Source organism: Trifolium pratense, linkage group LG1 (assembly GCF_020283565.1).
Source record: "Trifolium pratense cultivar HEN17-A07 linkage group LG1, ARS_RC_1.1, whole genome shotgun sequence".
NCBI classification, from domain to species: Eukaryota; Viridiplantae; Streptophyta; class Magnoliopsida; order Fabales; family Fabaceae; genus Trifolium; species Trifolium pratense.
Genome location: NC_060059.1, coordinates 47521992 through 47650118, shown reverse-complemented (window position 1 = coordinate 47650118; position 128127 = coordinate 47521992). Strand labels below are relative to the sequence as shown.

Sequence of the window (128127 nt, the reverse complement as noted above, 5' to 3'; positions counted from 1 at the left end):
CGACTGATGTTATTTGTAAGAAAAATGTTATTTTTTTTAATAAGCTAAAATGAGATATATATTAATAAACAATTTTCTCAGTACAGGGTATGCTAAGAACGACTAAAAATATTTACAAAGAGTCGCGAAAAGAACCGTACAAATCAAACAAAGCCCAAACAAAGTAAAGGATCAGACCACCAGCTATGGTAATTTGAGACTAAAGTCACATTCGACGTCTTCAACCACCTATAGGAGAACAACTTGATCTTATCCAATAATTGATGAGAAGTACTTGTTGAGCCGCCGTATAATCTATGATTTCTTTCCGTCCAAATAATCCAAACACAAGCGAGCCAAATCAGCTGCATAAAAGACCGTCGAGCACGAGAACCACTTGCTGAAAAAGTGAACTGAACAAAATGATCACCCAAAAAAAAAAGTTATTTAAACACATATTTTTAACAAAAATACAACAAAAGTACATTTTTAGCTTTTTTAATAATATTTGTATGTTTCGATAACCGTGCTATGAGTAAATAGAATATCATGTCGTATTTTTGTTTAACTTTTTGATGTTGATATAACATTGCTCTACTTGTAATGCAATGTGAAAAGCGTTTTTTTTTTTGTTTTATAAAACATTAACGTGCAGATACATCACATGACAATTATGACATCCCAACTATATTGGCACTCCATAATCATCACCTATCATTTGCAGCACCCTAATAAATTTATTAAAAAGAAAGATAAAAGAGACAAACTTGGGAGGACTAGACCAAAACCCAAGGAAACAAAAATACAAGGAACCTGTCACTGCCTCACTAAAAACCTTTCCTAGAAAACCCCAAGGGATAAATAAAACCAAGGATAAGGGAAAAAGAGTGCAATGGATTTAATGAAATCTAAAAGACGGAATACCCATTAAATTACTAATATAATCTCCTTGAAAGCGTTAGTATTATTTTACTCGAGATATTTTTTCTTATGGAATAGTAGTACTATCTTTATCTTTAAATGAACATCCTCCAGTTTTGAATATATTTAAAAATAATTTATTAGATTTATTAAACAAAGGATTATGTTAACATGTGCCCTAAGGACACATGATAAAATATCTTAATATAAAAAATTTATACTACATCCGTCTCTAATTATACGATCTTGTTTGACAAAAATATACTATTCATTTATCTTGTTTTGACCTTATTTTTTTAATAATATATAAATGTAAATATTAGCATATAAGATCTTGTTCAATTTGTTTTGATGAGTATTTTCAAAATATTAAATTTTTATTATTTTTACTAATAGACAATCAAAGATATTACTGATTAAAATTGTGCATTGACATATGTGCAGTGGTCAAAGTCAAACATGATCTTATAATTAGGAACGGGGGTAATATTTTTAATAATGTAAAAAAATTTATGTTTAAAAGTAAAAATACACAAGTTTCAAGATATTATTTCTACATTTGTTTCATTATCATGTACCCTTAAGGTACATCTTAACGTTCTCTTTGAATAAACTATATATTTGAACAAAGAAATAGTTTAGATATATACTTTATTCAATGAATTTAATTTAATTTAATTTTTCTCTGGTATTGTTTTTTAATAAATCAAAAAGCTAATTGTGATATTTAAACGTGTTAATAAAGTATCAATTTTATTTTTGTCAAAAAAAGGTATCAACTTTATTTACTAAAAAAAAACTACCAACTTTATTGATTAAAAATTATGGATTTTTTTTTCTATTAAGTGTAAATTTGCATATGTTTTTTTTTTTTATGGAATAAATTGCATATATTGAGAAGTTTAAATAGTAAACCGTCCTGTGAGCTTAACTCAATTGGTAGGACATTGCATTATATTTATATATCTAGGGGTCGGAGTTTCAACTCCGATCATCCCACTTATCCACATTTAAGGGTGAAATTTATAAGCATTAGATTAGTGATCGTGTAGGTTCGATCCTCAACTTCATTGTAAATAAAAAAAGTTTAAATAGTAAATTTTGTAGCGGTAATTGTGCATTTTATAATAAATATATTAAATTTTTAATCAATAATTATTATCATTATTGTATATATGTTTATAATTTTATAAAAAACATCTCATACGAAAATTTAGAATTTTTTAACATAAGATAAATTATTTAAGAATTTTTATGTGAAAAAATTAAAAATTTCATATTTAATTGATCCCTTGTAAAAAAATTCATCCCTTATTAAAAATATTTATTTAATCCTGCAAAAGATATTCATATAATACATGAATGCAATTTTTTTTAAAATTTTGAATATATACAAGCGTTGACCAAAAAACAGAGACTAAAAATTATGACCAAATATATTTGAGGAACCAAAACTTGTTGAAATATTTTGTATAGGAACTAAAAATAAAATTTGAAATATTTATAGATACCAAAAATATATTTAACCCTTAAATAAAATCTAAAATTCATAAAACTTCTTATAAAATAAAAAACTTAAGAGTGACTTATATTTAAGGAAGGACAAAACTTATATCAAGTTCCATACATCCTGTTTTTGCTGTTATCCAACCAAATTAAAACATGTGGATTAACCTTTAATGAGTTCACGGTTTCCGTCTTCCCTAACCTACCTTCACGATGACTTTTTTTAACAAAAAAACAAACTTAACCAGATCTTTCCAACCCATACTACCCAAAACACCAAGCGAATTAGAAGAGCTAGTCACTATGTTGTCGAATTCGGAAACCAACAAGTCAACAACAATATTCTGATTCACTTTTCTGAAATTGATTTTTGTGTGATATAGTTTTGCTTATACAGATGAATTGAAACTTATGTTCTCATGAATCCTGATGATGTGTGTGATTAGAACTCCACGGAGAGGATGTGAGCGTCAGTGGAAAGTCTTAGAAACATAGTGCATCAACAGATTTTGATGATTCAGTCTGTCAAACTTAACGAAGGGTTAAACGAAAGAGTGCACATGTTATATTTCTATTGGAGAACAACAATAACTGGATGTATGGAACTGAACATAAATTTTCTCCTTTAAGGAAATATTTCCATATTAGATAAATTTTATTTGTGGGACTATATAAATTGGAAAGTCACCTAACAATGTTTTACCTAAAACAAAAAAGTCACCAAACAATGCGGTTACTTTTCTTTTGTCTTCTTCAAATCTAATTAACGGTTGAAAACAACATGCATTTTTTTTTTTTTGATAAGCAAAACAACATGCATTTGGATTTAGTGGTGGTTGTTGACTACGTCATGCTAACATAGAATATTGTATAGTACTTTCTATTTATAATAGGAAAATTTTAAATGGTGTTGGTGGGAAAATGGTTAAAAAAATAAAAATGATAATATAATTTTGAAAATAATATATTCAATATTTTTAATTTTTTTTAACACATTTTGTTAATTTTTTTTTTTACATCCCGACACATTAACTCAAATAAAGAATTGAAAGAAAATTAAATAATTAAGGACGTAATATTAATTAATTTATTTTAGAAAGGAAAAATTGTGAGTTATTTTTACGTTATTATTCTTCATTAAATTATAATATAGAAAAGATTAATTAAAAAATTGAAAAAAGCGAAAATAACAAATACTTGGAAGATTGTTATAACATGTGCTCTTATGTGCTCCAAGGGCATGTGTTAATGAAGCAAATGTATAAATTATTTTTATTTTTGGCGTTATTCAGATAACCTCTGCGCTCAACTGCAAAGATTAATCTTTCAAGCCTTGTGGGAACCATATAGGTGCCAAACTCCCCATAAGAGTTTTAACACTATTGTATGCCTAAGCCAGTGATCAAACCCAATATATACCTTGGTTAAATTAAAAGAGATATGCTTCATCTCATCTAAGTGTTCTTAAGTAAATATATAAATTATTTTTTGGAACTTGTGCATTTTAACTTTTCAAACATTAAATTTATTGCATTATTAAATGCAAATTTTCTAAATTAAGATACCTTTAACATGTTAACATCCAAATACTTAGGCATTTCTTTGGCACTTGATTAAGCAACTATGAAGAAAACTTTAATTTCAATCATTTTGTCAGAGTTTTAATCGAGGTTGATCTTAATTCTGATCTACGTGAAAGAATTATTGTTGAAGGGAATGATTTTGATTTTTACGTGGATGTTGAGTATGACAAACTTCCTCTTTTATGTAACTTATGTCAGATTCTACAGCAAGTTCTTTTTGAACAAATCAAAATGAGATATATATATTAACATAAAACAGCCCCCAGAACAAACCCAAAGCGCGACATATTGTTAATGCTTCAAATGTTGAGAATCTTAGAATTGAGTTTTTTTGGGCCTAACTCATCCTTACAAAACCGGCTTGTAAGGTGAGGATTGCCTCTAGTATATAAACACTTAGTCAGACCATATCGCAACCGATGTGGGACTTCTTAACAGAGAAGCCGCTTAAAGGTTTTGTTCCAAATATTGCTGCTGATTGTAGTAAAATTGTTGTAGAAATAGACTGTCCTATTGATATATTATAAAGTCTAAAGAGGTTATGAGTTCTATATTTGTAAGAGACTTCTTAAATCATGAGAAAGAGATTTTTTTTGGGGGCAAGGTAAGCACTATTTTTTTTTTTTGTGACAAATATTAACCACTACTTAAGAGAATAAGATTTGCTCAAACTAATGTGAATTAACAGCGATAAGTTGTTTCAAGTGTAACTCAGATGATAACTACCAGTGATATTATTAGAGTGATCGAAATTCGAACCCTAAATTTCACGTTTCTTCACACTTAAATGTATGAGTCTTGTCATTAAAACTACTATAACAACGATAAGTTGCATGTGAAGTACATAGGTACTACTATTGCAACTTTACATATAAATGGCAGTACACATTTCAAACGAAGCAACGTCTGTGACATTGAAGAAACTTCAATGGGACAGGAGGGGCATCGCCTAATCTCTTAGCTAGCTAGGACCAATAATGCATTAATTCCTACATCCTAGTCCAATGAATAATTAAAACATTATTTGTTTTAGATAATATTTTGATAATTTTGAATTCTCTATAGTTTCACTAACTCCCACATAAAAGATGTCAAGATATAGTACGTACTATAAAGAATTGCCATCCATTCCTAGTCCTTTTTTTGTAGTTTTGTATATTTTTCTTCTCAAGTTGTCCATTACTTTAATTTTCTTTCAGTCGATATAGATGTCATGCAATCATATTAACCACAAATTCTTTGTACTAAAAATACAAATAACAATATATATTTCCATGATTGAGATACCTCATTATATTGAACACATTTTAAATAATGAAATGTTATAAGATTTTTCATTTTAAAAAATATATTCACATTCTTCAAGTTCAAGACATAATTAAAAAAAAAAATAATAATTAAACTCAAATAGTCGGTATATTGCACCGAAAAGTAAATCATTTGGAAGATATGATCTGAATTGAAATCATGAATGAAATAATTTTCAGGTCATGTTAACATATGTCCTAAAGACATCTTAATGGTATCTAAATGTAATTTAATTTTTAATAATTTAAAATATTATTTTCATATTTGTAAAATCATACTTTACAATTTTCTATATTTAGAACTTTAACATGTGTCTTTGATTCACATATTAACATGACCCTATATCATATTATTTCTCTCCATTTAATCTCCTAACATTTTTGCACTAAATATAAATAAATATACGATTTTTTAATGCACGGAATCTAAATCCTTTTTTATGTTATGATCATAAAAAAATAAATATAAAAGTGTGTAAATTTAAATTGTGGAGTACACATGCCGTTGGTCATGAGCTAGCTAGGTTCTTTCTAGCATAGGGCTTATCTGAAAAAATTAAGTTTCCGAGTAAACTATAAAGTGAAAAAATTAAGGGTGCTGTTAACATGTGCATACAGGGCACATGTTAATGTATCTATAATTAGAAATTTGTATTTAATATTATAAAAAAATTTAATGCTTAAAAGATATAATACACATGTTTCGAGAGAATATTTCTATAATTATATTCTTAACATGTGCCTTAGACGCACATGTTAACATTTGCCAAAAATTAAATGTGATGATTGTAATAATCTATAATTTATTAAAATATATTTATAATATTATTCCAAAAAAATATAATATCTAATTTTAAATTTTTGGTTTTCACCGCACCAGTATGATCTACTAAACCGTCTAATGTAATTTTAATTTTTTTTTGGTAAGGTAAATCTAATTTTAATTTATTAACTACTAATAATTAATATTATTTATTTTACATTTTTTTCATGACCATTATCCGGTCCACTAGACCACCTAATTTTGTTTGGAGGTCAGTTCTGACATCAAGTAGTTTCAGCCCCCTCCAGATCGCAGTTGCGGGGATCGAACTGTGGTCCTCCTTACCAAATTCAGCGTCAATCACCACTTAACAAACTAACTATTATATTTATGGGAAAAGCTAACATGTACCCTTAAGACATTTGTTAGTGTACACAGATAGTAGTTTTGTATAGAAAATTGTGCATTTTATCACTTTATAAGTCAAAGATTATTTTATCCAAGACTTAATTACTATTTCAAGTATCTTTAACATGTACCCTTAGAGCACGCGACACATGTTAGCATCACCCTATATTTATTTTACATTTTAAAATCAACCACTCACTTTTTCAGAGTCATATCCTTCCTCAAAATATATGAGTTTGAGTTGGGTAGACCATTCAAATTTGTGATTCATTTCTCTACCATAGATTTGATTTGAATGCCTTCCAGCGTGAATTGTGGTCCTTGTGAACAATTAATGGAGCATTTACTTTTTTTTTTTGTTTGGGAATGGAGCATTTACTTAGAAAGCGCCATATCACTTTTATTGTCAATCAAATTAACCACTCATATAACTTCAACATTTTTATGAGAGGTCCATTGCTTAGGTCCAGTACTACTGTACTGCTTTATTTTCTTTATTTTGTTGGCGTGTCTTATTTCACTGGCCTTTGGTTGAAGGTGTTGTTAGAGACTTAGTATCTATTTGGTTCTGTGGTGGACAAAATTGATTTTGACAGAATTAATTTTGATAGAATTGAGTTTGACAGAATTGATTTATGTTTGGATGAATATATTCCATACAAAAATGAGTTGAACAAAAAATTTGAGTGTATAAATCAATTCTAGAATCAGAAATTACAATTTCTAACTTCAAGTAGAATCAATTCTGGAGGCTGAATCAATTCTACTTTTGAGAAACCAAACAAGCCAAAATCAATTCTACACGTCTAGAAACTGCTCCATAATTGACACCAAATATACACTTAGAGCACTAATTAAGTTGGTAAAACGGAGATTTTAACTTTTAAGAAGCTTACACAACTTGACCAAAATGAAATGTGTACAAATATTTGATAGGCGTGAACGGATTCATCAGCATGCATGCCCTTGGCATGTGAACTTAGTTAATTTATACTTTAAACATATTTATATATTTTTCAAGTGAATTATCTAGTGAAGGATTTTGATTAATTTATTAAAGATTATAAATCATGAGAATACGACTCTTTCCATGCTTCACTTTTAATATATAATAATATACATAATATAATAATTATACTAATTAAATTTGGGGGTTTATGAAAGGGAAAGCAAGTTTGCTTTTGGTTAAGCGTTGACTACATGCGTGTGTCTGTCTAAAATTCCTAGAGATGCAGATTAAAATCACATTATAATTCACATATGACTAAAGTATATTTATAAATTAAGCAAAGTTTAATTTATATGTCATGTATATGATAGTTAAATTAAACTACACTCTTAATAAAAAAGCCAAAAGCTAAATAGTCAAGCCAACAAAAGTCTTTTCTTTTATATATGCATGTATTGTTATTCTTAAGGTATGTATTACCAAAGTGAACATATAAGTTTCAAGAATTTTACAAATAAGGATTAGCTCAAAAATGAGAAGATAAGGAAAATAATTGAATAATCCAATTAGGTCTCCTGTTTCTATTGGTAATATAGAAAGAAGCAATTTAAAAAAGATTCCACTTTGCAAGGGAACAAAACGTTTATGCGTTCCAATAATATAGATCACAAAATAATGACACATGATTACGTGAAGCTTTCTAATTCTGCTTTTACATGAAGACAAAAGAGTAAGCCAGTGATTTTAAATTGAGGGCTAAAATATCAACAATCAATCATTTCAAGGATTGAGAAATGAACATTATTTGTAATTACGTCATTATATTCATGATAAATGGTGCGTGTTTGTCCAGTTAATTTTTTTTATAAGGCGAAAAACATTTGGATATCATGAATGTTGACATCGTTTCCATCATTTGCTTATGTCTTTTTATTATATTAAAAAATCAATAGGACTGAACATCACAAGTACAAGAAACACGAAAAATTCAACGAACTCATTAGCACGACGAATGGCTACTACCATCTATGCATCTAGCCCTTTTGAGCAATATCAGTTCGAATCAGATCATGATGAATTTAGCTCGTGAGAAGCTTCCAACAAAAACGATTCCTCAAACAACCAATGTTGATTTGTCATTCTGTCTATGTGTAAAGAGAACAAGACATCTCTTTTCACTACTTAACAAATGAGAATCAGAGCAACGATCCTCCAACACCGGTGAGAGAATCTCTTTTCCAAATATTATAAAAAAATATATTATAGAAATTATCAAATTTTGAAAAAAGAAAATTAAAAAAAAACATTATGGCAAAATTTGAAACTTATAAAAGTGGAATGACATTTTCCACCATCTCATAATTATTCTGCTTTGTGTGCAAATCACATTCGTTTTTACCTTTCGTTTGATTGTGATAGAGTTAGGGGAAAAATGTTCTACTAATTTCCAAAAGATCAGTTGTTGATAGATGAGAATAGGATCAGATCGGGCCATATAAATCACTACGACTTAAAGTTTATTTAGATTAACCTGTTTTTTTATCTTATACAAAATAATTTATGCAAATAAATAAATTTTTAGATTAATTTATTAGCTATTTTTTCATAAACTATGTTAACAAACTTATAGTAATACATAAAAACATATTTATATAAATTGTTTTGAATAAACTTAAAAATAAATCAATACAAACAAAACATAAAAAAGATGAAAAAATTTCTTGAAATTTATTTAGTAATTAAAAAGGTCAGTTTATCATGCTGCACCAACCATTAACCTACACCACTTCCTCTTTAAAACCCTAATTCTCCATCTATATAGTCTACCTTGTGGTCTAGGCCAAGTATGTCACATCTTACTCTAAATATGTCTAACCTTCGACACCTACTAACTTGATTGCCTAATTAAGTGTGTGCGGGAATCACCTCCTCTCAACAAGGTTCAACCACCGACAGTCCGAAAACAACGATATCAAATAGTCGTAACATCCAGATCTCAGGTTGGAAAGGATTATATTTGATTATGAATGTTTAATCCTCATGTTTAAAAAGGTTTAAATTGATCCCTTATTAACATTGTAATAAATTAGTCATTTTTGTCAAATTTTTGTTTAAATCGTCCACGATCATGTGGCTAACTGAGTCGCATATGTGGATTTTTTTTGATAAATTAAGAACATTTAGACATTAAGGTAGGGACAGACATTCAAACTTAGTTGACATCCCTATCCTTCCTCATCCTCTATCTATAGCTCATATTATTATTAAAATAAATAAATAAATAAATACAAAAATCGGGGCAATCACATAGACATAATTTAGTGCATCCACACAAAAATGCGTACGCCAATAATATATATATATATATATATATATATATATATATATATATATATATATATATATATATATATATATATATATATATATATATATATATATATACTAACTTTTAGTTAATCCTAAAAGAAAAAATAGAAGTCCTAGAAAATCGAGGTGAATGAACCGACCGTCAATTCGAAAATAGTCCACGTATCCACTATTCCCTGCAGCAAGCAGCAAGTGATGATGTTTTTTCAAGCAATACCGTTCGAAATCACTAAATGATACATATATTTAAATATTAACATCTGACGAAACAAACCTTGTTGAACATCCAAAGCAACCCATAACCATTCGAAAACTAGATTGAAGGATTGTCGATCAACGGAACTGAGCACCACGAACACGAGACTCGCCTAAATAACCATCGAAATCCTTAGTGCGACGAACGATACTACCGCCAACATAATGTATCAATGCATCCAGCTCTTTCGATCATTAACAGGCCGAGGCTGATTTTGATAATCTGAATCGTGAGTGGTTTCCAACAAGATAGCACACAGTGATGAACTACTTAAACTAAATTTAAATTTAATGCAATGGTGGAGAAAAACTCTCAAACAAAGTCATGTTCAACAACAACATTTTTGCACTGGCAATCTCAAAATAAGAAATTGCTCACCTAGAATCGCAAAATTAGAGAATCCGATCGTAAAAACGTAGATTGGGATCTCAAATTGTGCGAATTCAGAGTGTGAATCGAGGAGGACTCCCCATCAAGCCAACGACGACAGACCGAACCTCAACCGCTGGCGTCGATTGGTGGTGTCTCGAATCCAAAGTGAATCGATTGCATATGTGGTACTTTTCTCTCGACTTGTAATTCCCTTCCCATTTATATTGCTAACTACAACATAACTTATGTTAGGAGACAAACCAATAAAATCGCCCACAATCTTTACTAGGACATCTTTATTTCAGTGTTGTTCCAGTGTCCATCACAATTATCCACCTAATTGTTCATTTTGCTTAAAAAACGTTTTGGTGTCACTACAAGAAAACAACCATTTATTCGCGGTCAAAAGCCCTCAAGAAGAGGCAAAGACCGCCAGAAAGTGAAGATTTAGTGGCGGCCAACTGGTGGCCACGTTACGCCAGTAAATAAGGCGTCGGTAACGTTCTTGACGGCCCAAGCCGTCGAAAACCATTATGGCAAAATTTATTGGCGGCCTAGACCGCCACAAGCCAGCAACAGTCACTTCAAGGACCACAGGAGGTACTGGCGGCCTAGACCGCCGCTAACATATGTTGTGTCACTAATTAGAGACGACCTGAGCCGCCACTAAAGCTTAGTCGATTTTTAAAATAAAAATGTTTTTAATTAATTATTTTGTTGTTTTAAAATATTAATTTCTTTTAAAAAACGTTTTATTTTATTTAAATATAAAATTTAATAGTTTTAATTATTTTGTTTATATTTATTTTAAAAAACCGTTTTTTTATTTAATTTAAAAATAAGATATAATTATTTTTAAAAACTGGGTAGTGTCTGACTTTGGAGTTATTTAGACTAAGCTCCCAACCACGGCAACCGGCGAACCATTCATGAGTCTCTAAATAAAGAACAGAAAAACTTGCATAAAAACAAGAGTGAAGAAGAACAAGAGTGAAATGATAAAGAGTTGAAGAATATTTAGAGAGATGTTGGAGAAATTTTAGATAGAGAATGGATTGTGGAAATGAGAGTTGTGAAGTGAATGAAAATATATATAGATGGGGAAGCCAACGTCGAAAGCTGTGTCTTGGAGCTTATTGGCGGCAGGGGCGTCTCCGAGTTTTAGGAGGCTCTGTGCAAAATATAAAAGTGACCCTTTAATAAAAAAAATTAAAAAATTATCGATTTAAATTGCATATAATATAAAAAAAACATTCTTGTAAACATATAAATTATCAATATTAAACCTTACATTAAATTAAATGGAACAAGAAATACAAAATAATTATCTTTGAATATAACGTCAAAAAGGAACATCATAATCTAAGATTAAATTTTATGCAAAGATTAAAATGGACTAGAACTATATTTACGAGTATAGATAACTAATATATTGATATTCATGATATTTATGAACATTAACAATATATAACTATTATTTTAGGGCCTAAAAATTAATCTATTAATATACATCTGATATTTTATAGGTATAAATAATATATAAATAATATTATAGGACCTCAAAATTTTGAGTTGAGACCCTCAAAATTTTGAGGCCCTATGCCGTCGCACACCTCGCACATGCATGCGAGCCTCCTCTGATTGGCGGTCAAACCTGCCACAAAGTCCAAGGACTACAGCAACGACTATTTTTTTTTAAATTCCCAACACATTTGCGGCGGCCAAGGCCGACAGTAACTGCTGGGCAGTTTTCAAAGCGCGAACGGCTTTTTTTTTTGAATTCGGGCCAAGTTTCTGGCGGCCTGGACCGCCACTACTAGAAAAGCAACTTTTTGGCGGCCAGGACCGCCAGTAATCGTTTCGTTCCTTCAGTTTACTGGCGGCCTGGACTGCCACTATTAGAAAAGCAACTTTTTGGCGGCCAGGACCGCCGGTAAGTTTGACGATAATCATTTAAATAATAGTTTTTTAGTTTGTGGCGGTTTTTTATACTTATTGGGGGCTTAGGCCGCCAGAAACATATAGAGGACCTAAACTGCCAGTAATTTTCGTCGGTAAATGATTGTTTTCTTGTAGTGTGTGCTATGGTGGCATATGTTGGCACGTCAGTTCATATGTCATTTTGTTAAGAAGTGCATAAGTTTTGTTAGTGCATTCAAATTCCTAAGAGAAGGACCTAGAAGAGAAGCCTCTTATTTGGGTATTTGGATTATTTACTGATGATGTCACGCCACAGGTCGAAGCCCACCCAACTGAACCCACTATTTCTCTTTTTTAAATTATTATTAACATTTATTATTAGTACGATTTGTCCAAGATTATCCACTTAATTATGACCAATCCATGTACACACTCTTGATATTTTTTGTGGGGATAATTGAATATAAACATTTAAGCTGGACCCGTTCGTCATTGACTCAATTAATTAGGTGAATAATTGAATATAAACATTTAAGCTGGACAAAAATATAAATTAATTAGTCATACCATTAAGGATTAAGCTACAAAACAAATTGTTTTAGTTTTTATAAAATCACAGCTGCCGTTTATATGCTGGCTTAATCACATCCAAATATGCTAACCATTTCCTTTATTATGCCTCAAAAAGCTAGTATTTGCGCTCACCACTTACTTATAATCACCACAAAATACAAAACGTGTAAAGTGTATGCAATTTGCATGCATCATCTACGTATTATTGTTATGCCTAATATATAATGTGCGTGGATCATGAGGCTTATCGTTTTTTATTTTAAGTAAAAAAATATGCTCAGATAAATTAAACAATTATCGAATAAATAAAGATTAAACAAAAACATCTAAATTATATTGGTATTCGTTTAACTTAAAAGCGAACTAACACACAAATATTATAAAGAGAGAAAAATAATTACAACACATGGAGATTAGACAAAAACTTAAGTGGAACCTAAAAGTCGGAAATATGCAGGTCAATGTTAGTAAGACCATTAACATACAAATTTTATTCTCTAAAAACATGAGAGATAATAAAAGTCATCTATCAATACAATTCAACAACGATTCTGAAGTCGGCCAAAAAATTATGCTAGAGTTACGGAAAGCCAAAGTCACTATGAGAGAATCTGTTTCCAACCAGAAATGATGCAACCCACGAGAGTATGCAATTTCTGTTGGCGCAGTAAGAAGCATCAAACACACACACACTGAACAGTTTGCATAGGCTCAAGACAAGCCTATGAGCATGAACTCTGTTTCGAGCAAATGTGCTTCGAAAGAATTGAGTGAACTTCGAATGAGAAATGAATGAATACTCGAGATTGCTAATGAAGAGAAAAGAAAATTTTTATTCTTCCACATAGGACCATTGAATCTATTTACAAAGTATACACTTGACCTTTATTTATACTAGGTACACTTATGACTTGTGAACTAAGTCACTTACACATAAAGCAACTAACTTTGCAATTGGTTGTAACTAACTAATGGATTGTTGTTACCAACTTATTAACAAACTAAAACTAACTTCCAACTAACTAAGTATCAAAACAGTTGAGAATTATATCACATTCTAACACTTCCCCTTAATTCAAAACTGTTTAACACTTAGTTGCTTCCTCAAGTATTCAAATCTGTCAATTTCACAGCTTTTGTAAAACCATATGCTACCTGCACTTCAGTTGACTCCATTCATTACTTTCTCTCTAATGAAATGGAACCCGGTCTCCATTCATACCAAAAGATCTTCTTTGCAGCTGCCAACTGAGATTTTCTAGGATCATGCATAAATTTGCTTATCACACTTATTGAATAGCAAATATCTGGCCTGCTGTTGCACACATACCTCAATGTGCCAAACATTGTTGAGTCAACCTTCTCTTCATTGCTGCACTCATCAAGTTTTGTATTTCTCTCTGATGGATTTGAAATTGAATTGCAGCCGTTCATTTCAAAATTTTCTAGTAGTTCATTTATGTATTTTTGTTGATGCCTCACTATTCCATCTTGCACTTTTACAAATTCCATTCCTAAGAAATATGATAACTTGCCTAAATCAGTCATTTCAAACTCTGATTTTAGCTTACACTCCAGCTCTTCGATTTCACTGGCTTTGCTTCCAGTTATGAGCAAGTCATATACATATAAGCAAATTATCACTGTATTTTTGCCATCAGAGTTCAGTTTCACTTTGAACACTCATTTCACATCTATTTTCTTCTTCTTGTCTGGCAAGACAACTAGCTTCCAAGTCTGATTTTTCTCAATTGACTTAAGCTCTTCTTCCACTCATTACTTTTCAAAGCATCTCTGAAATTTACTAGTTCAGAGTCAGCTAGAAGTGCAAAATGAATTAGCTCACCTTCATCATTAACTGCACTGTCATGAGTGACTTCACAATCATTCAATCTGGCTGGTACATGCTTTATTCTCTGAGGCCTTGCTGACAGATGAATTCTATCATCATCATCATCACTTGAAATGTGCATATCTACTTCATGGTTGGTACATTGATTTTGATCATCACCATTGACTGGTTCAACTTCTTCATAGCCCTCTTCTCCATCTGATTCATCACTTGAATCTAGATAGATATGATTATATTGAACCTCATCTTTGTGCACAGGGTCTGTCCCGCTTCGATTTCTCATCCTTATTCACTATCACATCCGTCCTTAAAATCTTAATTGATTTATCACTTTCCTTTTCAATTAAGACTTTAAATCTTTTGAACACATCTAAAGCTTCTCTCTTAAACTTTATTGTATACAACCACAACATTCTTGTATATTCATCAACAAAAGTGATGAAATACTTGCTTCCACTCAATGATGGCACTTCAAAGGGACCACAAATATCTGAATGAATTACTTCGAGATCTACACATGCTCTCTTAGTCATCTCCTTCACAAATGGCAACCTGCTTTGCTTACTCTTTATGCAAATATCACATATTGCATGCTTCACATTGATTTTAGGTACACCATACACTAATTCTTTAGAATTCAATTTACTTAAACTTCTAAAGTTCAAGTGTCCATACCTTTTATGCCATAGTGCTTCAACCTCATCAATCACTGTTGTAGACATACACATCATATCTACACTTGAGATTTTGCATCTATAGGTCTTGTTCTTTGACAAATTGCACATCAAAACCAAATTCTTCATTTTGTCGAACAACTTCAGTGCATTATCCTCCATGTTCACTGAGAACCCTTTTTGCACCAATTGACCCAAGCTAAGCAAATTACAGCTCATTTCTGGTACAAAGAATACATCAGAGATGATTACTTTACCTCCCTTCTTGCTTTTGATCACTATGTTACCAATTCCTTCAACAACAAGTTTTCTGCCATCAACCAGTTTTATGCTTGATTTCTTGCTTGCATCAAAACTAGTCAACCATTCTCTGTATGGTGTCATATGATTTGAGCACCCTGAGTTAAGATACCATTCTTCACTTTTCACATTATCATCACAGGTAGTAGCCATCATCAATATAGTATTAGCATCACTTTCTTATGCTACATTGGCTTCTTGTTGTTCCTTCTTGTACCAACATTCATCAGCAAAGTGGTCATATTTTTCACAATTATAGCACTTTACCTTACTCTTATCAAAGTCCCTCTTCTTCTTATTTTGGTTCTTGACAAACCCTTCTCCTTTAGAAGATTCAGGTTTGTTGGATATTTGAATTGGCTTAATTTTGCTAAAACAAATATGCTAACAAGATGTTGGAAAACATGTTACAACATCCTATTTACTAAAGGAAATCTCGCGCATTTAATATGAGCATCTGCTATATATGGAAATCCACTTAAGAGCGCGCTTATTGAAGATTTGATCTGATCAGGTGTTTTTGAGATAAGTCAGACTTAATGGAATAGCTGTATGACTTATCCTATCTTCCAAGCCATTCAAACACTTTTGGAAAGTCTTGATATATCCTTAATGAAGATTGAAAAATGAATCAGATCACCCTTTATGGCTCTCAAGGAGCGTCCTATCATTTGTGAAGCAAGAGGAGCGTGCTAGTTCATTATATATGTGAAGACCAAGTTCAAGGCTAAGCATCTCATTGAAAAGTATTAGAAAATACATATTGAGTCTTTGTGTCTATATTTGTTTATTGTGATTCTTACTTGTGGATTCTATAACACGAGTTAAGAACTAAGTTTATTATTGTAAGGTTACTCCTAAGCTTTGAAGTACGGAGGTAACTGTGAGTGATTCACTTGAAGCTTTTAAGCAAGAGTGAAGTAGTGTCTAGGTAAGTTGTTACCACATTATTCCCAACATTGTATAAACAACACAGGTTGTGTTGAGTGAGTGGAAGTGAGATGGGATCTCATGTCTAGGAGTTCCTAGGCAGAAGTTGCATGAGTAGTGTCGAGGTTATAAGACGTAAACCAAGGGTTTGCTGGAGGTCTTAGTGTAAGACGTAAATCCTAGGGTTTGCTGGAGGTCTTAGTGACTAGAGCTATTAGTGGATTTCCTTCCTGGATTGGTATCCTCCAGAGTAGGCAGTTGGCTGAACTGGGTTAACAATTACTTGTGCAATTTACTTTCTGTCAGTTTATTTTTACATGTTATGTAAGATGTGCCAACAATCCATACAACATTATTCGTAAAACTGTTGTTGGGACATCTTTGATAACATCATTCTAGTGATACCAGAATTTCAAGGTTTATCATCTACCTTGAACTTGTCACCATTTTCCCGACTACCTTTTCCCTTTCCTTTCTTATTGTAGTTCTTGCTACTATCATCTTTCTTTTTGGTTTGAGCCTGCAGGGCTTGTTGATTCAATCTGTCTGAACCTCTACTAAACACTTTAATCTCATGTGCTTTCTATAGCACTTTTCAATTCCTCAATTTTCATAGTGACTGATTCTTTCGAATACTCTATGGCCACTACTACATAGTCAAAACTTGGAGTTAAAGACCTTAAAAATTTCTCTACTACCATTTCATCAATGATGTTCTCTCCACGGTTTTGCATTTGATTCACAAGTGCAAGAAGTTTTGAGAAGTAATCACTTACTTTTTGATCTTCCTCCATCACCATTGATTCATACTGTCTTCTATATGCCTGCAACTTCACTTTCTTTACTTTGGCTCCACCATCATGATAGCTTTCAAGAATATCCCAGGCCTCTTTAGATTTTGTTGATTTAGCAATCTTCTCAAAGTGTTGAGCATAACAGTTTTGTTGAATGTAGAACAAGGCTTTACAATCTTTCTTCTTATTCTCTTTGAATGCATTTCTCTGTGCATCTGTTGGATTCTCTATCAACTCATCATAGCCATTTAGAAGCACATCAAGAAAATCTTGAGCTTCAAACAATGATTTCATCAAAGTATTCCACCTATCCCAGTTCTTTCCATCAAGAACCAGAATATTGGTTCCAAAACCATGAGTATTCATCTTGATTCTTCAAGAAATCAATGCACACAACTCACTCAGTGTTTCCCAATTGATTTCCCCTCACAATTTATTCGTGTTTCCCTGTAATTGAACCAGACTCTCGATGCCAATTGTTGGCGCAGGAAGAAGCATCAAACACACACTGCACAGTTTGCATAGGCTCAAGGCAACTATGAGCATGAACTCTGTTTCTAGCAAATGTGCTTCGAAAGAATTGAGTGAACTTCGAATGAGAAATGAATGAATACTTGAGATTGCTAATGAAGAGAAAAGAAAATTTTTATTCTTCCACATAGGGCCATTGAATCTATTTACAAAGTATACACTTGACCTTTATTTATACTAGCTACAGTTATGACTTGTGAACTAAGTCACTTACACATAAAGCAACTAACTTCACAATTGGTTGTAACTAACTAACTAACTAATGGATTGTTGTAACCAACTTATTAACAAACTAAAACTAACTTCCAACTAACTAAATATCAAAACAGTTGAGAATTATATCACATTCTAACAATTTCAACAGCAGTCATCACACCCATAATCCCTGCAAGAAAAGATAGCCGCCAAACAATTACGCAATATTCCTCCACAATCAGCGCAAAGTCAAGACACCCAAGGGTATTTGCATTTGATTCAAGAAGCTTTAGGAGGATATCAATAAATCTCTTTAATCACCAGAGCTTTGGAGGATGTACCCGGACCGAGCTTTGAGAATCTGAAATTCTAATATAGAAACCGAGCCCATGAGACCTTTGCATGTAATGGCGACACTATTATATATAAGATTGAACGCTACTTTAAACCTGATTCTGTGATCCTTAAACCAAGCCTAATTCTGACAATACCAAATAATGTCAATGCTTGCGCAGCACAACTATCTAACATTGTTTAAACCATCGACAAGGCACCATTTCAGGATGTCGATCGTCAATATTATAAGGAATTTGAATTTGGAATATGGAGTCAGACCACTGCCGAAATTCCCAAGCAAACCTGCAATCAAGGAAATAAAACCTCATCCTCGATAGAGTTTTCCAATTGGTCAATGATGAAGTCAATACAATTCCTTTGCTTCTTTTGAGAGGCTACATTGTATTCATGTTGTCCTTTGAGTTAAAGCAAACTTTTGTGATTTTTACCGCAAAACTAATAATTAAAATTAATTTTGATTGCTAATAATAATATTTTGTGCGTAGAACATTCTAGTGTTAGGTGACAAACACAGTATTGACATTGACGACATGCATGATGATTCTGGTGAAAAACTGTTTAAACCAAAGGTATAAAGTATATATAAAAAAGCATGATATTCCTGGTGAAAAAAAAAGCAATGATATCAACTTTGGTTTTTTTTTTGTGACTAAAATGATATCAACTTTGGTTGGTCACAAACTTACAGTAATAATATAATGATATTATTATTATTATTTCGGTACATTAATGATATTATTATTTATTAACTGAAAAGGAGATTTTGCCAACAACATTTCTTGTCAATAAAACAAAATAAAAATCTATGGGACCCTGCCGTTGAGAGTAGATGATGTCATGAACGTGGTCTCAATTTTTCAATTCTCATGACTCAGCCGTGACTATGAAACGCATAAATAATCTTGTCTGCTATTGATGCATCATGATTCATGTTACACCATCCATCACATAACAACACATGCATCATACATCATGTGTTTGCTTACCAAGAGTATATTTTTCAGATTTTAGAAAAATTTATTTTAAATTATAAATTAATTTATCATAGCAAATGAGGTATTTAAAAATTTATCTATTCTCTTAATGTGCGTTTTATCTGTTAAAAAATAAGAGACTGGACATGACAAGTTTTATTTTACTGTCATGCATCATACATCATGTGTTTGCTTACCAAGAGTATATTTTTCAGATTTTAGAAAAATTTATTTTAAATTATAAATTAATTTATCATAGCAAATGAGGTATTTAAAAATTTATCTATTCTCTTAATGTGCGTTTATCTGTTAAAAAATAAGAGACTGGACATGACAAGTTTTATTTTACTGTTTTTGATTTTAAAACTGTTTCTGGTACTGGACAAACTAAAGACAATGGATTGAATAAAAACTGAAATTCTTGTTACCCAAAGAACTGTGGGACAACTTTTTGTCCTCTGCACAAGTTGTCTAAAATACCAAAATAACATTTTGTCCGCGGAACATCATACAACACAAAGTTTGTTTTATACCTTAAACGTTTATCCTCCGTTGTTCTGTCTTGTACTGTCTTGTACTGTTCTGTCAAGTATTTATATTTTACAGAGATCAAACGTATCTCTTAATTTTTTATTACTATCTCTTATTTCAATTTTTTAATTTATCTAATAATTTTTCTTTGCCATATAAAACTAATTATATTTTTAAATTTGTGTAAAATAATTTTAAAATTTTTATAATTTAGAATAGAGGTAGTTCCCAATACTACTACAGTCTAGTGTTGGTGGGACACTTTATTAATGTTTGAATTTGAAAAAGGTTTAGGTTTGGGTTTGGACTTTGGACTTTGGACCTGGATATTTGATCCATTTTTGACTTCTCTCATAAAAATGTAGGAGATTATCATTCAAGTGTGTTACATAGTGGGCCCGTTCCACGTCTACAACACATGGAGTTGAGTTGGAGTTTGAATTTGTACGCCACGAGATGTATTTTGCCTTGAACACGTCTCTTCCATTTCACAAATAAAATAAACATTTAACCGTACCTTTTTCCATTTTTTTTTTTAATTCTTTTGGATGTCATCAAATTTAGGTGAATCGGTCTATAAATACAATTTAATTGATAAAATGTTTTACTGACATTTTGAACAATGTTGAGCTGCAAATTTATATCTATATTTTTTTACTTTACATAATTATTGTTTATGTGTTTTCGTGAGCTTAACTTAGTTTGTATGAACATCACATTTTATTGCAAGAGTTGAGGTTTAAATTCTAAACTTTGTATTTATTCATTTTTAAGAGGTCGAATTCTAGCTACTAAACTACTAATAAAAAATTATTGTTTTTATTCCTAAATATATATTTTTTTACTTAAAAAAATTGCCTCGTTTTATAAGAATTTATTTCAATTTTAAACCATATTTATTATTAGTAAAAAAAATCATTTTTTTACATACATACCTAGGGATGACAATTTGACCCATACCCAGAGGGTACCCGCAAAAATTACCCACAACAGGTAGAATAAAAACCCGCATTTTGGGTACGGGCACGGGTATGGGTAATTACCTTAGTACCCACCCCGCCCCATACCCGCATAATATATATTTATTTTATTTATTTATATTATTATATTATAATATATGTAAGTCAATTTAAAACAATACAACTTTACTAAACTATTACATATTTTTAATAACAATGTTTATTTATAACATAATATAAAAATAATGTGAATATTTAACATAAATATGAACTTTAACATAAGGTTACTGGTTAGTAATAATTTTGTTTATAATTTTCATTAGTCAATATTAAAATCTTTGAAATTTTTTTAATTCTATTAAACTTATATGATATTTTATAATTGATCAATTTATTTTTAGTAAAAATGCAGGTAACGGGTACGGGTATGGGTACCTAGGTACCCATAGGGTATGGGGACGGGGGCAAAAGTTGTTACCCACGCGGGTATGGGGATGGATACGAGTATTATTTTAATCCGTGGGTATGGGGATGGGTACTATAGTACCCTACCCATACTCTACCCATTGTCATCCCTATACATACCCTTACTTATTTCATTTTTTTGGTACATTATGATAAAACAAAAATATTCCTTTCGTCCCAAAATAATTGTCACTTTAGAAATAAAATTTTGTCCCAAAATAATTGTCATTCTCACTTTTCAATGTGATACTTTCAAATTGTACCCCCTAATAATTACAATATGCATTATTTTCAAGGAAACAAACCTATAACTAATAGAGATAATTTAGTAAAAATATTATTTCTTTTAACAATATTATTATATTTCTTAATATGTGTGAAACAACCTTAAAAGATAATTTTTTTAAGACGGAGGGAGTAATTTTTTTTAGGCTAAATTGCACTTTTGGCCCCTTAAGTTTCAGAAAGTTGCGATTTTGGTCTCCTATATTTCAAAATAGCACTTTTGGCCCCCTAAGTTTCAGGAAGTTGCAATTTTGACCCCCTATGTTTCAAAATAGCACTTTTGGCCCCCTAAGTTTCAGAAAGTTGCGATTTTGACCTCCTATATTTCAAAATAGCAATTTTGGCCCCCCTATATATGTTTACCCCTTTTGCAAAATGGAAGTTCAAGACACTTTTCTAAATGGAAGTTCAAGACACTTTTCTAAATCAAAATGACATAACAAATCAAGTCATTACATATATGAAGTCATTACATAATTAAAAAGACATAACAAAAAGCACGAAGAGTTTTCAATTTCCATTGTTTCCTATTTTTGGATTTGGAATTAGGTTTTTTTTTACGTATAGTGAAAAATCCTTTTGAATAAACGTCACGAAGTATTTGGTTAATTCTTTAGGATTTGAGATTATATATGTGTGTTAGTGAAAGAATAAATTTAAAGCATGTGACTTCTTCCTTTTATTTTTTTATTCTTTTAGTTTTTTTAATTATAAGATAACAAAAAAATGTTGACGTGGCAGCTGAGTCACTTAAGTGACTTGCCACATCAACTTTGACTCGATCAAAATTGACCTTTTGCAAAAGGGATAAAGATAGGGGGCAAAAAGTGCTATTTTGAAACATAGGTGGCCAAAATCGCAACTATTGAAACTTAGGGGGCCAAAATTGCTATTTTGAAACATAGGGGGCCAAAATCGCAACTTTTTGAAACTTAGGGGGCTAGAAGTGCTATTTTGAAACATAAGGGGCCAAAATTGCAAGTTTCTGAAACTTAGGGGGCCAAAAATGTAATTTAGCTTTTTTTTAAAGGAGATTTATAAAAAACAGTATCTACTATTAATAAATTTATTACTACTATCCATTATTTCAACAAATCATATATTTTAAAACGTAAATAATATTTTTTTAAAAAAAAGTGAATTGAGTCATTTTAAAAAGTTCGGGCAAGCCTTTTTCATAGTATTGAAGGTATTTTTAAAACTTTGTAATATTTTTAAAACAAAAACTTTATTAACTAATTTGTTGGCAGCCTTTTTCATATTTTAACCAAAAACTTTGTTGACACCATAAACTTCCTTTTGAGTTGAAAATCTATGTTGAAGTCCGTAGTCAAAGCATGGTATTTATTTCCCTTGCGAAGAGTATTCTGGTTCAAAACCCACGTGCGAACCACTCAAGAATTTTCATCATACATCAGCTATTTTATAATGTCCATTTGAAAAACATGCTAAAGTCTGTCTATTTTTATGTACAAAAGTTGATTTAAGTTATTATAAATTAATTTTTTGATATAAAAAAATAGCGACAATGTATTGTTGCAATTTTGACTTTCTTTTTAGGTAATTTGTTTTGGATAAGGTTGAGGACTTGAGGAACCCAAATTCAATGTTCTCCTTCCTTAGTTGACACTATCACCGTTAAATTTATCTAGAAGTATATACCATTTATTGTCAAAAAAAAAAGAAGAAGAAGTATATACCATTTGAACATATGGTAGAGATACTTATTATAGGGACATGTGTTGGAATATTTTATACTTAATTATTATATTCCAATAATTGTTATGTGTGCATTTATATTTAAATTAATTATATTAGCTATTTATCATAATAAGAGCCTTAGTTGATAAGTGATCAGATAAAGTTAAAAGGCTAAATGGATTTCTATTAAGATATTAATTAATGAACTAATTAGTGGATATGGACGAAAATATGAGTGGATGTCAGGATGGCCAATTCCGGAATAATGGGAACCCTAATTGGCTATCACACTATATATAGGCTATGGTCCCCAATATACCGTACACAAGCAAATAACCTCTTCTCCCCATCTGAAGAGAATTCAAGGCATAAGGAGTACCGGTTGAGGAAGAACCACACTAGCCAACGGATACTTGTCGTCCGTCTCTCTCTTTACGTTTCAGGATCGGTTTGTTCTACGTCTATCTAACGGTTCATCTACTCAGGTATTCTTATAATCCTTATAAATCAACATGTCGTAGATCCTGTTTTATATACATGCTCATATGTTTGTTTGGCTTCCGCATTAAAGTAAGATTATAAATTTAATCTTTATTATTGAGCATGATTTATGTGATTAATATTAATTTAAAACTCTTACAATTGGTATCAGAGCAGGTCTTCTTGTTTGATTTATTAGGATTGTTTGCTATTTTGGTTGAATTGTATTCGTATTTGGTATTCCATGCAACCGTGAGCTTTTGAAGTGAAAGAATGAATGCTTTCTAATTTTCTTTTGCTGGAAACGTGAATATAGTGTATCATCGGTTGTTACATATATTGCATGTATGTATATATAAACGCATGATATAAGGTTTTTTGGATTTTTATTCAGTTGGTACATGATACGGAACTTGAACCAGTAATTAAGGATCATTGTATAGTAATGCAAATTAAGAAAATTAAGGCCAGAGGAATGTTCTTTCGGTTTTGGAACGTGATATTGCCTTTGCTTCATTCTGGTTCAGTGTTAAAATAAAATCAATTCTTTCAATTTAATTTATCTATAAAGTTGCTATTGTTATAGCAAATAAAGATTTAAAGTTGATTTGATTTATTCTGAAAATAAAATTAAAGTTTTCGGTGTTTTTAACTAATTTTTCTAAATTAGATATTTGGTTTTCCTTATTTATAAAGTTTATTGTCTAAAAATAAGGAATTAGAGTTAATTTTGGCAATTAAGTTTTTCAAATCAAATTTTCGGATACTCATTTATAAAGTTTGTTGCCTAAAATTAAGGGTTTGACTTTTAGGCGATTATGATTTGTTTTGAAATTGGAAAGATTTAATTTTTTAAATAAGGAATTGTCATACATATTTGGTTATTATATACTTTACGGAAGATCATTTACCTTTATATAGCACTTATCAGTGATTCTCAAAATATTATGATCCAATCTGTTATGTACAAAATTAAAGGTTTCGATTCTTTAAATTTTTTGAAAATATAGATTCTATAATTATTTGTTTAAATAGAGTTATGAAGTTTTTTGTTTCATTTTGTTTAAGAAAAAAATATAATTATAGAATTTTATTTATTTATTTAAAGAATCATTGAGTATATATGTGAACTAGTTCTAGCATGACAGTATTTTGCTACATAAAGATGCAATTCTTATTTGATTTAATATTGAATATTTGGACTTTAGCATGATTATGATGTTTGAGGTTATTGTTATTAAGTTTCTACAATAATTTTTTCCATGCTTTTCAAATTTATTTCATGCTAATGTTTGTTTAATAGTGAGATTTTATTCTCACATAAGGGATGTCATTTAATCTTATGATTATCAAGCGACGTCATAAAGAAAAATGACATACATTTTGTGGGTAGTGCCTTGTAAATTAAAGAACTTTCCCATTTTAATTTATTAAATTGTCTAGTAATGACGATTGAGTTGGTTGAAACAACATGTTGCCGAAGTAACCTCTGTTGCGTAGATTTGATTCAATTGAACTTACAAAAGATGTAGTGTGAAATTATTCATGTGAGTTGTCGTCGGGCCGAAGCAAGACACAACTTGACCGGATAACTGCATACTTGTGATGGTAAATGTGTGGTGATTATAAAGTTATTTACCATGTGGATAATAGGATGCCCGAAGGTGACTATTGTTTGACAGGACTTATCACCAATGTTTGATCATTGCATTGAGAGTACCGCTTGCAATTAATTCTTACAATCCAAAGATTGAGGATTGATGGTGCACTTGGTATCTTGTTTGAGTATTTTAATTTACAAATAAAGTTTTGCATGTCTCTATAATAATTTATTGACATGTCTAATAAAGTGGTGTTGGTGTAAATCCATACAAGTATTTAGTGGATTGCATTGACACTTATAATGGTAAGCATGTGGCAATCATAAGGAATTATTGTTTGTCATTATTGATTGTCAGTGTTTGATCATTGTCACGAAATACCACTAGCAATTGATGTGATTTTCTAAGGGCTTGACATCAATGGTGCACTAGGTATCTTGGTGAGTAATTTTTGTTCTCTATAAACTAATATAGTTTATGCATCTGCAAATTCATGTTAGAATTTTAATATAGGAAGAACATTGTGTTCTTGGATCTAGACCTTATGTAAAAGTGGAGAAACTCAAATTCTCTCACAATTTAGTATATTTTAAGTGAGATTCAGGTTAACAAAGTGAGTATACTCCAAATCACATAAGTTATATGGTCATAAAGTTTTGAATTCCAAAGACATTTGAGGTATTACTTAAGATGACATAATTTTTTGTCATGTTTTCTTTGCTTAAATTAAAGTGCTTCTAAAGCAATGAAGCGAAAAATAAGCTCTCGTCGGAGAGATAATATTTCATTTGGATTAGTAAGCAAAGAAAATCTCAATAGTACATTAGGTAACTATTTAATCTTGTAAAGTGATATAATTTTGACAATCAAGTTACTTTGTCGAAAATTTAGCATATAGTGTTCTATTTGCACAATTAGTCTTATAACTATTAAAGTTAGAGGTGATTCTTTAATAGAATCATTTCATAAAGTGTGCAATAAAGAAATAATTGAAGAAGAGATAATAAAATAGTGCTTATCATGTAAATACCTCAAAAGATAAAGACAAATAAAGAATAATAAGAAAATTTGATCTAAACTGAGAAATTTTCAATGATGTTGAAAGACACATCAATCTAGTGGGAAAATAAGTCGGTGAAGATTGATGATTTTCAACTATTTGTTAGATTGTTGTTACTTTGTATTTAAAAGACAATTTAGTGAATCATCATGTGAATTAAGTTTTGTTTTAATGTTATAAATTCTTTATTTATTATTATTTTAAATTAGAAATTCAATTTGTCTTTTAAATAAAAATACTATTATAGTCAATTAAGTTGTGACTTGTGACAATCTAGAATTGTTGAAAATTTTGAGAAATATAAACTTTGGTCCCATGTTAATGAACATTATGAGACGGAAATTGCAAAGTCTCTTGAAGATATTGAGTTTGGGGAAGAGATATGGTAAAAGAACAAAATTGAGTGAGGAAGAATTGGTTCTAAATCAATTCATACAGTTACTATTTATATAGTAAATTTGGAAGGACATTAGTGTTCTTTCTCTCAATTAGGTTAAGAGATTAATTCATGAAGATCAAACTCAATACCTTCAAGAATTAAAGTATGAAGTGTCATAAAGTATTGACTGAAAAGAAAATTCATGTTCGTTTTGTTTTGAAAACTCTATTAGGACAGTCACGACACTTGTTACTTATTATAGTTTTTTGGAGCTAAATAAGATGGATATCAAGATAGTGTTTCTTAATGACAACACTAAGAAACACAATAAAGTGCAATCAGATGAAACTTTATGTCAATAGACACAAAGTAGATAATGTGCAAACAAAATAAATCCATTTATTTGTGAAGAAAGTTGTCTCATTATTGATACCACAAAAGTCTCATAAGGTGATTGTCTCATTTGGTTTTGAGATGTATATTATGGAGAATTGTGGATTATACAGGTTCAGTGGGAGTATGTTTATATTCTAAATTTAATGTGTCAAATTTATTTTATTTAGTCAACAATGATATATGATTGTTGTGCAAAATCAAGAAATCACTAACAAAAGTTTAGTGACAAAAGATCTTGGGCACATCTCTTTTGTATTAGGCATTTCGATACTTAGAAATTACTCTCAATGTATCATTCGGGTATAACAAAAGAGTCGTATCAATAAAGTTGAAAATAAATTCGACATGAAAGTCAATAAACTAAGGAATTGCCTTAATTATAAAGGGAGACTATCTAGTCTCAATCATTGTTCAAAAGAAAAATCTGGAAATTTAGAAAATAAAGTATTTTCATATATGCTTCAGCTTTGAGAAACTTATGTAGGATCTTACTTATACGCATCCGGAAATAGTGTATATAATAAGATCATTTGGCAGATACTTGAGCAATTCAAAATTTGAATTGTTAAAATGAGGCAACCATAAAGATTGTTATAGAGAACAATAATTTGTGCTCACATATCGGAGATCTAACAATTTGGAGATCATCAGGATGTTTGACTCTGATCCTTTTGGATGTCTATATATAATGGACATTTTAACTCAAGAATTGACTGTAGGTATTTATGTCACTTGGTTGCATAAAGTAAAAGTTTTTGAAAGACAACTCAAGTTATATTGTGACATAAGTCAATCGGATAATGTTTCAACAACTATTTTATAAAGTTTGTCAACTTATTAGTTGTTGTTGGATGATAGAACATATAGAGATAAAGTTTATGCTAGCTGACTCACTAATCAAAGACGTGACACCTAAGGTCTTTCATATTATTTTTGTCACTAAGGGTCTTGGATTAGTGGGAGTCTCTAATTTGTTATGTTCTAACTTTAGTTTTTGATACTGATACAGATTTTGTTAAGGTTTTCTGCAGAAATAAAGTTTGAGGTTATTATTGTTAATAACTGGTTCTGTATCATTGGTGCAAATATTGAATTTGCAAACTTCAGTTTGATCTCACTAAAGTTTTCAGTTGGACTAGTTGGAAATTGACATGATTTAGAGATCACATTGCATGTAATTTCCATGTCACTCATCCATATCGATCTATGTCATCAAGCACATTGATGTGGTGGTCGTCGGGGTTCCGTCACGTTATACGTCAGTGACAAGAGCCGCGGTGGTCCCATTATTAATGTGTGAGGTGGACCGGATTGTAAAGTTGAAATCTAAAAGATAAATAGCATTCAGAAGCGCACCTAAAGAACTATGATATAATTATCAATATATATTGCCCAAGTGGGAGATTGTTGGAATATTTTATACTTAATTATTATATTCCAATAATTGTTATGTGGGCATTTATATTTAAATTAATTATATTAGCTATTTATCATAATAAGAGCCTTAGTTGATAAGTGATCAGATAAAGTTAAAAGGCTAAATGGATTTCTATTAAGATATTAATTAATGAACTGATTAGTGGATATGGACGAAAATATGAGTGGATGTCAGGATGGCCAATTCCGGAATAATGGGAACCCTAATTGGCTATCACACTATATATAGGCTATGGTCCCCAATATACCGTACACAAGCAAATAACCTCTTCTCCCCATCTGAAGAGAATTCAAGGCATAAGGAGTACCGGTTGAGGAAGAACCACACTAGCCAACGGATACTTGTCGTCCGTCTCTCTCTTTACGTTTCAGGATCGGTTTGTTCTACGTCTATCTAACGGTTCATCTACTCAGGTATTCTTATAATCCTTATAAATCAACATGTCGTAGATCCTGTTTTATATACATGCTCATATGTTTGTTTGGCTTCCGCATTAAAGTAAGATTATGAATTTAATCTTTATTATTGAGCATGATTTATGTGATTAATATTAATTTAAAACTCTTACAACATGATCATTATAATACCTTTATAAGTTTGATTATAACACTTAAAAGAAGTAAACATACAAATTTTAAAAAATGTTTATTATATTTATTTATTTAACTTACTAGTATTGAAGGTATGAAATTTTTTGGAATTCTTAAGCTTTTTCACAAGAACAAGTTTAAGAGGCGTTTTGCAGCGGATTAAAACAAGTTAAAACACAATAATAAAGAGCTAGGGAAGGAGAAATGAACAAGAGATTTTATACTATGGTTTTCCTCATAGTCCGAGAGTACTCCAGTCTCCTTGCATTTTCAATGAAGTTAACTAAAACAGTCACAAAATATTACAAATGCTCAAACACAAAGCAAACAGCTTCTACACAATGCTCAAGTTACAAAAGAGTAGGAGACTTTCAATGCTCAAGCACTAAGCAAGAGACTTCCAACTTAAAATGAATTTAAAATAGATAGATGATAACACAAAGCATTACGACTTGAACACTTAATTCGAAGATACAAAATTGTAAGTGTTATAGCAAGTATGAATATCAGAGGTTCAGAACTTGTGCTTTTAATATCAAAGTTCGCAATAATGCAGTAGTCATTCCTCAACAAACGTGTCTTGTATTTATAGACAAACTAGCGGCCAAACAGGCGCGTTCCGCGCCTGTTTATGTGATCCACGTTTTCTATTTTATTAACGTAAATAAATTGTAAACAATAATTTATTATAAGTTTGCTTTTTTATCTAAACTAATTTGTGAAAGAGGATTGTGTTAATAAACTAAATAATTATCATTATATAATAACAAAAACATAATTTTATAATAAAGTTTATTAACCTTAATAAAAATTTTTTTACTTAAAAGTTTATTAACCCAATCCTAATTATTTTCTAGCGGTCAGACAGGGCGCGTTCCGCGCCTGTATGTGTGATCCATATTTTCTATTATGTATGTTGAAGATTATTCTAAATTTTTTATTAATAATTGACTTATGGAAACAAAATTTAAGTTACATAGAGATGCCGTAAAACAAAAAAAAAAGTCACATAGAGACATTGAATCAAATGTAAAAAGCTATTAAGTAAAAATGCGTACAAAAAACTCATTACAAAAATGAAGATCAATGCATTCAAAAACTATTTTAGTAAAACATATGCTAAAACAATTAGCTAAATTCAAACTAAAAACCGTAACGCTTAATCCGCTTGTGTGATTAATGTTTTCTATGTTACTAACGTATATGAATTATAGTGACTAAATTATACAAATACCCTTGTGTAAATAAAATTACACAAATACCCTTGTGTAAGTATTGTGTATACAAAAACAGATTATGGAATTAGTAATGCAAACAGATTGACATCTAAACAAAATGAAATTAAATAAAAGAAATTTGAATAAAAAAATGTAAGAAAAGAGAGAATTAAAACCTCATTTCTATCTTAAGGACAACACTATTGTATTGGATTTAGAATGCAGACAAAGTGTGTACCTTTTTTGAATTTCCCTCAGAATGGAGCAATATATAATTCAAATGTCTACACATCATCAACAAAAATAATTTTAGTCTTGTAATATAAATAAGAAACCACATACTTTCAAAAGAAAATCCTTATAAATGAATAGGTACAAATTAAGTCCGTCGACATTGTACAACCCTTGCTATTATATCATATTCCTATCATTTCATTTGAAAACACTCCATATAGAACCTGTAAAGCATGAGAAAAATAAACATAAAAAAGTAATTATTTAGTGGCCAATAATAAGAAGAAAAAGAAAAGACCCTTATTTTATTTTTTTAATAAAAAAATAACAATTATTAAAGGGTAAAATTGGGATAATGAAAAATCCATAACAAAGTCATGTATCCTATTTATTATATGTATATAGATGTATAGATAAAAAATCTGCTTATTATAGTTACCTTCCATTCTTTTCCTTTTTTTTAATAAAAAAATAACAATTATTAAAGGGTAAAATTGAGATAATGAAAAATCCATACCAAAGTCATGTATCCTATTTATTATATGTATAGATATATGTATAGATGTATAGATAAAAAAACTGCTTATTATAATTACTTTCCCTTATTTTCCTTTTTTTTAATAAAAAAATAACAATTATTAAAGAGTAAAATTGGGGTAATGAAAAATCCATACCAAAGCCATGTATCCTATTTATTATATGTATAGATATAGATAAGACGCTCCATTTGTGAATGACCGTTGGTGAAGATAAGGTTATCAGCTTGAATTGTACTATTGATTTGGTGGTATTTTGAAATATTTGCCTTAAGTGGTAATGAATTCTCACTACTTGTTCACCAAGGAAATAATACTTTACCATTTAGAGTAATACAATACAATGAGTCATACGCTCCTTCCTTAAAGGATAAGGATGATGTACTACGATTATTCTTCAATCATTTCTACATGCAAATCATCAGAGAATTATTTCTACGAAGAAGAGATGATGTTGTAAAGCATGACCAAAAATTATTTCTACGAAGAATGAAATCTGAATTCTCTCGAACGATTCGTTCTAAAGGAAACTTATTATTTTTTTAATTTTGAAAATAACATATATTTTATTGATATTAATGTTGAAAATAATATGCTTACATAATATTAGCGATAAGACCTATATCAGTCATTGAGAATAGGGTTGGGAATAGGCTAGACGACCTACGGGGGCTTTCGGCCTGGCCTGTTGAAGCCTGCGGCCTGACCTATTTATTAAAAATGTCAGACTCAGACTTTGAAAAGAGCCTATTTACATAAATAGGTCAGACTAAGGTTTCTAAAAAAAGCCTACAAAGTCTGATAGGCCGGCCTGTTTATATTTAATAATAATTATTTATATAATATTCTTATTTATATCTTGTAAAAAAATAATATTATTTATATAAATACAAAAAATTAGAGAAAATATATTTGTTTTTTCTTTTATAAAGAAAAAATATATTATTTAGACAAAATAATATAGTGTTTTGCTAACTTTATAAGTTATAGTGTATATTTTGGTTGTTGCTCACTACACCGATTAACATTAGTGCTTAGTAAACAATTTGTATTATTGCATACTTAATAGACTTTGTCGTAATCGTATTTGTTATTTTATTAGCTTTTAATTATTGTGCTAATAATTTTATTAGTTTTTTTTTAATGTTGTAGAAATTATAAAAATTTAAATGTGAAATAGGCTTTAAGGCCTGTTTAGCCTATTTAAAAAGACTATATAGAGGTCTTTATGTAACACAGATTTTTAAACAAACTACAATGCCAGACCAGACTTTAAAAAGGCTCAGGCTAGACAAAAAAAAATATTTGATAGGCCGTAGGCCAGATTTAGACTTAAAGAAAAATCATAGGTCAAGCTCAGGTCAGGCCTGTCAAAGCCTGACCTGACCTATTGCCAACCCTAATTGAGAAAAATATCGTGAGACCTATATTTAATTGATGTGGCATTGAACCTGTTGAAATGGCTAATTAAAGTTTGGTTATTTGTCCGACTAATAAAAAAATAACAATTAAAAATCCTTGAATGTTAAATGTTAGGTCAATTTTTTTTTATCAACCCTCTGATTCTCGGGAATGGAGCCAATAATTCAGAGTTCAACCATAAAGTAAATAAAACTGGCCAAAAATTATTTTCACAAGAAATCAAACTCGGGTTCTCCCAAAATTCATCATAGGAGGAGCTCATTAATCACTTGAACTCAATTTTTCCTTTCATTTTTTTGACTATCTATATGCCCCATTTTATCAATTGATTCCAGTGTGATTGAAAAATTCAGTTTTAAAAAATAAAATAAACACTTGCAAATTTGTGATTTATGTGGGAATTGATAGACATAAGTGGATCAACAATCTACAATAAAAGTTATCATCAATATAAAGATAATGTATTTCTCCTAAAAACCACCACATTAGTGTAATGGTGCAGTGGAAATCTATGCAATGGAATTAGCCAGCAACTAAAAAAAAAAACCCCCTTTATCAGAATACTGGGAGTGTAATTCCTGTGAGCTTAGTTCAGTTGGTAAGGATATTGCATATATTATGCAGGAGCCGGAGTTCGAACAGTGGACACTATTTTTTATACTTTGAACCAGAAAGACATTTTCACATATCACTATCAAAATCAATTGTTTACATTTAAACATGAAAGTTATGAATTTCTGGAGAGATTTCAAAGCTATAAACATGAAGAAAACTTAAGCCGTTAATGTCATCATGGATGAGTAGTTGAGAAAATATCGGCATCATCGAAAGATTTCAAAAAGTCTAATCCATCCACCTTCTCTAATTTAGAGTTGTGCAAACTACTAGACAGATTAGATATTTGATACTCGAAGAAAAGATTGTGGGTGTTTTTTTGGCTAATATTGAGAAAGCAATGGAAGGTGTCGAAGTGCCAAATGTGGGGAGCGAAGAAGAAAGTATCCACCTTACCTAAACGTAACCTGCAAAAATAAAGATCATGCTGAAAAAATCTGCTATTTTGGGCTATGGATGTAGAGTTCTGAGCTTGAAATCAGCTTGGTTTTGGTGAAAAAGTTGTTCAATCCTGTCACAATCACAAGTTAAGCTGCAAACAGTGGCAATTCACTACTAAATTAACATTGACTAGTGTAGAAAGTTACAAATTCAAAGATGACACAAAAAGGAAAGATGCAAAATATATGTATACACAGATATGAAGTGGAAGTGGAAGTGCAAGGAAAGATTCAGGTGCAACAGCTTTTCACTTAGATTCTTACTCAATTAGTTGCGGTCTTAATTAGTTAAAAAAATTTGATGCTAAAGTAAGGAGCAAGTTTAACCCTTTATCTCATGTTTCATTACGCAGAAGAATTTATTAAGATGCTAAGCACAAATAATACTCAACACAGTGAAAAGTTTGATAGAATATGACAAAAATCTAAAGCAGGGGAAACAAGGTCAGCCATATAGTACTTGCACCTAAAACACTCAAAACAAGCAACCAAGTGTGAACAATACTGCGGCAGCTTACACAGCTCAAATCCACTAACTATTCCGATACAATAAACAAAACCAGGTACAGACTACAAACACTTCAAATGTATTTTAAGCAAAACTAAAATTATAGTTCAATTCACAATTCATATGAAAAGATGAATGCATTCAATTAAGAGATAGAGCCATAGAGGGCCTTACACCATGCCTCTTGCAACATTCAAGTTTCTCTCTTTATAACTACGCGACAGACAGAGGGCCGTACACGGTACACCATGCCTCTTTCTTGCATGAAGTCAAGATATCTGTTCACTTTCATGGTACATCACATACAGGTCTTGGTTTGCAACCTATAAATTCATTACCAATTTGTCTATAAGTCAAGTGTAAAATAATATGTACCAATCAATAATAGTTTGGCTTAAATATGTCATTAATCCCTGCACTTATATCATATTTTTATTGGTCCCTGCACTTTTTTTTGTTTGGTTTTGGTCCTTGCACTTTAAAAACTATTTGCTTTAGGTCCCTCAAGTTAGTCAACTGTTAAAAAAAATGTGAAAAGTAACGGAGTGCCACATGGCCAAATCATTTCATGCCACGTGGCACAGTAAAAGGGTTATTTTTTAAATGCAAATAAATAAAATAATTAAATTGATTTATTATTTATTTTAGGTTAAATATGTTTTTGGTCCCTATAGTTTTCCATAGTTTTCATTAATCCTTGAAGATTTTTTTTCACACTTTTTAGTCCCTAAAGTTTCATCAGTCAATGGTTTTAGTCTCTGCCGTCCATATGAGTTTAACATATGTACTCCCTCCATCCTTAATTATAAGCAAAAGTCAACTTTTGAAATTCATTGAAAAACTAATGTATTGTTGACGCAAAATCCATTTTAGTGTTTTAATGGCAACAAACCTTATGGAATAAATGTTAAGTTTTATGAATGGTGATCTACTGATGTTTGCACTTGAGTTTTTGTTGAAAGATAGGTAATGAAAAAAGTGGACAAGCTAGAAGCCACTCACATCAACAAGTGCATTTTATATACTCAAACAATGAAAGAATCGGAGTAGCATCAGATGATCATAACAATAGCATCATAAGCTTCATGAAGATTTTTAAAGGATGTTTGAATCATAAGAGGTTTCATTTGAAGATTCAAGCAAGAAAGCAAGTTTGATGGTTAATAGTCTTCCTCATCACCACAAGGTTCACAATGAGTATTAAAGATTCAAGGAAGAATATGAAGATCATAGTTGATGGAAATACTTGCATCACAAGCTACACAAGAACATATTTGATGTTATCATGTCTGTTAAATTTTATATTGGGCCTAACTCATCCTCACAAAACCGGCTTGGAAGGTGAGGGTTTCCCAAGCTATATAAACGTTACACATGCCATATCTCTTAGCAATGTGGGACTAAATGCACCCCTTCACACCCAACACAATGAAGGTGTTGGAGGCTGCAATGAAGGCAACCAAACCCAAATGCAGCCTCCAACACCTTCATTGTGTTGGGTGTGAAGGGGTGCATTTAGTCCCACATTGCTAAGAGATATGGCATGTGTAACGTTTATATAGCTTGGGCAACCCTCACCTTCCAAGCCGGTTTTGTGAGGATGAGTTAGGCCCAATATAAAATTTAACATGGTATCAGAGCCTATCCTAGATCTATTGTTGGGCTTCCCGTATCGCCCACGCTTCAGGCCCATTGGGCCTGAGCATGAGGGGGTGTGTTGGATATTCTGCCTTCATTGCGGTCCGCCCCCATCCGCCTAATTGCGGCATTTGGGTTGCCTTCATTGCAGCCTCCAACACCTTCATTGTGTTGGGTGTGAAGGGGTGCATTTAGTCCCACATTGCTAAGAGATATGACATGTGTAACGTTTATATAGCTTGGGCAACCCTCACCTTCCAAGCCGGTTTTGTGAGGATGAGTTAAGTCCAATATAAAATTTAACCTTTTGTGATTGAGTATAGGCCTCCCAAATTCTAATATGGTATCAGAGCCTATCCTAGATCCATTTGTTGTTTGTTGTGGAGACCTCCCATATTTGGGCCACCCGTTGTTGTTGATCCCACGTTCCAGCTTGTTCAGTTCTGGACGTGAGGGGGTGTGTTAGAAGTCCCACATTGGCTAGAGATATGGTAAAGATAACCTTTATAAGTGTAGTGTAAACCTCAACTCTCAAGCTAGCTTTTGTAGTTGAGTATAGACCTCTCAAATTCTAATAATGTCAAAACTCACATTGAGTTTTGTTACATACTTTGAGGATTTACTACTACAATTAACATCAATGGAAATGATGCATATGTTGAAGATCTTCAAAACCTACTCAAAGTTTCATCTTAACTTCTCAAGATAAGAATGATCTAAGAATGATTTTCCATGGATTTACAAAGGAGCTTATGCACCACAAGGCATCAAAGTTTTAATCATTGTCTAAAGCTAGAAAATGATAAATCCTCATGATGAGTACTCTCACGCCTCCACTAAAAGCATATCAAAGTACTCAATGAACAAGCAACAATGTGTGCAAAACATCATGAGGAATTGTGGAAAGTTTTGCAGCAACATGAAAATTCCTCTTTAAGAAAATCTTGAGATACTGTTTCAAGAATGATCTGAGAACATTTTTAACAAACAGACTGCACTTTTGAATATAAACACGTTTTGGATTAAGTGCTTTCTGATTTTATAATTCAACTTTGGACAAAATAAATAAGCACTTTACAAAAGAATTATGGATCAAATCTCTACAGAAGATAATCTCTTTTGGGATCAACAACATTTGATGAAATTTTAAGTATATGCTTTCGTAGTCATAATTCATGCAAAGGATTATGAGTTTGATCTTTCATGATCTTTTATGGTATTGATCAACCAATTGAAATATCTGATCATATATCATAGGCTAATCAGTTTGCAACAACACTCTTTGAACTATGAGTTGTATTGTACTTGAGAAGAAACATTCTTCAATGCAACTGTCATAACAAGTACACTTTTGTCCTACATGCTTTGATACTTTTCCAGCTGGTTTATTCCCAAACTAAACCTATTTCTGAAGTGTCCTTAAGCCTACTGAACAGCTGCATATCACAAGGAAAGAAGGATGAAGCTTCATCACACTTGCTGATATATCCAAAGAATGGTTCAAGAATGTTCCTGCACACAGTTTTGCAAAACCACCTCCAACTGTCATGATTCTTTTTTTGAGGCTTCAAACGGCTATATTCTGACCTCTGACATTGGAAGAAAGCAGGAAACAACTCATTTGTACTTGCCAATAGCTCACACTCTTTTGGCTCTTTTGAATCAAAGCAAAACTCAGATCAAGAGTGATTCAAGAATGAGCAGAGAATCTGGCATTTTTGCAGCAGCTGTCTAAAGCATGTTTGACACTGAGTAACGGCTATATTTTGCTCTCTAACTGATATACTTGAAGGCCAAGACTCACACGTAAGGTTGAATCTATAAAAGGCATGCAAATCCAAGAGAAAGAGCAAGAGTTAAAGCTACAAATCATCAATTACTTGTTTTTGTCTACATGTCATAAAGCTCTTCTTTCATCGCTCAAACTCAGGCTCTTCATTCACATCATACTTCTGAGTTTACCGAGTGTTTCTATTTGCTTCTCAAACAACCCTTAGAGTTTCTACAAGCAAATTTCTCAAGAGACCACTTTTCAACATAACCCAGTTTTAAGTGGTTGTATCTTTGTCTCGCAATTTTACCACTCACACTCCATCTCTCTATCAACCTATTGGATCACAATATTACTGAGTGTATTGAGTGTATTTGTATAAGCTTCTCAAACTAGTTTTGAGTTTTTGTATAAGCTTAGATCCGGAACAAACTCCTTTGTAAAAGAAGATTGCTCAAGTCAATACGTAACTATTGATTGAGTGTTACCTCTTTATAGTTTGTAAGGTTGAGGTAGATCAAGCTTGTAGTGATTAGAGGTTTTTGATCTGGGTTTAGATTAAAGAAGATTTGTATTTGAGATCAGTAGCATCTCAAGATCATAGTGAAAAACTCACAGGCGTGGGGACTGGACTAGCCCAGGATTTGGGTGAACCAGTATAATCTTTGTGTGTGAATCTCTCTAACCTTTAACTCTTTATTTTCTGTAAACACGCATCACACGAAACACTTCATTTACAATTACTTTGAAATTCTCACGCAGCTGAGATTGTTCTTAGAACAACCTGCTTTTTAATTCACTAACATTTATCCAAGTATACACTTGAGATCAATTTAGTAGATTGCATGATTAATTTTTAAAAGGGTCACAATTCAAACCCCCCTTTCTTGTGACTATTTCTTCCACTTCATGTATCTGGCCTATATTATAGACCAAATACATCCATTATTAAATGAATCTCAAAAGTAAAATTTTGCTTATAAATCACGATAGAGTGAGTATTTTTTGTTTTTTATTGGCTTATCACCTCACCAATCAGTTTTTTATATTTTTTTTCAATTTTTTTTTATAATTTATTTTCAGTGTTTTTTTTTCAATTTTTTTAATTAATAATTAAATTGAGAAAAAAAAATTTGTAATTAATAATTTAGATAATTAAATTAAATTCATTTTTTTCTCAATTTAATTATTAATTAACTAAATTATCAATTATTAATTAAAAAATTTCTTTTTTTCAATTTAATTATTAATTCACTAAATTATTAATTATTAATTAAATATTAAAAAAATAATTAAAAAAAAATCACTCAATTTAATTATTAATTCACTTAATTATTAATTTATTTTATTATTATTAATTATGGAAAACTATAGGGATCAAAAACATATTTAACCCTAAATAAATAATAAATCAATTTAATTGAATATCAAAATTAATCCTTTTACAACGCCACATGGCATGAAATGATTGGGCTACATGGCACTAACTTATTGTTCACATTTTTTTTAACAGTTGACTAACCCAGGGACCTGAAGCAAATTTTTTTTAAAGTGTAAGGACCAATACCAAACAAAAAAAAATGTATGGACCAATACCAAAATATGATACAAGTGCAGGGACTAATGACATATTTAAGCGTAATAATAGGATTTAATTGATATGCACTGACGGTGTAAAATAATTTTACACTGTCAACCAATACCAACCATGTTTTCCGCCACATCACTCCACTCCATCCCACTTTCTTGATATGACATGGCAAAATAATGGTTGTTTATTGGACGATTGTGCAAAACTATTTTACACCGTCGGTGCATATCAATTAAACTCATAGTTTTATATTTCCAAATAATAACATATTGCCAAATATTTTTCAAAATGATGTGCATTTTAATAGACAGGTGCCGAGTTAGTTAGACCTGTCATAGTATAGCTACCCAAACCATAATGTATTGCAGATTCACATCAAATGCAAGAACATAGAAATGTGCATTTTCTCCATTTTTCTTATGCATTCTCTTGTTTCTAGTTTTCCTACTAACATTTACATCATTACAAATTATATTTCATATGATGAGGGAATGGGTTGGGTATTAAAGGATTAAAGTATCATTATTTAAAATTAAAATTTAAAAATGAACTCGAGTCTTCTGATTAAACCTAAGTTCTTTTTATTTTCTTTAGATAATCTCTTAAAGTACAGATTGCCAAAAAATTAATCATGTCAACCTAGGCAAGCATGGTTTGTTGTTATTACAAACACTGACGATGTCCATTACCAGATAAAATCTATTAAAGTAGTTAAAGACTTAAAGCGGATCAATAGTGCACCGAGATGAAACAGGATAGTCATTTCAAGACTTCAAAATTAACCATTTTAATGGATAAAATATCAAATTAAACAAAACAATAAATTACTTTGGTCAAAACTAAACTAAAGATCCTAGATCAAAGTGCATCTCTTTTTATTGTGTAACTATCAAGGAAAAAAGACCGATTGTCATAAAAGTTCGAAATAACGTGTAACAAGAAAGGGTCATACCTAGTTTTGCTCTTTTAGTAGACCTCTAACAATCATTTCACGTAGAAGTTTCTCTGCTTTATCATTCTCACCATTTTCGAAGAGTGCACAAATCATTTTTTCAAAAGTAACAGCACTAGGAAAGCAACCCTTATCTTCCATTTTTGACAACAAAGCTAATGCTTCTTCAAACAAGCCCTCATTACAAAGTCCACAAATCATAGTTGTGTACGTTACAACATCTAGATTGTATCCTTTAATCACAAGATCCTTAAAGACATGTTGTGCATCCTTAAGTCTTCCACCTTTGCACAGACCATCAATAAGCACATTATATGTATACAAATCAAGTTGAATGCCCTGGTCTTGAATTTTCTTGGCTAACGAAATGGCCTTGTCAAGATGCTGCTTTCTGCACAAAGTGTGCAAGAAGGAATTGTAAGTGATCACATCGGGTTGTTGACCTCTGTCACTCATCTCGTCAACAAGCTCCCAAGCATACGAAATTCTCCCTGATTTGCACAAACCATCAATAAGAGTGCTGTAAGTTACCCTATTGGGAAACATATTTTTGAAATGCATTTCTTCAAAGAGATTGATGGCTTCATCCACCATTTTACTCTTACAGAACCCATTGATCATAACACTGTAGCTCTTAACATCGGGCATGATTCCCCTTTGGACCATAGTGTTGAATATATATTTGGCCTTGCTCACTTCATTACGAAGGAAGAACCCATCCATTAAAGTACTATAAGTAACTACATCAGGTTTCATACCTTGTTTCATCATCATAGCTAACATACTTTTAGCTTCTTTCATCTTTCCCTCCTTACAAAACGCATCTGTCAATATATTAAAGGTATAAACACTCGGGTTGATGTTTTTGGATACCATTTCATTCAACAAAACAACTACTTGTTTTAATTGACTCAAAATAGAAAAACCATAGACTAGAGCATTGTAAGTGACAACATTAGGCGAAATTCCCTTGATAACCATTTCAGAAAACAATTCACAAGCATCATCTACAAGCTTATCTTTGCACATGCTATCAATGATTGTAGTATACATTATCAGACCAGGCTTGACTGATCCTTGTTCGAGTCTTCTCAAAAGTTGGAGGGCAGGTGTTGTATGTCCCATTTTACACAACCCATTGATCAATGTCCCGTAACAAACACGGTCCAACTGAAATCCCTTTGCTATAATATCATCATGAAAGTACAATGCTTTCTGAATCTCATTATTAAGACAAAGACCTTTTATAAGGGTTGTCAAGATTATGAGTTATGACATTAGGCTGATAACCCATCTTAAGAATGTTTGCAAATAGAGAAAAGGCATAAGTCATTTGACCTATGTGACAATAACAATTGATTAAAATGGACATAGTAATAATGTTAGGCCTAATTCCATGAAATTCCATTTTTTGAGAAAGGGAAATAACAGTTGAGTAATGATTCTTCATTTTAACAAGGGAACCTAAAATCTTGTTAAATTCTATAATGGATCATGGGGTATTAGGCATTTGTAGCATGATTTTGAATGAGTAAACAGCATCATCAACATTGTTAATTAGTAAGTGAGAGTGAGAGAATAACCTGAAAGTAAAAGGAAAGGGTTTTGAAGGAAACCTTGTTAATCTCATAAACAGTGAGGACATTTTCTTCTTCTTGTTCGTAGCGTGAAGTTCAGTTGTAGAAGATAGCCTCGCACAAACTCAACGACGTCGTCTTAGTTACAAGTAGTTTGTTACAGGAATTAACTATAGTTTTAATGTTTTATAGTTTATTTTAAGAGTTCGTTTCTTATAGTTTATTTTAGAAAAAATCATTTTTTTTTATGAAAATAATTACTTTTGATTGTTTTGTGTCCGTTTGTTACAGATTTTTAAAAAATAATCAGAAGCTAAAAATAAGTAGAAAATAGCTAAAAATGAGAAGCTACTTAGAGTAGCTTATAAAATAATAGATTTTTTTAGAGGAGAGAGAAAATAAATGTTAAAAGAAGAAAGTTGTTTGTAATTAAAAAAATCACTTTTATAAGTTGTATCCAAACAAACTAAATATTATTTTATTTAAAAAAAGTGATTTTTCTTATAATAAACAAACACAAAGTAAATTCAACTTTTCTAAAAATCTCTAAAAACTAATCTCTAAATTATTTTACATCAAAATCACTATTTTTTTAATCCGTAAAAACGCACCCTAAATAATAATTTATTTTATGCAATTTTTCTATTTTAGCTTCATCATTTGTATTTAAAGGTTTTGACCTCATTTGAAAATCAACCAATGGATGAACATCTTTTTCTCTAAAAAGAAACTTTTATCCTATTCTTACATAATTTTTCATTTGTATAAAATTCTATTCAATTCATTAGAATTTTTACATCGAAACTTGATTCTACTGGTTCGTCCCTAGAATCTATTTTTCATTCTCATAGTTTATCATCAATTTTTTGTAAGTGTAAAAAAAAGTATACTCTCTAATATTATTGCTCTGGGTGGGTATGGAGGTTTGTATTACACTTTCAAATAGGTCTGATTTTATCCATCAAATTCCTCTCTTAGAAAGTTCAGGACTCCATTAAATTTTATCCATTTTAGTCTTATAGAATAAGTTGAAAATTAAATTAATAGTAAGTGAATAAAGTTAGATATCAAATTAATAGTAAATTGTAAAAATTTAATGTTTTTTTTTTTTTTTTACAATAAGTAAGTGGTTAAATATATGGATCAACTACCGAATGTTAATTGGTTTAGTAGTGATTGGTGCTGGACTTGGTAGGGAGGAGCACGGTTCGATCCCCGCAACTGCATTGTGAGGGGACTGAAACTACTTGATGCCAAAACTCGCCCTGAACTCTAGACTACTAGGGACCCCTTCCCCTTGGAACCAGAGGGTGAAAACAAAAATATTGATCAACTTGATGGTTTAAATACTTCAAAAAAAAAAAAAGTTGATGGTTTAAAAGAATAAACTTTTTTTGAAATATCTACGAAGTCAAGAACTTATTTGAGAATAGTCGTGACAACTGGAATGAATTTTGTCTTCTCCATTCCCAAACCTTATGGGATTCATGTATCCTCGTGCCACCCCGATTCTAATGTCATACCCAATTGGTTTCGGGTATCCAACTTGTATTGTATTTTTGTTTTTTATTTAATAATAAAAAAAAGAGAGTAAAGGTTTAGAGCTACATCATTTTAACTTTTAAATTTATTTTAAAAAATAAATAAATATAGAGAAAACGAATTATTTAAGGCTCTCCTTAAAAAGAAAATTGTAATTTAGAGTTTGTTGAAAGGCAAAAAAAGAAGGTTAGGAGATGTAAAAATATGATTTTAATACAAACGCGGTGGGTTCAAGGTGGCTATCAGTGTTGTCATGATCCACCCGATCCCCGTCTTTTGAAATCAGAAAAAATGCGAACCCGAACCAAAGCTCAGTTAAGCTCCCGTTGAAACTAAACGAAGGTAAATTTAGCATACACTTGGTCTCATATAGTTGGCTAAATAAATCATATTATATTTATATGAGTTATGAGTTTTTTATTCTACAAGAAATAGTATTTTGTATGTTAATTTCATAATTTGAAGTTTATTTATTTTAATATAAATTCAACAAAGATAGATATTTAACAATTATAACCAAATTTTACCACATGACATTTGTTACAAAGTAGAGAATGAACAAAAGGAGGCTACTAGGGTACATAAGAATAGAATAGCATTACTTAATAAAATAGAGTTACAAGAGATTATTATATAGCAAAACCTATTGAACTATAAACCTAATGGGTCCAATAGCATAAGCCCAATATTTTATTATCTAACACCCACCCTCAAACTCATGAAGCATCAACAAGAAGCATCGGGAGTTTGTCAAACAAAATACTAAAAACATCTAACAAATAAAATAAACTTATAACACTACCACTCAAGCTAAAGCTTACTAAGCTTTAAGCTTGTTACAAATTAACCCAGAAAATAAACCAACCCAACTAATAACTAACCAATTGAGAGAAGCAACCAAAGTGAGTAATCATCCGAGAGAGAAGTAGCATCCAAAGAGAGAAACCATCAGATAAATAGATCATCAGAGAGAGACAAACCAAATCAAACCAATTCATCATCCAATACAATCCAAGCTAACCAAATCCAAACCAATCCAAACTTTACCAAACCAAATTGTTCCAATCCAAACTGAACCAAATCATACAAAGTACAAACTAATCCAAACCAACATAAAGAAGAACCAAACCACCAAACAGAAGAATCAGTAAATAGAAAGAGAAGCAACCAAAATAGAAGAACAGATAGAGAGGAGCAATCCAACACAAGAGAAATCATTAGAGAGAGAAGCAACCAGACATAAGAAAACATCAGAGAGAAGCAATCAAACAAAAGAATTGACAGAGAGAAGTGCAATACAATCAATTGGAAGAAACAATAGAGAGAGAGAGAGAGAGACGATCAAAGATAAGAACCTAATAGAGAGAGAACCAAATAAGCAGAAGAAGTCAATGAGGGAGAATACCAATCAAACTAACAAGTCAAAAGGGGGGGAAGCAATCAATCAGAAAGAGACCATTAGAAAGACAATTAATCAGAAGAAACCAAATTATGAGCATTTAACTCACCAAACAACCAAATTGTGAATACTATTGTGACTCACCAAACAACCAAATTGTGAATACTTGACTCATCAAACGTGAGCACTTGACTCACCAAACAAAACCAAACCAACAAATTGTGAGTATTACCTCACCAAACAAACAAATTGTGAGCAATATTTTAACTCACCAAACTGATTTATTCAAACAAATCTCCAAATTAATGGAACCAAACAAATGAAACTAAATCAAACTGAACCAAACGAAACCAAATCAAGTCATACAAACCAACATAAAATGAATCAAACAATAAAATAAAGAGAAAGAACCAAAACCAAAAGCCAAACCAGATTGCAAAATAAGGGATCGCATTGCACGACTTGCCACAACTTGCTGAACTTCCAAGATGCTTGACATTTCCACAAATCACTCTTACTGCATACATGCACTGCGAAACAAAAACAGTACCACACAGAGTAAAAGAAATAAACAAGCTAATATTGCAAATTATGAGAGAACCACCAACTTCTACAATCAAACCTAAAATTCTCGAATTCCTTTTTTTTTTTTTTAATTAAACTAATCTTCAAAATTCAAGGCAAATCTCATTCACAAATTCAATTTGACAACACAACCACTACAACAACCAACAGAGGAACATCCGAAATCAACCAATTGAAGAAAAATCCCACAATAAAAAACAAACAGAAAACATTCCCAAATTTACTCAACAGCGAAAGCTACAAATTGTTCAATGAGGATCAAACCAAGCTCTTGATGCCATGTTAAATATGCTTGGATCTCAACCCCAAAAGCTAGCTCAAAAGGTGAGGTTGCCCTTACATATTTATACACTTCACATCCCGGGAACCTAAGCAATGTGAGCCGGGTTAAGGACTAATATGTAGTTTGTGTTGTTGGAATTTGTTTGAAGTCCCACATTGCTTAGGTTCCCGGGATGTGAAGTGTATAAATATGTAAGGGCAACCTCACCCTTTGAGCTAGCTTTTGGGGTTGAGATCCAAGCATATTTAACAACATTAACAAAGTAATATGCATAACTTGGCTTCACCAAAACAATCTAGTCAAGCATAAACTACAAAACAGTGCGAAGGTTCATATAATCACTTGATTAGTCATATGAATTAATATAAATTTTACAAGATTGGTAGTTATCACCCTTGAGATGTTGTGACACAATCACAGCACCTGTATTCTCATTAAGGATGTACAAAATACGGATTCAAAGCCGGATCAGCAAGAATTTCACCATTGTTGTGTGCCATGATGAATCTGCAGTGAGAGTTCGAATCAGATTTGAAAGTATAAGAAAATCAATACATAAAGGATACTCTATCCAATTTGGGCGGGCTAATTTAACTTCTCCAAAAAAAAAAAAAAATACTCTATCAAAGTTGCAGAGAAAAAAATATGATAACATGTGAAAGCATATGCAAAAAGCATGAAAACAGAAAAGAGAGTATTCAGAAGATGAGTAATGTGCTTCATCATGAGAATTGATCAACTTGCCTAAAAGCAATGTACATAGGCAATATATATAAAAATGTTGTGAAGCATAGTGTAATTTTACTATCAAAATCTTGAAGTAATGCAGTACATGTCGGAAAATCAATTTCATGCCAATTGAACCACTCAAAATATGACGACATCAAATTTTACAGCAGAATCATAATTCACATTTAAATTCTGATCATTTTATTCCTTATCACAGATAATCTGCATCAAACACACATTTAAATTCTGATCATTTTATTCCTTATCACAGATAATCTGCATCAAACACGCATTTAACCCTTCCATTCCAATCCCATGCAGACATATACTCCTACTGAGTTTAGACAGACAATTCTCGTAAGAACAAGAATTTATGAAATCAAGGCATTACTGTTGCTCACTCTAAGTTTGGTCTTACTGCTGGTTTTTCTATTACTGAAAATAGGAAAACGGCATAATCATAAAGGGAGCGGAGAAAAGAAAAGGCTCGATGCTTAGAAAGATTGGACGGCTATCCTAATAAACTAACACTTAAGCCCTGATTAATTATAAACATTAGATAAATAAAAAATCAGTAGCAACTAGCAACAAGACCATTTCAAATCTCAGCTCCTTGGATCCACATATAAGAATTTAATATCTACAATACTATCACGTTTTCAATGAAACACAGAAATTATGCGATATCGAGATTGTACAATCAAGATATCTGGTAACTCTGGTTTTTCTATCGCCACATATAAAGGGCATTGAACAATTACCAATATACAATCAGGTGTACTAATATAGAAAACAGAAAATGCAACTATCACTATTACCACAGTATATTAATAACAGCAAACAAATAACTGATAAGCAATCTTTTAACGAAGATTATCATTTGGTTCTATGGACAAAAAGTGGGACGTAAATCGATGCATGAACTTGGACTAAAGTGGTCTAAATTCATGTATTGGTTTGAGTAATTTTCTTTCCTCCCACTTTCTTTTCTTTTCATAGAACCAAACGGACTATAAAATTCAAAACAAGTAAATTAATGACGCTATGATTAACATTAAAATTCAAAATAACAATGTATAACTAGAAAGCGACATACCTATATTTGCTCTTATTACTCTTATAGCAGGCCTCTAACAATCATTTCATGAAGAAGTTTCTCTCTTTATCATTCTCACCTCTTTCAAAGAGAGTAGAAATCATTATTTCAATATTGAAGGCATCAGGAAAGCGGCCTTTATCTTCCATTTCCGACAGCAAAACAAATGCTTCTTCAAACAAGCCATCTTTACAAAGGTCAAACCAAAACCTATTGCCAAATATTTTTCAAAATGATGTGTATTTTTAGTTAGACATGTCATAGTATAGCTATCCAAACCATAATGTATTGCAGATTCACATCAAATACAAGAAAGAACATACAAATGTGCATTTTCTCCATTTTTCTTATGCATTCTACACGCTCAAACACAAGAAACTTGGCCAACACTCTTCTTTTGTAAAAAAATAAATTATAAAAAAATAAATTAAGAGCAATTTACAACTTTGACCCTACTACACCATGTTCATTGTGAACGAGGACCTTAACACCTCTCTTCCTCAAAGCATCAACAACAGCCCAAACCTCAGGTCCAGTATCAACACTCTTCTTTTCAATCTCTTTCTCAACATCCATGTGGACCCCACTTCCAAGTCCAATTTCCGGCTCCTCCGTCTTCAGCCGCATAGCCAACACCTCACCAACAGACGCCGCCGCTTTCGCGTTACAGTTCTTCCCCAACTCGAACGCATCACTTATCGATTTCTCCACCGTTGATGCACTCGCCACCACCCTCCTCTCATTCCAATCCACCACATTCGCCGTCATGTGCTTCGCCGCTACATACACTCTCAAAACAAACCTCCTCGCCATTTTCACCTAAGTTAGACAAAGAATGTCCAATATTATAAATATAACTATGGGCCTTTTGTGGCCCAAACCAAGGCCCAGTATTCTAAGAAGATACTATTACTAATTTACTATCGTATCCTCCTCAACTGTTTTCAGTTTTATTGATATCTATGGCAATCACATTGGCAATGGCATCAACCACTATTAGAGTGATTCAGCAGCGACCAAGATTCGTTGCGTATTTGAGCAATTCTATTGCAAATTACAACACTGTTTCTAGAATCTTCCATTTCCGTTGTAGCAATAACACCTCTTCTCTTCAATTTCCTCTTCCACGTTCACTTTCCGTTATGGCGAGTTCTCAAGATTCCTCTTCAACCAAAACGGTGCGTATCACAGAGGCAAATTGCTTGAAATTTATTTAATTAGTTTATTTATGGTGATTAGTTAATTTATTAATTTGTTTATGTTTTGTAGGAGAGGGTGGTGATAAAGGGGAGGGTGCAGGGAGTATTTTACAGGAACTGGACAGTGGACAATGCTAGAGAATTGGGGCTTAAAGGATGGGTTCGGAACCGGAGAGATGGTTCTGTGGAGGCTGTGTTCTCCGGTAGCCCTGATGCTGTGCAGGAAATGGAGCAGAGGTGTCGTCGTGGTCCTCGTGAGGCTGTTGTTACTGGGCTTGAGGTTTTCCCCGGCGACGATGATGTTGATCCTGGTACGGGATTCCAACGCAAACCAACTGTTTGATTTTAATTTTCATTGAATACATATAATTGTTGCACCTCAATTTCCCTTAATCCGTGCATGATAACATTATTAGGTTTGTCTGGAAATATATGTTTTTGTAGGATTGAATTGCCTTGGTGTAATCTTTTATTTACAAGATCACTGTAGAGTGAAATAATTAATGTAACTTGTTGTATCTTTCCTGTTTTAACTTGTGATTGGAATTGAAATAGGGTAATGATGGTAATTAATTCATTGTAGTGCACTACAAGTTACTACACAGGTGTATAGTTAGTTTATCTTTGAACTTATCTTGATGTAGCTCATTAAATTAGTGATTCTAAACAAAATCATTAGGAACTTGTTGGAGCGGTAGAACTGTAGAAGAAATTTGGCTTCTAATAATGATATGAAATACAATCCTCATTAAAGTTGAACAAGAAAATAGTGTAGTATGAACAATAAATTGTATCAAGAAATATAAATATCTAGAGAAGAAAGATTAAATTTTTGATAAAATGAAAATCATTTTGTTACACTAGTGTATATATTTCTGTTATTGTTCTACCGACAAACCTAGACTTAGTTTTATAGTATATAGTAAGCTACTTACTACCAACAAATGAATATTAGGCATAGGTTAGTTAGTCAAATGCTACAGTACTGATGATTAACTTCAACTTGAGCTAAAACAAATGAGAGGAAATGGGAAATGATAAAAATGAGCTTAGATCTTTATTGATTAAAAATTATTTGTGTACAAGGGTCTTAATCTAATCTAGTATGCCCCCTCACGCTGGAGAGTAGATGGATGTCATTCATAGTCACCCAATATGTAAATATATAACAGAATCTAATATGCCTTCTCATGCTGCAGAGTAGACGGATGTCACTCTTAGTCTCGAAAACAGAAGGGGGAAATGTTGAAGGTCCAATGATTTAGGCAAAATCTCTAGGATGGTAAAACGGGCCGACTCATCTTGTTTTGTCTCGCTCATCGGTCAACTTAGTAGTTGAGTTGTATCTTGCCCCACCACTCGACGGGTTGACCATTCAAAATAACAATAACAATTCAAAGTAAATTAAATGTTTTGATTTTTAGGTGTGGCGATCCATCTAAATAGAAAAAAAAAACACTTCAAAATTAGTATATTAAAATTGAACTTAATCCAACAATCATTGCCAAAGCAATAAAACATAAATTTACTAGGTTGTAGCAAGAAAATGTGCTTATAGCCTGAAGAAAAAGAACTAAGCAGGGTAAAATAATAGCTTAAAAAAGAGATTTTTAAACAGATTTGGCCGGCCAACCAGGTCCGCCCCATCATTGTTCTGTATTTCAATGAGTTAAGCGGGCTGTGCCAATTTGAGTGGTAGAGTCCAAAATCCCATTTTGTTCGCCTAAAATAATGGGTTAAAATGTTTACCCATCTTGGCTCAACCTTTTTTTTATACTCCTAAACATAGGCAACGTCTAATGTGCACATTGCACAAAATCCCCTGTCATTTGATTAATGGGTTTTAGAAGATTTTATCTACACCCACAACACCATAAATCTCTCCCATTCCTTCTAACAAGTCTACTTAATCACTCTCACCCAATCACTCCTTGCCTCATCACACCATCCTAACCCATCTCATTTCTGTTTATGTAACCAACTTTGAAGCCACCGGCAACGGCATCCATAGACACCACGTCAATTCAATCTGCTGTCGACTCCGTCAGTGTGGTTTCCATTGCCTTGTTACCTTATCGACACTAAGGAAGTACTTAACGGCGACAAGTTCTTGAGATCTGACGTGGGGCTGAATGTGGGGACAGGTGTCCTTGGCGGTACGAGAATGGAATCTTTTCCAAATCAGTCGTCGAGGGTGGTACGTGGTGGCAGCAGTAAAGAAAAATAGAGTGAGCTCTAACAAAGAGGGCAAGTGTTTTTTTTTTTTGTTGTTGTTGTAATGGACATCACCCTGATTCTACCTGAAATAGAATTTGTTCTCCATGATGTTGGTGAGGAGATGAAAATAAATAATAATGACTACCAAACATATATAGTGAGAAGAGAGCTCTTTCTTTTGAACTTTTGGTTAGTAATGCAGATAAGCCATTAGCTATAACAAATAGGTGTACCAACAGCTAGTTACAGGAAAATGGAAAACCTCAACTAGATGACAAGCCATTTTCGAAAAACCTGATGACAAGCCTGGCTTACTGTTCCTCAAGACAGCATTATCCATGACATATTAACATACTGGCTTAAAATCAGCCAACTCGGGTTCTTCAAACTCCTCTTCTCGATCAGTTACCTATGACCAAACATCATACTCACGTGGTAAAATGGACACCACATTACAGATGACATCAAAGTCTGGCTCTGAATCAAGCAAATCGTCATCCATAAGTTCATCTTCAGCATCTACATTTCCAGTTTTGGGTGGAAGACTAGGAGGAGGAGCTATTCTTTCTTTCAATGGCCACCTGGCCACTTCGATTGGTTTGACAACAACAGTTTTGACCCTAGTTTGGGCATTTTGGTTAGCCTGTTTCTTTTAGCGTTGAAATCTATGCCATTGTGTCCTAGTCATAGGATTTTTACCCATATAGTTATTTCTATAAGAGTATTTTTTGGCTTCAGAAGAGTTGTTCTGATCTGCCTTGCTCGAACTCCCTTTTTCCTTAACTTTGTTACTGAAAGCAGCATGTCTTCCATGTGCCCATTGGTTCACTGGAATTCGATTCGATGGGACAAATGTGTTCTTTCGACCCAACCTCTGATGGATCGTTGGAACTTGAGCAATTGCCTTATCTTTATTTGGCCCTTGGTTTGGCCATTTACCTTTGTTCTTAACATAAGGAACATAATTTTTAAGGCCTGCAATAGCCTCTTTGTCGCAAACAGCACTGCATAGAGTACAAGGCATAACTTCCTTATTATTAAGCTGACACCTGTTAAGGAAATCAATCAATTCCTCTTCAGCATGAGGATATACAACTTTGATCTTTTCAGCATACTCTTCCTCAGTAACCGCCTGCATTGAAGTTGCTTCCATGGCCTCAACCATTAAGCATTCGAATGGTTCCACATATGATGCTTTAGTCACTTGTAAAGGATCTGAATCAATTTTCATCCGAGGCTTGGTTTTTTCATCAAACTTCAGTCGTCCTTCATTGAGGGCCTTTTGCACTATGTCCCCGAAAAGAATACATTGAGATGTTTTATGACCCAAATAATTATGAAACTTGCAATAACCTCTTTTCTTTCTTTGTTCTATTGGTGGTACTTTTAAATTTTTTGGCACAACAATTTGGCCATCAGTAACCAACAAATCAAATATTTCATCACATTTAGTAATGTCAAAAGTATAGGTTTTTTGCAACATATTTATCATTTTTGGGTTCGATTGGATTTTTTTTTCCATTCAAAGGCCTTAGCAATTTACATGTATAAGGAGGTCCTTAATTTAATTCTGCCACGTTAACCTCAATATCTTCGATATTTGCGTAATTGATATCGTATTCATCATCAATAGTTTCAACATAAGCAACTTTTTATTTTTTATGAAACTTAGATGTTCTAGCCTTTTCAGCCTTAAGGCGTTCGACTTGTCGAACTCTATCTTCTAATTGCGCCATATCTCTCAAGTACCGAGTATCTAATTTCTTTCGAATAGAATAATCGAGGCCACCAGCAATCATTTCGACTAACTCATGTTCAGGCACTTGAGTAAAACATCTGGCCTTGAGGAGTCTGAATCTATTCAAATAATCATCAATGGACTCATGTGTTTTACGCCTTACACTAGCCAATTCCTTGAGGCTAATTTTGGATTGTCCCATGTAAAATTGTTCATGGAAAACCCTTTCTAATTGAGTTCAATTGTGAATCGAATGTGGAGGAAGTGTAGTGAACATGTAAAGACATTTTTAGTTAAAGAATTAGGGAAGTATTTCATCCTTAGATTCTCATTGTTCGCTAAGGGTCTGTTTGGTAAAAATAAGCTATAAGCTAGCTGATAGCTGAAAAGCTAGCTTATTAAAATTAAAGTGTTTGGTAAAATTAGCTTTTAAAGTGGTTATTAAATATAAAATTACATAACTGATAGTGGGTAGTTTATTTTTTAGAGTGGGTGGTTATTAAATTAAAGGGTAAAAATGGAATAAAGTGTAAAAAGCTATAAGCTATAAGCTCAAATGCTACTTGAAATAGCATCTGAAAAAAAGCTATAAGCTAGTACAAAAAGCTTGTTACCAAACACCTCTAATTTTTTGAAACAAGCTTATAAGCTCATATAATAAGCTATAAGCTAGCTTATTTGTGTTACCAAACAGAGCCTAAATCTCCGGCCTCTGTCAAATATCTAGCAACATGTTCAACAGTAGATTCACCAGTATCTCCAGCAAACTTTGTGATTTTAGGGATTTTCCAACCCCTTGGTAATTCAGTTTGAAGTACGCATTCAAATAATGCTGATACAAAGTCAGGCCTATGTAAACCCATATTAAGGCCATTCTGCGCAAGTATTGTTTCGACCAAATAGGCCAAATTATTTTGCCCAGCAAAATTATTTTGTTGCACATTTCTAACAACTTCAGCATTTAGATTTATGTTAACCAAAACTACACCTTGGTTTGGGATTTGTTCAACCACTACTTGGGCTGGTGGTTCTTCTTGAACCACTACTTGTGAGTGTCCTTGATTTACAGGAGCCCCAATATTTTCAGGCACATTTTGGTTTTGAATAGGTACTTGATTTTGAATTGGTCGAAATTGTTGATTAGGCATTTGGGGAGCGCCAAAGAAATCTGCAATTCGACCCATTTGACTTGCTAGCAATTGGTAACTATCATTTGTATTATTAATCAAAGGATTGAACACAGTTCGTAATTGTGATGTCAGCGTATTAACCATTTTATGGTTACTTTCATCCATTTGTTGTCTTAAGGATAAAACGGATGAAGAATTTAGGGCTTGAGGAATTGCCCTATTTCCTACCCTTGATGTTGATGGAGAGAATCCAGAGTTTGGATTATCCATTTGTTGGTAATTATACAAACTAGCCATCATAGTGGCGGCATCCCACAAATAGGATTATTTAGGAATTGTAATTGTGTTCTAGGAGGACTCCTAAAATCACTAGGCATTCCCTGAGTATTCCCCCCCAATGTATTAGTATTAGTGGGAGACATGGTTGAGGAAGACTGTGTCGTCCCTGTCATGGAAGAGGAACCATTTCCACCAAGTGTACTCGAAATAAATGCGGGTCTAGTCGACCCATGGTTGAATTAATAGTAGCGTCAATAGTAGACGCTTGTGTTGGTTGCCTTTTTGGGATCCAGTTATTAGAACTCGAATTGACATTTGTGGAATTATTATTTGTGGATGCTTTTTGAGGGGGTGGTCGCACCATTTCTGGAAGTAATCTACCACTTCTTAAATGCATACACTATTAAAACACACAAGTTTATGAGTTGAGATCAGCTCCATTAGTATATCCTCCTTTTCCTTCATTAGTTTCCTAGATCTGTGACATGTGGCAATAAAACAAATCAACGGTTCAGGTTAAAAAAGAAAAAAATTGAAAGAAACATGTAAACTCTTTGCTAATTGTCAGATTTTATATTAGGCCTAACTCATCCCTACAAAACCGGCTTGTAAGGTGAGGGTTGCCTAAGCTATATAAACGCTACACAGGCCATATCTCTTAGCAATGTGGGACTAAATCCACCCCTTCACACCCAACACAATGAAGGTGTTGGAGGCTGCAATGAAGGCAACCCAATTGCCGCAATTAGGCAGATGGGGGTGGACCGCAATGAAGGCGGAATATCCAACACACCCCCTCACGCTCAGGCCCAATGGGCCTGAAGCGTGGACGATGCAAATTTGACACTAATCATTCACCACTATCATCTCCTTATTCCTTATTCCTTGCTAATCAATCACGTCCATCTTCTTCTTCCCTTACACAATTTCACTATTAGGATTCCTTGCTAATCAACTCTCCGTCTGTCTCAACACCATTCTCCGCCATCACCTCTCTTTGTCACTACCAGCACCGCTCGCTGTCACCCTCTCTATCCGTTTCGCCGTCGTCGCCGTCATTTTCACAGTTTCAGTTTAACGGTAAATGGTGATTGATACATTAGTGATTTCAACAACATTAAAAATTTGCAGCAAGAGAGCAAGAAAAAGACACGGTTACTACGCCGCCGGCTTTTACTTCGATTTGTTCGCCGCCAAAGTTTTGATACCACATGGTTTGCTCGTTGTTCCTCTTCGCAGCGCTCACTCTTTCTCTCCATCGCAGCTCGCCGTCATTTTCACCATTATTACCAACTTCAGTTTTAGGACAAACGAGTGCCATGAGCGATTATGTTTCAACTTTAGGATGTTTTGTTGTAATAATCAATTGTAGCTGTAATTTTAACTTTCAATTTTAGACTGTAATTTTAGCAATTGTAATAATAATAATATACCAGATGATGTACTGCTACATTGTTATAATAAAGAAAAATTAACAATTGTAATAATAATATACCAGATGATGTACAGGAACACAGTATCATACAAGAATTGATACAAGTTGTATTGAATTGTAATTACTATAAAGCTATTAAGTGTCTAGCTATTGGTTTGCGAAGGGCTGCTGCATATGAGGTTTTGGCCTGGGACAGAGCTTTGTGCGCAAAACTCGGCATTACTTAGTAACAACATTATAAAGTAACAAAAATCTCCATTATAAAGTAACACAAATCTGCTACAAAATCTGGATTATAAAGTAACAAAAGTCTGCATTATAAAGTAACACAAATCTGCTACAAAATCTGGATTATAAAGTAATAAAATTCAGCTGCATCAAAAGCCATACAAAATAAGTCTAAAAGAAATTGCGAAGTCCTGATATGTCAACTGGACTTGAATGTGTCAACATGCCTTGAAATCCCAATGTGCCAAATTGACTTGTTGCTTGATGTTGAAGACCTAATGTGTCAACTTGGCTTGATGGTGTCAACAAGCCTTGAAATCCCAATGTGCCAAATTGACTTGTTGCTTGATGTTGAAGACCCAATGTGTCAACTTGGTCTGATGGTGTCAACATAGCTTCAAGTCTCGACGTATCAACTTGACTGGATTGTGATAACATTGCTTGCTGCTGCATCATAATATAAGAAAAGTTAAATAAATGATAAATATGTCTAAAATTATATAAATTGATGATAAACTTACATGCGACGACTGTCTTTTTTTGTTTGATGATAAGCATGTCTTTCTCTTTCTATCTAATCTCTCAACCCAAGATTTAGCTCGTTTTTTCTTCTTATGTGAACAATCTCGCTTCTTTATGCCGGCTGCCCCACCAACAGTGTCCACATTGTTCTCAATTTCATCATTTGCAATTGATATGGATACATGAACCACTCCACTTGCTTCTTTGTCCACATGCTTTTTTTCCAATATATCATCGATTATTTTGTTGGACTCTTCAGAAACTTTGGACAAAAATGTGTAAGTTTCATGATCAACTGAAGCTTTGTTGATCAGCTTAATCATTCGAGGACATAACTCATTGTATCGCTTCATGAAATCGGCTTTTACGTCTAATTCAACATGTTTCCCTTGCCAATCTTTATTACTTCCCAACCTTGCATCTCCTGTCCATCTCTTTAGTATATAGTGTTCAGGAATTAACTTAATATTCATGACATCTAAGACTTTCAGAGCATGACTACATAAGATTCCATGCGTCTCAAATTTACGACAATCACAAGAAACTCCTTGTTCCTGAATATTTCCCATCACCATCCTCTCTTTTGCATTATCATAATTTGTAACAACATACAAACCTTCTTTCACCTCTTTTATGCAAGTGTCTTGATATTCCTGATATTCCGCTTGGAATTCCTCAAATATTTTTGGAGTGTAAACTTTTCCAGCTTGTACAAGCATACGTGCCTTGTTCATCAATCTAGGCAACTTATGTCTTGACGCATATTCCTCTTCTGACTCATTGTTTCGTCTACCATTGACAGCCCTTTTAAAGTGTGTAAAAAATTGTACCAAATTTAAATCCGACTTCAAATAGTTTTTCAAATCAGCATTAAAACTCTCACTTAACTGAGTAGACCTCATACCCGCTGTGAATGTTTTCCGAACATAAGTCCATGCCCATTTTTCCTTCAATTGAAAAATCGTATGCAACCACGAACCTTCTGAAACATTATACTCAACAAGTAAAGAACTCCATGCTTGTAAAAATTCACCTTCCTCTTCGTGTAGATCTATGCATGCTTCAAAATCCTTACCAAATTGTGAACTCTTTTGATATAGATGGTTCACATGCCTTATAGCATTTTGTCTTATATGCCAAGTGCACAGTCCATGAAATGTTTCCGGCATAACTAAAGAAATAGCTTTCGCCATTGCGGCATCTTGATCTGTTTGAATTGTTTTAGGCTTTGCTCCACCCATTGCTTTGAGAAAAGTTTCAAATAACCACTGAAAAGAAGGGATTGTTTCATCATATAACAATGCTGCCCCGAAAATGATTGTTTGCCTGTGATTATTAAGTCCTACAAATACTCCCAATGGCCGATAATCCTTATTTGTCTTATACGTGGTATCAAAAGTGATGACATCACCAAAATACCCATAATCATTTATCATTTGTGCATCAGCCCAAAATATATTTGTTATTTCATCATCAACATCCATTTGAAAATCATAGAAGAATGAGGGATTTTCACTTTCATGTTTGAAATACTTAATCAAGGCACCCACTTCACCAAACTTTAGTGAATGCATCCTTTTGGTTCGAAGGTAATTCTTAAGGTCTTGTTTTGTAAAACCAACTGTCTCTAACCCACCAGCTTGCTTTGATATATATTCATGTAAACCTTTTGGTCTTAATCCAGATTGATCCCCCAATACAATTTGTGATGCTTGTACCTCAAATATGCGCCGATGAGAGCGAATCATGTGAACATACTTTTGTGGCTGAAGAGGGTGGTTGTGTTTAGCTACAAAGTCAACAACCTTATATTTCCCTATCTTCCGATCAAGTCGAATAACCATACGCGCTTGGCAGTCCGTTCTAGTTTCTGCTCTATTGCGCTCCCCCGTCGGCTGACGTCTTTTGTCAACACCTCGTATGCCCTCTTTGAAGCATGTGAATTTTCTTGAAGTTAAGACTCCATCCTTTTTGCTTTTGTTTACATATTCTTTGCGAATACCAAATCCAAGTTTTTTACTGTACTCATTATAAAAATCATAAGCAGCTGCCTCAGAGTCAAACTTCATTTCCAAGTATGGTTCGCTATCGACAATACTGTCTTGCCCAGGTTGCACATTTTGTTCATGGATATTGTTCACCCATTTATCGACACAATCGACTACCGAAATTGATGATGAATTCATGTTATCTGTAAAAGTATAGTCTTCTTCATGTTAGTATATAGCAGAAACCAATATTATAGTGAAACTAATATTATAGTGAAACCAATATTATAGCAGAAACCAATATTATAGTGAAATCAATATTTTAAACATGTACATCGTAATGACATATTATACCAACATTTGTAAACATATTATTAACATTTTAACTAAGAATGTGAAGAAGAACAAAATATTATAGTGAAACTAATGTATCAAATTATTATAGTGAAACTAATGTATCAAATTATTAACATTTTAATGTATCAAATCACTAATGTATCAAATCACCATTTACCGTAACACTGACTGTGAAAATGACGGCGACAACGGCGAAACGGATAGAGAGGGAGACAGCGAGCGGTGCTGGTACTGACAATTTCACTGTTCAGATTCTTTGGTAATTTCCTGGGAAAGAAGAAGAAGAGGAGGAGACAGTGAAATTATTAACATTTTAATGTATCAAATCACTAAGAATGTGAAGAAGAACAAAATATTATAGTGAAACTAATATTATAGTGAAACCAATATTATAGCAGAAACCAATATTATAGTGAAATCAATATTTTAAACATGTACATCGTAATAACATGTTATACCAACATTTGTAAACATATTATTAACATTTTAACTAAGAATGTGAAGAAGAACAAAATATTATAGTGAAACTAATGTATCAAAATATTATAGTGAAACTAATGTATCAAATTATTAACATTTTAATGTATCAAATCACTAATGTATCAATCACCATTTACCGTTAAACTGAAACTGTGAAAATGACGGCGACGACGGCGAAACGGATAGAGAGGGTGACAGCGAGCGGTGCTGGTAGTGACAAAGAGAGGTGATGGCGGAGAATGGTGTTGAGACAGACGGAGAGTTGATTTCAGCGGCGAGTTGCAAGGAGATGACGGCGGTGAATGATTAGCAAGGAATCCTAATAGTGAAATTGTGTAAGGGAAGAAGAAGAAGAAGAAGATGGACGTGATTGATTAGCAAGGAATAAGGAGATGATAGTGGTGAATGATTAGCAAAGAGTTTACATGTTTCTTTCAATTTTTTTCTTTTTTAACCTGAACCGTTGATTTTTTTTTCTTTTTTAACCTGAACCGTTGATTTGATTAGCAGAAAACTTGAACCAACATCAGTTTTAAAAACAAATTCAAAATAGAAACTACTTTCTGAAAGCAATAAAACGCACAAAAACCAATCTCACTGGACGTGCCAATTTTTGTTTACACTGATTACAATTCAAAATAGAAACTACTTTTTGAAAGCAATAAGCGCTAGTTTGAATTAATTGATTGAAGGATCAACTAGTAAATCCTGAGACATGTTTTGTGCATTGATTTCAAGAAAGTTTTGAATGTTCATCATTGAAATGAACATTTATTATGTTTTGAAAATATTAAATGCGATAAGAACTTGAAATGCAAGTAATTGTAAAAGGTTTTGAAAAGTAAAAGTTTGAATGTAAAATGAACAAGTGATTCACTTGAACGAGAGAACCATTTAAATGCGGAAATTTAAATCGAAAAGGAAGATTTGCAGAATGTTAAATTGCATTAAATTGTAAATGTTTACAAAATAAAATGGTTCACAGATTCATACATTCTTCTTATTGCACTCGTTTCTCTCAACCTAAAAACTAGTATTTTATAGTTACAAAGGAAATAACCGCTAGTAACGTCCCTATACTAATCTTCTGACACGTGTCTTGTCACGTTCTCCTTGCATTTGAACTGCCTCTTCGAATCGGAACGCTCATAAGTTGAAATCGAATCATAAGATGAATGGTTAAAACATTCTAAGTCCATAAAACATCATTGTTTTCGACAGTGTTTTAAAAACCGGTCCGGACATCGAACCAGTGAGGGTACTGGGCACTGGTTCATTGTATTCAAACTCAAAACACATCATGATCGAAGGCAAGACTTAATGAAATAAGAGAATTTCTGATAAGGTCTTCACTCTTGCCTTCTCAGCTAATACTCCCTCCGTCCCAAAAAGAATGACCCAGTTGACCGAAACACGCATGCCAATGCATAACTTTGGCGACTAATATCTTTAATTGTATAATAGTAAAAATTATAAAAAATTAATATTTTGAAAATACTCATCGAGACGAATCTAACAACATCTTATATGTTAATATTTATTTTTATTTATTAGTAGAAAAATATGGTCAAAACAATATATATGAATAGTGCATATATTCAAAATGGGTCATTCTTTTTGGGACGGAGGGAGTAGAAAGATTCATGAACCTCTTTAAAAGGATCATTAAGCTAATTAATGTTTTTGCTTTGGACTTATGGATACTTTCCATTCATAATGTTTCCCATTTATTGTTTTTAAATGAGCATTTCTGGAATTGCGCCAGTTGTGCATTAATTGCACTTGGTCGAAAATTCGAGATAACAATATGACGAAACCTTTTTGTGATAACGAACATGTGTATAATTATCATTTACCCTCTATATCTTCTATATTGAACACATGTCATAGATCGTGTCACCCTTTACCCAAAAATAGGAGGAAGGCACAACACCCCAGCAGTTGGTGTAGGCTTTGAGACAACCACCTTCTGTGTACCCTCGACACTCAAGTCCACTCCAGCATCAACAACGTTACCCTTTAGCAAGGTTGATCACAAGCGAAGCTGAAGGATTTGACGCCGTGTCGTCGACCAAGCCATCAATATCCATGGCAGCAGCATATTTATGCATCAATATATATTTAGCTTTTTAAGTATAAGGAGTACTCAAGGCAAGACAAAGTATATAATCTGTTATATGCTACATTATAAAAACCAATAAAAAAATCCATTTTATCAACTATGAACTAGTTCTAATACTATGAACAAAACAATACACATGCTTCACACAACAAAACGATTAACAAATACAAGCAAGTGAAGCAACCACAATTACTAACGAAACATAAACACATTAACTCAAGAGCCCATTTTCAAAATGCACCTATAATAAATTTTACTCTAAACATACTCCATGCTTTGCACAATTAAAAGACTTTTTTAACATAAAGTACAAAGACCCAATAGATATATAGTACTATAATACTAGTACTATGAAAAAAAAAAAAAAAAAAAGATGGGGACCATAACTACCCGTTGTCCCCTGGTGGCTCAGCCACTGTGTATGTTGTTGTCCTCAGACCCCTACTCTCTAAAGAGACAATAGAAAATGTCTGTATAATATAGGGGTAACAAACTGTACATAATTCAATAAAACAGTTAGCTGTATAATATAGGGGCCGGAATGGACAGACATTTATCATTCACTCATAATTTACTAATGATCATTTCCCTTCCGAGTGTCATCATCTTACCATATATAGTAGGAACACTCATAAAGGACACCAAGTACTACAGAACCACGTACCGACATATTTAAGATTATTCTCAACAATTTTACGATCTTCAATTAAACGGTAGAATATATGGTTTAAAAACAAATTCAAGTGAATCTCTCTCTACCCTTTTTAAAATGATAAATATGTATACAATTTTTTGTTGATAGAATGTATGTTCATTTTGAACTTAATAGTTTGTTAGGCTTCAAACATCTCATACTATTGAATTTTTGTTGTCATTCCAGAAGAAAAAAATATGAATGGACGAAGTGTTATTTCTAAAAGATTAAACATTAACTAGGGAAATTTTGTTTGCGTCAAAAGCACGGCTAGTATCTATATAAAGAAATAGAAATGTAACTATTTTCCCCCATAGTTTCCTGCAATGGAAGTATGTTATTCCAGGCCAAGCCGAACACTAAACGTGAGCACCTTTTTGCTAAGTTCAAACTTTAGTTTGTCACATTGTGAGAGTTTAGATAGAATTCTGCTACAAAGGTAAGCTATTAATTGAAACAATTTATTTAATTACATTTTTTTTTTAAATTTTATCAATATAAAATTTATACATATTTTAAAACAAAAAGTTGGTCACTCTAAATATTTATATATACTATTGAGGAGAAAAATTTGGCACCCATATTTGTACATATTATAAATACATATTATTAAAAAAATATTGTGCCCTAGACGCAGTAGTCCCTCCCGTTTCCATGCTTAAGGTTACTTACCATTAATGGATGCTATCTCATTGATCATCGATCAATATATCCTTGTATATAATTCGATTGAGTTTAAAATTAGATTGTTCTAGTTAGATCTTTTGGTTCAATATTCACCTTAACTTTCAGCTTTGTGATTTATCTCAGTAACATGATTCAAATTAATCAAACAATTATGCGCTGAAAGATTTTTCAATTACAACTACATGGTAATCAATATTCGATCTTATCCAATGTATCAAAAGAAAGTATTCGTTTATTCCGAAATATCTTTGCACTTGTTCGAAACATTCACTATGACAAAATATCGTTATTGTCTATATCAATTTGTTTAACAAACGTATTGTCGACAAAGTTAAATACAAATGGTAGACACTTGAGCGAGCGATGTCAAGTATAATATATCTCATTTATTTTATAGAATTAGTCTCTACAATTTGTGCGCAAAGATATTTAGTTTTCGAAACAAGGAAAAACATATCATATAATAAATTATAGCTAGGGACAACATATTTTTGGCCCTCCCTTAATAAAAGTAAGAGTTTTTTGGTTAATTAGATGTAGGAAATTGACCTATCAAATATTGGTATTGAATACAATGTATAGGGCTAGACCCACTAGTAGTACCCTATTTTAATTTTTAAGTGGCTACGTATAACCTATAGTTAAGAAATATCATGTTCTCAATCAGCATAAATAGACAAATTCAACATATACAATTATATTATTCCAAGATCTCATTAGTTCAAATATTACCTTGTTAATAGTTTTCTAATTATTCACTATTTCAAGATGCTTAGTTCTTTTTTTGGGAAGGTACAAAAGAGTTTATTAGTCTTTGTACCAAGAAAGCATGCATTGAGCTACTGGAATGAAGATGAAGCCACAACCACAACTGAGCTTGCTGATGTTGTAATGAAAGGTTACTTTGCTGTTCTTGCAAGGAAGGGTGAAGAAACTAGAAGGTTTATTGTTGGGTTGGATTACTTAACTGATCCTGCTTTTTTGGGATTGCTTGATGAAGCTTGGGAGGAGTATGGTTTCAGACAAAAAGGAACTCTTGTTGTTCCGTGTCGTCCGATAGAATTACAGAACATTCTAGATGGTCGGAAAATATAGAGAAGAAACCACCAAAATTCAATGAAGGCTGTGTACTTTCAAACAGAAGTCCTATCTTCTTTTTTTTTGAAACGGCAAATATATATATTATTAATCAGATTTCTGTACAAGACGAATTGAGGCCGATAAAAGAAGAACTACATAACAGAGGTGCCAAACAAAAGTCCTATCAAATCCTCCTTTGTGTCTTTCTTTTTCCAAATAGAGTGCTCTATTTCTTTTGAGAAATTGAGAGATCACAATACCCTATTCTTCATTCTTGCTATTATCTTCTTATTGGAGAATAGAACAAGTATTGTGGGAAGTTAATATATTTATTTTTACAACATAACTATACTAGGGTGCATGAATATCAAAAATATTGTTTGGCCAATATTTTATCGTATCGACTACCACTGGTTTACGAAGAATTGTCATAGATCGATGAATTTCACGACTTCGTGTATAAGGAAACTATCCCAACTCAGAGTTGGCCTTCTTAATGCATTGCTCTTTACAATATAAAAGTAAGGAGCATCTTTCTGTATTTACTATCTATAATATATTGGCTCAAATAAGAGCTTTACTTTATAATCTCAAGGGACAAAGTTCAAAATCCCATGGTTGTTAAATGATTATTAGTTTTACTTTAATTCATTATATTTGTTGACGATTAGTTTATGTGATAAAGATATGCTCTCTGATTGGGTTTGACAGGGACTCATTCATGAGTTTCATATACCTGTGAGAGCAGACCTTGCATCAATTGAGTTTCAATCATAACGGAGATTAGAAAATGACATGTTTGCTTTGATTCTGTTCTTTTCCCTTCTGCTTACAAGTTACAACAATGAGAAGTTGAAATAACTTGTTTGATTTGGCGATATATGGATCAGGACATCAGGTAAGACTTGTGAGAAGTTACAGAGGTTCACTGCTACGTACAATTGTATCATTTTTTATAAGTCGGTATCCCGCTCAAGGATTCACACCGACTATTTCGAGGACACAAATTTGCATCACTAAAATGATATAAAAACGAAATAGCAAGCTATTGAAAACTCACACATACAAATTGAAGGATTGAGATTTAAATTCTGGTCAAGACGTCCGATCTAATAATTTTATCATTTATGCTAATTGAGCTAAGATTTGTGGACGTTTTGATGTAGATTTTTAATCCATAAAAAGACTTACTAAGTTGTCTCGTCACATCCAATTACAGGGACGACAATCCTACTTATGGAAGCCACCGTATTTAAACAAAGTAATGAAAAAAATTTGCACCAAAAGCGATTTGAATTACAACTACTTGGTAATCAATATTCGGTTTTTGTAGTCCAATGTATAGTAAAAGTATGAAGCGGTATAGATACTTAAGTTATTTAAATATATGTGGTTACTATTAATATCTTATCAATATATGAGAAAATTATTAGTTACAAAAGGTTTAAAAGATATTATTCAATTGTGAAAGGTCTTAAAGATAAATTTTCTAAAGGTATTATAGCTAATTGGTATACTATATATATTTTTTATTAAATAGAGAGACGTGTGATAGATATTGATTTGTTTATCAAACTTTTTTATGTTAGTGACAACAATGATTATTTTTTAATATTATTGATGTTATTTGCAATTTAAATTGAGGATAATTTTTTTCAACCGTTTTGCATTCTTTTACTAAGAGCCATTTTTAATATTCTCACAGGGTCTCTAAATAGTCGGAGACGGCCCGATAATGAGATGAAACTATAATTAGGACCATCTAAATAATGGCAATGAATGCAGTGTTTAGGGCTACTAGACCCACCAGTTCTGGTGTAGTGAGTACCGTGTATCAAGTCGCTACGTATCTTAGAGTTAAGAACTATCGTGTTTTCAATTAGCATATAAATAGCCTAACTCTCTACACATAAAATTTTATTCCAAATATCATTAATTCAAATACTACCTTGTTAGTAATAGTTTTAAAATATTCACATTTTCAAGATGCTTAGTTCTTTTATTGGGAAGGTACAGAAGAGTTTATCACTCTTTGTACCAAAAAAGCATACATTGAGCTACTTGAATGAAGATCATGCCACAGCCACAGACACAGCCACAACTGAGCTTGCAGATGATGTTATGAAAGGTTGCTTTGCTGTTATGGCAAAGAAGGGTGAGGAAACTAGAAGGTTTATTGTTGGGTTAGATTACTTAACTGATCCTACTTTTTTAGGATTGCTTGATGAAGCTGTGGAGGAATATGGTTTTAGACAAAAAGGAACTCTCGTTGTTCCGTGTCGCCCGATAGAATTACAGAACATTTTAGATGGTCGGAAAACCTAGAGAAGAAGACATATCAACCAAATTAAGATGAAGGAAAGGATCATATCATATCTAGAGTCAAGATCTCTCGATTGATTTTATTGAAATATGATGCACATTTTTTAATATTTCTAAAGTGCATAGAATCAATCAATATTAAGGTTTTTTGTTCGAAAATGTCATGAAAATTCTGAAGTAGGCAAACTAATTAAAAACAAATGTCAATGATACCGAACGCTTCACCACACTTTATTTCTTTGCCTCTCATACCTACAATAAATTCAATATTAATGTTGTATATTGTTCCATGATATGATGTGAAACATTTGCTGCAATTCCTCACGCTACTTGTTAATATTTGCCAACTATAAATAGTATACAATTATATTCTAAACTAACACCATTACTTATTAAAATACTAAAAGATGTAACGAAATGGAATGCTCTCAAGAACACTTAGATGATGCGCATATCTCTTCTACCTTAACTAAGGTTTTGGGTTCAATTTCTAATTTAATATGCAGCGGTGTTAAAACTCTTAGGGAAAGTTTGTCATTTGGGTCTCACAAGAAAGTATTCGCTCGCATCCAATGTATTAAAAGAAAGTATTTGCTTACTCATAAATATCTTTGTTGCCCTAGTTCGAAACGTTCACTTTAACAGAATGTCTATCTTTGTCGGTTTCTATTAATTGTTTAACAAACCTACAATTGTCCACAAAATCAAATACAAATGGTAGATACCTGAATTCTTTAATTCTGACCAATGTATATGACAAAATATATACTCCTATGTGTTGAGCAACATCAATATTTCATTGATAATCCAACATTAAAAGGAGTTGGAGGTTCATGTCTTGACAAGGTATAAAAAAATTTGCCTCTTCCAATCGTTGGGTGAATAACGAGTGGGACCAGTTGGTACTCCTTTTAATTTAATTTTTTTTACTTATTAAAAAAAAATATAATAATTAATATACGGAGTAATAATTTGTCATTAAAAAAAACTTATAATCAATCTCTACAAAAAAAAAAAACATTTTGGCCCTCCTTTGAAAGCAACCGCTTTTTGTCTATAACACAATGGAAGAAATTGACCTATCAAATAGTGGCAATAAATGCAGTGTATAGGGTTTGACCCACTTATAGCCTATTTTAATTTTCAAGTGGCTACGTATACTATGGGAAGATTACTAAAAATTATGAATATTAAAAGAAATTTAAAATATGAGTATATTAATATTATATTATTTTTTGTGTTAAATGTATTTAATATTAAATTTTTTTATAATAGGGACTGAAGGAGTAATTTTCTAATTATTCACTATTTTAAGATGCTTAATTCATTGTTTGGGCAGGTACAAAAGAGTTTATTGGTCTTTCGACAAAAAAAAGCATGGATCAAAATTTTTAGGGTTTTTGCTTATAAGTAAGAAATGCAACTCTCTCTATTCCATAGATTTCTTAATTTTATTTGAGGCACTGTCAAATCTATTATTTATATGTTTAAGAGTTTTTTCTCAAGGAAACAAATCTACGTGTTACTTTCTTATGAACTTTAATTTTTATTAATCCAATGTGGCATCCTCTCATTCATCATTCTCTTAGGTGGCGTCCTCTCATTTCTTTTACCGGTCAAAATCTCACGTGACAATCTCTCAATTCATTTTGCTGATATGTCATTCTTCTATGTTTTTTCCTTTAGTCATTAGTGCTCAATTATAAATATAGAAATTGTTCAATCAGGTTTTATGAACAAATATCTATATATTAATATTTTGATACAATTGAAATTTTACATATGGAAACTTTTGATTATTGACCAACTCATTTTTGGAATATATATTGATTAAATTAAATCAATGCTGAAATGAATGGAAATTTCAAAAATTAAGGACCAAAAATCTACTATAGTTATATATACGGGTCAACATGTAAGAGTGAGGGTCATTTAGTGTCTCAGCGCCCATTCTCTATTTTCTCTTCTCACCTTCACTGAACAAAAATACTTACCTTAAAAGGAATATAAAAAAAAAATATAGTAATTTAATTGTTCACAAAAAAATTATTCTTAAACTTCATACTTATCGAACATAGAAAATGGTGTGATTGTCTGAAATATAAAATGAATGAAGTAATTAACTTCATAGATTATTTTTCTATTTTATTTTATTATTTTATTAATTTTATTAATAAAATAAAGTTACATAGTGATTTATACCAAACATAATATTACAATAGGGGGTATTGATAAAAAAATAATCTACTTGGAGGTATTAAGCAAAAAATAACTTACACGGGGTGAGACATACATTTGTAGATTTTATTATATAAAAATTACGATAAATATCAATTGAAAGTAAGGAAAGTAACAATGATTTTATATATAAAAAAAGAAAGAATTAAAAGTAATAATATCATGTATTACTTTGTTTTTATTTTCCAAACATCACTGTAAGATAAACAAATAGATAAATTTTTTAAAATTTGCACCATTAACAAATGAGATATGCATAAAAAAATGATATAAATTTTTTTTGTGTCAAGCAAATGACAAATAATTCTACTGTTCATTACACAAATGTGAAATTTTTTCACACGGGGGCATGGGCTAAAATACTCCAGAAGAAAACAAATGTCTAAAGGAGAGAGATGACGATTAAGAACTAATATATATTAACCGTTAGATTAGTTTTTGCTTAATGACCTTTTTTATGAAAATAAAAGAACAAATATACGAACATGTGGGTTGGGAACGAGGAGTGGAGTATCACTCCCCGTTCTACCATTTCTCCTTAAAATCTCCAAAATTTGGATCATTTATCATATTTAAATAAATTATTACATTAAATATAAAATTAATTTTACAAATAATTAAAAAAATCACAATATTAAAATTTTAATAATCCATATTTTTCATGTGTGAAAAAAAATGATCTATATTTTTCATAGAACATTAACCCGGGCGATAGCTATCGCCCGGGTAAGTTATACTAGTATTATATAAAAACATCTCATAACTATATGCAAACTTTTGTTTGTTACCATGTGGATGGAAGTCTAACTCCTACCGCTGCATTCAACCTCTTATTTAATTGCTTGTGTTTATTTAATTTTATCAATATAATATAATGTACATATATAATACTAAAACAAAAATTGATCAATACTTCTATATATTTCTATATATACTGTACTGTCTATACTTCTATACTTATTATTACTAAAAAAATTTGGTGCCTTAGACTGTCTCTTCTTATATGCTCAAGACTACCACCAGTTATCATAAATCATGTTTGTGTTTGATATTTTGCATGATTTGATCCCTTCTCGTGGCACAAAGTCTACGATATATGTTCAAAGTCTGCAATCTTATTATGCGATCCCATATTTTTTGAATGGTAAATATAATATATATTAATATAAAAATGAGAAAAATACAAGAGAAAGTTCAGTAAACCAAGGAGGTACCAGAAAACAGAATCCAACAATCTCAAAAGTAAGACAAGAAACATTGATTCTTTGGATAATGCACGGTGCTTTCAGCTGAACTTTCAATCCTGTCATTCATATCAGAAAATGGTTCAAATTAATAAAAAAAAAATTATGAACCGTCCGAAACAGTTTCCAATCACAACGTAACTACATATTTGGTACGTATAATCAATATTCGATCACATCCAATGTATCAAAGAAAATCATTTGCTTAGTTAAACGTTCACTTTAACACAATATCTATCTTTGTTGGTCTGTATTAATTGGTTTAACAAACATATTGTCGATGACAAAGTGATATACAAATCGTAGATACTTGAGTTTTTCTTCTTTTTTTAAATGGGTAAGATACTTGAGTTCTTGAAACATGTGGTTAAAGATTCTATATTTGATTAGTGTGTGAAAATGCCAACTAGAAAACTTATTTATCTCAAAATATCAGTCTCTGCACTGCACATGTGCTCAAAGATACTTAATTTTGGAAATAAAGAAAAACATATCATCATAATAGCTAGGGACAACACATATTTGGCCCTCCTTTGAAAGTAATAGCTCTTTAGATGATGAGATGGAAGAAATTGACCTATCAAATTGTGGCAATGAATGCAGTGGTACCATATTTTAAGTGGCTATGTATAACCAAAGAAATATAATTTTTTTTTTTTTTTTGACAATTAAGAAATATCATGTTCTCAATCAGCATAAATAGACAAACTTCTACACACCTTCAAAGCTATCATTAATTCCAATAGTACCTTCTTGTTAATAGTTTTGTACTTATTTACTATTTCTAGATGCTTAGTTCATTTTCATGGTACAAAAGAGATTTTCAGTCTTTGTAACAAGAAAGCATGCATTGAGCTACTAGAATGAAAGATCATGCCACAGCCACAACTGAGCTTGCAGATGATGTCATGAAAGGTTTCTTAGAATTGGGAGTTATGTCTAAATCAACCCTACAAAACCAGCTTGTAAGGTGAGAATTGCCCTCACTTTATAAACACACATTCAGGTCATCTCGCAACCAATGTGACACTTCTTAACAAGGTTACTTTTCTGTTCTTGCAAGGAAGGGTGAGGAAACTAGAAGGTTTATTGTTGGGATTGCTTGATGAAGCTTGGGCGGAGTATGGTTTCAGACAGAAGGGAACTCTTGTTGTTCCGTGTCGGCCGATAGAATTACATAACATTCTAGATCCTCAAAAAACATAGAGAAGATAACACCAAAATTATTATGAAGGAAAGGATCATATCATGGAGTGAAGATCCTTTCCATTGATCTTGTAAGAGTTTTTTTTATGAGAGAGATTGCCCAGAGATGAGATTGTTAGGACTCATTTTTAAAACTATTTTCAAACAAGAGATCTATCAAATCCTCCTTTTTGTCTTTCTTTTTTCAAATAGAGTCCTCTATTTCATTTGAAAAATTGAGAGGAACTATGCTAGTATTTGTGGCAGAATAGAAAAACTACTATAGGAAGTTAATATATTTATTTTAAGAAATAACAACTAAGTTAATATATGCAGTTTTCACCCTGCTGTATCTACGCATGAATATTTTTCTGTTTGGCATGCTTAGGTTCACATAGTGTTATATCAAATTTTATCGTCTCAGGTTCCATTGGTGTATAAGGGACTGTTTGGCATTCTTACAGCAATGCTCTTTATGCAATAAAAGCAAGGAGCATTTTTTATACAATGCTGTCAATGAGGATGGAACCTAGTATACCTCATACATACTACCTAAATCCCTCACCACTAAACCAAACCTAGTGACTTAAATGGTCACCGAGACACAAAATCACCTTATATCATATTTTGCATTCAAGGGTCATCGAGACATAAAGGCATCATATTTTGCATATAATATGTCAAAATTAAAAGACTATCAATCAAACTTTTTCAATGTAAGGTCATCTAATCTCAAATATCAACTTTAGCATTCAATGGTCAACGAGGCACAATATTATCCTTTCAATTTATTGAATTTAGAGTCATATATACTCAATATCATATTTCGCAATCAAGGGTCATCGAACCACAAAATCATCATATATCATATTTCACATTCAAGGGTCACCGAGATACAAAACCATCATTTATCATATTTCTCATTCAAGAGGCATCGAACCACAAAACCATCATATATCATTTTTCGCATTAAAGGATCATCGAGGCACAGAACCATCATTTATCATGTTTCGCATTCAAGGGCCCATCGAGGTACAAAGCCATCATATATCATATTTCACATTCAAATCAAGGCACAAAGCCATCATATGTTGCATCTAATGTGTCACAATTTAAGATCATTAATCAAACTTTTCGAATGTTGGGTTATCTAATCTCAAATATCCAATTTAGCATTTAAGGATTAACGAGACAAAATATCATCATTTCAATTTATTGAATTTAGAGTCATATAGACTCAAAATCATATTTCTCAATTCAAGGGTCATCGTGGAACAAAACCATCAATCAAACTTATCAAAGATGTGGTCAGATAATCTCAAATTTCGTATTTAGCATATATGGTTCAACAAGGCACAATATTATCCTTCCATGTATCATCTTCTATATTTCAGGCCCTAGAACAAGTGGTGTATTATCTAAAGATGAATCTAAAACAATAAATCCTAATAATAAAAACCAACTTAGTATTATATTTTTACCGTTATATTTTGATAAACAATAAGCTAGACTTAGGATTTTTTTCTCCTTAATGTTAGATTTGGAGATTATTTTTAGCTTTTAAGCATTCTTAATTTTTATTTTTTTTTTGGTACCGGTATAATTGAGGGTATAGTTGTTTTCACTTTACCCTCTAAAGTGAGAGAGTCACTTCAGAGGAACCAAATCCATTAATTGAAAAACATTTATGCTTAAGTCACTATTTACCTAAATGCACATAAAATTTGAGACAATTCAACTGACAAGAATTATCCACTGAGCACAGAAATTGTTAAAGATCCATCGCTTCTCATTATCTAACTGAAAACTAGATAAGAAGAAAAAAACTGAAAACTTACTTGAGCAATGAAGTTGGTTCATATGATGAGAACCTGGGTATGAAGAAGAGTAATACATTCAGCAGATATCCTTGGTTCAATGCCAATAGAACAATGTCTAGCCATAGCTCTTATCTCTTCAGATTGTATGAAAAAAGGTCCCTATAGAATCATATATCAATCAAATAAAAGTTAAAAAACTATGGAGAAAAATAAAAGAAACTAACAATGAGAACTTGAATTAAAATCATACAGTTCGTCCATGTATATTTGACAACTGGGATAAGGACCACGAATCATACAGTCATTTAACCTCTGCCTTGTCAAACCATCATAACAAAAGCGGGTTTTGTCTTAAATCCATTCTTCATTAATGTCCTGCAATTGGAAAGTTGAATAGGTTTCAATAGCAAACTATGTATAGAAACCAGTGTTTTCTTTCACTAAGAGTAAAACACCTAAACAAAAAGCTTCCATAATAATAGCACCAAGTTTTTTTAAAAGGCTTAAATTTTGAAATAATCTGTCAAACTAAAGCATAATAAATGTAACTCAGAAAAAATAAGGACACTAAAATGTTTTTATAAATGAAAATTAAGCGTGATTGACATATTATATGATCATTTATCATGTTCTTTCAATTTTTTATAAATATCAATATACATGTATCAAAATATAAACTTAGACCTCCGAAACCCAACTCACAAACAAGACTTCTAACTAGTTGCTCTTAAAAAATGGATTAACCGCAAAACATGAGGATTCAATGAGTGAGCTTTTAAAATTAAATTCTTATAAGGAGTTAGGAGCAAAATCATTTCTAGTGTAAAATTTGTCAGGTCATGTACAAGGGATGTGGGAATTTGTGCATATGGTCTTTTACTTTCTCAAATTTCAACACAACCCTGTCTTGTGAAAAATTGACCTGAGATCTAAAACTCTACAAAAACACATCCACGTATGCTGTTTTATAGCAATATAGTCTACAATCTATATTCTATAGTAACTCCATTCATGACAAATGGGCAAGGGTCCAATAACACTTAAAATCACCCGGTTTTCCCTTAGACAGCCCTTTCCAAAAGACTGGTTTACTAAAAGTCCTCCATAAAGCAACTGCCCATAATCAAAAGCTTAGTGAATTCCTCATGTTTTCTTTTGAAAATATAACTATTCAGTTAGAAATAAAATGCATAACAGCTCAGGCAGGTCCTTTAGTCGCATGATAAAAATCATGTTTAGAACCACAAGGAAAATTGAAGCTTTTGCAACTGCAAATAGTTTAAAAAAAACATTTGCATCAGAATCTAACCTCATTTAAACGAGGAACAATGCGCATGACTTCAGGTCCTCTGCTATCAATTCGAATATTGGACCCAACAGCATCTGTAACATCAATGGTCTCTGTATTCTTCAAAAAATAGAATACTCACACAAACACACTTACATATTTTCAATGAGTATAGTGATATGCTAAGTTCCGCGCCCACTGACAATGAATGTATCGGCTGTTTCACCATCTTCTCAACCTTGATAGCCAGATTTCGCTCAAGTTCGTGATAAAGTATGTCCCTTAAATTCCTACTGGTAACATACTTTCCCTAGAAAGTACAAAATAAGTTTTAGATGGTCTCTTATTGTACAAAATCAGTAAGCAAGCAACACAAAAGATTAGCATGTTCATCATCTATTATTAAGAATTGAATACGGGAATATAATACCAACAAATAAATAATTGTATGTTACACCAACCTCTTGGATTTGGACTTCTCTGAATGCTTGGCCAATCGAATCTTCTTCAACACATACCTGCATAGCTGAACAAATCGTGAAGTATTATTACTTGGGAGGTATTCAGAAATTAAACAATAAAATTAAAGGACGAGGAATACCAACCTTGACCTCCATCCCTTTTTCTAAAACTCCAGCTTCCAAGCGGTCAATTGTTATACGCCCTTTATGTCCCTTATACTCGGTACTTGTAACCTAGTTGATGAATAAGTATATGATAAGACTACAAATTAGGTCTTGTATATATCACTCACATAATTTGGTTCATATCATGATGTTTAAAAATGAAAGTTGAGAGTTTATTGGTGTTTCAAATTTTGTTAAGGTTGATTAAGACTATAATGGCCCAAAGTCATCTGCCAGATTTTCAGGAGACAACCCAGCTTTCCCTTTTATACCACTTGCATATATTACCTGAAAGTCAGACTGCAAAGACAGAAAAAACACTACATATACTGAAACAATTACAATCACTCACACACAGCTAATAAGTTTGTATTTACCAGCAAACATTCGAAATCTTAACAACTTGATACCTTTCCCACAGATAATTGTCAATAAAGAAATCACAATTAACTGACTACTGACAGACTTCCAATTCCAAGTATGAACCCAATTTGTAAAACACAGAAAACAAACTAATTGAGTTATATCACAAGCAAACATGTTCATCTGTTGGATTTAGTTCAATGAAGAGTTCAAAAGTAGAATTGACGACAAACTCAGGGCGAGCAGAAGACCTGTCTATTTTCTTCACAACTATAACAACCGCATGACCAAACCCTAAAGCCTTCTTTAAGACAAATCTTGTCTGAGGCATTGGCCCTTCAACAGAATCTACCTACACAAACAAAGAGAAGCTTGAAAAAAACATATTTAGTACAAGAAGCCACATTTTAAGCGGCATTGGATCTTCGGTGAATTGGAAAATGAGTTGGAGTAAGTACCACTAGAAGGATTCCTTTGACCATATTCAGATGCGCTCAACTGCACCACCATTATAAGTCACAAATGTATTTTTACTCGGTATAGTGATTCCTCTTTCACGCTCCAAATCATTTGAGTCTGTTATCCTTTCAAAACTATGAGATACAAAACTATAAGTCACATATGTCATATAGACTCAATATCATATTTCCCAATTAAAGGTCATCGAGATACAAAACTATGATAAATCATATATCGCATTCAAAGGTCATCGAGGTACAAAGCCATAATATATCATATTTCTCATTCAAGAGACATCGAGGCACAAAACCATCATATATCATTTTTTGCATTAAAGGATCATCTAGGCACAAAACCATCATATATAATATTTGACATCCAAGGGTCATCGAGTCATCAATCCATTATATAGCATATGTCACATTCAAGGGTCATTGAGGCACAAAACTATGATAAATCATTTTTGTTTGAAGAAGAAAACTATGATAAATCATATGTCGCATTCAAGAGACATTGAGGCACTAAACTATCATATATCATTTTTCGCATTGAAGTATTATCGAGGCACAAAACCATCATATATAATATTTGGCATCCAAGTGGTATCAATCCATTATATAGCATATCTTTCACATTCAAGGGTCATTGAGGCACAAAACCATGAAATGTCTTATTTCGCGTTCAAAGGTCACACAACCATCATATTTAGCATGCAATGTCACAAGATTTAATACTGTCAATTAAACTTTTCGAATGTAGGGTCATATAATCTCTAATATAAAATTTAGCATTCAAGAGTCATCGATGCACAAAACCATCATATATCATATTTCGCATTCAACGGTCATCTAGGTATAAAGCCATCATATATCATATTTCTAATTCAAGAAACATTGAGGCACAAAACCATCATATATCATTTTCACATTAAAGGGTCATTGAGACACACAAAACCATCATATATAATATTTTACATTCAAGGGTCATCGAGGGCACCATTCCATTATATATCATATCTCACATTCAAGGGTCATCGCGGCACAAAACAATAATGTCATATTACTCGTTCAAGGGTCATCATGGCACAAAACCATCATATATTATTTCAGTTTCAAGGGTCATCAAGGAACCATCATATTTTGTATGTAATGTCTCGAGATTTAATGCCATCAATTAAACTTTTCGAATATATGGTCATATAATCTCTAATATAAAATTTAGCATTAAAATGTTATCGAGACACTGTCGCCCTTTCAATTTATTGAGTTTAGAGTCATATAGGTTCAATATCATATTTCACATTCACGGGTCATCGATGTACAAAACAATGATATCTCATATTTACCATTCATGGGTCATCCATGTACAAAGCCATCATATATCTAATTTCTCATTCAAGAGACATCGAGGCACAAAACCATCCTATATCAATTTCGCATTAAAGGATCATCGAGGCACAAAATATCATATATAATATTTTACATTCAAATGTCATCGAGACACAAAACCGTCATATATCATATTTTGCATCTAATGTGTCACAGACTTAAGACCATCAATCAAACTTTTCGAATGTAAAATTATCTAATCTCAAATATCAATTTTAACATTCAAGGGTCAACGACGCACAATATTATCCATCCAATTTATTGAATTTAAAGTCATATAAATTCAATATCATATTTTGCGGGTCACCGAGCCACAAAACCATCATATATCATATTTCACAATCGATGGTCATCGGGGTACAAAGTTATCATATATCATATTTCTCATTCAATAGGCATCATATATCATATTTCACAATCAATGGTCATCGGGGTACCAAGTTATCATATATCATATTTCTCATTCAATAGGCATCGAGCCACAAAACCATCATATTTTTCGCATCAAGGGTCATCGATGCACAAAACCATCATATATTGTATTTCTCATTCAAGAGACATCCAGCCACAGAACCATCATATATCTTTTTTCGCATCAAAGGGTCATTGAGGCACAAAGCCATCAAATATCATATTTCGCATTCAAGGGTCATCGAGACACACCCATCACATATGATGTATAAGTCATCATATATCATATTTCTCATTCAAGAGACATCGAGCCACAAAACCATCATATATCATTTTTCACATTAAAGGGCAATCGAGGTACAAAGTCATCATGTATCATATATCGTATTCAAGGGTCATTGAGAAACAAAGTCATCATATTTCGCATCTAATGTGTCAGGATTTAAGACCATTAATTTGTGCTTATGATCTTCACTTACTCAAATTTCAACACAACCCTATCTTGTAAAAAATTGGTTTGCAAAAACACATCCACGTATGCTATTTTATAGCAATATACTCCCTCTAGTCCTAATTATAAGAAAATGTTCACTTTTTAGATACATTAAAAGTTTGATGTATCTAGACAATAATATGGACTAAATACATCAAATTTTCAATGTATCTAAAAACTGAATTTTTTCTTATAATTAGGACCGGAGGGAGTAGTCTACAATCTATATTCTATAGTTACTCCATTCATGACCAATAGGCAAAATAGGCAAGGGTCCAATAACACTTAATACCACCCTGTTTTCCCTCATACATCACTTCCCAAAAGATTGGTTTACTAAAAGGCTTGCATAAAGCAACTGCCCATAATCAAAAGCTGGAATCAGTAGTGAAATCCTCATGTTTTCTTTTGAAAGTATAACTGTTCAGTTAGAAATAAACTGCATAACGGCTCAGGCAGGTCCTTTAGTCGCATAATAAAAATTATTGTGATGCTCCGATCTTTTTCTACTTAAATTTCAAAACACAAATCAGTTGAAGTATTGCATACTGTGATTCAGAGGCTGCCAGTGAAAATCAACTTGCTTATGTCATAACAGTATTGTTGTAATGCAGAGTTAATTAAAAAAGCCTAGAACCAAATAAATATATCAAGGCTAGAATTCATTTGTATCATCTTTTGGTAAGTATCAATTCGTATAAGGTGTAGATTAACTTAATAAATAACATTTTTTCCAAATGAATTCACACTATGAAATCACAGAACAACACTCCTTAATATTTAAGCACCAGCAAACTTGGTACCATGTTTTTTCTTGCAAATAGTTTTGGCAAAAAAGTTGAATGATGTTTAGAACGACGGGGAAAATTGAAGCTTTTGCAACTGCAAATAGTTTGAAAAAACAATTTGTATCAGAATCTAACCTGATTTAAATGAGCATGACTTTCAGGTCCTCTACTATCAATTCAAATATTGGACCCAACAGCATCAGTAACAGTAACATCAATGGACTCTGTATTCTTCAACTCCCAATTTCAAGGCTTAAATGCAAAAGGTTTTGAAGTGCGTGGTCCTTGATGACAGATATCTATCATATTTCAACACATGTTTCCAATCTCTTCTCCACTGCCAGGAGCTAACATGCCAAGATCCTGAACCCCTGTCAGAAGAAAGTGATATTCCACCATATCCATTAAGGCACTCACTCAGATAGCATTGTTTTTCAATACATCTATAGCATTTATTTATTTAATTGATACTAACAAAAAGAGCATGGCTCCCAAATGTTAGAGGTTAGGTTTTAATAAATTACTAATACCTATTGCTACCAATTGTTGCCAACATGAAATTATGTAAGAAATTACTACAATGAAACTAAATTATCACCCCAGCCAGAATGTTAAGTTTTCGCTTAAGCTCGCACAGAAACCCCAATACGATTGATTAACTTCATCAAATTTTGTTAATTGATCCATCAAAAACAATAAATTGTTACTCCACCGTTTTAGGGTTTTTCAGTGTACGACGGAGGAGGAAGGGAAGAAAACCCTAAGATTGAGTTTCTCTTTCATATAAAAAAAATAAAAAAACAAATTGAGGAAATCACCCTTCAAATTAGAAAAAGAAACGCAAAAAAATGTAAATAGCGGTGAATTGAATAATACGAACCGGTGGTTTGAAAATGCAAATCGGAACTGCAACGGAATCTCGAGCCAAGACAAGAGGAGAAATGGAAACGAAGCGATACGAAGAGATGAAGATCGTGATAAACCATTCAACTGTGTTGGAAACCTATGTAACACCCTAACCCATACTACCCTTAAAAACGTAATTTTAAAAACTTTTCAACAAGTGTAAAGGCAGAGTGCCACGCGGTAATTAAAACACAAGCATACACACAGTGCATCATGAAATTTAACATGAAAAGCAACAGCGGATTCCAATCAAACCAAGCATGCATATATATACATATATATATATACATAAGCCATATTCATCCCTAAGGATGTCACTTATACAAGAACTAGCATATCAAAAAGGTAACACCGATATACGATGAAAGCCAAGCGAAAACCCCGACTCGATGTTACATTACCAGAGCATTTACTATTTACAAACTCTAGTCAAAAGCTAGTACTAAGAGGAGTAATCTATGCTAAGTCTCCTCACCAAAAGGTACGTCAACACCACGCTAGAACAGCAGTCTAAACGTCGGCACAGTCCTCAGCCTGAATATCTGAACCCCCAAAGGTCCAGCAAATAACACAAAGCAGAGAGTTAGAAAACATAATCGCATACCATACGAGCATAAGAAAGGTCTTGCACTTTCGAACTACATCATACATATTCTAACTCACGTCAAAACATCGCACCAAACAGTTATCAATTAATAAAGTTTAGCACAGTTCAACCAGATAATGTCACATACCATTTATCAAATATATGCGCATTTACCCTAATGTATCTAATGCCAATCATTCTATGTCATGCCATCCCTAGACACGACTAATGCATGTGGTACCAATTGCCTTTTACCCCTCATGGATAAGTTAAACAGTTTTACATCTTGCCGGATTGTTCGGAACTTACCAAACCTTCATATCCCTCATGGATAAGTTAAACAGTTTTATATCCTGCTGGATAGCAGCTCTAGATCTTATGGATTCATCTAATCCGATCCTCGGCTTCCTTATGGACTCAAAAATCCATTTAAATCTATTGGAACCCTAGTTTCCAATTCAACATATATATACATGAATGCATGTATGTTTACACATATCATCAATATGATATTTCTCTAGCTCGAAGCTACTCTTTTATGAATGCGGGAACACAATCCTAACACATTCACTTAATCATTACAAATTAATGCCAAAACATCACATTGCTCACTTAAGCGACAACTTATTGCATACACGTTTATCAATCATATAACGATTAACAATAAGCATTAACAGCATCAACATGTATCAACAATCATGTAAGGATACTTTTAAACCATGATACAAGTGCCTGATCACACTTACAACCATCAACAAGAATTGCTGTCACAGAGGCCTTCGCTAAGCGAAGCCTTAGCGAGACATAGCGAACCACACCAGGAAGTCACCTGCTCATGGCGAGCATTGGCGAGCTTCAACGAACTATTCGCTGAGCGAAGGCTTAGCGAGCCTAAGCGAACCTCACCCGGAAGTCACCTGCTCATGGCGAGCATTGGCGAGCTTCAGCGAACCTGTTCGCTACAGCGAACTCCTGGTCGCTTAGCGAACCACACCAGAACAGAATATCTGTTCTTGAGTTATCTAAGGCGGTTTAACCTCAAATCAACTCAAAAATTCAATCAAACATGTTATAAATTCATATAAACAGCCATTCCAAACATATATGGTATCAAGGAACATTAATCATCCCTTCCAAACATCCAAATACCTCTAACAATCAAAATCATGCCAATTACTTGAGTTTTAAGCAACTTTCATAAACTTTTTCAACATGATCCAAATACATGCATATTTTTCATGAAATCAAACTAGTGATTAACACATACAAAGTGATGATGAAGAACATCATACTCACATACAAAAGCTTAATCAAAATCTAAAAGAAATTGAGTGGGAGAGTTCGGGAACGGAGACATAGACAATCTCCCCTCTCCTTACCACTCAAGAATCATGAATTCTAATCTCTTACCTTAAGCAAAGATGATGATCCAAGCCTTCTCTTGCTCAAGCTTTCTCTTAGCCAAAACCCTAGCTCTTGCTCTATCTTGCTTCTACTCACTCAAACTCAAAGAAATGAATTTATGATACTATTCATATGTTTGACTTGCTACTTATACTACTTCTCATTTGTCATGAACCAAGCCCAAATGGCTTAGGCCCATGCCTCTCACGCCCATTTAAGCCCAAAACAAGGTTCTCGCGCCTAATAACTTACGTTCGGCTAAATAATTATTCGCCGCTCACTAAAATAATAAAAGCCAATTAATAAATAAAATAACATTTAATAAAACATACGAATACGAAAAATGGGTCGTTACAACCTACGGCGTCTCTCAACGCAAGATTTCACTGGGTTTGAGTTTGGGTGACACCCGAAAATATGGGTGTGGGTTTGGTATCAGTCAAACCCACACTCGAAACTCATCCACCCACCCGAAATATTTTATAATTACCTAATTACCCCTATAGTCTCCTTCAATTTCTTTGGAAGACCTTAAATATTAGTTGTAATTTAATTTCTTGAAAGTCTATGTTGTAATTTCTTGAAAGTCTATGTTTGAATTTCCTTGGAAGACCTTAATTTTAGTTGTAATTTAATTCAAAGTCTATGTTGAAATTTAATTTCTTAAATTTGCAAATTATTTTCAAATGTCCTGCGGGTTTGGGTTTGGGTGGAAAAAACCCGAACTCAATGGGTGTGGGCGTGGGTGTTGTTTTGCCACCCGAACAGTTTTTGGGTTTGGGTTTGGATGATGATTTCGGGTGTGGGTTTGGTAAGTGTCAAACCCGCACCCATGGGCGCCCGTTGTCATTCCTAGCTGATGGTGCATTATGGGAACGCGTGGTAGTGTATCATGGGGACGCGGAGTATTTAATATTCATTTATTACTCCAACTTGTTGGAAAGACTGCTGCCATAATTATTGCTTTCTATCTTTTCATTTTATTTCATTTAGTTATTATTTAATATTTTTAATTATCTCTTCAACTTTTTCTATTAATTCATAGATAAATCCCAAAAATGGAGCCATGCAGGAATCGAGCACAGTTCATGCAAGTCCCCAAATTTGAACTTTGTCATCGAGCACATTTCATGTAAGATGATTTAAGTAACTCTCAACAGAGATGATATAAATAAAGTTCATAAACCATTTTATTCTTGGCTTTTTATGGTTCTCCCAAAGAATCAAGAATATATATTTTACGAGAGGTTGAATATTTAAAATTAATATTTACTTAAATTTACCAAACAAAGAAAAACATATCATGAGATACATTAAGAGAATTAGATAGCTTTTTGGCTAATGAAATGGAAGTAATTGACCTATCAAATATTGGCAATGAATACAGTGTACTATATAGACCTACCCGTATATCAAGTGACTGTATTGAACGTACCTAAATTTAAAAAATATCGTGTTTTCAATCAGCATAAATAGCCAAACTCTACACATAAAATTATATCCCAAGCTCTTAATAATTCAGATATTACCTTGTTTATTAATAGGTCTCTAATAATCCACTATTGTTTGTACTCTTTCAATATTCAAAATGCTTAGTTCTTTTGTTGGAAAAGTACAAAAAAGTTTATCAGTGTTGGTACCAAGAAAGCATGCATTGAGCTACTTTAATGAAGATTATTCCACAACTGAGGTTGTAGCCGATGATGTTATGAAAGGTTACTTTGCTGTTCTTGCAAGGAAGGGTGAGGAAACTAGAAGGTTTATTATTGGGTTAGATTACTTAACTGATCCTGCTTTTGTGGGATTACTTGATGAAGCTTGGAAGGAATATGGTTTTGGACAAAAAGGAACTCTTGTTGTTCCATGTCGGCCGATAGAATTACAAAACATTTTAGATGGTCGGAAAACTTAAGAAGACAAACATATATGAAGGAAAGGATCGTAATCTGGATAAACTCTATTTATAAGAGAGATAAACACGAATAAAAATAAATGGACTTGTTTTTAAAATTGTTTTTAAACATATATTGGTCTACTAAATTGCCTTTTTGCATTTTTCTCTCTTCAAATAAAGTCTCTATCAAAGAGAATCCCCATTTTTATTTTTATTTTGACTAAGAATCCGGACTTTAGATCCTGTATTGTGGTCATCTTCCTATGGAAGAACAACAACTACTATAGGAAATTAATATTTTATTGTAACAATTATACTAGCTAGGGTCAAGGGTGCTGCTGTTATTGTGTGGCATTATGTGCAGGGTGGTGTTAGTTTTTCCGTCTAGACGACATACATCCATCCATATACTATCCTGATCGAATTTCACCGCCATGATTTAAATTTTTGTAAAGAAATTTTGTTTGGTTTGGTAAATTTGAAGATATAGAGTTTTCTTCAGAGAAATATAGGAATTAAGGATTTGGAGAACAATCATAAATGTTGCGAGAGCAAGAATAAGATGAGTGGGGGAAAGAAAGAATATCAGAGCAATGGTCATCTAAAGCAAGTGACGACTGCCGTGAGAATGGTGGCTATGGAGGAGAGACTTTCGCAACCTTGTTTTTAAAAAGAGGATTTTCACATGGCAAAAATATGTTTGGGAAAGGGTTAGGGGTTTATATTATTGGTGAAATTCATAATCTTGTGGGTCTTTTATAAGTAAATTAAACTATATTGCATGCTTGTTTGATCACTAAAAATCAAAAACAATCACCATAATCATCATCATCATTTCTCTAATCTTTTCATACATAATTACTATAATTTTCTTGGAACGAAATTATTTTTATTACGACGACATACTTGTGCACTTGCGAGCATGTCAATGAGTCAACCATATTAATATTGAGATACTTACTTGACAAATTAACCTTACAAAACTTCACACATCTACTACCACTTTGAATATATGTGAAAGTAGAACATTTGAGAGTCGGTTCTCTCTCGTTTACATCTAAGTTATCAACACTGCAATTATATCAAAGAGTCGGGGAATGGATTGTCTCCAACGACAATCTCACTGAAGGGTTTGCAATGTTTTCCTTACCCTTAAAATTCAATCTTTCCATTTTTATTTATATTTTTGTCTTTCCAATATGTGGCGTGGATTTTACGGGAGGGACTTTCCAATGGAGAGAATCCTTACTCCAAAGAGTTGTGACTTGTACAAAAACTTTAAGGTTTATTGTATCACAAACACATTAAGTAGTACTATTTTTCTATGAAGCACAGACATGAACACCGGATATGATATCTTAACACCGATAATAATTTGAAAATTGATTCAATGTAATCATAACTCATAAGCATCGGTGTCGGACATTGACACGGGGACATGGCTAATAGGAAGAGTGTTCATGGAGAAAAATCATGAATTAAACTGCAGGAAATAACATTACAGCCACACCAACTCCTATAATCCACCAAGTAAGTCTCACTCGGGAATACAGTCCTTACTGGTAACCAGTGCCCACCGTGTCTCCCACCACTTGCGACGGCGCTCCAGTGTCAGTGACAGTCCAATTGCTCAGTTCGGACAGAAAAGGGAAACAAAATTCAAGGTCAGTTTTCTAATTGCTCAGTTTTTTCTTCTTATTTGCTAATTTGTGATTTCATCTTCTTCATCTTTACCATGTTTTGGAGTTCAGTTCGTTGGTGTGTCTGTTTTATTGTTTAACTGTCTTAAACAGAAAAAGATAAATTGGGTTTTGAGATTTCTAACTTTACTTCATTATTGAGTTGGTATTGTCAGAAACTAATTCCATATGTGAAATTGATCATATTGTCTTCCTATGCTATGCTGGATGATAAAGTTAACATTTTTTTTAAAATAAAGTTTTGGTTTTTTTTTTTTTTGTTGGTATTTTTCTATCAAATTTATCTCTGAGTATGGTTTAGGAAGTATGATGAGTATGGTAGTTTGATCATTTGATTTATTGACACATGAAAGTTTTTCAAAATTATGTTATCAATGTCTGGGTTATCAATGGTGCTTAGTTAAGAAAGTGTGTTTCTAGCTAGTAATTTTGTCTTTATAAAGATACTCCATCTACTACCGAAGAAGCTAAGTCTTACGATGATTGATAATTTTTTATTAACCTGTCTATATGAATTGTCAATACACCATTGTTCTTTTTCATTTTGTAGAAGTTTTCCATAAGGTCCATTTATTTGCATTAAGGGCATAAATGATCTAAAATGGAAGTAGAGTTCAAAACAACCATATCATAATTATGCAAACATGGAACATGTACATTGACTTTGGATTTTATTGGGGAAGGGATGTGTTGAGGCTTAGTAGTTGCACTATACATGTACATTGACTTTGTTGTTATTGATTAGAACACGGTTCGTTACTGTAGCTTAGAAATATAAACTCGATATTGTGATTTTTGATATTAGGTGGAGTCAAAATATCCTTTATATACCTCCAATCACACCAAAACTTTAGTAACAGTTAGGAGAAATTGAGAGGGGAAATGAAGAGGATTCATTTCCCACAATCACATACGCACACACCAACACTGCTCAGAAGTAGAACTACCAGTAATATTTTGAGATTGACATCATTACTTTTTTCTCCCTTCTATGATATTACTTGACAATCAACTATTATTTGTTGCTCAAAAATTAATATAAGTATTGAAATCTCGACGATGGCAGGGTAAAAGTTAATGGGATTGATCAAGGATGGCACAATCTCTGGGGTTCTACCGGAGCCTCAGGGATTTCTGGTGCACTATCCTGGTTATCCATCCTCTTCCGCTCGTGCTGTTGACACACTGGGCGGAACTCAAGGCATCCTTAAGGTACTTGGAAAATTTTGTTAAAATTTATTATTATTGTTATTATTCACATTTTTTTTCTCCATACTCAATTAAAGTTATGACCTTGGTCATGATCTGTAGACTCGCAGTTCAGAATCAAACAAATTAGAGCTCTGGTTCCGTCCTGAAGACCCTTATTCTCATCCTGCTTTTGGGGTGCGTCGTCCCACCAATGCTTTGCTTCTGAAAATATCCAAGAGAAAATTGCCTGATGATGGTGCCACAACTTCTAACCGCATGGGTGGAATGGAGCATGTGATGCAAGCAAATAATGTAGAAAGCGAGAACGGAGCTGCTGATAAAGTAGATGAAGAGGCAAATATCTGTGCTGATATTGTTGCTTGTGTTCCCGAGGCTTATTTTTTTGAAGGTTAGTATTTAGAAACTTGAAATAGAATTGATTTTGGTGATATGGTGTAGATTGATTATCTTTGTCCAACCTTCAGACCAAATTGTATGTTTTTTTTGCAAATCATGAAGGAATGACAGACTACCAATATGTTGTTCCTGTCCATGCGGATGTTGCCAAGAGGAAGAAGAGAAATTTGTCAGAGCCAGAAGAAACACATTTAGGTGATTATTTTATTTCAATGTTTGAAGTGTGTTTAATGGAAATATTACTATGTCAGTGATGTGTGTTTGTATTCTCTCATAGCTAAGGGCGGTCGCATAGATGTGGCTGATGATGATTTTATGCTCATAGTGCCTCCAATTTTTGCTCCAAAAGACATGCCAGAAGATTTAGTGTACGCTCATCTAACTGTACTTTTTTAGTGATCACTCACTTATTGAATAAAAAATCATGGAATATACTATACAGTACACAATTATATAGAACCCATTCAAAATGTTTAAATGATGGAAGGGTTGTCTTGTGTACATTTATAGTGCCATCTACCATACCTTTATGCTACCCGTTAGAGAGGCTTGGGGAATTCAGATGGTTATCGTAGATTCTTAATTAGTTTATTTTGATCTTCATGCCTTGTCTCTCTACTGATTGGTGGTAGGTGGCCATGAAGATTTTAATCGTACTATACTATGTTCAGTTTTGCTATATTATTTTACTTTGTTATTTGCTTTCAAAGATTTTTATTGTAACATTTACGCTGGTTATCTTTCTAAAGTTTTGACTGGAAAATTTCATCTTGCTTTTTATTCTTTCTCTTATTTCAGCTTGAGTAAACCTACCGTGTCAAGTTCAAAAAAGAAAGAAGAGGAAATTGTACAGACCCATTTTGAGGTAAATTTAGTTCAAATGTAGTGTAGGCCTATAATTCAATCCTTTGGGTATATCTAAAATGGGTTGTGCATATCTTTTCATAGTGATTAACATGCAAAATAGTTTTTACATGTTTTTTGTTTGGGTAGCATTGGTCATATACAACTAGTGGGGGGATAAGGTGTGATTGATGTTGCGGCACCAGTCATGAAATATTTATAGCAAGAAAACTTACATGTTGCAATATTTTGTGCAGATCGACATGGAGCCAGTTCTTGCACTTGATTTTTACATTAAAGATATCCTATACTCCATTAGTAGAACCAGCATATTTGAAACTTACTGACGTTGAAATGTTCTATGTGAATATGTGATTATAATATGCCTATTTTTGTTTCCCTCCACGAATGTAGGATACTTTTTGCTTAAATTCACTCCTGTTTTATATATCCGAATCCATGATTAAAATATTGCGAGCGTTTTTATTTATTTTATTTATTTTTATATATAATATAATATCTTTCCAGTTGCATAACAGTTTTCTATTAAAAGGTATTTGAATTACATGTATTCAAAATAGATATGCTCAATTGTCATTTTCATTTCTCTGTATAAAAGTATCAGTTTTATTAATGCCAAAAAAATTATTTGCTTAGTGATTTTCCAAATTTTACGATTGAATGTTCCCAGCAACACTATAATAAGGAAAACTAGTTTTGTTTGATGTCATTGTCATTCGTTGTACATTCTGGGATACAAGATGTTTAGCTGATTTTTTGACACAAGATGTTGGAATGCTAGAATAGATTGCTACTAATTTTTTCATTTTCATTTCAATAAATTGTTTTAAGTTTTCTATTTTGATGTTTATTTCACTTTATAAAGTAAAATATCTTGAAACATATTGCAACAAAGCACTTTTGTGGTTCTGGTTTTACTTAGCTGTCTTACAAATTCCTAAAAAAGTGAATTGGGAGGAATACATACCACAAGGCTCAGATCAGTGGGAGTCACAAATGGTTATATCTAGAATGTTTGATGAGAAGCCTATATGGTCCAAAAACTCACTTACTGAACGGTTGCTTGATAAGGGTTTAAGCTTTTCACATGGCATGTTGAGAAGGTGACTTGTGCAAATTCTGCAGATTAACTTTCAAATTTTAAAAAATTTAATTGCTTGGCCCTGATAATAAGGTGACTTTCCAATCGCTCTTGCAGGCTTCTATGTAGAATTGCTTACTACTTTTCGAGTGGACCATTTCTAAGATTCTGGATAAAGAAGGGATATGATCCACGCAAAGATCCTGATTCTCGCGTGTAAGACTTATTCCTAATTTTTAAATAATTCATGGATTTCAATTATATCATACATTTGCACTCAAAGTGTTTGGGTCACATGATAATCAGATAAAGTTTTTATTAGATGATGATATGCATGTCCAATCCCATGGATTTGGGCTGAGCTATGAGCCTATTATAGTAGGCCAAAGGAGTTGAAGTTTTATGTAAGGAGAAAGAAAAATGATATTCCAAAGAGTGCCACTTTGCTCAATGAAAAAGGGAAACGCTAGCGAGCGCCCTAAGGGCATTGTTTAATAACCTTAAATAGTAAGTATTTATGAAAATGTGTGTATTCAATGCTTTGGAAATTGAAATACTAAACTTTTTCAATAAATAATTTTTTTATTTGGAATCCTTAAAAATGCCCTTAGGGCACTCATTAACAAGACCCTAAAAAAAATGCTACATCAGCAAATTAGTTAGTAGGTTGGATTTTTTTTAATCTGGAGGGGGCATGTCTGTTGGGATTATAAGTAATATTTTCTGTCAGTAGGATTGGGGCCTTTCCCTTGATGAGGAGGCTGCTGCTCTGTGATTTCCTGTTTTCCATTCTATAATCCAGTAGTTGGATGGAGTCTTCTTCTATGCATTATATGTGATTGTCTTAACTTACTTGATTGCTAAAATTATCTGTGTTCTGTTATTTTTGTGTTGCTATTATGTTTTGTACGAGATTACTGTGTTCTGAGTTAAAATGTTATTCCTGTGCACCTTTCAATACGTAGGTAACAAATTTATAATACACACTAGATCAGCGACGGGGGTCACAAATAATGTTAGAATCATTCACATGCTTCTCATGCTTATTGTGTACATTATATATCCTCTTGTAGTTGATAGGTATTGTGATCTGTAACATTAAGAAATATTGTCTGTAATTAGTGTTATAATTTCTATACTAATGTACCATTGAATACTAAACCTACTTGGCCAGTGGCCACAACCCAAAGATCTGACATCATATTATCTTTAATCTATCAAACGTGTTTAAATTTTTGGTTTTGCAGTTATCAAAGAATCGATTATCGAGTACCAGTCCCATTACGAAGTTTTTGTGATACTCACCGGGCCAATAAGTAAGTCATTTTGTTTGACTTATCTCTTTCTTTTCAGCGCAAAGTAGTTAACTGTATTTTGTAAGTAACTTAATACATGTGTATATGCATAAGAAAGGAAATAGAGAATAGCAAATGCTGAATAATATGTGTAGACACACACAAGTGAAGAGAAAAATATCTTGGAACCCTTTACAATCTCAGTTAAATTTCTTTGCAGACTTCCAAGTTGATATAACATAACTAGTTATTGGCACTTTGATTACTATCATTCATTTTGTGTTGGGTTCCCATTTTTTAAGTCTATTGTTTCATGCAGATTGAATCAAAGGTGGGAGGATATATGGGCATTTCGTACTTTCCCTCATAAGTTCCAGACATCTTTACAGTTCTTTGAGCTTGTTGATGATTATATTCAATCTGAAATAAATAAGCCTCCAATGCAGGCAACTTGCACAGTAAGATTTTCATATGAAGTAATATCTCGTTTATTTTATAATGGTGCATTTGACATTGTCACACATTGAAGAGACATACATGCTTTACTCAGCTTTTGACTTGTTCTTATTTCCCCTGACATAAAGGTAGAGTCTTATATGGTTATTTATGAGGTGACGTAAAAGTGGTTATTTTCCTTTTTGTATGAACAATCAACAGCCAATGAAGTCGCTGGTTTATTTTATCAATTCTGGAATTTGTCGTATTGAGTTGCATTAATTTATGGCACAACAAATAGAAAATGATAAATTTGCTTGATTTTATCTTTTATGTGTGAAGTTACTGCAAGAAATTCCATTAACTATCTAAGTTGCACCTTACATTTTGTATGAAGTGACTGCAAGAAAATCCATCAGTTATCTAAGTTGCATCTTACATGTTATTTTTGCAGTTTGAGTCTGGATGGTTCTCACTCAACAAGATCAATTGTCTTAGACAATGTCTCATGGTGAGGTACCTATCATTATTTCCCAAACCTGGTGCAGAGAGTTTACTCAGGGCCGCTACTTCCAAGTTTGAAAAATTGAAAAGAGAATGCAATAGGACTGTCGTGAAGCTTGGTGGAGAAGAATGCCAGCAAGCTAATGCAGGTTATGTCTACTATTCAGGATTTTTCATGATTCTTCGTAATGATATTGCTTTAGGATTTAATAGAGTGTGTAAGTTATTGTCATGTCCAATAACATGTATATTAGAAGAATTTAAACCTTTGGTTAGTTCTTACACTTCTAATGCACTTCTCTATTTCAAGAGATCTTAACATAATACTTATTTTTGGTATTATATGATCTAACATGATAAGGGAAAATTGTATCTTGGTTCCTCTGAGCAAAAGCTTTTAGTTTCTTTGCTTCAGTGGTTATTTGCTGCAAAATATGGTAATGGGTTATATAATCTATGAAGCACTGACACCGGACACGACACAGACACGTTGACACCAATAATAATTTGAGAAAATGAAATAATTCTGTTAAGAAGTCTCACATCGGTTGCGAGATGGTCTGACTAAGTGTTTATAAACTAGAGGCAATCCTCACTTTACAAGCCGGTTTTGTAGGGTTGAGTTAGGCCCAATACTCAATTCTAAGATGGTATCAGAGCCTATCCACGATTCGCTGGGCCATTTCGTCGGCCGCCTGTAATCAGGTTTCTGATTGGGCCCTCCACCTTTCATATCTGCCTGCGCCTCAAGCCCATAGCGCTTGGCACTAGGGTGTGTGTTAAGAACGGTTTTGTAGGGTTGAGTTAGGCCCAATACTCAATTCTAAAAAATTCAATATAATCATATGTGTTGGTGTCGGGCACTGATGCATGTCCGACACCGTGACAAGCCTAATCCGAGGAGTGTCCGTGTTTCTTAGGTTATAATTTTTCTAATTAACTCTTAGGTTATAACTATGAACAAAGTTGGGAAATCATTTATACAAAACCAAACTTTATTTTATTTTCTTACTAAAAACTACTATATATTGGTATGGTAAATGATGTTTTTGTTGTGTTGAACAATGAATGATAAAACAATTTGTATCTGGAAAAAGGCTTGGAAGAAAGTGAAGAGCCTGGCAATGTTGAAGATGATGATGTGGAGGCAGCTGAGGCTAATAACAATGACGAGGAGGAATTGGAAGAAGAACTTGATCTGGTAATTCTTATCTTTGTTTTTCAATTTTTTTTTTTGGTTAGCAATTATGGTTTTTAAATTGGATAGTTTCTAATTTATTTTGTTGCTTGTGTAGACAGGGGATACTGAAATGCCAATGCCATCTCCTTCTCGTATCCTTTTCTATTTGAACTAAGTTTAATAATGTTTTATATTTGGACCCTCATTATTATCTGGTCTGAGTTTTGTTGATGTGGATGTGACTAGAAGATTCCGAATCCTGTAATTGAGGTTACCTTGTTGCTTCACATTTCATATTTTCCATGCTGAAGTTAATTTTTCTTATTGTTTGGCTACTAGACAAGGCATTGAACCTAATTGTCTCGTAAGTTATGCCTCCCTCAAGTGTATGTCCCTCAACCAAAACTCATGTTAAGTGTATAGTCTTTAGTGTTTCCACCTTTCTCTTTAAGCAGTTCCAATCTTTACCACAAGTTGGTAGTATAATACTGATCTTTGCAGCGTTCATGGAAAGTTGAAATTGTTATTGTAGATTACATAGAAATTTTTTATTTATTTTTTGGTCTTTGATTAGGATATTCCTCTGCATAAATGACCGTGAAACTAACTCTGAACACTGGATCTAGTAAGAGGCTCTCTTAACAAGAGTGATTAATTTTATTTTATTATGGTTTAGTTGCGGTTAGAATACACTACAGTCAGTCACTGTAGCTAGTAAATCTCGACTGTTATATCAAGAAGATTGAACTCTTTGTATCCCAAGTTAGTACTGAAAATCTAATTTGATGAGATCGGAATAGGAAGCATCCGATCTTAATTCAACAGTTGAGATTTCTAACTGCGGCGTCCCTGGGCTATTTTGACGGCAGCTAAATCGGATCCAGAAAGGGAAAACTCTACTTTAATCATGTGCACTCTTACAATCACAATAAGGTCTACATTATTCTTGTATCTTCATGATATTTTGATGGCCAAGTTTATTGTTACTGTTTTCGCAAATATGATGGAAATGCCTGCAGGCACTTTGAATTCCTTCACAATTTTCAGATACTAATATTTCAATGACCCATTTACAAGAGCTTTTTGGTAGCTTTCCATCTGATGAAATTGGCGGTGACAAAGCGCAAGAAAATGGCAGTGAAGAAGAATACCATGTATACGAGGAAGATAGTGACAACTACTCTGAAGAATGATTGCCAACAGTTAGAAGTATCAGAAACAGATTCCTTCTAGAATTGTAACTGGAGATTTTACTGTTTAGTTTAGAGGACCATTAACATCTTTTTGGTGCAGGCATGAACGTTTGTTGAAGTTATATATGATGGTGGTAGATAGTTTTTTTTTTTTAATTTAATTTTTTTAACTTTATTAGCTTTATGTACATAAAGTTAATATAGTATCTAGAGTTTTTAACATCTTTTGGTTTTAAATGCATCTATGATTTTATCAACTTTATGTCATTAATCATCATAGTTCTTGCAAATAGCCAAATACTATTAGAGAGACAAATGTGATTAACATTTTTCAATTTTTAAAATAATTTTAGAATAATGTTAATGCAGGAAATTAAATTGATACTCACAACTTTAGGGAAATACTCCTACTCATAATAGTGCAACCCTATAACACTGATTTTATTGACATTTTAAAAATGTCTTTCCTATCTATCTCCCTAACTATAAGTCTTATTTAAATAAAATTGTACTACTATTCCCCCTTTTTTTTTTATAAGATATACTATTTTTTTTTTTTGAAGAAGCTAAACTAGCCCATCCAAATTGGCACCAGAGATAATCGAACCTGAGACCTCGAGGAGGAGCACACTCCTAAGTCTCAAGCCAATACCACCAGACCAACCCAAGTGGGTTTTATAAGATATACTATTATTCCCCCTTATAAAATTATACTACTATTCCCCCCTTTATTTTATTTTTTTATAAGATATATTCCCCCTTATAACATATATACGATGGCCAATTCTAATATTAACAACCACATCAAGTGATGCATCATGCACAAGTTAGTGATATCGTTATAACGAATACCAATTTTATAAAATCCGCCGTTGGATTGAAAGTTTGTACTATATAGATCATAAATGTCAAATTTTAAAAAAATTGAAAATCATTTGATATGCCATTGACACTCATCAAAATTAACGGTTTATGAGTTTTTATTAAATACCGTTAATCTTGATGTGTCTCAAAGACATATCAAATGATTTTCAATTTTTTTAAAATTTGACGTAGATGATCTATATGATACAAACTTTCAATTCAACGATGGATTTTGTAAAATTCACATTCGTTATAGCGATATCACTAATTTGTACATCATACACCACTTAATCATGTTAGACAAACTCATATATTATATGATATAAAAAAAAAATTAAATTTACCTTATAAATGTGATCATCAACGGTGCAAGAAGATAAAGGTTGATTTACCAAATGTTAGTTGGTTCAGTGGTGATTGAAGTTGAACTTGGTAGGGAGGACCACGGTTCGATTCCCTGCAACTACATTTGGGAGAGGACTGGAACCACTTGATACCAGAACTCGCCCCGAACTCTGGACTACTAGGGCCCCTTCCCCTAGGAACCTGAGGGTAAAAAAAAAAGGGTTGATTTGGTGGACCCACCCCCATCAAGTTTGGGTTATACAGTATTCTTCATTTTACAGGACTTTAATCTAGGCTAATACTACGGTGGACCACCTTCATAAGTAGGCATGGCAATGGGGCGGGGCGGGGACGGGTTTTGCCCTCCCCAAACCCAAACCCAAACCCATAAAGTTCGGGTTTCCCCAAACCCATCCCAAATTCGAGCGGGGATAAAAATGATAACCCCAAACCCATACCCAACGGGGATCGGGTATCCCCATCGGGTTTCGGGTATCCCCATTACGTCTCTTTCCACATGAATTTAAATTATATTTTAATATTTTTTTATTAAAAAAAAAGTTAAATGTCCAAAATTATTTTCTCTCAACAATATTTTTTAAATAAAGAAAAAAAAATAGAGAAAATGGTTTGTTTAATACTCAAATTAAAATATAAAATATATGAACGTAATTTAAGAGATTGTTTAAGCGTTTCTAATTTAAAATAGGTGAAATCTAATTTTTAGTACAAGCGGGGCGGGTTCGGGGACGGGTTCGGGGTGGGTATCAGTGTACCCATTACCCGCCCCAAACCCATATTTTGAAATCGGGGAAAACCCAAACCCGAACCCAAACCTAGTCAACTCGGGTTTTCCCCGTCAAAACGGGTATGGTTTGGGTGGATACCCGCGGGTATGAGTTTTATGCCATGCCTATTCACAAGTGGTCCACCGTGGACAAATGATCTACCGATTATGAATTTTACGAAATTCACTGTTGGATTGAAAGTTTATATCGTATAGATCATCCATAAATTTTTTAAAATTTTTTGAAAATCATTTGATATGTTATTGAAATCCATCAAGATTTACGTTATTCAATAAACCGTTAATCTTGATTTGTCTCAATAACATATCAAATGATTTTCAATTTTTCTAAATTTTTCTATGGATGATATATATGATATAAACTTTCAATCCAACGGTGGATTTTGTAAAATTCGAATTCGTTATAATATTTTTCATGACTGATCCATGGTCCACCATGAACCACTTGATGAAGTGATCCATACTAGAATTTACCCTTTAATCTATTCACTTTCCCTTTGTCAAAGAAAAGGTAGATTAGAAAAATATAAAAAGCCTTTACCTTTACCACCTTCCGAACTTCCTATTTTTGCTTCTGGGGTTAGCTAGCTCTCTCTTTCTAGTAAGCACCACATGTTTGTTTAGAAATGTTTCTTCGGACACTAGTATCTCCTCTTTTCTCTTGGATAAAACTTACATGCAGTTTTGTAGGTACTTCTTATTGTTCCTCTCTCAAGTAATCTTTATATGTATCTGTTCTGTTTTTTAAATGGTTTGTTACGAGATGTTATTATTCGGTCCACATGTTTGTTTTGATGAAGTGAAATTTGCATTTCGCAGGTTTAGTTCAGAATCTTATACAAAAGCAGAAACATATTGAAGCTGTTAGATTCATCTGTGCTTATAACATGGCAAACAAGAATCAATCAATTGATCTTTTGTGGAAACACGTGGAGAGTGCAAAAGTGATTTCTGACAGCAATTGCAAGAAAACTAACCACATTGAAACCAAGGTTTGTTTTTCTTATTCATATTCATTTTTATTTTATGAAACATTTCACACCTTCATGTTAGTAATAAATAAGTTGAATGTGAACTCAGTATAAGGCACGAGACCAAGAAATTGCTACTATTGAAACTGTTCTACAGTGCATTTCGGATAACAATATAGAATATGTGAATTTACTTAACCAGGTTCAAAGTAGAATTATTGAGCTAAATAGACAGAAAGGAAAATAGCGTTTGTATTTGAAGGTAGGGTTATCATCCAAATGCCCAATGTGCAAAGAGAAAAAGATATTTTGACATCTAAAACCGACATCCGACACTAGATTGGTATTTTGCTACAGTTTTAATTTTTATGTTATTATTTTCTGTCTCTCCTTAAGATCAAACCAACACTAATTCTGGATGTACAGTATTTTGTAAGGTGCATGACTACATATTATCTGTTTTTGATGTCTATATAACAGTGCTTACTACTTATGTATAAATAAATGAATTAACAGGATTCTAGATGTATTTTGTATGGTGTCATTTTCTTATGTCAATATATAACAGTGCTTATGTGCAAATTAATTAACAACATTATGTCTCATTCATATCTCATTCATTACAGTATTTGGTGTCTTGTCGGTGTCCGACGTAGGACACGACTAGTCTGAAGAGTGTCTATGCTTCATAGATTGCCATACTGTCAGTCAGGTCATTGCTTCAATGTCTAACAAATTCTGCAGTATGAACACCATTCATATTTGTCCCAGACACTTCCTTTGTCATCCTTGCACATAATTCCCTTAGGGGAGAGCTTTATGCGAGCCATTCATATTTAGGAAGAGGGTTAGCCGCCTTATTTCTTCTTGATACCTTAGTAATTACTTCGTATAATTTATTGCTAACTTTTTGACATCTTCTAAATAAAAATATTCTAATAATTAGAATATATTAAATTATAATTTCTTTAAAAAATATACACGAGACAATAGTTTTGAGAAAACAAATTTATTTAGTAAAAAAAAACAAACCTATTTAGTAAGTTTTACTTTTATAAGAAAGAGAACAATAGTTTAACATATATTTTAAGTTTTAACAATATTTTATAACAAAATTTTAAATATTTTATTTTAAATAAATTTTTATGTTAATATAATGACGGACTTAAATATCAAATCATGTAATAATTAATAATTTAGAGATCGACATATTATATGAAATTAGAACACACTTACTTGATAATCATAATCATAAATCATCGTTACCGGAAGCGCACCAATATCGAAAACATCGATATACTAGACAAGGTCTTCCTCTGCCTAATCACATGCTCCAGTCTTTGAGGTCTTTGATGGGGAAGACAACAAATGAGCGTTTTGCTAGCTTGACGACGTGACGGCAAAGGGGACCTAGCCTATCTATTTATAAGATAACAACCCTAGTACCACCCATCATGGACTCTAGAGTTGGGCCTACACTTTGTTTCTACACAAATCAGAATTAGTGTTCAAGTCAATTATTACTGATCACAATTACCAAGCTTAAGCATCATCAAATGGATCACAACAACATCAACCCGTTTTTATTAAAACCAAAACCCACAATTGATTGCAGCCCACATAATATTAGAAAATATTCTAACATTCTCCCACTTGGGCAAAATCAATTGTGTATATTTAATTTGAAGAAAACATTTTGAAAACGACTCTCGGGTTGACAACATATTTTAACGTGGCCACATTGATCCCAAGATGCAACATATAATTAAGACTACGTCCAACAAAAGTTAAATGATATCGAATCATAGCGGTAATTATATCATTATCGACACAACACCTTCCATGGTTACAAATACCACCAAACTCCGTCGACTAGTCATTTGTGTAGAGTGTAGCGAGAAAATGATATGTTTGTGATCTCAACCATACTATCATTTTCTTCGTCAGTCCTCAATTTCTCTCAAATGCCTTAAAGCCAGAGAAATTCTATGGTCCATAAGATACCACAAGTCCAAGCTCCAAAACAATGTTGACTACCGCGGTATAATGATCTAATCAACATCGAGCTCCAATATTTTAGACATAAATTCTCTCAAATGCCTCAAAGCCAGAGAAATTACACGGTTCTTAAGATACCATAATGCCTCAGCTCCAAAATAGTGTTGATCACCGGCTAAGTGATCCCGACAACACTGAGCTTATTTATTTATGTTTTCACATAATGCCTCAGCTCCAAAATAATGTTGATCACCGGCATAGTGATCCCAACAACACTGAGCTATAATATTTATTTATATAATGCCTCAGCTCCAAAATAGTGTTGATCACCGGCATAGTGATCCCAACAACACTGAGCTCAAATATTTTTATATTTCAAATAATTTCAAATTTATAAAAGGAGTTAATATAAAATTCAAACTCCCACTAATCAAACATATCAAAAGAATATAAGTTATCTCCCACTAATCAAGTGATCTATGATGTTCAACATTTCAATGGAAACATGACCGGAGAAATTCATTTGAATCAAAACCAAGTTGGATTAGTATTATCAAAAGAGGTCAATATAATAGTACAATCACCTTTGGGCAGAATGCACCAACTAAGGTCAAAACCTTAGTCAAAACCTCAGATGAGTTAATCAATGAGTATACATTGAACTTTGAAAGTTGTCACTTTTAGGAAGACAAATTCCTCCGATCGATACATCCTCCAATAACTTCATCTCAAATTAATTTTTTTAATTACAACATATAATTATCACCTTTAGGCAGAAAATCACATGTCACAATTAAAAACATTCCTCAAACTACAAAGAAAATTCCATCAATTAATATAAGCGGTCCCACTTTGATGGTAACGGCCTATACCAACGCACGAAATCTCTTGCATAGGAATCAATAATTAAAAGTTTTCACATATAATTATATGTCTTTTGTTGGGGAGAGAGATCATTACTATGAAACAGTCAACTCATAAGAGATCATTACTGTGAAACATACAACTCAATATAATAAATAAATGCAAATTTACGCAGCGGAATAACATGAGACTTCATTTGAAATATTATTGAGGATATAAAGCAAATAGTCCTGAACTTTTATAAATAACATAGGACTCCTCAATATAAGTCTCTATAAACACTTATAAATGGTTGACATGTAAAACTCTCCCACTTGATAGAGAATTATAGTTGAATTTACCAATCCAAAAGTGTTAAAATATTTAAACAAATATTCAACTATTTTCTCTATCACACAATGGACATGTCAAACAATGTCACACAAATTTATATTTTTCCAGAATAGAACTCTCAAAATATTAAACTTAAATACTCCCACTCAATAGAGTAAATTTTTAAAAATGGAGTATATAACAAGAAATCAACCGATGATTATGTAGAGAGTCTCTAATTTTAAAATATTTTGGAAAATAATATCACTTTTAAATATAATTGCACATTTATAATTTCAAAAGGACTAGTAGATATTATTGAAACAAATTTCTTCTTATATGCAATTATATATAATAAGTCACAAGAGGATAAATACTTGCACAACTAACCTCCAAAAGTGCGACATCCATCCTTGCAATTAGAGTCAATGAACTTTAATGATTTGAGAGTATAATGAAGTCTTTTACAGCGTCATCTCAAACAGCTCACAAATTAACAATAAACCGTTATATCATAATAAAAGACTATAATAATAATCAATGCAAGAGTAATTCAATTTTTAATTACCTTAAGAGTTGCTCAGATTATTATCTCTAATGATATTTTACGATTGAGCATGTAAGTAACAAGACAACTTATAATTCGTAAAATTAACCAAACACATATATATTAGGACGAATCTATGCAATGTGGGAGTATATTAAAGAAGGTGAAGTCCATCCACATATCATAAATTAGGATGAACTTATGCAATTTGAATAGTTAAACACAGAATGCAAATACAATCACACAATATGATCAAAAAATCAGAATTTGAATGCAAATATATCATTGCATAAACGTCACCTTCTATACTTCAACACCAATATATAGCAAGAAAATCATGAACCAAAAGCCACCAAAATAAAAAATATTTTACATAATTATACTTATCAAGTTATCATGATGGCATATATAAGTCTGGTGCACAAGAGTTGATTTTATCCACGATCAACAACAAACAAAGTAATAAATAAATTAATCTTTCAAAACAAACTTTCAATTGGTTTTACCATAATCAGTTAAACACCAATATCGGTTAATGGAACAAAAGAAAACCAATCAAAATCTTGAATTTGAAACCAAACTGAAAATGCCATACATAAAATTCAAAATATTATAGATGAGTATATTGAAAATCAAATTGACCTCTACAGGCACAATAGAATGTTGTGTTGTTGATCAGTATATTAAATGGTAGATTAGAAAAGTAAACCCTTAATCAAAGTTCAAAATAAAATCACATTCTTTCCTATACAATGCAGCTCCAATTACACATACATAAGTTTTACTGAGATGATTCTGCAGCTTATAGGTCAGGAGATTTCAGCAGATGAGGCAAAACCTCGTCACAATAATTAATAATAACATATCAACAATCAATTTGATTTTAACCTCAAAATTCCACAGAAAATAAATTTAAATTGTGGTTCATGTATAAGCCAAAAACATGATGATTCCAAAGATATTCATCATGCACACAATTAGTTTAAAGATATTCATCAATGCAGCTATCACATATAAATAAATCCCTTTTAGATGGCCAAGACCTTGAATTAAAAATTTTAAATTATAGCCAACACAAAACCAAATATTATAAAATTAGCAGCATACACAGAACCAATGTGATAGCTAAGGCATATATATATATATATATATATATATATATATATATATAAGATAAAATTAAGCTAAAAGGCTATCGGAAAGAATAAACCCACTAATAGGACAGTTTGCAAAACTTGGAACAGACACAAATTTGGGGTCTCACTTTAATCCCAATAATGATCAATTATCATAAATTTCTTTCATAAAAGAAAATTGACTACATAGGAATTTCGATTGAAACACAATATTAAAGGGTAATTCCACATTAACTTAACAATTAGTATGCACTTTCTGCAGTAAAATTGATTTGATATTTTGAGACTCCAAAAGAAATAGTTTGTATCACAGCCTAAACAGGATTACCAGCATGTATGAACCACAACCAATAAAATAATCGAAAACGCCATCTCTTTATGCATATGCGGTTTAACTACATTCTTTCCTTAGGAAAATATTTGAAAACAAATTATCAATACATATTTTTCGAATGTCAAAATCGACGTATTTGTTATTTGTGCAACAAAAGAGCCATACTCTCAATAATATATATTATACTGATTGTGAATTTGCAAAACATATACACAAATAGAACATGTTAAAATCAAATTCACTGATCCAACAAAAAACGTACGTCAATTGACCGAAAACAAATATAGCCGAACAAAAAATTCTTAATGATTAAACAAGGCTATGATTCACGATTAAAAATAAATTAGGGTTCTAAATCATATAATAGAGGCTCTGATACCACATGTAATAATTAACAATTTAGAGATCGACATATTATATGAGATTAGAACACACTTACTTGATAATCATAATCATAAATCATCGTTACCGGAAGTGCACCAATATCGAAAACATCGATATACTAGACAAGGTCTTCCTCTGCCTAATCACATGCTCCAGTCTTTGAGGTCTTTGATGGGGAAGACAACAAATGAGCAAGCGTTCAGCTTATTGCTAGCTTGACGACGTGACGGCAAAGGGGACCTAGCCTATCTATTTATAAGATAACAACCCTAGTACCACCCATCATGGACTCTAGAGTTGAGCCTACACTTTGTTTCTACACAAATCAGAATTAGTGTTCAAGCCAATTATTACTGATCACAATTACCGGGTTTAAGCATCATCAAATGGATCACAACAACATCAACCCGTTTTTATTAAAACCAAAACCCATAATTGATTGTAGCCCACATAATATTAGAAAATATTCTAACAAATAAAAGTTAATAGACATGTACATTCGGGTCTCTAAACTAATTTTTTTTAATGAAACTATTGCGATTAATTTTGATCTTATCAGCATGATATATTATTTGCCAAATGATGGTAATGTTTGGCAATACCTAATCACAAGTGGCAAGAAATTTCGTGTGTTTAATTATTTTCCCCCATGCATGCATGATAAATCCCAATTCTCAGTATAAATAGCTAATTAAACTCTGTACTATCCTCTAAATAAATTCATACATATAATTAAACTTTCGAGTTCACTAGCTTGTTGAAATCATTAATCAAGATGCTGAAATCTTTGGTTAGGAAAATACAAAAGGGACTCTCACTAATTGTGCCCAAAAACTACTTCAATGAAGATGTTAGGGAAGGATATTTTGTTGTGGTTGCAATGAAAGATGGAGAAACCAAAAGGTTTATGATTGGATTAGAGTACTTGAATGATCCTGTATTTTTGAGATTACTTGATCAAGCTAGGGAAGAGTATGGTTTTAGACAGCAGGGAACTCTTGCAGTCCCTTGTGGGCCTCAAGAATTGCAGAACATTCTACATAGTTCTAGAGGGTAGATAATTAACTACTTGGATATTTTAGTTTTTAGCATGGTTATAAATTGAGGTCGCAGTTGCGGACATTGCAACTGTTGCGATGAATTGCAATGAGTATTCGGTTGTTATAGCATTAATTTGTGTTTTATTAGTATCAAATATTATAATTTGTTAATATTTATCTTACAAGTGTTGCAATTATGTGATTTTAATCTTCCTGTTTTTTTTCTTGAGTGATTTTGGTCTCTTAAGCTTTCTCGTTTTTAATTTGGTAGGTTTCTCCCAATTTTTCTCCAAATATACGTTGAGGTGACGCAAACTCAACGCCACTTTTTTTAAAATTAAAATAAAAATGTAAAATATGATTGTTCCACATTTGCTTATTCTTCATCTCCGTATGTTCAACTCTTCTCCCAATAAAAAAAACTCTAAAATCTCAAATTATCACCAAAAATTCTTTTTCTTCTTCCCCAATAACCAATCATGATTCACCAAATAATACGGAGAAAAAAAATTCAATATTTGTATTTAAAAGAACAGAAAAAAATATGATAAGTTGTGCAGGTATGCATGCTCATCGTTTGTGCAGGTATATGATAAGTTGACAGGTGAGGATGGATGGCATCTAAGCAGAAGTTGAGGATTAATCAGCAAATCACTTTAGCAGTAGCTAGTTTTAGTTATCATTATGTTATCTCCTGTGTTTAGTTGGCTTTTGAATTTGTTATTTGGGATTTTAGGATCAACTTTGAGACTATGTGACATCAGGGTTTTCGTTACCATCATAATAGTACGAAGTTTCCACTATCATTAATAATAATTAATCTCGGTCAGAGAATCTATGGGGCACACGAGGTGGGTTCCGCTTCCTAATTGAATTTTTTTCATAAGCATGAGTCGGGAATCGAAGGGGATCAAGACCCTTACCACTTGGACCAATTTATTGTTGGTAAATTCTTTTTTTTTTTTTTTGGTAGAAAGATTCTATTTTATTATTATTGTTACTTTTTTTTCACAATTGATTAAGTGACTTCTACATTTTGAAAGTTTTCGTAATACTTAATTTTTAAAATGCTTTCAGCATAGAAACTACTATAAAACAATCAATCACATGGTTCATGCTTACTAAGTGCGAGCGAGTGCTCACTCTTAGAAAGAGTACTACAAGTACAATGGATGAGTTGTTTGAAAATGTGTTTATAAGCGGCCCCTCATGTTAGAAGTCGGTTTTGTAAGGTTAAGTTGGACTCAAACTAAATTTTAAGATTACTTGAATGCATTACAAACTAAAAATCCCACCTAACAAATAGTAAGAGACTCCATGCATATTCACAAGAATGATCTTTAAAAAATGATAATTGTGGCTGTTAAGACACCTTCCATTCAACACAAACACAATGCACCATACTCTCTGATATTATTATCGGTAGGGACAAGCATGTCTTGCCATCCCTCTAAAGATACAAGCTGCTTAGCGTGTATTGAATAAGAAGAAATTGACATATCAATAATAATATTCATTGAACAATATAGATCACAATGAATGCATATATTGAATTATCAAAAATAAATAAATGAATGCATATATCGCCAAGTGTATGGCTTCTAGAACCACACGGTGACTACGCGAAAAACATTTTTCTTGTGTTTCAGCATGTTCACAGTATAAGTATCAATACTCAGCATATAGAATCTTCAAACTCAAAAAATTAGAAGCTTTCAAGTTCAGAAAATTAAAACACCAAACACTATAAACATTAAGTAAAAGATGGTTCTTTCTTTTGTTGGGAAGATACAAAAAGGTATCTCACATTTTGTACACAAAAGGCATGATTTCAGTGAAGAGCTGGTGGCAGAGGATGTAAGGGAAGGATATTTTGCTGTTGTTGCAATGAAGGATGGAGAAATTAAAAGGTTTATCATTGGGTTAGAGTACTTGAGTGATCCTGAATTTATAGGACTACTTGATCAAGCTCAGGAAGAGTATGGTTTCATGCACAAAGGAGCTATTGCTGTCCCTTGCCAGCCTCAACAGTTACAGAACATTATAGATGGTCATAGATGAGATGACCAGAGATCACTAAACTAAGGCGCAAACCAAGAAAGCATTCCAAACTATAGATAAACTGCAGATCTATGGATAGATAGATGTTCCTAACTTATCATGATAGATGTATAATTATAATAGTTCTTAGAATTGAGAGTTGGGTCGAACTCAACTCTACAAAATCAGCTTGTAAGGTGGGGATTACCTCTACTTTATAACATATATCCAGGTCATCTCACAACCGATGTGGCAGGGGTACTCTTAACACACCCGTTTGCGCCTAACATTATTGGGTTTGGTGCGCGGATATAAATGGTGGATGGCCCGATCAGAAACCTGATACCATCTTAGATTTGAAAGTTGGGTCTAACTCAATCCTACAAAACTGTCTTGTAAAGTAAGAATTGTCTCTACTTTATAAACATATATTTGGGTCATCTCACAACCGATGTGGCACTATTAACAATAGTAATCATTAATTAAGCCTTTTTGTTACCAATTGAAAATGTATAATATGATATATAATGTTCCTTATATTTTGTAACACTGTTTTTATATCAATAACACTGTTAAGTATTTTGTCAACAACAAAAAATTGATATTGTTCAGTATGAATGATTTGTTATTCCATGAGTGTAGATAATTTGAAAGACTAAAAGAACATTAGAGGCTATTCAGTATAAAAAATTTCGATCATGTAGTGTTTAACTATACAACCCAAATTAGTTGACTTGATGCCTCACATTACATATCTTCATGAAAACACTCAACCGGATCCATATGTGTTGGGAAGTCTGAGATAGCTTTGGAAGCACAATAGTCTAATGATTCAGGATCATCGAAAATGAGCCTCTTATATATTCGACATCAAACCTATTTATAGCCAGTGTGGGACTACTATTCATATTTGAATACCAACAAACTGTCTATGGAGTGTGAACATCCCACATCACTATACTGACCCAAACACCAGGATATTACTCTCGCTCCCTACAAACTCAAACCATGGCTTTAATACTATTTGTTGGGGAGTTGGCAGAGCACCAGAAACAACAACGGTTAAATGATCCAAGATCCCCAAGATAAATGTGGTGTCCAAATCACTTATGTTGTTGCTCTTAGCTCAATGTGATGATTCACACCGGTGTTTTAGGCTCCCTCGTGACCCAACACTAGTATTAGGGTGTATCCAAAAACTATTGGCTACCCATTATCAAATAATTAACATTTGATGAGATATAACCTGAAAATGTGTTTATAAGCGATGGGTAGTCTTCACCTTACAATCCCGTTTTGTAAGGGTTGAGTTAGACTCAACACAAATTCTAAGGTACATTGACTATAAATTGGTTCAATATTGGATATATAAAAGAGAGATGGCTCATATTTCCGATAAGATCTCTTAATAGTCTTGGACCATTAGTTTATTGTGCTCCCGCCACTTCCACAGTCTCCCCAACAATTTGATATAAGTTAACCTACATAGTTGTTTCTCAGTATAGGTGAATGATTATCAAAGAATGTAAGTGTAAAATACATCTCAAGATCACACAAAGTGACACTTCTCTTTGCAAACCTATAAATTTCCACCTATCACTCTCTAAATCTTCTTCTCTCTATTCATCATTTTGTCTTCACCCCACACTCCTTTTCATTGTTACATGGAGTTGCATTATGGGAGAGGATCCTTGCTCCTTCTAATGAATCCTAATCTTCTCTCATAGCTCACTCTCTGCATAAATCTATCTCTATCTATAAAAAATGACATTTCATCTTTGATCTATCATAAGAGAGCAAGTATCTTCTACAACAATGCAGCCCTTGCCACAATAAAAATGAATGTGAGGGGAGAGAGAAAATAAGGAAAAGACGAGGACAAAAGGAAATTTAGTGGGGGATAGATTTGTGTTGTATATAGTTGGAGAGAATGAATTGTGTGATAGGATTTGGCACATCTACAACAGTCGCTGCAAGATGCAGCGGACAGTAGAACCGTTATATCTGAATCCAAAATCAACTTGTACTCAGATCTAATGGCTATACAATCTATTCATCTTGCGACGACCATTTGTTATTTAACACTTATAAATTAATATGCATATAGTATCAATTATTGATTTATTGATGCATACACTTTTTTTGTGAACAAAAGGCTTAGACTACTACAAATAATTGCTTGTGCCAGACACCGAGACACCTAACAAGGAGCAAAATGCCAATCAACAACTTTTTACAAAGGATAAGGCATCAAAGACAGTTATAAATATACTTCCATCCGGATTTAGACAAAAATCAGTAGGACAAGTTGCACAGTTGTGTTTTACTTGATTCATCCAACGCAGCGACTAAGGAAACACTAAAGATAACTCTCAACAAGTCTCAAGTGATCCCCCAGCTTAAGAAGAATATTGTCAGTTTAAGCAGAAGACTTCAAAAGTGTTTACACCATCTGAAGTCTGAACTAAGACACCATAGTTTGTATATTAACAAATTAGTTTGATCATTGATGTATAATTTCTTACATCTCCTATTTATACAACGAGATTAAAATACAATGCATCATGACCCATATGTATTAACATAGGAGTATAAAAGATACATAAATTCAACATAATACAAGTAAAAAGATGAAATTAATGTACCGTACTCCATACTTTAAGTTCTCTATACACCTAGGACTCCAGGAGGGTTATCAGATGATGAAATAAGAAGAATGAAAGAAATCTATTTCACCTCAGAACAATTATTCGGCCCAACGGGTTCTCTCAAGCAACTAGAAATTGCCATAACTGCTGATTCAATAGATGCATCTTCCCCCTATTTTTTTTGGTATTAAACCGTCATCAATGATCAAATAATTAACATACTAAGCTAATAAAAAAAACAAGCACATTGAAAAGCAGAACTTACCTTCTCCCTCCAATAGAAAATGTTCCCGTACTTGCCTGCTAAGCGACTCCAGAAACTACGTGGCACGTCCAAATCAACTGTAGCACCAACGTTGAAGTTCAATATATTTCCTGATCAACAAAAAAATTCTTTAACATTACCTACTTTGAAGAAGCCAAAAAAACCAACAAAACCAACAAAACAGAAGAACAATAATAACAGAAAGGTCTAATTGTTTGTGTTTGCACCTACCCAAAAATCAGTTTAACTGAATTGATTCTGATTAAAAGTGAGTTGAACGTTAAATTTTATATTTTTGGATACATTCACGTAAAAATAAGTTTAACTAAAAATTCCAGGCGAAAAACCACTTTTGGAGGAAAAATCTCTAAATTCGAAATTCAAGTTAAAATTTATTCTAGATACAAAAGCAATTCTACTTGCAAACACTTAAGTATAGGCACATGGTCGCATAGACTCTACCAAATGTGGGATCAGCAACAAAGACAATTGTTCTGTCATCTACTTGCCAGAAATCTTTGATAGCCAAACCTGCATAATAACAATACACAAATTTCAGTTTTCAAGTTTCATTAATTAATAACCTCAACTTAACCATAAACTGTGCAAAGACCCTGAGCATAAACCTGGAGCAGGGACGGATGCACACTATAGAAAATGGGTGCAGCTGACCCCACTCCTTCAATTATCTTTTAACCAATAAATAACCATTTTTACATGTTGCCCCCACATCAAATTTTGTCTTGCCCACACACAGGCCACCGATGGAACTTATACAAACTAATATAATATCTGTTTTAAGTTTTGCAACTGTAGTATATGATAAAAGTACAATCACCTTGCCATAGAATGGAGAGGGAATGGAAACAATCAAACAAATATTTTCACTTCAACTTTCAAGCACTCAAATGGAATAAAATAAAGTAACTTCTCCACACACATATTCATAATACAAAAGAATGAAAGTAAAAAAAGTTTCTCAACGCCCTTTTCTTATGGCGCCAGAGAGAATCGAACCTCAGACCTCAAGAGGAGCACACTCCCAGGTCCCAAGTCAATACCAATGCACCAACCCAAGTGGGTTTTAAAATTTAGGACTTGTATTCTCTTTTAATTCCTTATTTTGTTTTGACTTAATTGTATCTTTGGTTCCTATTTTATTAAACTCGTGAAAATAGTCTATCTATTTTAAAATCAAACTTTTTGTCCTCTATTTTCATAAGTTTGATAAAGTTGAGGACCAAAAAATTTGATTTTAAAATAGAGATACTATTTTTGCAAGTAAGCCTTTTATTTTGGTTTTTCTTTTTGGTTAATTTGTTTTGGTTAAATTGCATGTTTGATTTCTTACATTTATTTTAAGTATTAATTTGGTCTCATATATTTAAAAAGTTTTAAGCTCGTCTATTACATTACAAACGTTACAATAAGTTAGTCCACTTAGTCAAGTTTCTGTTTATATCGTACACGTGGATAACTTAATTAAGGTGTGCCACATGAAAGTTTTTGACGGAATTAACTCAAAATTTGATGACAAAGACAAACATATATACTAATATCAGTAATGTAAAGGACAAACTTAAAAATTTATTATCATTATTTATAACAAATGACATTGACCCGACTAATCAAAAATTCTGGATCCGTCCCTGACCTGGAGTATCAGGATAGTTCTGAGCCAAAACTCTCAACTTGACTCCAGTATCTTCTTCAAGAGTAGAAATCTCTTGCGTCAGTCTCTTCTCCTGCACATCAATGATCAATAAAACATCATTAATATTATTCCAAGAGCAACAATCATTAGCTATGTTTTAAATAGTAATCGCGATAATAGTTGCAGCCATGTCACAATCCTTGATATTACAGAATATCACAACCAAATGTGGTCAATGCAGCTTCAATCGAAGTTGCTTTGAGGTTTTAACATCACCAAAACTATTATGTCATAGAACCCTGAACGCTAGCATTAATTTGACACACAATAAAATAAAAGCATTAGATAGTTTTAAATTGTAGTTCCCAAATGCGACAAAAATATAAAGATTTCATAGGTCTTTATCTTCTGCGGTATGAAAGATCACAACGAAATTTAAAATTATTGCTATCCCAGAGTTCGGCTGCGATGTAAGTAAAGTCTGGCTAAGACTTGTTCCCACCAGAAACCGAACTTGGTTAGACAAGTCTATTTGATTAGCTTATTTGAGATTCATTTATGGCATAAACATTAGTCCATGAATTGTTTTCAGCTTATTTTCATAAGCTCTCCGAAATGAGAATAGCTTGTGAAAACAGTTTATAACTTATACGAAAACAGTTTGATTTCATTTTATTGTAGAAAACAAGAAATAGCTTAAACATAAGCTGATACTGCTGCCTATACCATAAATGCATAATTAAGTTGTTTATCCATACAGGACCCTAATACCTGTCCGTCGGATAGGAATCCAGCAACATCAATGACTGTAGTGAACTCCTTAGGAAGCAATTCTGGCTTATTAACACCAGCTTTAGCTGCTTCAGCTAATTCAGCTCCTGTCAAGTTCAAGAAATTTCAGTTATTTACAGTATAGAAATTAAATAAGAAAAAAAAAAGAGTGAAAGTTGAATAATGAGTAAGTAGTACCTCCGAATAATAAGCAAAGTGAGAGGGCACCGGATAGAGCAAAATGTAAAGGTTTGGTAAGTGAAGAAATGGTGGAATTGGAAGTGCAAGTGTTGTTGTTGTTGTTGTGTGATGAAGAGAGATGACACGACAGCGTTTTGGATAGTAATAATGTTCGAAGAGGAGGTGAGTGTAGTTGGGGAAATGCTACAGATACGAATGATGATGGATTGTGAAGAAGAGGAGGATAATGCGCCATCATTGTCTTTCCCAGTTTGGAAGCCAGATTGTTATGATTGGTTCATCAATTCAAGACAATCACTTTCTTGCTGGGTTTTGGAGTGGATAGCTTCTCTTCTGTCCCATGTTTCTTTTTTCCAGGATTTCTTTTTTATCCCATTAATAAAAATTTCCGATTCTATTTATCGAATTTTTTTTTCCTTAAGAAAAAAAATTCGATTTCTGTTTTCTGAATTTATACTAGAAAAAATTTGAAAAAACTTTGATTTCTACGTTTTGAATTTGGCAAAATGAGATTTTTGAAAGGTATAAAAGAAACATGGGGCCGGAAGAGAGTGGTGCTGACATGTGTCCATGAACCATGGGCTCATCTTAGGTTAGGTTCATCTTCTCCTATTTTATTTTTTTTTTATTTTAATTTTTTTTTATTTTGACATGAATCAGGGTAACTACAACGATTAATCATTTAAGCCTTCTGATCTCCAAATGAGCTTGATTAAACTAAAAAGAACTTTTGACCTTGATTAAATTAAAAGAAACTTCTGTCATTTCATCTAACTGTTATTGAGTTTATCTCTCTTCAAATGAAATTCTCAATTTCTTTTGAGAAATAAAGTTTTGGATTCGGTTAATTTAGTTGTTTAAATTTGTAAAATACTATAAAATTAGATATGGTCAATAGTTTCCTTGAGGTTAAACCTTAAAGTTTTAGTCCTCATGTTTCTACTATTTCATAGATTTGGTCTCCGTATTTCTGTGTCTTTTTAAGATTTTTGTACTAAAAAATAGTAATGTCATATAACAATAATATTTTGAAAATTTAAATTACTCGACAACCATGGCACCACTCGCCGCAAGCAATCAACAATATTTGTCTTTTTGGCCATTTCAAACCAAAAAACTTGTAAATTAAGTTCCACAAGGAGCATGTTGAAAAGAGAGCAACGATAAATGTGGCTCATTTACACTTCGAACAACAAATTTTAAATCTACAACAATGTCTGTCAACTATATAAATTCATTGCATTTACACGAGAAACCAGTGGCGGATCCAAGACCCTGAGTCAGGGGGTGCAAACTTTTTATTCGATTTTTTTAAAATTTCTTCATATAAAAGTCGTACATTTTAGTTTATCAGAACATCACCGTTTAGACACATGGATTTACTATTAAATCTATTAAATTAATGTTATTGCAAACTTTAAATTTTTAATTTTTTTAACCATATTTACATTATAAAAAGTAATATCATCAATATAACAACCCACTTGGGGTTGGTCGAGTGGTGTTGGCTTGGGCCCTTGGAGTATGCTCCTCTCAAGGTCTCAGGTTCGATTCCCATTGGTGCCAATTTCGGTGGGTTAAGTCCATACAGAGCAAAAAAACTCTGGCTTTAAATGGGGCCCCCGCAAGTGGGCGGTGGGATTGGTCCCCTTGGATTAGTCGGTCCTAAGGCCGGATACCAAGTTTTCAAAAAATAAAAATAAAAATATCATCAATATAAATAGCTAATAACAACTGAGTCAACTCAGTCACGTATGAGAGGCAGAGAGAGAGAGGAGCGCCGCCCCTAGGGCACATCTAGGGCGGCCGTTTCGGTCACCGCCTTCACCGGAAGCAAGGCACAAACGGGGGGGAGATTCGGTGGATAGCGGGGATTGGACCGAGGTGAGTTATCATAGTCGAAAAGCGCTCCGAAAGGCAGATAGAGGGAACGCAAGGTTTAAGCAGAACACGTTTTCGCATCACCAGAGAAGATCGGTTTCTGCTACTGGTTTTCATTCTTTACACCGCGATCGAACCTGGTACAATAACAAAGCGCGCGATTACGAACCAGGTGCAAGGTCACAATCACGATACAGCAGAGCACAATACTGTGATCGCCGGCAGTCATGCAGTCTCCATCGGCGGCGATCGTGTTCAAGGTTATCAATCCTTGATCGACGGACGACGGCTGGACTGCACTATGGACGGTGGCAGAGCAACGTTGAGTGGAGTCGGCAGGACAATTTTGATCAAAGGCAGATGCAGGCTCACGGTGTTAGAAGTGGTGAATTTTACCAGCGGCAATACGGGGAGAAGCAGGCTGAACATTATAACATGAATTTTGTAGAGAAGCAGGAAGCTCTAGGCCGTAACAGCGGGCGGGAGAATTATGGGAGGGGAGGTTCTGATAAATTGTCTCGTTTTATTTTACTAATTTTCCGCATCAATTATCAAATTTCTATCTTAGAAAGGGTTTCGAAGTTTGCGGTATGTTGGAGGATGTTTTTGTTCCCAAAAAGAGAAATAAACGAGGCCAACCTTTTGGTTTTGTAAAATTCTCCAACGTTAGGAATGTTTCTAAACTGTTACATGCCCTAAATAATGTTTATTTTGGCCATTATTGTGTTCGAGCTAGAGTAGCCAGTTTTGACCGTAATGATGTGACGGAGGGTCAGAGACGGGATACGAGGGGACTTGAATTGACGAAGAGTAATAATGAGCCAGTTACGAAAGAGGGTAACGGTATTGACCCGCAAAAAGTGATTATAAATGGCAATGATGTCCGTGTAGCACCTTTGGAACCACAGGTTAAGAAAGGAGTTGTTAGGGATGCTGACACGGACACCAAAGATTCTGGAGATTCGGGAGCTGTTCGGGTGGGTGAAGTTGTGGTTTCGTTAGGCGAACGTAAGGAAAAAGCAATGTGTCGTAAGGACCAGGTGCAGGAGGGAGGGCTTACTCATAGTACTACGGCTCCGCTGGAAGGAACTCTTAAGGGAAAGGACCGTCAAGGTTTTATGCGGAGTTTCAGGACTGAGGCCGATGATGTGACTTGGGCACAAAATGGATTAGTGGCGACAATTGTTAATGGTGAGGCGGTGTGAGTTGTACAGAGTAGAATATTGGATGCAGGTTTTAGCGATGTCATCCTCATTCCTATGGGGGCTGACAGGGTTTTTGTTCGAAGCTCAACAGGTGATGATGTTTTGGCAGTGTTCAAAAGTGCTAAAGAGTTTTTTCAGCTTATCTTTTCGAGCTGGACGCGTTGGGATAATTTTGTGCAGCCCTACAAACGTGGTGCCTGGGTTCGTTTGTATGGTATCCCGCTGCAAGCTTGGAATGTGAACTTTTTCAAGTTAAGCGTTTTTGAATGCGGCAGTTTTTTACGTGCGGATATATGCTCGGTGGAAAAGGACCGACTTGATTTTGCACGTATTTTGATTGCAATGCCAGACTTGGAAATTGTCAACAGAGTCGTGACTGTTTCGGTGGACGGAATTCAGGTTGAGGTTAATATAGTGGAGGAATGGGGTTGTAACCTTGGTGAGGATATTTGTCTTTTCGAGGATGACGGTGACTCGGAGGTGAACCAATCTGATCATGAAGAGGGCCAATGACACTATGGTTGAGAATTTCGTGAAGGGTATGGAGGAAGAAGATGATATCGGGTCTCAAGAGAATTTTCAATTATCAAATACACGTGGTGGAGTGGAGGGTGGGAGTGAGGATGTTGGAGAGGCTGGTGCGCATCCTTTTGTTCCAGGGGTGGAGCATTTTGTTCGGAGTAACAGTCGTGCCTCCGAGATAGGAGATTCTTCTCTTTCGACGGGAGGACAAGGTAGTGTTTCTATTTGCTCGCCAACTAACGAGCGGGGGCGCTGTACAGGCGATGGAGGGTGTGTTGGGTCAGCCACGACCCTAAAACGGGGTGACCGTGCAAAATCATGCCCACCAGGTACGAATCGTTCTATGTTATCGGGGCCATGGAGTTTGGAATGGTTGCACGATCTTAATCAGGGGGATGCAGGGGTGATTTTCTCTGCTAGGAAACGTTCCTGTAAAGGAGATCGTAATGGCGAAGGCCTTAAGAAGAGTGTTCAGGAGGACCCTAAGAGGAGAAAAGGAGGAGGTGTTTTTCGGCATACGATATCTAGTGTTAAGAAAATAGCCAGAATGCCTAGTGAGGATCGTGCCAAGGTGTTAAAAGTTATGAAAAAGAATGAGCGAAGTTGTAGAACCGGGGCTGTGGCACCCCGGGTGTCCGGTGTGAGTCGTCAAGTTTCTTCTACAGTGTCCTCATCGACGACTTCTGGCACTAATGATTGGCAGCATTGGGTGGTTATGCGGGGTAGTGAGCAGGTGGCTGCGGACGATGTCAGAGCGGTAGGGGAAGCTATAGGTGTGCAACTTAAAAGTGACGCTGCGAATATGTTTAGTGCGCTCTCTAGGAAGGGTAAATCAAAGCAGACAACGTCGGTGAAGACACTGGGTGTGAGTAGTGGTCGATGAAGATCGTTTCTTGGAACATTAGGGGCTTGGGGGGTTTAGCGAAGAGGCAGGAGGTTCGTAAGATGGTGGGGCATCAAAATCCTCTTTTGTTGTGCCTCCAGGAAACTAAGATGCAATATTGTGACGATTTCATTTGTTCGAATCTGTGGGGAAACTCCCCTCACGCGTTCTCCTATCGTCCATCGATGGGTGCGTCAGGGGGCTTGTTAACCTTATGGGATTCAGCTGAGGTGGAGGTGTGGTCATCTGAGAGTTCCGAATATGTGTTGTGGTGCCATGGTCGCTTCGTTAGATCTGGGGAGGAGTTTTATTTGGCAAATGTTTATGCGCCTTGTGATGCTGGGGCGAAGCAGGTTCTGTGGGACTCGCTTTCGATAAAAATACAGGCGTTGGGGAGGTCAAGGGTGTGTGTTTGCGGGGATTTTAATGCTGTTAGGAGTGTAGATGAACGTCTTTCGGTTAGGGACGGGTATCGCTCCTCGGACCATTTTTCTTTTAATCGATTTATCGATGATAACACCTTGATTGATTTACCGCTGTGTGGTCGAAAGTACACTTGGTTTAAAGGGGATGGGCGTTCTATGAGTCGTTTGGATAGATTCTTGCTTTCTGGTGAGTGGTGTTTGACTTGGCCTAATTGTACACGGGTATCTCGTATGAGAGGGCTATCTGATCATTGTCCCTTGGTTCTGGCTACTGATGAGGAGGACTGGGGACCTCGTCCCTCAAGGATGCTGAAATGCTAGAAAGATGTCCCTGGGTATAATCTCTTTGTGCGTGAAAAATGGAATTCTTTTCAGCTTGATGAATGGGGAGGTTTTGTGCTTAAAGAAAAATTTAAATGGATTAAGACGGCTTTGAAAGATTGGCATACGACTCACACCCAGAATTTGCCTAGTCGGATTGAGTCTCTGAAGGACCGGTTGGATGTGCTCGATGAGAAGGGGGGTGAAGAGGCCTTATCTGAGACTGAGTTAGCAGAGTTTCATGGGGTCTCGTCGGATATTCATTCTCTCTCTCGGTTGAATGCAAGTATTTATTGGCAGCAATCTCGATCGCGGTGGCTCAATGAAGGGGATGCTAATACTAAGTATTTTCACTCGATCCTTGCGAGTAGACGGAGGGTTAACGTTATTTCGTCTTTGCAGGTGGATGGTTCCGCGGTGGAGGGTGTGGCTTCTATTAGGCATGCAGTCGTATCTCACTTTGCGTCTCACTTCAAAGCTGTTAATGTGGAACGACCTGGGGTAGAGAATCTTACTTTTAAACGGTTGCAGGCAACAGAGGCGAGCAGTTTGATTAAGCCTTTCTCTTTGGAGGAGGTTAGGGCAGCAGTTTGGGACTGCGACAGTTATAAAAGTCTGGGTCCTAACGGTATCAATTTTGGCTTCATTAAGGACTTTTGGCCTGAGATGCATGGTGACATTATGTGTTTTATCTCGGAGTTTCACCGTAATGGTAGGTTGACTAAGGGTTTAAATGCAACTTTCATAGCTTTGATCCCCAAAGTTGATAGTCCCCAAAGGTTGAATGACTTCCGACCTATATCGCTTGTGGGCAGCCTTTATAAAATTTTGGCTAAAGTGTTAGCGAATCGTTTGCGTCTTGTTATGGGTAGTGTGATCTCTGCATCCCAGACGGCGTTTGTGAAGGGTCGACAGATTCTCGACGGCATCCTTATTGCGAACGAGGTGGTGGATGAGGCTCGCAAGTCTAAGAAAGAGCTGCTTCTCTTTAAAGTTGATTTTGAGAAGGCTTATGATTCTGTTGACTGGGGTTATTTGGATGTTGTTATGGTGCGAATGAGTTTTCCAACTCTTTGGAGGAAGTGGATTAAAGAATGTATGTGTACGGCTACAGCTTCTGTCTTAGTCAACGGTAGTCCGACTGATGAGTTCCCTCTTGAGAGGGGCCTAAGACAGGGGGATCCGTTATCTCCCTTTCTCTTCTTGTTGGCTGCGGAGGGTTTACATGTGTTGATGGAAGCTATGGTGGAACGCAACCTGTTCACGGGATACAAAGTTGGTGAGCTTGCCCCGGTATCGGTGTCGCACCTTCAGTTTGCCGATGATACGTTGCTTTTAGGGACTAAAAGCTGGGCAAATGTCCGTGCGCTGCGAGCTGTCCTTGTGTTGTTTGAGTCTATGTCTGATCTGCGGGTTAACTTTCACAAAAGCATGCTGGTTGGGGTTAATATCCATGATTCTTGGTTAGGCGAGGCGGCGTCAGCGCTGTGTTGTAAAGTGGGAAAGATCTCTTTTCTTTATTTGGGCCTTCCTATTGGGGGTGATCCGAGGCGCTTGGTTTTTGGGAACCGGTTTTGGACCGTTTAAAGAATCGTTTATCGGGTTGGAGGAGTCGCTTTCTTTCTTTTGGTGGTCGTCTAGTTCTGCTTAAATCCGTGTTGACCTCTCTGCCTGTCTATGCTATTTCCTTCTTTAAAGCTCCCTCAGGTACTATCTCTTCAATTGAATCTATTTTGATTAAATTTTTTTGGGGGGTAGTGAGGATTTTAGGAAAATATCTTGGATTAACTGGAAAACTATACGTTTGCGTAAGGAGTACGGGGGTTTGGGGGTTAGGCAGTTGAGGGAATTTAACTTGTCTCTGTTAGGTAAGTGGTGTTGGAGGATGTTAGTGGATAGGGAGGGTATGTTGTTTCGAGTGTTGGCAGGACGTTATGGGGTTGAGAGGGGCAGGATGTGTGAGGGTGGAGCGTGTGGGTCTACGTGGTGGAGGGAGATGGCGCGTATTCGGGATGGTGGAGGTGAGATAGGGGGAGGGTGGTTCAGGGAGCATGTTTCGAGACAGGTGGGGGATGGGTCCGACATTTTTTTCTGGACTGATCCTTGGGTGGATGGGACCTCGATGCAGGAGCGGTTTGGGCGGCTGTTTGACCTGGCAGAAAACAAATCGGCTTTAGTGGCTGAGATGTTTATGCAAGGTTGGGGGGCTGGAGGGGAGGCGTGGGTATGGAGGCGTCAGTTGAGGGCGTGGGAGGAGGAGATGTTTGGGGAGTGTCAGTCTTTATTGCTTACCCTTTCTTTGCAGGATCATGTCTCAGACAGATGGGTGTGGCAGTCTGACCTGGATGACGTTTATACGGTTCGTGGTGCATATCAGCTTTTGACGTCACAGGATGCAGTTACTTTGGATGTTGCGTCAGGTCTTATTTGGCATCATCAGGTTCCTTTGAAGGTTTCCACCTGTGCCTGGCGACTTTTGCGAGACAGGTTACCTACCAAAGCAAACCTGGTTACTCGAGGGATTTTATCTGTGGCGGCCCATCATTGTGTTTCTGGTTGCGGTGAGGTTGAGACGGTTCAGCATTTGTTTCTTTCGTGCAGTACTTTTGGTGCCCTTTGGTCTCTTATCAGCTTATGGATTGGCTCTTCTTTGGTGACTACTCAGAATCTTGCAGATCATTTTGTTCAGTTTACAACTTCAGCAGGTGGTCTTCGAGCACGACGTTCTTTCATGCAGCTCATATGGCTCGCTTGCGTGTGGGTTGTGTGGACCGAAAGAAATCACAGATTGTTCAGAGGCTCGGCATGTTCGGTGCATTATATGTTGGACAAGATCAAGACTATTTCTTATAGGTGGTTGAAAGCGACGAGTAGTACTTTAGCTTTGAACTGCCATAGTTGGTGGTCTAGTCCTATGACTTGTTTGGGCCTTGTTTAGTTTCTTTTGGTTCTTGTGTTTTGACTCTATTGTAACACTTCTTAGTCTCTCTTGGCACGTCTTGTGCTACGTAGACTATTTGCTTTAGTATATATATATATATATATATATATATATATATATATATATATATATATATTTCATTTTGGCTTGTTCAAAAAAATATCATCAATATAACCTAATGATTTTAGGATTAAAATGTTATCTAACCAAGTCTAATGTATACCACTTGAAATTTAGAAGAACAAATATGATCAATGTATTAAATAGATAATGGTAATATTATACGTAATAATAGTCTCTAAAGAAAGAGAAAGGGAAAAAAATAACAAATTATTAAAGAAGGGAAGAGAAGAGATTAATGACAAACAAGACAATTAATATGAAGTTATCCTATTATTGCGTAGATTTTAAGTAATTATTAAATGACCTGTGGAAATATTTAGCCATAAGTTTTGATCTTGGGTTCAAAACCTCATGTTTGCTTTTTTGAACTTTATCTGTGGTATTACAAAAATGGAAATTTAATTAAATAATAATAATAATTACATAGTACACTGTTGGTGTGATGTTATTTGGGGCTAGCGGTAAAATCTTTGGACTAAAGGTGCAAAATAAAATTTCCAGGGTGGTCAGAATGCAATAAAGTAAGGATATTAGTGCAATTTCTTAAAGTTCAGGGTGTGCAGGTGCACACCCTCACACCACACTGGATCCGCCCCTGCGAGAAACAGTCAATTTTATCTTTTGCAACAATGTATGTGAATGATACAAACACAAACATTCTATCAGACAACATGAGGAAGAAGAAGATGAGGAGGAAGAAGTTGTAAGGTTGGACAAAAGAGTTAGGAGGAGAATGAGTTCGTCGAGATGGGGAAAGAAAACATAATCATGTGGAGAGGGTGTAATTTGGGAGTGCGTAGACTAGATGAATCTAATGATCAGATATTTTGATCCACCATCGACCACTTGTCAAACTGGTCATATTAGAATTTGTCTTGAAAAGATATGGAAAATAGTAAAAATATAAAAATTGTTTTTCACATTTCTTCTTCAAAACTTGAATGCACACCATAAAGTTAAAATAATATGATATTTGTATGATTAGAAGTGAAAACAAAAATGAAAACAATATGCTAAAATACACATCTCAAAAGCTTAAAAATAATCTGGCATACAATTCCTTCCACAAGCAGATTTAGCAGTCCATACACATAGCAGATGGCTAAGGTTATATGTGAGTGATGACAAAAACTAGATCTTAGGTATTAATAGCATCTCAACCATGAACTCCTTGAGAAGTAACAACTCAAGCATAGCATATATAACATATTGTTTTAGTCATTACTTTCGGACAGAGCGCACTAGAAACACATCTTTGTATCTGTTTAAACTCACGTTCAAAATGTCATATTCAAGAGTACAACAAGAAGGGGAGGGGGACATCAATTTTTTCCAAGTTTGCAACCAAATTAACAATAATACAACACTAGCAAGGGGAGAAAAAAAAAAAGACCTAAGTGAAGTAAATAGGCCAATTGAAGTAGTATGAATCTCGGTATGCCCTGTCCCACTTGTTCCACTACAACAACACAGTTTTATAATTAAATAAAGCACAAAGTAAAAAATAAGAATAGTTTTAGCTATGTTCAGCTCAAGAAAAATTAGGTAGAAGAGGGATGTAAAATATCATACCATGGGTTCATAACGCTTATTCTTCTTCATTGCCCTTTTCCAGTGATATTGCTCAAATAACATTGCCCTATCATGCCAGCTGCAAATTAAAGGATCTTAAATTTATAGATGCAAATGACTCATGGCACAGAAGAAAGCTTCATAGAGCAACCCATCATAATTAATTAAAAAAGAAATGGTGTCATGTTACCAAATCTCAAAACCAAGCTAGAGGGAAAACAAACCAGGAAGAAAGACAAGACACTATTACATGACTGAACGAAGCTACATTTTGTGCATTATAATGAACCGCCATAGCAAGTCATTGCTCCATAGATAAAGCTTAGAGTTAGACCTCAATATCGATCAAACCATTTCAAGCTCTTCGAATACACAATAATAAAGTGATTGTGCGTATGCACTTAGAAATCATACGGCTTCTGTTAGAATATACAAATTCAACAGCTCCTAAATCACATTATTTTTACATAAGAATAAAACACTTGCAATACATTTTAGTTACAATTTTACAAATATGTCATACTGAGCTAACATCAATTTAGTCTCTCTATTGACAAATTTTAAGTGAATCATCAATTTAGTCTTTCGATATATTTTGAAAACATAAATCCTCATTCGCTTAATTGCATAGTACTTATTATCACGGTGGCTTTACTGAAATACTGCGAGCCACAGTGATTTTTTTTTTGTTGGTCCAGCAGCCTGGTGGCTAGAAATTACACCTTAAAAGTGAATAAGTGGAGTGTCCAGGGTTCGAACCTTGTCTCCACCGTGATTTTTCACCAAAACCCAGCGTGATACTAAACATGCACTAATTTGTTAATTCCTAGAGAGACTAATGTGATAATAAATTTTCAATTTCATAAATCATTTAGAAATTGTGTTCATTTCAAGAACCAAATCGTCTAACCCCAAGTACAACAATTTGATAAACTAAATTGTCAATTGAGTCATAAATCTTCAAACAAAAGCATTGTCTGCTCTGAACCACATAAATCAAATAAATATAAGATACTTGTAAACATAAACAAGATATAGTTCTAAAAAATAATGTTGAATTTGAGAGAGTGATGATACTTGAACATAGTGGAGCCGATTTGGAAAAAGTAGGGATTGACACAGTTGGAAGCAGTGAAGGCGAGAGAACCGACCCAAATGTTGACGAAACGGTGGGGATTGGCATGGGGTACGCCTGGGTCACCGCGATAAGCAGAACTGAAATACTTGTCCATTCTTTCTTCTTCTTCTCACACTTTCAACACAATAAGTGTTATCGACTATCTTCTCTTCTCTTATCCACTCCTATGTAAACCACGCCTCCTCAGAAGAGATTCTACGACGTCGTTTTCAAAATAACTTAAAGAGTCTTTTTGACTTTTTTTACTTGCATTGCATTTTGACCCTTCGCTTCAATTCATGGTTACTGCTTCCTAGGTCCTTTTTAAATGTTATTGGATGAGTATTTTTAAAATATAAAATTTTCATAATTTTTAATAATAGATAATTAAAGATTTTAGTGATTAAAGTTGTGCGTTGACATGTGTATAGTAATCTAAAACGACATCTTTTTTTTATGGGATAAAATAATACTTCAAAAAGAACGAAGAAGTAACAAAAATAATTTTAAAATTACTCCCCTCACATTTTCATACTCGTATATGGAGGACTAATTTGTTTCTCGTATAAAAATGTTGATCATTATTTTATTTTTTTGGTACATGTTGATCACTAATTTTATTAGTTATATTTTTGTTAAAGATTAAATTTTGCTTTCAGAAAATTGTGAGAACTAAAATGAGTCTTCGCTCTAAGTTAAAATTTAAAATTTGTTATGAACTATTCCTAGATAATAGCAAGAATAGAGAAGAAGAGATGAAGGAGAGAAAGAGAAGAGAGAATAGACTCTTGTATTATTCTATTCAAGGTGTGTGTTTACATGACAATACAAGTCCTATTTATAGGACAATATAATGGGTCAATGCTTAATGGGCATCCACCAAATTATTCATAACACTCCCCCTTGGATGTCCATCGAGGATATATGCCTCGTTAAAACCTTACTAGAGAAAATTCATTGGGAAAAAATCCTAGTGAAGAAAAAAGAGTACATCATCATTTGTGTGTGAACTGCCTCATTAAAAACCTTACCAGGAAAACCCAGTGGGACAAAACCATGGTTAAGGGAAAAAGAGTGCAGAACATATTTATATCTCCCCCTCATAAAGACAATTGTATATGAGACGAAAAAACTCAAATAATCTTATGTAGTTGTAGTAGTTGCTCAAAAGTTTTACTTGAAGTTGACTTTGTAGAAAGACTTGTCTTATCTTCTTTATCATATACTCTTCTCCAAATATGTAGTTTGTGCGACATTATCTTCATGTTGAATCGTTGTAAGAACCCTTTAAAAGAAAACTCACAAATTCTTGTATCTGATGAATCATATACTTCAACCAAATCACATTCTTGATTTATCTTCTATAGTGCTCATCTTTCCTCATCATTTTGTTTCATGAGATTGTTATTGTTGTTTGTTTCATAGATCTCCATGAGTAATTGTACTTCTTCATGTGAACATATAGTTTGTTTGTGATCTATACCTTTACGAGGATTAAACAAATTACCTGTATATCTAAAATAGCAAAGTATATACTTGATGATATATTGACAACAAATAATAGGTTAACAATGTATTTGTCCCCAGTAGAACCAAAATGTGGTGCTTCAGGACCAATTAGTTCTTCACCATTTACTCGAACTCTAAAATGGCATTTGTTTACATCGGCGATCTTACAAAAATTAGGGTACGTAATTTATCTTATAGAATCATTTTAGAACCTTTTGTATATAAGCTTCATGATTCACAAAATATTCTTCAAATACTTATTTTGTAATAAATGACAATATCTCAAGCTCTTCGGGAGTCTCTTGATGATACAATCTTAAACAAATTTATTGCCAAATATTTTCTTAAAATGAACAAATTGTCATTTTCATATTTCTCAACATGCATATAGATGTTGCTCGAGTATATAAGGAGACTTATTCATCTTTATTAAGTCATCTCTCCAATATATATGTGTGTTACGAAAATTAAATCCTTCTGGGATTTTCATATAATCATCATTATCAAGTGAGCCATTCAAATACGTTAAAACACATATTTCACATAAATTGAGTATTTCATATGCTACTCAAGTTAATTAATTACAAAGAAGTTTTGGAATTCACTTTAGGTGAATATGCTTTTTGAAAATCAATGATAGACATTTATCAATATACTTGAATAACAATTCAAACTCTAAATATTTGATTTTCATTAATTTTCTCTTGAAAATTTATTCATATCGAATTATTTCCATCTGCAGATGGAATGGACTATTGGTCCAAAAACATTCCGCTTTGCAAAGCTAGTTTAATTTTGTATCAATTGCGTCTATCTATTTAGTCAATCATTTCATTGTCTATAATCCTTAATATACTTTGATTTGTGATCCTCATTATTTCTTATCATATATAGCGCTATATTATATAAATAAACATCGTCAACGTTGATTTTCTTTCGGTTTCATCGTATTCCATTCATGACATAATTCGTCGAGATCTCTTTATTTTCATAAATTTCAGGTACCTGATAAGTTCTTATGGAACTAGAAAATTAATTATGTCAAATAATCTTTTCATATCCTCACTTGTGTCATCTTTCTTTTTAGCTCCTTTTCTTATTTGAGGATTTTTATCTTTGGAACTGACTGACCTACCACGCTACAAGGTGGTTAAAATTCATTTGCAATATAAGATTGTCCAACAGGGACATCCATTTTGATTGGAGCATTAGCAGCTGATAGTTGATTTCATAAACTTTGCAAATGATATATCTTTTTGTTGGATATTTGAATTGGCGTAATTTTGCTAAAACAAATATACTAACAAGATGTTGGAAAACATGTTACAACATCATATTTATTCAAGGAAATCTCGCGCATTTATGAGAGCATCTGCTATTTATGGAAATCCACTTAAAGAGCACGCTCAATGGAGATTTGATCTGATCAGGTATTTTAAGGATAAGATAAGACTTAATGGTACAACGGTATGATCACAATTATCCTATAAAGTCCTTAAACACTTTTGGAAAGTTTCTATACATTCTTGATGAAGATCAAAAGAGAATCAGATCACCTTTTATGAGCTACAAGGAGCGTCCTATCAGTAATGAAGAAAGAGGAGCGTGCTAGATCATTATATATACGAAGACCAAGCTCAAGACTATGTATCTCATTGAAAATATTAGTTCACATATTGAGTCTTTGTTGAGTCTTTGTTGAGTGTTTTATTATTTGATTGTAATTCTTGCTTGTGGATTCTATAACACGAGTTAAGAAGTAAGTTTATTAGTTTAAGGTTGCTCCTAAGCTTTGAAGTACGGAGTTTACCGTGTGTGATTCACTTGAAGCTTTTAAGCAAAAGTGAAGTGTTGTCTTGACAAGTTGTCGCCACATCATTCCCAACATTGTATAATCAACACAGGTTGTGTTGTGTAAGTGGAAGTGAGATGGGATCTCATGTCTAGGAGTTCCTAGGCAGAAGTTGCATGAGTAGTGTCGAGGTTATAAGGCGTAAACCAGGGGTTTGCTGGAGGTCTTAGTGTAAGGCGTAAATCCTAGGGTTTGCTGGAGGTCTTAGTAACTAGAGCTATTAGTGGATTTCCTTCCTGGATTGGTATCCCCCAGAGTAGGCAGTTGGCTGAACTGGGTTAACAATTACTTGTGCACTTTATTTATTTTCTGTCAGTATTTTATATGTTATGTAAGATGTGCCAACAATAGAAACAACATTATTCATAAAGTAGTTGTTGGGACATCTTCGGTAACATCATTCCAGTGATACCAGAATTTCACTTTTGAACATCTGGTTCAATCTATTTTATATGAGGATCAAGATGAGATAATAATAACTATTTATTTCAAGTGATTCATTTGAACTTCAGATTCATATTTTTCAGCTGCTTATTCCCTCCCCCTAATATTGGGAAAACTAATTCATCATCACTTGAAAATTATCCTTCTGGGCTATAAACAAGTCCCTATTGGCTCAATATAATTTATAAGGGATGAAGAGTTGTATCAAATATATTTTCCCAATATTCTTTAATAATTCATCGTATTGCATTATATTGGAGCAATCGGAACATACCAACACATCCAAAAATGCTTATATGAAAAATATTAGAGTATAAAACTAAACTTAATTGCAAGTTAAGGGGAATACTTTCGTATGATAACTTATTGGCTTGAGCGAATCAATATCTCAACATATATATATATATATATATATATATATATATATATTTAAATGTTCCCAAAATATAAAATAGAACTTAGAAGTATTGATCTCATAAGTATCGATCATGTAATTAACTTTAGACGTCTAAAGAATGGATCTTCAAGTCCATTATTATTTTTGTTTGTATGAACATATTCTACAAGATGTTCGGTATAAATTTCAGTTAACATATGATACTTATCAAACACTTTCTAGAATAATATATATATAATGAGCTCTCAAAAATAATCTCACAAACTTTTGGTTGTGAGTTGATAACTAACATACATGTGACCATTTAGTTGATGCATCAATTAAAATTATAGAAATTTAATTGGTCCACATGATCGGTGTATTGATTTATAAATATCACCTTATATATAAAATAAGAGACGCTCGTTTACTAAATTTATCAATTTTCTTCGGGAACTAGTAATACACAAAAAGTGTTAGATTGAATGAACTTCTGGTCATTCAATACATATTCATAGAAATTTTTCGCTTCATAATAGACCAGAAATGACCCAACTGATCTTGCCAATGATAAAATTAATATGATTTATTTGTAAACTTCTGGTTTACTTGAACATGTGCTTAAATTGCACTAATATCATAAGTACACCACAAACTAGAGACAAAAGTTGATAATATGTCTCGTAATATAGAGATAAAATATTTCCGTCGTTTCTTGTTTCAATATGATATTCATTTATGTGAATATCCTTCGGTAACAAATTTCTTTAAGACTTAAAATATAAAATACATTAGCAAAGTGCAACTTTGTTTCTCGATATAACAATGCATTGACTCTTCTGGAGCCTTCAATAATTTTCGTACTACCAAATATAAAATTTAATTTTTTCATGAATAGTAGTATCGATGAATATTTTCAAGCTAAACAAATATGTTTCTACAAAAAAAATCTTTTCGGTGGAACACAATAAAAAAATAGTAATAATTTATTTGTATGAGAATTAAAAGAGTAAAAATAAAGTATAACAAAATAATGTTTATGTGGATTTCAGTAGAATTAGAAATTAAAATATAGTAACAATTAAAAGATTTTAAAATTAAAATCAATCAATTGATTTAAATATGTAACCGAATAATTAAAATCAATTTATGTTTGCAAAGAATAATTTGTTTTTTTTTTAAGAGCAAAGAATAATCATTATTATGAGAGGAAAAAAAAAGGTTTGAACCATGCATTCAATCACGAGTTTAATATATCAATAATATTCATCCAATGTATGTACAATAATGGATATACAAAATATTTTTGAACTTATTTTTTTCAAAGTTGCTACTTCAAGAGCATATTCAAGAGACATAAATAATTCTTCTATTGATTTCCTTTTAATTTTGGTTCATCTTATACCAAGATCAAATATATCATATAGATTGTAATCATGTTGTAAAATTTTATAAGTTATTCAGGAACTTAACAATATATCTCTATCAACAATGGCTATGGAAAATTACAATTTTCCAATTCTTCTGGAATACTTGATATTAAATTTTTGCTTATTCAAGAACTATATCTTTAGGGATATTATATTAAAATATTAGTTCTTCAAGAATTATATCACCAATATTCATAAACATTGATTATGAAAAATTGTTCTTGAGCGATACTACAAGAAATGCTTTAATATTGAATTTTAAGTTCTTCAAGAACTATACAAATAATTTTTCATTAACAATGGTTCAGGAAATTCATATTCTTTGAGTAATCTATCGGAGATCATTATTATTAAAGCATTAGTTCTTCAAGAACTATATCACAAGTGATCTTCATAATGATTAAGAATAATTTATTACTTGTGCATTCAATTGGATTTTCCCTTTTTCTTCTTTAGTTCTTCGGGAACTAATTTGCCCATTTTTTACTCTTTTTTTTTTTACATTATTTTTTTCACTTCTAGTGAGAAGCCGAAATTTTAAAATTAACACAGTCATGACTATTACCATGACCATGACCACAATTTTTTTTCATGGTAATCGTGTGTTACTACATTCACTTCTGGAAATGGAGTAACATCAGTGGGTCAGATTTCATTCACTTCTGGGAATGATTTTTCATTCATTTATCATTGATATATACTAGGTGTGTTTGGTAAAAAGCTTTTCTCACGAGCTTATAGCTTATTGGACTAGCTTATAAGCTTGTTTGAAAAAAATAAAAGTGTTTGGTAAAAAGCTTTTCTCACGAGCTTATAGCTTTTTTTGAGATGCTATTTCAAGTAGCGTTTGAGCTTATAGCTTATAGCTTTTTACAGTTTTTTCCATTTTTAACCTTTAATTTAATTTAATTATTTTTTATAAAATAAAAAACTACCCACTACATATAAATGTCCTTTTATATTTATCAATCATTTAAAAAGCTAATTTTACCAAACACTTTAATTTCAATCAGCTAGCTTTTCAGCTATCAGCTATAAGCTAGCTTATAGCTTTATTTTACCAAACAGAGCTATCATCAAATAATAAAATTAAGCAAATAATTAGATAAGCATAGTAAACACAGTCTAATAAAAGATAATTCCAATTATTTTTATTAATACTAATATAATGTAACGTACTAAAATTTTATAATGCAAATTAAATAGTAACATAATGAAATTAATAATAATTATAATGTAACATATGCTATGAATGAGATTAATTAGTAACTTATTGAAAATAAATTGGAATATTTTTATGTTTTAGCTTTACAATATGATGATACATATCAAATTATTATTATTTATTTATTTTTAATCAGCATGATATGCATAGATTA

At 33.1% G+C, this 128127-nt stretch overlaps 14 protein-coding genes, 2 long non-coding RNA genes and 1 pseudogene across 20 annotated transcripts; 10 read left to right on the top strand and 7 right to left on the bottom strand.

The window, feature by feature from the left end:
* Positions 1 to 34289: 34289 nt before the first annotated feature.
* On the bottom strand, positions 34290 to 41589 carry LOC123895480 (pentatricopeptide repeat-containing protein At1g62670, mitochondrial-like; the record flags this gene model as incomplete). Its single annotated transcript, XM_045945845.1, has 2 exons — positions 34290 to 34694; positions 40324 to 41589. A coding segment is annotated over one exon (1266 nt), but the record flags the coding sequence as incomplete, so codon positions are not given.
* A 4380-nt stretch (positions 41590 to 45969) lies between these two features.
* On the bottom strand, positions 45970 to 48363 carry LOC123898564. 4 transcript variants are annotated; one of them, XR_006805349.1, is made up of 3 exons: positions 48018 to 48146; positions 47535 to 47744; positions 45970 to 46216 (listed from the first exon to the last, which is right to left on the bottom strand). XR_006805349.1 is itself a non-coding variant. In XM_045949568.1 (2 exons), exons 1-2 carry the CDS (start codon positions 48345 to 48347, stop codon positions 47733 to 47735), a joined length of 342 nt encoding a protein of 113 aa, XP_045805524.1. In that variant the 5' UTR covers positions 48348 to 48363; the 3' UTR covers positions 46545 to 47732. The 4 variants fall into 4 exon arrangements, 3 of the variants coding, with proteins under 3 accessions (XP_045805524.1, XP_045805518.1, XP_045805510.1); XM_045949568.1 differs by lacking the exon at positions 45970 to 46216 and having other exon boundaries at positions 46545 to 47744; positions 48018 to 48363; XM_045949562.1 differs by lacking the exons at positions 45970 to 46216; positions 47535 to 47744 and adding an exon at positions 47812 to 47982 and having other exon boundaries at positions 48015 to 48363.
* LOC123898556 (acylphosphatase) lies at positions 48358 to 49306 on the top strand. The gene is made up of 2 exons (XM_045949542.1): positions 48358 to 48712; positions 48804 to 49306. Exons 1-2 carry the CDS (start codon positions 48497 to 48499, stop codon positions 49074 to 49076), a joined length of 489 nt encoding a protein of 162 aa, XP_045805498.1. The 5' UTR covers positions 48358 to 48496; the 3' UTR covers positions 49077 to 49306.
* Positions 49307 to 52602: 3296 nt separating this feature from the next.
* Positions 52603 to 54115, bottom strand: LOC123895470. The gene is made up of 2 exons (XM_045945834.1): positions 53376 to 54115; positions 52603 to 52870 (listed from the first exon to the last, which is right to left on the bottom strand). Exons 1-2 carry the CDS (start codon positions 54113 to 54115, stop codon positions 52603 to 52605), a joined length of 1008 nt encoding a protein of 335 aa, XP_045801790.1.
* A 1816-nt stretch (positions 54116 to 55931) lies between these two features.
* LOC123895462 (protein FAR1-RELATED SEQUENCE 5-like) lies at positions 55932 to 58468 on the bottom strand. Its single transcript, XM_045945822.1, has 2 exons — positions 56282 to 58468; positions 55932 to 56207 (listed from the first exon to the last, which is right to left on the bottom strand). Exons 1-2 carry the CDS (start codon positions 58466 to 58468, stop codon positions 55932 to 55934), a joined length of 2463 nt encoding a protein of 820 aa, XP_045801778.1.
* Positions 58469 to 63378: 4910 nt separating this feature from the next.
* On the top strand, positions 63379 to 63705 carry LOC123895451 (auxin-responsive protein SAUR32-like). Its single transcript, XM_045945814.1, has one exon. It carries the CDS (start codon positions 63379 to 63381, stop codon positions 63703 to 63705), a length of 327 nt encoding a protein of 108 aa, XP_045801770.1.
* Positions 63706 to 65459: 1754 nt separating this feature from the next.
* On the top strand, positions 65460 to 66015 carry LOC123895443. The gene is made up of 2 exons (XM_045945805.1): positions 65460 to 65561; positions 65677 to 66015. The coding sequence occupies exons 1-2, from the start codon at positions 65460 to 65462 to the stop codon at positions 66013 to 66015; spliced, it is 441 nt and encodes a 146-aa protein (XP_045801761.1).
* Positions 66016 to 69308: 3293 nt separating this feature from the next.
* On the bottom strand, positions 69309 to 81606 carry LOC123902952. Its single transcript, XR_006807785.1, has 10 exons — positions 81570 to 81606; positions 79196 to 79318; positions 78451 to 78686; positions 75235 to 75369; positions 74393 to 75128; positions 74249 to 74313; positions 73809 to 74097; positions 72750 to 72874; positions 72518 to 72658; positions 69309 to 69553 (listed from the first exon to the last, which is right to left on the bottom strand). It is a non-coding gene; the product is annotated as an uncharacterized LOC123902952 (long non-coding RNA).
* Positions 70170 to 71027, top strand: LOC123902953. Its single transcript, XR_006807786.1, has 2 exons — positions 70170 to 70464; positions 70558 to 71027. It is a non-coding gene; the product is annotated as an uncharacterized LOC123902953 (long non-coding RNA).
* Positions 81607 to 82799: 1193 nt separating the features above from the next.
* LOC123895434 (auxin-responsive protein SAUR32-like) lies at positions 82800 to 83123 on the top strand. Its single transcript, XM_045945795.1, has one exon. The coding sequence runs from the start codon at positions 82800 to 82802 to the stop codon at positions 83121 to 83123; it is 324 nt and encodes a 107-aa protein (XP_045801751.1).
* Positions 83124 to 84501: 1378 nt separating this feature from the next.
* LOC123896933 (general transcription factor 3C polypeptide 5-like) lies at positions 84502 to 93199 on the top strand. 2 transcript variants are annotated; one of them, XM_045947377.1, is made up of 15 exons: positions 84502 to 84769; positions 85872 to 86017; positions 86117 to 86405; positions 86516 to 86608; positions 86691 to 86781; positions 87212 to 87278; positions 87514 to 87556; positions 88209 to 88380; positions 88476 to 88574; positions 89606 to 89674; positions 89973 to 90111; positions 90543 to 90741; positions 91690 to 91793; positions 91883 to 91924; positions 92820 to 93199. In XM_045947377.1, the coding sequence occupies exons 2-15, from the start codon at positions 85883 to 85885 to the stop codon at positions 92835 to 92837; spliced, it is 1560 nt and encodes a 519-aa protein (XP_045803333.1). In that variant the 5' UTR covers positions 84502 to 84769; positions 85872 to 85882; the 3' UTR covers positions 92838 to 93199. The 2 variants fall into 2 exon arrangements, with proteins under 2 accessions (XP_045803333.1, XP_045803327.1); XM_045947371.1 differs by having other exon boundaries at positions 84505 to 84769; positions 91888 to 91924; positions 92820 to 93198.
* A 9104-nt stretch (positions 93200 to 102303) lies between these two features.
* Positions 102304 to 102585, top strand: LOC123895427 (auxin-responsive protein SAUR71-like). The gene has a single exon (XM_045945784.1). The coding sequence runs from the start codon at positions 102304 to 102306 to the stop codon at positions 102583 to 102585; it is 282 nt and encodes a 93-aa protein (XP_045801740.1).
* Positions 102586 to 104332: 1747 nt separating this feature from the next.
* LOC123895417 (auxin-induced protein 15A-like) lies at positions 104333 to 104629 on the top strand. The gene has a single exon (XM_045945773.1). It carries the CDS (start codon positions 104333 to 104335, stop codon positions 104627 to 104629), a length of 297 nt encoding a protein of 98 aa, XP_045801729.1.
* A 2526-nt stretch (positions 104630 to 107155) lies between these two features.
* Positions 107156 to 110706, bottom strand: LOC123898929 (thylakoid lumenal 15.0 kDa protein 2, chloroplastic). Its single transcript, XM_045949972.1, has 6 exons — positions 110145 to 110706; positions 109947 to 110053; positions 109176 to 109266; positions 107984 to 108052; positions 107522 to 107631; positions 107156 to 107428 (listed from the first exon to the last, which is right to left on the bottom strand). The coding sequence occupies exons 1-6, from the start codon at positions 110383 to 110385 to the stop codon at positions 107336 to 107338; spliced, it is 711 nt and encodes a 236-aa protein (XP_045805928.1). The 5' UTR covers positions 110386 to 110706; the 3' UTR covers positions 107156 to 107335.
* Positions 110707 to 114823: 4117 nt separating this feature from the next.
* Positions 114824 to 116049, top strand: LOC123895416. The gene is made up of 3 exons (XM_045945760.1): positions 114824 to 115285; positions 115439 to 115931; positions 116036 to 116049. Exons 1-3 carry the CDS (start codon positions 114824 to 114826, stop codon positions 116047 to 116049), a joined length of 969 nt encoding a protein of 322 aa, XP_045801716.1.
* A 16-nt stretch (positions 116050 to 116065) lies between these two features.
* Positions 116066 to 119214, top strand: LOC123895415 (annotated as a pseudogene).
* Positions 119215 to 119604: 390 nt separating this feature from the next.
* On the bottom strand, positions 119605 to 121335 carry LOC123902609. The gene is made up of 3 exons (XM_045952374.1): positions 121098 to 121335; positions 120021 to 120099; positions 119605 to 119907 (listed from the first exon to the last, which is right to left on the bottom strand). The coding sequence occupies exons 1-3, from the start codon at positions 121250 to 121252 to the stop codon at positions 119842 to 119844; spliced, it is 300 nt and encodes a 99-aa protein (XP_045808330.1). The 5' UTR covers positions 121253 to 121335; the 3' UTR covers positions 119605 to 119841.
* Positions 121336 to 128127: the final 6792 nt, after the last annotated feature.

Excerpts from the sequence above, each read along its gene's own strand:
- LOC123896933 (XM_045947371.1), top strand. The coding sequence starts at position 85,883 with ATGGGATTGATCAAGGATGGCACAATCTCTGGGGTTCTACCGGAGCCT. Across the intron at positions 86,018-86,116 it reads GAACTCAAGGCATCCTTAAG|ACTCGCAGTTCAGAATCAAA; the intron begins GTACTTGGAAAA and ends CATGATCTGTAG. Across the intron at positions 88,575-89,605 it reads AAAGATCCTGATTCTCGCGT|TTATCAAAGAATCGATTATC; the intron begins GTAAGACTTATT and ends TTGGTTTTGCAG.
- LOC123895416 (XM_045945760.1), top strand. The coding sequence starts at position 114,824 with ATGGGTGCGTCAGGGGGCTTGTTAACCTTATGGGATTCAGCTGAGGTG. Across the intron at positions 115,286-115,438 it reads CTTGGCCTAATTGTACACGG|CTTGATGAATGGGGAGGTTT; the intron begins GTATCTCGTATG and ends AATTCTTTTCAG.
- LOC123898556 (XM_045949542.1), top strand. The coding sequence starts at position 48,497 with ATGGCAATCACATTGGCAATGGCATCAACCACTATTAGAGTGATTCAG. Across the intron at positions 48,713-48,803 it reads ATTCCTCTTCAACCAAAACG|GAGAGGGTGGTGATAAAGGG; the intron begins GTGCGTATCACA and ends TATGTTTTGTAG.
- LOC123898929 (XM_045949972.1), bottom strand. The coding sequence starts at position 110,385 with ATGATGGCGCATTATCCTCCTCTTCTTCACAATCCATCATCATTCGTA. Across the intron at positions 110,054-110,144 it reads ACTTTGCTTATTATTCGGAG|GAGCTGAATTAGCTGAAGCA; the intron begins GTACTACTTACT and ends TGAACTTGACAG. Across the intron at positions 108,053-109,175 it reads GAACTATCCTGATACTCCAG|GTTTGGCTATCAAAGATTTC; the intron begins GTCAGGGACGGA and ends GTTATTATGCAG.
- LOC123898564 (XM_045949562.1), bottom strand. The coding sequence starts at position 48,347 with ATGGCGAGGAGGTTTGTTTTGAGAGTGTATGTAGCGGCGAAGCACATG. Across the intron at positions 47,983-48,014 it reads GGAAGAGAGGTGTTAAGGTC|AAAGTTGTAAATTGCTCTTA; the intron begins CTCGTTCACAAT and ends TGTAGTAGGGTC.
- LOC123902609 (XM_045952374.1), bottom strand. The coding sequence starts at position 121,252 with ATGGACAAGTATTTCAGTTCTGCTTATCGCGGTGACCCAGGCGTACCC. Across the intron at positions 120,100-121,097 it reads ATCGGCTCCACTATGTTCAA|CTGGCATGATAGGGCAATGT; the intron begins GTATCATCACTC and ends TTTAATTTGCAG. Across the intron at positions 119,908-120,020 it reads ATAAGCGTTATGAACCCATG|TGGAACAAGTGGGACAGGGC; the intron begins GTATGATATTTT and ends GTGTTGTTGTAG.
- LOC123895451 (XM_045945814.1), top strand. The coding sequence starts at position 63,379 with ATGCTTAGTTCTTTTTTTGGGAAGGTACAAAAGAGTTTATTAGTCTTT.
- LOC123895470 (XM_045945834.1), bottom strand. The coding sequence starts at position 54,115 with ATGGCTAGTTTGTATAATTACCAACAAATGGATAATCCAAACTCTGGA. Across the intron at positions 52,871-53,375 it reads GGAGATTTAGGCTCTGTTTG|CCTCAAGGAATTGGCTAGTG; the intron begins GTAACACAAATA and ends ATCCAAAATTAG.
- LOC123895434 (XM_045945795.1), top strand. The coding sequence starts at position 82,800 with ATGCTTAGTTCTTTTGTTGGAAAAGTACAAAAAAGTTTATCAGTGTTG.
- LOC123895443 (XM_045945805.1), top strand. The coding sequence starts at position 65,460 with ATGGCAATGAATGCAGTGTTTAGGGCTACTAGACCCACCAGTTCTGGT. Across the intron at positions 65,562-65,676 it reads TTAGAGTTAAGAACTATCGT|ATGCTTAGTTCTTTTATTGG; the intron begins GTTTTCAATTAG and ends CACATTTTCAAG.
- LOC123895462 (XM_045945822.1), bottom strand. The coding sequence starts at position 58,468 with ATGAATTCATCATCAATTTCGGTAGTCGATTGTGTCGATAAATGGGTG. Across the intron at positions 56,208-56,281 it reads AAAAAAGACAGTCGTCGCAT|CAGCAAGCAATGTTATCACA; the intron begins GTAAGTTTATCA and ends ATTATGATGCAG.
- LOC123895417 (XM_045945773.1), top strand. The coding sequence starts at position 104,333 with ATGGTTCTTTCTTTTGTTGGGAAGATACAAAAAGGTATCTCACATTTT.
- LOC123895427 (XM_045945784.1), top strand. The coding sequence starts at position 102,304 with ATGCTGAAATCTTTGGTTAGGAAAATACAAAAGGGACTCTCACTAATT.